Source organism: Spermophilus citellus (genome assembly GCF_964194105.1).
Source record: "Spermophilus citellus genome assembly, chromosome: 2".
NCBI classification, from domain to species: Eukaryota; Metazoa; Chordata; class Mammalia; order Rodentia; family Sciuridae; genus Spermophilus; species Spermophilus citellus.
The window spans coordinates 57,669,545-57,813,723 of NC_138183.1; positions in this window are offsets into that span (position 1 = coordinate 57,669,545).

Sequence of the window (144,179 nt, forward strand, 5' to 3'; positions counted from 1 at the left end):
TTGAGGATGTCAAAGAATGGCCATGTAAATCTGAGAAACTAACCTACTTCTTATTTATTTTTATCTGATAATATATTTCTTGATCTTTAAAGACAATTTTTGCAAATATATACCTCTTCAGTAGTATGCCTACTTTCTTACCTTACATCAGCCCACAAATTGATCAGAGCATGTGCTAACCAAATATTCTGTGTGAACAACAACTTGGGCTTTGACCCCGGCTCAGCAGGTACTCTGCCTTCCCACAGTGCTCCACTTGAGGTCAAAGCAAGATGATTTAATCCTACTGCATCTTTGGAAGTAAAATATCACTGTTATTTGTTGACTGCTTTTCATGCACCATGAACTTCTCTATTACATTTATGTGAATTAATCCCAATTAATGTGGCTAACATCTCCCACAGAATATGCATAATTGACTCTATATGAGGAAACTTAGACCTGGAGAGACTAAGAAATTTCACCTGGTCATACAATTTGAAAGTGATGAGGTAGAAAGCTCTAAGTCCCAAGACATTTATGTATTCAAATACCCATTTTTGAAAATAAGCATTTTTGTGGGAAAGGCACAATCTGGGTGTCAGTGATGTTACACTCATTAAGTCAAGCTTTCCTCAAAACAACTCTTTTCTAGTTAACATGGGCATTATCATTAGCACAGACTTCATTACACATAATATAAGCATGGTAATACACACATAACATGACAGCTACCCTCTTAATTTTTAAGTGCACAACACAATATTATTAACTACAGATCATGTTGTATAGCAGACCTGTAGAACTTTCTCATCTTGCATGATGGAAATTTTCCATCCATTTGAAGAGTACCCATTTCCGTCCCCCATCATTTCTGCTTCCATGAGTTTGACTACTTTGGTTATCTTACATAAGTAGATTCATGCACTGTGGGACAGACTTTTTTTACTTAACATAATGTCCTTCCATGTTTATGCATATCATTGTGTATTGTGGGTTTTCCTTGATTTTTAGGACTGAATAATGTCCCACTGTATGGATACACAACATTTTTTTTCTTATTTCTTCTTTTTAGATATACATGACAGAGGAATGAGTGTATTTTGTAATATTATATATACATGGAGTATAACTTCTAATTAGGATCTCATTTTTATGATTGTATATGATGTGGAGTTTCACTGGTGGTGTATTCATATACAAACATAGGAAAGTTAAATGTGATTCATTCTACTGTCTATTATCATTTCACTCCTTCCCTTTATCCCTCTTTATCTAATCCAATGAACTTCTGTTCTTCCTTCCTTACTCTTAACTGTATGTTAGCATCTGCACATCAGAAAGAACATTCAGTCTTTGGTTTTAGCATGATAGTTTCCAGTTCCATCCATTTACCTGCAAATGCCATATTTTTGTTCTTCTTAATGGCTGAGTTATATTCCACTGTGTATATGTACCACATTTTCTTTATCCATTCATCTCTTGTAGGGCACCTAGATTGTCTCCATAGCTTGGCCATTGTGAATTGAGCTTCTGTAAACATTGATGTGGCTGCATTGCTGTAGTGTACTGATTTTAAATCCTTTGGATATAAACCAAGGAGTGAGTCCTGGGCCAAATGGTGGTTCCATTCCAAGTTTTCTGAGGAATCGCCATACTGCTTTCCATAGTGCTTGCACCAATTTGTAGTCCCACCAGCAATGTATGAGTGAACCTTTTCCCCCACATCCTCACCAACATTTATTCTTTCTTGTATTCTTGATACTTGCCATTCTGATTGGAGATGGAATCTCAGTGTAGTTTTAATTTGCATTTCTCTAATTGCTAGAGATGTTGAACATATTTTCGTATATTTATTGACCATTTGTATTTCTCCTTCTATAAAGTGCCTGTTCAGTTCCTTGCTCATTTATTGATGGGGTTATTTGTTTTTGACACCACATTTTCTTTATCAAGTCATCTTTTGACCGACAGGTTGTTTTCACCTCTGAGCTATTGCGAACAATAATGCAATAAATACAGGAGTGCAAACACATCATTGAAATCCTCACATCAGTTATTTCAGATAAACATCCAAAAGTGGGACTACGGAATCATATGGTGATTCTATTTTCAATTTTTTGAGGAATCTCCATAATATTCTCTGTAATGACTTTTCCATGACACATACCCACCAACAGTACATAATTGTTCCAATTTCTTCTCACCCTTGTCAACACTGTTCTTTTTTTTTTTTCATATGTTTATGTTGTTGCCTTATAACAGCTCTCCTAATAGATGTGAGATCATGTCTCATTGTGACTTGATTTATATTTTCTGGATGATTGGTAGTTTTGTGCATTGTGTCATATTCTGTCAACCAGGTGTATATCTTATTTAGAGAGAGGTTTATTCAAGTCTTTGGCCCATTTTTTAATTGAGTTTTCAACTAGTGATTTGTAGGAGCTCCTTATAGATATAGGATATAACCCTCTTTGTAGATGCATAGTTGGTGTTGTGTTCTTTACTGTGCAGAAGCGTTTATAATTGTACATAGTCTCACTGATTTCTTTTTTACTCTTGCTGCCCGTGCTTTAGATACAAGAAATCATTGCTGAGATCAATTGTCAGGAAGCTTTTCCCAGATGTTTTCTTCTGAGAGTTTTAGTTTCAGTCTCCATGTTTAAGTCTTTAATTGATTTTGAGTTGATTTTCATGTATGGTGTAAGATAGGGATCAAATTTCCTGTTTTTCCATGTGTATATCCAGTTTCTTCAACATCGTTTATTGAAGAGACTTTTTAACACATTGTATATTTGTGGCACCCTTTTCAAAGATCAGATGACTATACAGGCATGAGTTTATTTATGGGATCTCTATTCTGTTTTGTTGGATTATATGTCTGCATTTATGCAGTTCCATAGTGTCTTGATTACTGTTTTTCTTTTGTTTTGAAACCAGGAAATGTGAGGCCATCAGCTTTGGTTTTTACCCTTAAGATTCTTTTGGCTATTCAGGTCTTTATTGTTCTACTAGCATATTAGAATAGACTTTTCTATTTCTTTGAACACCAGCATTGGAATTTTAGTAGGAATTATGTTGAATCTGTAGATTACTTTGAGTAGTATGAACATTTGAATAATAAATCTTCCAATTCATGGACACAGAATTTCTTTCTACTTATTTGCATTTTCTTTCCTTTCTTTCAGCAATGTTTCGTAGTTTTCAGTATAAAAGTTTTTGCCTCCTCAGTTAAGTTTATTCCTGAATATTATAGTATGGATATGAGTTGATCCCAAAGACCTCGTGTGAGATAATGCAAGACTGCTCAGAGGAGAAATGATTGGGTTATGAGATCCTTAACCCATTCAGTGAATTAATCTCTTGATGAGATTGACTGGGTGGTAACTGAAGGCAGGCAGGATGTGACTGGAGGAGGTGAGTCATTGGGGGCATGCCTTTGGGGTATATATTTTGAATCTGGTGGCTGGAGTCTCTCTTTGCTTCTACTCATCATGTGTACCACTTCCCTCCACCATACTCTTCTGTCATTTTATTCTGTCTCACCTAGAGGCCTAAGGAATGAAGTCGGGTGTCTATGGATTGAGACCTCTGAAACTGTGAACCACCAAATAAACTGTTCATCCTCTACAATTGTTCTGGTTCAGTCTTTTAGTCACAGCAGTAAAAAAAAGCTGACTAAAACACTAAATATTTTATTATTTTTATGCTACTGTAAATGGGATTGTTTTCTTAACTTCTTTTTGGATTGTTCGTTGTTAATGCAGAAATGGAACCAATTTTTGTATGTTGGTTTTATAGCCTGCAATTGTATTGAGTTCATTTATGAGTTCTAGCAGTATTTTTTGTGTGTAGAATCCTATCTATTGGAATTCCTACATATATTCTTATACACATTTTCTACATATTTGTGTGTGGGGTTTTCCTATATATTAGATCATGTCACCTATGAATAGATACAATTTTACTTCTTCCTTTTCAATTTGGATGAAAGGATGGTTCAATATTTAAAAATCATTCAGTGTCATCATTACATTAAGAGGCTACAAAAAATCACATCATCATATCAATTGATGAAGAAAACTTATTTGACAAATTTGAGATTAATTTATAATAAAATTACCTAAAAATAGGAACCAAGGGGTCCTTTTCAACTTGCTGTAGAACCTCTACAATTTCTGCAGTCAACTTTATATGCAGTAGTAAAATGCTGAATGCTTTTCCCACAAGATCAGGAACTATGTAAGGATGTCTGCTCTCACCACTCTCATTCAATGTCATGCTGGAAAGTTCTAGGCAGTGCAATAATGCAGTAAAAGAAAATAAGACCATAAAAAAAGGAAATAAAACTTCCACAATTTGTAGATTACATAATTTTCTACCTAGAAAATTCCAAGATATCTCCAAAAATTACTAGAAATAATAAGTAAATTCAGGAAGGTTGAAGGATATAAGACAAAAATAAGAAATCAATTGTATTTCTGTATCCTAACAATGAACACACAGAAACCAAAATTAAAGGGATAATTCGAGGGCTGGGGATGTGGCTCAAGCGGTAGCTCGCTTGCCTGGCATGCGTGCAGCCTGGGTTCGATCCTCAGCACCACATACAAATAAAGATGTTGTGTCTACCAAGAGCTAAAAAATAAATATTAAAAAATTCTCTCTCTCTCTCTCTCTGCCTCTCTCTCTTTAAAAAAAGAGATAATTCGATTTATAATCTCAAAAAATAAAATAAAATACTTACATATGAATTTAACTAAACATACCTTGGTTTTATATGTTAAAAGCTAAAAAAGATTCTTAGAAAAGAAATCAAATATTTAAACAAATGAAAAGATATATTGTGTTTATGGATTATGAGACTCAACTTAGTAAAGATATTAATTCTCTTCAAATGGATATACACATTTAATTCAACTCCTTTTGCAATCCTAGCAAGATTTTTTATACCTATTGAAAATATTGTTTTAAAATATATGAAAAGCATAGAAACTAGAAGAGCAAGAACAATTTTGAAAAGATAAATGAATTGGAGGGATCAGTCTAGTAAATTTCAAGAAATATTGTACAGCTACAATAATCAATATTGTCTGGTAGTAGTAGAGGGATAAACATGTAGATCACGAATAACGAACAAGTTCAAGGAAATAGACTCACACAGCTAAACACTCAACTTATTTTGATGGAGGTACAAAAGGAATATATGGAAGCAATGATAGATATTCAACAAATGGTACTGGAGAAATTGACCATCATAGGCAAAAATACATAAGTAAATATTACTCAAAATGGGCCATTGGCTTATATGTACAATTTAAACAATAAAACATTTAGAAAACTTCAAGATCTAGGGTCAGCTAGGCAAAGAGTTTTTAGATTTAATATAAAAAATCACAATCCATAAATTAAAAAAAATTAACTTAGACTTCATCAAAATTTTAACAATTTATGACAGACCCTGTTGAAAGCATGAGAAATCAAGTTACAGAGTGGGAAAAATATGTTAGTCACTTATCTGACAAAAATCTAGTATCTAGAATACAGAAAGAAATATCAAAACAATAGCCTAAAAGAAAGTCATTAAATTAAGAAAGAAGCAAAGACATGAATAGATTCTTCCCCCAAGAGGATATACAGAAAGCTGAAAGCACATGAAATGATGCTAGGAATCCCTAGCCAGTAGGGCATTGAAAGCTAAAAGCCAAAACCACAAGTAGGCATCACTATTGATTATTTCATTTCATGAGAAGAAGCTTTTTAGTTTGAATCCATCACATTTATTGATTCTTGATTTTATTTCTTGTGCTTTAGGAGTCTTGTTAAGGAAGTCAGATCCTAGGCTGAGGTGGTGAAGATTTAGGCCCACATTTTCTTCTATTAAGTGCAGGGTCTCTGGTCTAATTCCTAGGTCCCTGATCCACTTTGAGTTGAGTTTTGTGCAAGGTGAGAGATAGAGGTTTAATTTCATTTTGTTTACATATAGACTTCTAGTTTTCCCAGCACCAGTTGTTGAAGAGGCTCTTTTCTGCAAAGTATGCTTTCAGTGCCTTTGTCTAGTATGAGATAACTGTATTTGTGTGGGTTTGTCTCTGTGTCTTCTGTTCTGTACTGTTGGTCCACATGTCTATTTTGATGCCAATACCATGCTGTTATTGGTAGTATAGCTCTATATTATAGTTTAAGATCTGATATGATGCATCCTGCTTTATTTTTCTTGCTAAGGATTGCTTTGGCTATTCTGAGTCTCTTATTATTCCAAATGTATTTCATGATTGCTTTTACTATTTCTATGAGAAATATTGTTGGGATTTTAATTGTAATTTCATTAAATCTGTATAATGCTTTTGGCACTATGACCATTTTGACAATATTAACTCTTCCTATCCAAATCATGGAAGATATTTCCATCTTCTAAGGTCTTCTTCAAATTCTTTCTTTAGTGTTCTATAGTTTTCATTTTAGAGGTCTTTCACCTCTTTTGTTAGATTGATTTCTAAGTATTGGATTAATTTATTTATTTATTGAGGCTATTGTGAATGGGGTAGTTTTCCTAATTTATCTTTTAGAGGGTTCATCACAGATATATTGAAAGAATGGGAGAAAATCTTTTCCACACGCACATCAGATAAAGCACTAATCTCAAGGATATATAAAGAACTCAAAAAACTTAACACCAAGAAAATAAACAACCCAATCAACAAATGGGCTAAAGAACTGAACAGACACTTCTCAGAAGATATACAATTGATCAACAAATATATGAAAAAATGTTCAACATGTCTAGTAATTAGAGAAATGCAAATCAAAACTAAGATTTAATCTTACCCAATTCAGAATGGCAACTATCAAGAATACAAAAAACAATAAATGTTGGTGATGATGTGGGGGAAATGGTACACTCATACATTGCTTGTGGTACTGCAAATTGGTGAACCACTCTGGAAAGGAGTATGGAGATTCCTCAGAAAACCTGGAATGGAACCACCATTTGACACACGTATCCCACTTCTCAGTTTATACCCAAAGGACTTAAAATCAGAATAGTACAGTGACACAGCCACATCAATGTTTATAGCAGCTCAATTCACAATAGCTAAACTGTGGAACCAACCTAGATGCCCTTCAATACATGAATAGATAAAGAAACTGTGGAATATATGCACAATGAGATATATTACTCAGCATTAAAAGAGAATAAAATTATGGCATTTGCAAGTAAATAGATGGAGTTGGAGAATGTCATGCTAAGTGAAGTAAGCCAATCCCCCAAAACCAAAAGCAGAATGTTTTCTCTGATGAATAGATGCTGATCTACAATGGAGAGTGGGGAGCATGGGAAGAATGGATGAACTTTGGATAGGGCAAAGGGGAGTGTGGGGATGGGAAGGAATAGGAGGGTAGAAAAGATGGTGGAATGAGAAAGACATCATTACCCTAGGCACATGTATGACTGCATGAACAGACAACTCTACATCACGTACAACCAGAGAAATGAAAAATTGTGCTCCATCTGTGTACAAAGAATCAAAATTCATTCTACAGTCATGTATAACTAATTAAAACAAACTAAAAAGTAAAAGAAAAAGAAGGTATCACTATATACTTATCAGAAAAGATAAATTAGAAAAAGAATAATTATAGTGACAACACCAAAGGCTAGAAAATTAGGAGGCTGGATCTTCCATACACTGTGTTCAGGACATAAAATGATCGAAACCCCTTGAAAAACAGTTTGGTAGCTTCTTCAAGAACAAAGAATATATCTACTGCACAGTCAGATTAACTGCACTCTTGAGAAAATCCCATACAAATCATAACTCATGATTACACAAAAAATTATACATATTTTTATAGAAAATTGTATTCATAGTGGCACAAAATCAAAACAAAACAAAAAAGTATGCCCTCCAATAGGTAAATAGTTAAATAAATTGTGATATATCCAGACATACAAAACGCAACAACCTAGATGTAACAATTAATCTTTAACTTGATAAATCTCCAGAAAACTATGCTCAGTTCAATAAAGCCAATCTCAAAAGCATAAACACTGAATGATTCCATTGATACAATATTCTTTTTTAAAATTCTTTTTAGTCATATGTGGTCACAATGCCTTTATTTATTTTTATGTGGTGCTGAGGATTGAACCCAGTGCCTCAAAAATGCTAGGCAAGCACTCTCTACTACTGAGCTACAACTCCAGCCCCACTACAATATTCTTAAATCACCAAAATTATAGGAATGGGGAATAGATTCATGGTTTACAGAAGTTAAGGAAGGGCTTAAGGGTATGAAGGAAGATGAATATAAAAATGTAACATGAGTTTTCATTGTAGAGGTTTTTCTCCTCTTTTGTTAGATTGATTCCCAGGTATTTTATATATTTTTTGAGGCTATTGTGAATGGGGTAGTTTTCCTAATTTGTCTTTCAGTGGACTCATTGCTGATGTATAGGAATGCACTTGATTTATGGGTGTTGATTTTATACCTACTACTTTGCTGAATTCATTTATTAGTACCAGAAGTATTCTGGTGAAATTTTTTGGATCTTCTAGATATATAATCATCTCATTGGCAAATAGTTGATAGTTTGAGTTCTTCTTTACCTATTTGTATCCCTTTAATTTCTTTCTTCTGTCTAATGGCTAGAGTTTCAAGGATGATGTTGAATAGAAGTGATAAAAGAGGCTATTCTTGTCTTGTTCTAGTTTTTAGAGGGAATACTTTCAATTTTTCTGTATTTAGAATGGTGTTGGCCTTGGGCTTAGCATATATAGCTTTTATGATATTGAGGTATGATATTTATGATATTGAGGGTATATTATCCCTAGTTTTTCAAACATGAAGGGGTGCTGTATTTTGTCAAATGCTTTTTCTGCATCTATTGAGATTATCATATGATTTTTGTTTTTAAGTCTATTAATATGATGAATTATATTTATTGATTTCCATATGTTGAACCAACCCTGAACCCTGGGATGAACCCCACTAGGTCATAATGCACTATCTTTTTAATATGTTTTTGCATGAGATTTACCAGAATTTTATTGAGAATTTTTGCATCTATGCTCATCAGGGATATTAGTCTGGAGTTCTCTTTTCTTGATGTGTCTTCATCTTTTTTTGGTATCAGGGTAATATTAGCTTCATAGAATGAGTTTGGAAGGGTTTCCTTCTTTTCTATTTCATGCAATACTTTGAGGAGAACTGGTGTTAATTCTTCTTTGAAAGTCTTGTAGAACTTGGCTGAGAATCTGTCTGGTTCTGGGCTTTTCTTGGTTGGTAACAACAGAACATAAAGAAAGAAATTGAAGAAGACCTTAGAAGATGGAACGATCTCTCATGTTCTTGGATAGGAAGAACTAATGTTGTCAAAATGGCCATAGTATCAAAAGCATTATGCAGATGTTGTGCAATTACAATTAAAATCCCAACAATATTTCTCATAGAAATAGTAAAAGCCATCATGAAATACATTTGGAAAAATAAGAGACCAAGAATAGCCAAAGCAATCCTTAGCAAGATAAGTGAAGCAGGAATCATCACAATACCACAACTTAAACTATATTACAGACCTATATTAACAAAAATGGCATGGTATTAGCACCAAAATAGACATGTGGACCAACAGTATAGAATAGAAGACACAGAAACAAACTCACACAAATACAGTTATCTCATATTAGACAAAGGTGCCAAAAAAAATTCACTGGAGAAAAGACAGCCTTTTCAACAAATGGTGCTGGGAAAACTGGAAATCCATAAGTAGCAAAATTAAATTAAATCTCTATCTCTCACCTTGCACCAAAAATAAACTCAAAGTGGATCAAAGACTTAGGCACTAGAACAGAGATCCTGCACCTAGTATAAGAGATCTTCACTGTCTCGACCTAGCATCTGACTTCCTTAATAAGACTCCTAAAGCACAAGAAATAAAATCAAGAATAAAAAATATGATGGATTCAAACTAAAAATCTTCTTTCAGCAAAAGAAACAATCAATAATGTGAAGAGAGAGCCTAAAGATTTGGAGAAAAATCTTTGTCACATGCACCTTAGATAAAGCATTAATCTCTGTGATATATAAACGACTCAAAAATCTTAACACCCCCCAAAAAAAATAAACTCAAATAAACCAATCAATAAATGGGCTAAGGAACTGAACATACACTTCACAGAAGATATACACTTGATCAACAAATATATGAAAAACATGTTCAACATCTCTAGCAATTAGAGAAAGGCGAATCAAAACTACAGGAAGATTTCATCTCACTGTAGTCAGAAATGGCAATCATCAAGAATACAGGCAACAAGAAATGTTAGCAAGGATGTGGGGGAAAAGGCACACTCATACATTGCTTATGGGACTGAAAATTGTTGCAACCACTCTGGAAAGCAGTAAGAAGATTCCTCAGAAAACTTGGAATGGAACTACCATTTGACCTAGTTATCCCACTACTCAGTCTATGCCCAAAGAACTTTAAATTAGCATACTACAGTGATACAGCCATGTCAATGTTTATAGCAGCTCAATTCACAATAGCTAAACTGTGGAACCAACCAACTGTGTCCTTCAATAGATGAATGGATAAAGAAAATGTGGTATGTATATTCAATGAAATATTACTCAGCTTTAAAGAAGAATGAAATTATGACATTTGCAGGTAAATGGATGGAGTTGCAGAATATCATGATAAGTGAATTAAGCCAATCCCCAAAACTCAAAGGCTGAATGTTTCTCTAATATGCAAATGCTAATTCACAATGGGGGGTGGCACTAGAGAAGAAATGAGTTACCTTAGATTAGGTAGAGTGAAGGGAGGTTAGAGAAGGATATATGGAGATAGGAAGGATAGTAGGATGAAACATACATTATTACTTTATATATATATATATACATATATATATATATATATATATATATATATATATATATATATATGTATATATATACACACACAAAACTGCATGACCAATGTGATTCTACAGTATGTACAATCAGAAAAATGAGAAATCATATCTAATGTATGATAAATAAAAGTGCATAAATGCATTCTACTGTCATGTATATTTAATTAATAGAAATTTTAAATTTTTTTAAAAAGGTAACATTAGAGTTCTGAGAGGTAATGGAAATATTCTTTATTTTTATTTTATCAATGTTAATATTCTGATGCAATATTATAATATTGTACTAGATTTTGTAAGATATTGCTGATGGGGAAATTGGGCAAAAGATATGTGGAATCTATTTGAATTACTACAACTAATATGAATTATAATTATTTTCCTCTGAAAGTTTCAAATATAATATTGGTTGATGAGCTAAAGAGACTCATAGAATAAAATTAGGAAATAATTGAACATATTAAATTAATAATAGATAATATAGGGAAACAAATTAAAAGGCAAAGACATGACTTGAAATGCATTTATTTAACTCTGTTAACTCTTTAGGTCTTTTCTCAATGCCTATAATATCTAGTGGTTAAGTAACCTCAGGGAAGATTTTTAGAGATTGCCATGTCTGTGGACAGTGGTCTCTACAGACCACTAAAAGTGCCTATAGTGTTTTTTTTTTCAAGAATACAAGACAATTTATTTACAAAGAAGTTAAAAGTCTATTTCTAATTATCTTTAAAAAATATATTAGGTACTAAAATGAGAAGAAATGAGAAAATAACAAAGGAAATTAATTTATAATCGGTACACTTTGGATACCCCAAAATCTCATTGGTTAAGTTTGGTTCCCAGCTAATGGCCCTGTTGGGAAGTAGTGGAACTTTCAGGAAGTAAAGCCTTGTGGAAGGAAGTTAGGTCATTGGGTGCATACCCTCAAAGTAGATATTGGGACCTCAATTTTTCCTCCCTTCTCTCTCTCTCTTTCTTTGCTTCCAGGCCTCAGTGAGCTACGCAGTTTGCTCTACCACGTATACCCTGCCATGGTGTTCTGCTTTACCACAGACTCAAAAGCAGTGGGTCCATGGACTGAAACCTGTGAAACCATGGGTGAAAGTATACTGCTCCCCCTTAAATGTTGTTTATCTCAGGTATTTTGTCACAGCAATGGAAAGCTGACTAATAAGACTTTCAGAGTAATTGCTAAAAACCAGATTGTTATAGGTACTATTGTCAGGAAAATTAACATAAATGAAAAGCTCTTTCCTTAAAAGACCTAACATTTTCTTGGGAGAAAAATAACAATAACAAGAGAAGGTAACAAATTCACAAGATAATTTCAGACAGTAACAAATATTTCAAGGACAGTAAAGGAGTTTTTATAATAGCGATGCGATGCTAATTATAATCATATCTGAGAAAGGTGTAAGAAAAGTCTCCCTGAGGAAGTGGTACTCAATTATAGCCCTACCAAACAGGAATGTTTTGTCTTGGTGTGAGCAAAATACCAAACAAGAACAACTTAGAGGAGAGGAAGTTTGTTTGGGGCCCACAGTTTCAGAGATTTCAGTCCATAGATAGCCGACTAAATTGCTCTAGGAACAAGGCAAAGCAGCACTTTGTGGGGAAAGGGCCAGCCGAGCAAAACTTCTCAGTTTATGGGGAGGTTAGGAAACAGAGTGGTGGGGTGTGGGGAGCTGTAAGGAGCCACGGGGAAGACAAACCCTAGTGACACACCTCCTAGTGACCCACCTCCTCCAGCCGTGCCCTACCGCCTGCAGTTACTACCCACTCAGTCCACTGAAACTAGGACAGACTGATCAGATTCCAGTTCACATAATCTAATCATTCCACCTCTGAATATTCCTTCATTAACAGGAGCTTTTGAAGGGCAACTTATATCCAAACCATAAAAAAAGAGCCAAATATAAGAAGCTCTTAGGCAAAGAGACCAAGCAATAAAAAGACCTGAAATCAGAAGCAGTTTGGCGTTTGTGAGGAAAAGAAAGAAAATATCACTATGTCAGAAGCAAGTGAAAGAAGAGACTTGTGGTGGGACAAGTGTGGTGAGGCAGGCAGGGCCTTGAAGATGAGGAGGGGATCTGACTCTGATGGTGAGTACTATGGAAAGCCATTAGGGTATTTCAAATAAGGAAAGCGCACGATCTGCTTTTACTGTGTAGAGAATGAAACAACATCAAACGTGAAGTAGTAGAGAGTGAATAGATTATTTCAGGTGTTCAGGGAAGGGATGTAGGCCGCCTCACCAGAATGGGATGGGGAAGCCTAATCCATGTCTTTCAACAGTTTCCTTGTTATTCTTCTAAAATCACAACCCTTTGGATCTTAACTTGGAGAATGGTCACCGTGCTAAAAACTTTGTTTCCCAGATACTCTTGAAGTTACATGTAACCAATGCATGTTAATCAGATGTTAGTAGAAGTGACTTGTAGAATGCATTATTAGTCTCCTTAGCAATCAACAGTTGTCTTCTACTTCTGCTCTCACTTTTTGAGGGCCTGGAATGCATCTTGTGTTGAGATAGGTTCAATCATGAAAACAGGGAAAGCCCCTTAGGAAAGACTGAGTGACAGGGTAGAGGAATATGGATTCCTGGAAGACACAGTGGAGCTTCCCAGAAGCCCCAGGGGCCATTCTCTTACTCCTGTTCTGTTACAAGTGACAGAAATAAATGTCTGTTATTTTGAATCATTACGTCTTAACGGTGTCCTTCTTTTAGTCTTTTAATCTGGTCTCTAATAAGAATGGTAACAATTAAGATGTATTTTGGAGATACAGGCAACAAGTCTTCCATGACATTGACATATATGTATGTGTGTGTGTGTGTGTGTGTGTGTGTAAATGTGGAGGTATTAATAGAAAGGAGGTATAAACAATGGCCTATGACTTCACTATAGAGAAAAGATAGGGAATTAAAGCAGGAATATTTGGGGTTGGGGTTAGACCAAAAGTTCTGTTTTTAATTGAAAACAGAACTTTATGTACAAATTTTGTGTAAAAACTGTTAGACATCCAAATGGTGTGGATGTCAATCACAGGAGACGGTCATGCATAGAGATACAGATTTGCATATAGATGGTCATTAATGCCATCAGCCAAGATGTGATGATCTTGGGATACAAAGTATACACAAAAAGAGAGGGCTATGCATCTCTTCTAAAATCACCCAAATATTAGAAGTTGGAGAAGAAGAAACCAATCCAGGAGACTGATTTAGAAACAAACAGAGAAATAAGAAAACCATGGGATTGCCATACAGTGAAAATCTAGAAAAAATAGCCTTTCAGGAAATAAAGACTTTGTCAATAGTATTGAATACTAATGAAAAGTGAAGGTCAAAGAGCCAAAACTCACTACAATTGGAAACAAGAAAATCACTCATAATCTTGAAAAGAGCAGTGTGAATAGAAGAAAAGAACAGCAGTCTAAGTTGAGGAGATAATGTGAGATTGGTTGGGAAGACAGCCCCTTTATATCTTCTTTATGTAAATTTTGCTGTCAAGGGAGTAGAGAAATCTAATAATGGTTGGAGGTGAATGTGGGGTTGTGGGAAAATTTTGTAAACTAGGGGACACTGGATTAGCTTGTAAATTTATGTTAATGATCTAGTAGAGAGAAAGAGATAAGGAGATTGCCGGAAATGACACAAGGCAGATAAGACGGGCCTACATTCAGGTGTAATGTTATATTTAGTAGAAAAGCTGTACTTGTAAGTCCCCCCCCCCCCAACACACATACAGCCATGGACAACTCAACCTACTCAAGCAAAACTGATAACATACACCATATCTTTTAAAATGTGGACCAAACAACTGTGTACATTGAACAGATTGAAAATTTATAAACCTTAGTAATGCAAAAATGGCAAATAATGAAGGAAAAGAGAAATAATATAATTCTTTTAGCTTATAAACTCTACAGGAAGGATAAGGGATACCTAGAATAGAATACCATAATTTATAATAGTATAAAATTCCTATTTTACGAAAGACTTTTCTGGGATAAGCACTTAAGATTTACTAATAAAAATATTGATGCATAATTATAATGCAAATCTGTACATTACATACCATTGAGGTAGAATGACACCAACTGGGAAATGTAAAGTCTAATTTTACATAGTAGCGATGAAGATCTCACTCATCTAAACAAATTCTCTCTACAGGTAAGAATTGGAGTAAAACAAATTATCTTCTGCTCAAACTGGTCCCAGTTATCGGAACTGATTTTCCCCATTTTGTGTTCAATTGCTACTATTCTTTCCCAGTTTACATTTGTTTATCTGGATTTAATCATCCCCAATTGAAACATTTGTTCCCTGCTTTGAAATATTTAACATTTATTTTCAGCACCAGCTATTTGATAACTAATTATGCAACAATTGTGGACTCTCTCCTATTGTAATTTCAGCATTGTGCTTGTAATCTATGATTTGAACTTCCCAGTTTCACTTGTAAGTCCATGCTCTTGCCACAGACAACCTTGGCAGGGGAATCATGGTCACATGTAGGTATTACTCAGGAAGCTGAGTGACTCTGAAACTTTTTTAGTCTGCCCCATATTATGGGAGACCTTTCTGTTTACCGTGGGTTGATGCAGGTGGAGGGAAAGAAAAGCCCCATTCCGACATCAAAGAGGCATCTGGAGCTGCAAATCTCTGTTTAGAATGAAGCAGACACTCACCCAACATTAAATAAATGAATGGATGAGTGAATGAATGATTAATGAATGAATAAATGAACATTAAAAAATTCTGTAATTAGTAAGATTTATCTGAGAATGGGAGGCTGGTAGGTTGATCAGGCATAAACTCTAAAGTAGATGATATTTTTGTTGAGACCTTGCAAAACCAAAACTTTGTAAAAAGTTAAATTATTCTAATGTGCTATTGCATAGGAGGGTAATTATAGATAGTTATTGTGTACTATACACCTCAAATTCTAGAAGAAAGGATTTTGATTGTTTTAGTCATGAGGGAATAATAAGTGTTTAAAGAGACCGGTAGTTTTTTTTCTTTTTTTAATATTTTTTAGTTGTACATCGATGCAGTGTCTTTATTTTGTTGATTTACTTTTATGTGGTGCTGAGGATTGAACCCAGTGCCTCACACATGGGAAGCAAGCACTTTACCGCTGAGTCATACCCCCACCACCATAAAGAGACAGGTAGATTTAACCTGACTACACAACGTATACATGTATTGAAACATCATGTGGTATTTTATTTTTATGTACAATTTTTGTGTTTTTCTGTACCCATTAAAATAAATTTAATTTAAAAAACTTTAACTTAAAGGTGCAGTAAGACACTGTCCTATTTTATAATACTAAAGTATGGAAAGCCTTTTGGAGCTACTTTACAAATCACAGTGCATTAATACTCAAAGTGGTATGTTGGCAACAAATCTGATGTGCAGGCTTATTTTGTTTGGCTAGCAACATTTTGTCATTGTTAATGTGAATTTCATTGCCTTCAGTGGGGAACCGTACCCTCCAGTTCTCCACTGTCCCTGTTCCTCTCTATTGTCTGGTATCAGGCCCTGTGTCACTCACTTACATAGACTGCCTGTTCTCTAGTAGATACTAGATTTGTGACTCTTGATTTCCAACATTGTTACAACAACAAAACAACAACAAATCAATTCTGAGTACAGAATAATGACCTTAGAAACTTAATAAATTGGTTAGGGATTTTTAAAACATGCCGATAAAATACACAGAAAATTGGGTATTTGGTCTAGGGTTTGAGGTTTCATAATTTGAAGTAGTAGATATACTGTGCTTCCTCTTCCCAAGTAGATAGAAAAAAGTTTAATAAGGTTTCTTAGAAACACTGAGCAAATATTTAAAGAAAGAACAATGGGTTACAAAAAGGGCTTTATAAATTTTAAAAAATGTTCACTTTTTTCTTCTGTAAAATTTTGATCAATCATCCCTATTCCACCACATAGTGTGCCACACCAGTGACCAGAACACTGATATTCATTTGGATTCATGGTTTTCAAACTGGCCATCCCTTGGCAGATTTTCGTTCTTCATGTCCTTTCATTTGCCTGAGGGTAGGGAAATGAGAAGGTGAGCCTCCCATACCAACAGTTTTCCTCTTATGGTTATACCTATTCCTTTCAAAGTGTGACTGGTACACAAAGTATAAAATTATACAGTGTTCAAGTTGATTCCACTGGAAGATGACGTTGGTCCCTTAGTTCCATCCGGGAAATCATGTTATCTTCTGACAGAGACATGGAGGCAAATTGCCCCTATTAGTGGCATACATACCAACCTTCTCTGAAATGATATTTGCATTTGGTAGGTAGGTTTTCATCCCCAACCTTCATTTCAGGTCCTTTTTTTAGTAAAGCAGAGCAGAAAAATGGGAAAAGTGAGAGCTTTGCAGTTAGAAAGGTACTCATGACAAAAGATTTCCTGCCTTGTAACTATGAGGAAATTAAATATCATCATTGGTTCTTAATTTTCTGGGCTATAGAAAGGAGGATAATAATGCTATCTCCAGTGGACTATTATAAGAATAAACAGTTAATACTTTTAAAAGTGCTTAGCATGTCAAGATGTACAGTACAGTTTTTCTTCCTTCAGAGTGAGCCATTTTCTGATTTCATCCTCAAATTAGGGAGTGGAAGGGATACTGGTAAGAAACTTACTGTAGATTCCTCAGTACTGATTAAGTTACTAATGGTTAACATAAACCTCTCACAAAGGTAATTATTTCCTATTATATTTATGGTATAATTTAGCACTATATTGTATACTATAAATTATCGCTTGAGAATGGCTTTGCTTGTATCCCAAACTACAATGTCTATTTCTATGGAAAAAAATACTTTCCAGATTTAAATAATCAACTCAGGAAAGAAAGTTTGAATAAGAGCCTACTCATAAATCAAGACTACTAATAGTACCTAACTTTTACCTTCTTATATCTAAGATTTTAAATGTCATGAGGACAGGGTGCTTTCAGTGACAACATTAGATTTTACTTACAGTAGGTGCTCAGTAAATTGCTTTTTTGTTCACTTTGAACTTTAGAATCAAGAATTAAAGGAAATCAACTGTGGCAGGCAGATCAAGCATGGAAATGGCCCAAATTAGTCCCCTCCAAGTATCTACATTTTTATAATATTACTTTGTAGCACTTCCTTCAAAAATTGGAGTTGGTTTTCCCATTATCCATAGATCTGGGTGGATCTAATGATTTTCTTTGACCAGTAGAATTTGGTTGAAGTGACAATGTGCTAATTTTGACTTTGAAAAGCGCTTCTCACTTCCATACTCTTTTGGAACTTTACCTTCATCCCTTAGATAAGCTAGGACTAGCACCGGTGGAGAATGCGATAACTTAATGAAAGTCCAGTTGTTCTAACCCAAGCCATGCTAGACCAGTATATAGCATGTGACAAAGTCCCACCTAAAGTTGCTTACTCAACCTGTAGCTGACCACAGAGATGTGCAGAAGCCCAGCAAAGGCAGAGTAACTTCTCAACTGACCCTTAGACTCATGAGAAGTAATGTATACTTACTGTTTTAAGGCACTGAGTTTTGAGATTGGTTTGGGGTACAACAATAATAAACGGTTATGTCAACTAGATCAGGTTCTGAGGAAGTATGGTGGGATGTTATAAATGTTGGGCACAAAAAAATTAAGTTCCACATGTCTGAGAGGAAGAAAAGTTAAAAACAAACAAACAACAACAACAACAACAACAAACATATTGTTACATTATCCAATTTTAGAAAATAGAACTATAACAAAATTGTAGGCTATAGTTTGGGGTGGGGGAGAATATATGTGCACACACATGCATACACACACACACACACACACACCCCTAGGAAACACCTATCAGAAAGGCCAGAGACCTATAAAAATGTCTATTACTTATTAAAAGTTAGAAGGCCAGAGAATCTGTCTGTCATGCAGCTAAAGGGCAAATAGTCAAACCAAACACTGTCTGCTTTACTGGCAATATCCAAGGGGTTATTCTGGGAGAAAGCATTGCTTAAAAGAGTAAAGGCATTGCCTAAATGGAGTAATAGGGGAACCTAGGAAACACTGATGGTCAGATGTAAACAGACCCAAAAAGAATTTTAAGAGCTCTTTGCAAGCAACAGCAAAGCCTGTAATGTGCCGTTCTTTAAATAAATTAGAGGGAGGAAGGCAGCCAAAAAACAGGGAGATGGATACAGTGCAAAAGGTCCATCAAGAAAATGAGAAAGAAGATAGCAGAGAGACTCAATTAATTCTTGGCTGCAGCCATTCCTGAAGAAGACCTTAGGGAGTTTCCCACTTTAAAATTGTCTTTTGACAGAGGCAAGTCAGAGGTAAGAGAACAAATAATGTTAAAAGCACAAGGTGTGCTAAAATGAACTGGCAAACGGAAGGTAGGTGGCTTGAACGTTGCATCTGGCACCCATCCAGGTATCCTGAGACAACTAGAAGCTAAGGAGAGCTCTTCCCAATCAAAAGTGCAATTGTCTTGGAGGACTCTCTCAAGATTCTTATTTTATATATGGACAATGAGCAGAAACTCTATGAAAGAAGGGGATCCTGCAATCTTTATACAAATATTACATAATTATCGAATGAGATCTCTGCTCAACCTGCTATGGAAGGCTGGTAACTGGGTGCAATTTCTTTCTCCTAGGTTTTATAAAACAGAGCCAAGTTTTGTGTTCAGAGTTCAGAGTGCTTTGCCCTAAGGAGTTATTAACAGCTTTTGTAAATCAGAACTAAAAATAAAATTTGATCGCAAATTAGGCTTTGACCCAGACTGATGTTTGGGGAGTCTCTAGACTTAATTAGTATGGGTTAAACTGAGCAGTCCCTAAAGGAGAAATGAGAGCTCAATATAGAAGAGAGGGTGTGCAATATGCTCAGCCTAAAGTTGGTGGAAATTCCCCAAGACTAAGAGAAGGAAGAGAATTTGGGTAGTTTGTACAAGTGGTAGGCTTTGGGAAGAAGAGAGGGAAAGCAGCTGCAGGATACAGATGTGGGTTAGCTGTTGAGCCACGAAGTGTTAAGAACAGCAGGAAACACTTCAGTGACTAGACCTGGGATTGGCAAAAGGGATACAGACAAATCCAATTCCACATATACTCCCGCCTGCATGATAGTGGGGGTGGGTTGGCAGAAATATCAACTAATCAGAGAAGACATGGTACCAGTGGGAATCCTGGCATAAAAGCTTGGCTCTCATGCCTTTGATTCTGGTGGTCCAATTACCAACACGATGGAGCACCTCAACTGTCTTGAGTGGGATTCGGGTTTCAGCTCTGTGACATTTATGGTATATGAGTGTTCCCGGAAAATGCTTAACCTACTCCTACAAGATGTATCAAAGTGGAATCATGGAAAAAAAATACATTTTTAAAGATAGAAATCATCACTGATTAATCCATTTGAATTATTTGACTGGGAAAGTAAGCCTGAGAAAAATCAGCAAATTTAATTTATTTAGTTGTTTTAAAGACCTTTGCCAAAATCTGTGACAAGAGCTATTTAAAATTTTTCTATTTTGAATTATGAAGCATTTCACATATTCTGTAAAGGTCAGAACATGAGATAACAGACACCCAAACACTGACCACCCAGATTTAACAGATGTTAACATTTTATTTTGTTTGCTTCAGATCCTATTTTTAAAATAAAAACAAAATATTGCTCATGGAGTTGAAGTTCCAACTTTCTATTCTCTTATGACCTAGAGGTAATGAACTTCCTGCAGTTGTGTGTTATACTATTTTTACATTTAGCTATGTATAGGTGTGACCAAAAAACATGTAATATATTTTTATATTATAGCATTTTTGCCTGAGTGATATCATTGTTATATATTTTATATGATATTTACCCATAAATTTTAAGTTTTTATAGAATATGTAGATCTACATCCCTCTTTTATTACTGAGGTTGTATGTGTGATTTCTCTTTCTCTATTTTCTTATGGTCATTTAAAAACTGTTATGAGTATGGTGAGTATTTTGCAAATTTTACTAATTTTATAATTATCTTTTCTTTTTAACACTAGAAAGTTCTTGCTTTTTCCTTTACTTTTTGCCTTCCATTTTTATACTTTTTCTGTTTACTTGTATTCTCTGATCTTCGCTCTCTGATTATGCTTTATATTTTTCTAATTGAATAAGAATGTATACATATGTATATGTGTGGTTAGATTTCATATGTATGTTCATACTATATATATATATATATATATATATACTTATATATACATATATATATATATACACACATATACATATATTAGACTAAAAATATTTAGTGGGCATTATAAAAAGAGTTAATAAAAACTATTTTTATCAATTTCCAAATGATTCTCTCTTGACTATGGTCTATGCCCAGTGAAATAACTACCACATGTTTCCCAGCAGTAACAATACTGCCATTGGAAGCTGTATAATTCCGTGCTTTGAGGGGAGTCTTTTGAGTTCTAGAATGTTTTGCAGCATCCTTAGCTGATGGATGCCAATGTAGGCTTCTCCCTCAGATGTGACAACCAAAAATGTCTCCAAACATTACCAAGTGCTTCCTAGGGGACAAAAAGGCTGTACATGATGGTGGGATCATGTACTGTATTGTTTTCACATATGTACATAAGAAAATCATGTCAAATTCACTCTACTGTCTTTCCTTTTCCTATCCCCCTCCTTTCCCTTCATTCCCTATTTTCTAATCTAATGAACTTGTATTCTCCCCCACCCTTATTATGGTTTGGCTTTCACATATCAAAGAAAATATTTGACCTTTGGCTTTTGGGGACAAGTTTATTTCACTTGGCATGATAGTCTCCATTTCCGTCCATTTCGTGGCAAATGTCATAAAGTCATTCTTTTTATGGCTGAATAATATTCCATTGTGTATATTCAGCCATAAAGAATAATTTTTAGATTTTCATCATTTTCTTTTTGTTTCTCCAGAAATAATTACTGCTTTTAAGTTTTAATATAGGTCACAGTCATTTACATGTCACATTATATATCATTATTACTGCTCATTCTCCTTTTCCTTTTCATTTCTTGAAAACTAGAAAAAAATTTATCAGATACTCTGTGGCATTCATACTATTTCTTACTCCTGTGTTTGAGCAATATTAAACAATACTACAGTAGTCTTCTTTTAAGTGTATATGTAGCATATCAATTTATTTTATTTCCAAGTATTTGGGAATTTTCCAAATACCTGTTTTGATTTATAACTTAATTACATTGCATTTTGTGAAATATTTTGTATGACTTGAATCATTTTAAATGTATTGGCACTTGTTTCATGGCACAAAATATAGTTTATATTGTAAATATTTTGTATATTTTAAAAGATTCATGGTCTACTATCATTGTCAACGTTCAAGTTTGTTTGATAGAATCTTTACTGAAGTCCAGGTACTTGAGAGAATATTTGAAAATGTTTGACAATAATGTGTGCTTGCCTATTTCTCTATGAAATATTGTGGTTTTTTTTTTTTACTTCTTGTATTTTGAAACTGTTATTAAACAAATAAAATTTTAGAATTACTATGTTCTCTTGATGACTTGTACCTTTTATTGATATGAAATTACCTTCTTATCCCTGGCAATAACCTTTGTTCTGATTTTCTTTTTCTTATAATAATATAGCTATGTTAAGTTTGTTTTAATTAGTGTTAATATAGTATATCTGTTTTCCCTCTCTTTACTTTCAACCTATTTTGCCTCTATTTTATAGTATATTTGTTATAAGCTGGATATAATTGCATCCCAGCAACCACAGAAATTTTTCACAGCTGTTAGTTCTCTCACCTTGAGCATGAAGTAGGATTGTTCCCCACCTACTAGATCTGAGATCTGACTCTTTCACTTTAGTGCCTGCTCTAAGTGATACAGATCACTTCTGAATGGGAGCTTTCACATTTAGTTTTCTATGTTTCCCTTTCCTGACTTGGCAGTCATGGAAACAGAAGAAGAGGAAGTCCCATCAGCCTGGGTCCCTCAGAAACAAGAATCAGCAGAGCCTTCAAACTGACCTGCGATAGACGCAGGGTATAAGCAAGAATTGCACTTGATTCTCGTAAGCCACTAATATTTGTGGATTATTTATTGTCTCACATATCTATCTTATCTTAACTGATAAAACATATTTTCCCATGCCCTTATGTTGCTACTTAACAATTTCCAAAAATATTTTCATCTTCTGTGTCTTCAGACAATTCTTTTCCATGTGTGGGTCAAATATCCACATCCTGTAGTTTTTATTTCTGTTTTGCCTTATCCTTTAATGGAGTAATTATATATAGATCTCCTTTTGGCTGGAAGACATGGTATAGATTGCCCTGATACCCACCATTTTCCACCTCTGTAGGTATAGGATCACTTTCTTATTTGAGGTCAGGAGATGTGTCCACTTCTTATCCTCAGGTAACTACTTTGGGTATCTTTCTGAAATGAAAAGGAAATTCATTGCCACTGCCCATGTCTCGTGTAATAATAGTAAAATTTCATACTTTGAAACATATGAAATCAATCTGTAGTTATTGTATTGACCTTAACAAATGAATAAACAAACAAAAGCACTCAACATGAAATACCACTTCCAGGTATTTTGTTGCTCTCATGCCCACCAGTCTGACTTACAGCTTAGACCCATTGTGTATAAAATAAAATAACACTGACATTGCCAGTTGGAAAGGTTGAATAAAACAGCAGAGGTCTGTAATGTACACGACACCATGCTCATTTCACTGGTTCAATTCAGTATTATATTATTTGTCAAGGCCTGTTACATTCTGTTATAATCCTGTTTATTTTTCTTGTTTACTATTGGCAAAGCTATTTTACTGAACTTTTTTGGAGTCCTTTCCTTTCCATGGCAAGGGTATCCAGATGATTTTGAAAGCAAAATTATTAAAGTGTGAAATTCTATGGTTCAGTCATTTTCAATCAGTCCTCCTGTTTCCTTAATAACTGTCCTAATAAAATAGCTCTCTAGGTATTATTTTGGAAAGGTGTGTGCTATATGGACCCACCAAATTTTTACATCAAATTTTCTGGGTCCAGAACAAATAGAGCAGGTAGCTGCCTCTGTTGAGAACCGAGGCTTAACAAGGTTTATTCCTGTCTGGGTTCGTTACACATTACACAAGGACATCCAAGGAAATGTCAAATGAGATCTTTAGTTTTCATTGGGATAAAATTAGACTGGGTCTGATGAGCCAGAGGAGTGCGATTGAGAGCCCCCAGCGCAAGCCTCAAAGCGCGGCTGTGCCCACAGACTTATCCGCAAGGCGGTTCTCCTGGGATTCTCAGACCTGCTGCCAAATTCACCACTCAGTTCCTGTCTCTCCACGTGACTTTCTGCTTATCCTGGCTTTACTTCTCGTTCTTTTGCACTCAGCTGGTTTTCTTGGCGCCCCTGCCCCCAACTTCCCCAATAATCTGATTCCCTGGCTCCCACACATGGCACCTCTGTTAGAACGCAACCTTAATTTGACACTGTCTTGAACTTGTTCACTAAGAGAAAGGCCTTTTCCCAGGCAGCCACAGCCAGAATATCTTAACCCAGCTACATCCTCCCTGCTGGATATTATTAATTGCTAGAAACTCTCACTCTCTACCATAATTATACTTACTTCCATTTATATTCAAATTAACCCTTTCAATCTTATTAACCCCTTAAGAAAAGAGTGATCCATCTGACCTAGTATTATTATTTTTTAAAGTGCAAGCTAAGTTCAGATAGTTTGGATATTATCATCTCTAAAAGGCTCTTTTTTTTTTTTTTTTTTTTTTTTTTGGTTTGGTAAATGAAAAAATTCTCACTTAGCTCTTCTTTCGTCATTTCCTTCTGCTGATCATCCTCACCCACTTCACACACTTGCCCAAGCTAGCTTTGATGCTCATTACTAAGTGTTACCATTGGTGTTTGAACTCAGAGTTTCTCAATTTTGCCAATGAGGCTAAATAATTTTTTGTTATAGGAGGCTGATCTGTATATTGTGGAATATTTGGCAACATCCCTGTCCTCTATCAACTAGATGTCAGTAGCAAGCCTTGACCCTCAGTCTGGACAATTAAAAATGTCCCTAGACATTGCCAAACGTCTCTAGAAGGCAAAATTACTTCTAGTCGAATATCACTGTGCCTGATGAGCCATATTTGATATACGTAGGGAAAAAATGTTTTAGAAAGGTATGTATCTGTTTTTCTGCTATAACACAATACCTGAGACTTGGTAACTTATACTAAACAAAAAATTATTAGCTCATAGTTTTGGAAGCTTGGATTTGGAGTCTATCCAAGATCTAGGAATTGGCATCTGACAAGGACCTACTTTCTGGATCATTCCAAGTGGAAACTCAAAGAGAAGGTGAAAGAGTAACAGATCAAACTCATAACCTCAAGCCCTCTATAACTGGCATTAACCCATTCCCAAGGTGGAGCCCTTATGACCTAAACACCTCCCATTAGGTACTATTTCCAAATGTTGTCACATTGAGAGTTAAGTTTCCAACTTTGGGGGGAATGCATTATAACCACAGCAGGAAGAGCTGTCTTGTAGAGACTTCTCAAAATTTTTCAGTTTTCTTCATTTTCTAAGGATTATATGAAGTTTTAAATCAGTAAACACGACAGAAGATTTCCCTACATGTGCCAACAAATGGATAAGTTGAAATCCACATTCTCTTACATGTATCTGCAAGGACCAACTCCCCAAGCTTCAACTAGTTTTCAGGAGTTTAACCAGTTATCCCTTCCTACTCATTCTGACTCTTCTAAATGCAATTCTCTCCTACATTTTCTAATTAGAGACTTCTGCATGACTATGGAAAAATGGTGGCAGTCACGAAATAAATTCAGCCATATGTTTTCTTTATAATGAAAAAATATATACATGTCTATTTCTAAAGCAACTTTTCAAAATGATTGTCAGCACATGTCAAACTTTAATTTCAAATTTGCCTGCAAGGGGGGTTTAGATTTCTCTTTGGGTAGATTTTATAAGAAACTAAAGGTAAACAGAAAATACTGTTAGCAAGATAAAAGACAGAAAAAGTCATTTGGCCCGTTAAACAAATAATTAGCTGAATGAGTAAAATCTAGCTTGCCAGAAAAAAAAGAAAAATTTAAATTCATTGAAATCTATCAAAAGGACAGATATTTTGCAGCAGCCTTTGTTAATAATATCATCAACCCAAGTTCGACTTCTGACAGCATTTTCTAAGATTTGAAAGACTTTTTTTTTTATTCACACTAATCAAATTTTAGAAAATGGCCGTATGAAGGAGACAAGTAGAGGTGGAGTGAAATATTAACAGATAGGGTTGTGTCCCGTTACTGCGAGCATGCTTTTTTGACCCAGGATCCTAAATTCCTTGCTCTTGCTCAGGTCTAGTTCCTCCTTTCTTAGTACCTTCTTCTTAGACCTCCATCATGGGGTTCTCCACTCCCCTTTTGGGAAATCTTCATCTAAAAATGTTGATGTTGCTTTAGGAATTCCACTTTCCTTCATCGATGCCTGTCTCTGGAACTGAGGGGTTGATAAGTCTTCAGGTCTTGATCAGGAGAGTCCATTTGGGGCTTTGATGTACATGGTATAGTCAATGGTGGGAGATAGATAAAAGTTTCTGAGTATGGGCCTTTCTCAGATGCATACATAGAAACACAAACACACACACACACACACACACACACACACACACACACACACGATTCTTGAACAACTCTTAGAGAATATAGCACCTTTTCTAACTGCTTCATCATCAACAGCATAAGCCACCTTGCTTGGTAACGCCTTTCACTTGCATCTTCTTTGATTCAGATTGTGTTCTCTCAGACCTACTAGAAATAAGACTTAGATGTATCGCTGAATGATACACGGCTTTCATACTCCAAAACTGTGCTAAAACTTAGAAATTAATTCTTTCAGAGTTTAGCTGAATTCTTAGGCAAAGTAGTAACTGTGATATAATGCCTAAAATCAAGGCCCAAGATTTTGTGCTGCCATAACATCTAGAAGAAACTAAGAGGCCCTAATGGCCTAATTACAAGTTCTACTCTCCATTCAGCTCACACAGCTAAGGTCCTCTAGGCAAATGGTCCTCACTATCACAAGGACAGGTACAGTTCTTGCTTAGCCCTGAGTATCAATTTTCAGTCTCTGCCAGTCCCCAGAACTATTCAAAGCCAATCCCACTCTACCGAGAGCCAGGGACACCATAGCTCCTACTAGTTTGCTCATCCCAGAGTGCAACCCCTGTGCCATCCTGCTTGGTCTGGGGTATATTCCTACCCTGAGCTGTAAGTATGAATAGCTAATTGACTCCTATTGAGTGTCAGGCATCTTATGTCCCATTGCAGGAACTGCTTATTTATCACCATTTGAGTGAATAAGAGACAATTTAAACTACGATGATTCTTAACTTTAGGTTAATGACAGTGGGATAAGATGGGATAGGAAGGTCATTATTCTAATAACTTGTAAACATTGGCATACAGTATGCATATAGCAAATGATAATTAAATATATAAATCAAGTCTACTTTTTTATTTTTTTCAGTATAGGGGATTGAACCCTGGGCCTTGTATATGCAAGGCAAGCACTCTACCAATGAGGCAAGCCCTCCTATGTTCATAATTTTTATCAGGACTTTTATAGCAAGTGCTTATTTATATCTATCTCCAAATTTATCTCCTCACTCAGTATTGCATCTTTCATTCTACTTCTTCCTTTGATATCCCATTATCTTTTTTCCTGGAGCACATTCCTCAACAGTTCTTTCATTACAAGTTTATATGTGCAAAGCTTTCTTGTTCTGTTTCCTGAAGATAACTTCATTTTTCTTTCATTTAAAATAGCAGTGTAGCCAGTTATGGAATTTTAGTCTGACATTTATTTTCTGTCAGTATTCAAAGATTTTCCATTGTACTCCTGTCTTTACTGTTGCTGATAAATCTGCTGTTGATCTAAACGATGTTTCTTTATTAGTAACTGCTTTTCTTTTCTTTTCTTTTCTTTTTTTTTTTGGATGATGTTAAGCTTTTGTTTTTGTTTGTCTCCCCATCTCTCTTTCTTTGCTTTATGTCATACTACAAAATATGTAGGTGTTTTAATACTGTATATTTTTTATGTATTGATTTTTATTTTTAATTTAAAACTCACAGTGAGCAAATTTCACATTACTTCTAGACAGTTCAATGAAGACTTAAGTCTGTTTGTACTCCTTTGCAACAATTACCCTAACATAGATAGAGAACGTTCCCATCATCCCCAAGAGATTTACTCACGAAACTTCCTTGTCAATGCTCTCCAGATGTCACCAATAATCTGATTTCTATCCTCATTTCATCTGGTTTTGAACTTCATAAAGATGGATCTATACAGTATGTACACTCTCTAATAGCATATTTTTATTAACACTTAAAAATTTATTCTTAGCTTTTCCTGATTTTCAGTTTTATGATTCATATATATATACAATATCAAAATTACAAATGAGAATAAACAACATATAGCATGATATCGTTTGTTTCAAAATAGATAAACTACTGTACATTTTTAAAGGGACATAAAGTAACTATTTTAGTCTTTATAGGTCGCTTCTTGTCTATTGCGTATTATTCTCTCCATCTTTCTCTTTCCCTTTCATTTTCCACAACCATTTTAAATGTAAATGTTACTTTCATCATTAGGACTGAATAATATAGTCTGAGCCAAGTTTGCCAACCCTTGCTATATAGTGCTACTTATTTACTGATTTTCCCACAGAATTATTCTTATCTGCTTTTTCTATCTTTTTCTAATCCAAATAAAATTTGCTTTCTTCTCTTCCCAAATACGAGTTTATGAAAAGCAAATACAATTTATATTTTGGCTTCACAAATTTAGTCCAGAGATTTTATAACCTAACCCAGCTTCAAAAAGATCCCTAACGTACGACAATTTATAGTATTTTCTAATAAAAGTTGGGAAATAAAATGTGATCAAAAAGTACACAAGAACAGACCTGAAATTCCATAAAACATTAAAATTGGTTTAAAAGGAATTTGGGCATTTAATATATTTATTCTGATAACTCATTCTTCTTTCCTTATTTTATCAATTAGTCTCTTTGAAAGCACCCCACATTGCCTCAGGCTTTAAATAAATCTTTGCAATTTCTTCCAGTAGTCATACAACAAGTTTTTTTTTTTTCCAAAACTTGAGCAAGAAGCCTATTAAAACTATGGTTATGTCTGCCAAAAACGATTGGTCTGCACAGGTAGCAAAGCAGTGCTTTCCCAGCCCAGCTATAAATTCACTGGGGAATCATTTGTTCTATCAGTACATACCATCTATCTTGCTCTATGGGGTGTTTGATCTTATCTCTCTAAGATTAGGGCCAGCAAATGTGCTAATTGTGACCTTATGTAACAACTTTAGTAACTCAGGAAAAAAGAAAGTTCTCTCATTAAAGATGATTCAGTCTTCCTCAGCCAGGCCATGGAGTTTTATTATTTTGAACTAATCTCTAACTCTAGAAAACTCTAAATCATATTTAAGAGACACATTTATGTTTAGAGTAAGCATTGTTGGAATCCTGTACAATAAACCAGTAGAAGTGAGGTCTAGTATTGTCTAGTTTTCCAAGGTATTTAAGTTTTGTCTAACTTTTCTTTCTTCCTTCTCCTTTCTTCCTCCCTCCTCTCCTCTTCCTTCTCCTCCTCCTCCTCCTCCTCCTATTCTTCCTCCTCCTCCTCCTGTTCTTCTTCTGATTATTTACATAATTGAAAGATTCTTTGGGTTGGATCATGATTGAGATCCTATGCCAGCCACTCTTTGGGTGAAGCCAGATTTTCCAAAAACACACGTGTCTTGTTTTGCATGCACTGGTTCAGGATGCAGATAATCACGTGTTGAAGGGCGATGACTGTCAGTACAACTGCAAGAACAAGACCCAGCCTGCCAAAGGACTATTAAAATGAATATGAGAGAGAGAATGTTGGGAATTCTATGGAGGAATCTCATCAACAACTAACTTTTAATGAACTGAACTGGAGTTATGGTCTGAGAGTGTAATATCTGGATATCTGCTTAGAAACTTGAAGATCTAAATAGTAGCCAGAACCTCCCCTATCTCATCTTAACTGAGCTCTCCCCTTCCTCCACTGAAAGATTCTCTCCTGGCTGGGTCTTGTATTTCAGTTAAAAAGTTGCTTCATAAACATAAAGACATTTTATATTTCCCTACACTGTTTGATGTTAAGTATTTTTTATCTTAGTTATGTATTGGTCTTCATGGAGAGAGAGGAAGTTAGAGATGAAACAAGGATAACACATCTTTAAGCTATCCTTTGAATACCATCTTGCAACATGGCTGATTACATAAATTTGAAACAAATACTATCCTGGAGCATTTTGTAGAGCAGATCCTGTTTGTACATTTAGAAACAAATATGTAAAAATATGTGCCTATGTACGCTAGATGGTTGCTTTTCACACTGTGCAGAATTTGTCCTTTTCCCAATGTGTATGTTTTATTTACAGACAAAACATATAAAGAGGCTATTCAACAACCACAGTGAGAAAGCATATTTCTCTCTTTGGGGGTAGGTAAGGCTCCAGGTGGGAAGACAGTGAAACGTTGGCCATGGCTTTCAAAAGATCCACTGCAGGCTCTAACAGCATCCAATGTGATAATCCATATTCAAGGAGTCACAAACTCATAATTCATTCAACTCAAAGGCATGCAGCTTCTTTATAAAGTTCATTTAACTTTAAAAAATTAAATGTTTTTCCGTCTGCTTACTGTCCTTTCATGTGCCAAAGCACATCTGATAGAAGGAGATGGGGGAGAAAATGAACTATATAGAAAGTAAAATACTTAGGACCAAGACATGAGAGAGCAGAAGGGAAGGAGGAAATTAGAATTCTCTCTTCTGCTGAGCAGTGTGCAGAGGAGACATCTACATTTACCTTAAACACAAGGACTTCCAGAATTTCAGTCTATACCCTAAAAAGGATGTTCTCTCTAATACTAAATTTTCTTTTAATATACAGCAGGAAAAGTAAAACGACTGCCACAATTAAATCACTTAATTAAATCCTGCTCATAACAGATTCCTTAGTTCTATGATAAACCCCAAATGTGTGCTACAAAGAAAGTACAATGACAGATATGCCACAACTCTTAGTACAAATGTCATTCTTCTATTCAACTTTGCTCTAACAACTTTTAGTTTGGAAAAGGAAAGCCTGATACAGGTAGTGAGTTAAATTAGGCAGTAACATTTTAATGCAAATGTTTCTGTGACGTGACCTGCAGCACTTTAATACAAATCTGAAATACAAACACATGTACCTCATTAAAAAAAAAAAAAACTTCAAATTTCATTGTTTATCCTTATGACTAATAGACTTCATAATTGTAGCTACTCTGCTTCTGATTCTTGTGAGAGGTCCTTTATGTATATTTTCTCATTTAATCTTCATGTGACTCTATAGAGTAGGCATTATGACCTTCATTTTATAAATGTGAATATCAACTAAGAAAGGTCAATTAACTTGTCCAAAACCCCACAACTACTCATTAGCTGAGTTCCTACTATTGGTAAGGTTCTGTAAACAAGAAATCAAATCTCACAATGTTCCCATAGTGGTTTCTGCTCACATGAACATTAAAAATAGCATCCTGGCCCTTTGGATTTCTGCCCAGTGCTCCTTCTACTATTTCACATCTTGTATATCCACATTTCTACCATCGTCTAAAAATTAAATGGCCCCAACACCCGAACTGAATGCAAAAGCTGAAATCTCTAGAGCCTGAAATGTCGACTCATAAATCTTTTTGTAACCCAGAAACTAGAATTAGTTATAAACTTTACCCTAGACTCTTTTTATTAAATAAGAAGTATGCTTCACATTAGTCATCTTTTATCCAGTGGCTAATCTATAGGGGTCTGTATAGACTTTTTTTTCAATTTAATGAAGAACATTGATTTTTAAATGGGAAAAAGGTATTTTTTTTTCTCCCTCTGGTTGTACAACATCCTGTAGTTAAAAGTAAGGAATAAACTTTTGTTCTGGTAGGAGCTCTATGCAATGTGTGGCCTAATTAAATCCACACTGTCAAAAGGCTGGAGACTGGGCTTCCTCCACCCTGCTGTGACACACCTCTGGAACACAGAACTGTATCTGGAACACTTACCGTATCCGGAGTACATCAACCAGAAAAACGAACAGACATGCTACCTTCATCCAAACAGGAAATCTAAAACCTCTGGCCCTTTTGGGGAAGACTAAGGGGTCAAAAACTTTCTAATAAAATCAATTCAGATGCTTCATTTAAAGGCACAGGGGAGATTTTGTTTGTTTTTGGTTTTGTTCTTTAATTGCAGAGTCATATTCTGAAGAAGGTACAGACTAAAAAACACAATAATTTAGACTTAACAGACATATAGTGTATTTCATCCATCGATGACTGAATATGCTTTCTTCTCAACAACGCATGGTATATTTTCTAAAATAGACCACATCTTAGGCCACAAAGCAATTTAGCCTATACCCCCCCCCAAAAAAAATAGAGATAATACCCTGTATTCTATCATGTCGTTATGGAATGAAATTAGAAATTGATAATAGGATAGAAAAATAAACTGCTCTAGCACCTGAAGACTAAATGATTCACTATTGAATAATGAATAGGTAGAAGAAATCAGGAATGAAATAAAAAATACTCAGAAGTAAATGAGAATAGAGTTTCCACATATCAAAATCTCTGGGCCACTGTGAAGATAACTCTAAGAGGAAAGCTAATAGCATTGAGCTCATGCATTAAAATAGAAAGATACAAAATAAAAAATCTTACATTACATCTCAAGGTCCTAGAAAAAGAAGAACAAATACACGCAAATATCAGTAGAAGACAGGAAATACTTAAAACCTGAATTACTCAAATTTCAATTTTAGTCATACTTCAGTACTCTTTGCTAAGTATTAATGTCATGTTAAATGATGTCGGGTTTATATATACCCATTGCTGGTGAGATTGTGTGAGACATAGTTATGCATTTTAACATCTGCTCCTCTGACACAGATTCAAGGATTCCCACATGCCTCTGAGAACATCTTGATTTGGAAAAACACAATGCAGAAAACTCCAGATAACTGTCCTAGGAATTCAGGTTTTGATATTCAGCTTCTGTCAAAGGTCTCAAGTAATTCATTTCAAAATTAGCAATGCTAAGCACTCCCATGCAGCAGACTCCAAATTAAGAACAGACCTAGTCTTGGCCAAACAGTGGAGAAAGCACAGGACTAATAATTAGGGCAGATGGAGGAGCAGCATTTCATTAGAACAGCCAGGTTAACAATTACCTCTGACACCAGCTATTGAGTACCCTTCATTGTGAGGCACTGGGATTATTTTAAGCATTAATCAGAAGAGAGGTTCACTGAGCCATCCCATCTTCTTCTGCCTTCTTGAACAAGCTAGATATTTTTCTTTCACCTGAACTTTCTTATGAAGGATTTAGGGTTTCTCATAAAAACCTGTGACAGAGAACTTTGAGAGATTTGGTAACTAAAGAGCAAAGAAAAACTAATCACTGTACCTGCAAAGAAATCACCATGAAAATTGTACTTTCATAATGTGACTCCTTGAGTTGTCACTTGTTCATTCATTCTTATCTTGGTTTGCTTTAAAATAGATGAATCAAACTTTTGGGTGAATTAACCCATTTGTACCCAGTTTGTACAACTCTGGAAAGGAATTTGTATCTTTAAGTTCTGAAACCTGTTCAGATCTCTGTGCAACTGTGAATTCCCTAAATTATGTCACGATCCTATACTAGTTCTAATATATTTGCACTGTTGCAAAAGGCTTTCCATAAACATCATGGTTTAATAACTTTTAGTTTGTTATCTCCATTTTCCAGCTGAAAAAAAAAAAGAGCGGTCAGAGATCAGGGATTTGCCAAAAGTCATATAACTAAGTAAAATTTGAAAGCAGGTTTTCATTGCTGTTTTCATGTACATAACTTTAGGATACAGTGTAAAAATTGATTATATTAATTTCATCATGCTTATTACAAATTCAGACTTGTTCTTATTTATTCCATCTATGGTCAGGACATAGATGCTTACATAAAGAAACAATTAGTTTAGAGAATAAGTTTCTAAATAGAAACATAATCAATTCAATGTCCTTCTTATTACTGACATTGCCTGACTTCCTGACTTCTTGTTTTGTTTTATATATATATATAGTATATAAGAGAGAGAGAGAGAGAAATGAATAAATCAAACTAATTCAAATATTATGTCAAATACTTATTTTGTGGAAAGAAAGAGCTAAAAATTTAAGATCTACTTTCTTACTAATTTTCTTTCTTAAATTAGATATAATAAAAAATAATATATATACATATATATCTGTGATATACAGTGTGATGTTTTGATAAATATATGTTTTGAAGTGGTTAAAACAAGTTAATTAACATGACTATCACTTCAATTATCATTTGTTTTTGAAGACAACATTGAAGATCTACTCTCCTGGAACTTTTCAAGAACACAGTACACTACAATTAACTGTGATGAACAAGACTAGGCAGCAGATCTCCAGAACTTATTCATCCTGTGGCTCTGAAACTCTGTAGCCCCTAACCAGTATCTCTCCATTTCCCACTTCTTGCTCTCTGTTCAGCCACCATTATTCTATGCTCCCTGCTTCTATGGGTTCAACTCCTTGAGACGCCACATTTGAATGACATCCTACAGTACTTGTCTTTCAGTGACGACTGACTTCACTTAGCATAGTGGCTACCTATTGCATCCATGTCACAAATGACAGAACTTCTTTCTTTTTAAAGTATCAATGGCATTGCCACATTATTTTCTGTCTTCATTCATTTGTTGATGAACACTTAGATTGATTCTGGCTATTGTGAATCATGCTATGGTAAAACTGGGAGTACAGATATCTCTTTGACTCACTGATATTAATTCCTTTAGATATATACCCAGAAATGGAATTACTGGATTATATTGTTATTCTATTTTTAATTTTTGAGGGACCACCATCTTGTTTGCCAAAATGATTGTACAGATGTATGCATCACCATGGTGCATAAGGGATCCCTTTTCACCATGTCCTCACTAACACTTGTTATATTTTCTCTTTCTCATAGTAGCCATTTTAGCAGGGGTAAGGTAAATAACCCATTGTTTTTTATTTTAATTTCTCTGATAACTAATGATATTGAGAGTGGTTTTCATATACCTGTTGGCCATGTCTTCTTTATCTCTTCCAGTCTTTTGTTCATTTTTTAAATTGAGTTCTTTATTTTCTTGCTGTTGAGTTGTTTGAGTTTCTTATATATTTTGATATGATGCCCTTATCAGATGTATGGTTTACAAATATTTTCTTCCATTCCATAGTTGTTTATTCACTCACCAATTGTTTCCATTGCTGCACAAATACTTTTGGTCTAATGCAACCATGCTTTCCTATTTTAGCTTTTGTTTCCTGTTCTTGTTGTGTCATATTCAAAAATTCATTGCTGATATTCATGTCAAGAAGCTTGTTCCCTTTTGTTTTCTCTAAGTATTTGGTAATGTCAAATATTGTGTTAAAGTCTTTATTCCATTTTAAGTTGATTTTCCTATGTGGTGTGATATAAGGATCTGATTTTATTATTCTGCATGTAGATCTCCAGTTTTCCTGATACCACTTACTAAATCTTGTCCTTTCCCCATTGTGTATTCTTGATACATTTGGAGATCTAGTGACTATAAAAGCATTAATTTGTGAGCTCTCTATTTTGTTCCATTGTTCTATGTGCCTGTTTTCATACAAGTATTATGCTTTGATAATCACCAAACCTTTGTATTATATTTTGAAGTTAGATGGTATGATGTCTCTAGTTTGATCTTTTTGCTCAAGATTGCTTTGGCTACTTTAGGTCATACAAATTCTAGGATTTTTGTTAGTTTTGTGAAATATGTTAGAATTTTGATGAGATTGCACTGAATTTTTTAATTACTTTGCATGATGTGCACATATTATCATTATTAATTCTTCCAATGCATGAATATGGGATATTTTCCATTTATTTGTGTCTTCTTCGATGTTATTAATAGATGTCTTATAATTTTCAGTTTATAGATTGTTATGGTTGGAATATGAAGTGCATATGAAGTGCTAATATTTGGTGAAGTTTTTAGGGTTTTCTAAAACATCATGGCATCGGGAAACATGCCTTTAACTTCTTTCTTTCCAATTTTGAGAGTTTCTATTTCTTTCTCTTGCCCAATTACTCTGGCTAGGACTTCCAGTACTATATTGAAAAAGTGGCTAGAGTAGGTTTCTTTGTCTTGACCCTTATCTTAGAGGAAAAATCTCTCAACTTTTTTATTATTGAGTGTGATATTAGTTGTGGGCTGGTCACATGTAGCCTTTGTTATGTTGAGGTACATATTATCATGAAAAGGTTTGAAAATTTTTAGATGTTTCTGCTGCACCTACTGAGATGATCATATGATTTTTATATTTTCCTAATGCAATATATCACATTTAATGATCCATGATTATGTTGAACCCTATTTGTATCCCAAGGCTAAATGCTACTAGATATCTGTGTGTAATTCCCTTAGTGTGATGTTGGATTTGATTTGCTAGGAGTTTCTTCAGGACTTTTACATCTATGCTCATTAGAGATATTGGTCTCTTTTTCTGAGAGCCTTTTTTTTCTGATTTTGGTATCAGGGTCATTTTGGCTTCATTAAAGTGATTTCAAAGTATTTTCTCCTCTTCAAAAAAGGATTGGCATTTATTTTTTAAATCATTGGTAAAACCATCTGGTCCTGGGATTTTTCTTTGTTGGTAAGATTTGATTGTTGATTCAATCTCCTTACTCATTTTGGTATATTCAGATTTTTTTTATGTCTTTATCATTCAATCTTAGTAGGATTGGCATTTATTTTTTAAATCATTGGTAAAACCATCTGGTCCTGGGATTTTTCTTTGTTGGTAAGATTTGATCGTTGATTCAATCTCCTTACTCATTTTGGTATATTCAGATTTTTTTTATGTCTTTATCATTCAATCTTAGTAGGTTGTATGTTTCCAGAAATGTATCCATTTCTTCTGGGTTTCCAGATTGTTGACACATAATTTTTCTTAGCAACCTCTGATGAGCCTTTGTATTTCTGAAGTCTTGGTCAATACCATATCTTTGCATGGTTCCTCTCATTCTTCCATGGGATTTTCCTCTCAGGAAATATTTCCACTTCCACAGTCATTTCTGAACATCAGCACCACCTAAAATCATTCTAACTTTGGAGATGATTATTTCTATGTTCCACTGTCATTTCATCTTTTTTACAGCACAATTTTGCCTCATGGTGGTCTCCAACACATCAATTCAACAGTTGTATTCTATCAAGCTGCCTGTTTCCTCTTCTTACTTCCCACATTATTGGGTCTAATTCCCATGAAGAATTCATACTATCACTCATATTTTCCTCTCTGTTTTTCTTGCTTCTTTTGCACTCCTTGGGAAATACAGCCATGAATGAACCAAAGCTTTTAGATTTCTGTGTTCTCACCTTAAGACTAAGTGTTGCTGGAAAAGGTGCTGTAACTTGACTGATAACACTCACAAATTCATAGCCACCCATACCCGACATAACTAACTGATTTCCAACTGTCATCTGGTATGATCTTATTTCTCATTCTCATACTTTTTTCATTTTACTCTTACATCTTTATACTCTTTCATTTATTCAGACAGTAGTTCTCCTAAAGCAGTCCATTGATTCTTTCACTTAGTTCTTTGAAATCGTTCTAGTGTCTGTTCTTTTCTAGATCTTAGTCTTCATTTTTTCCTTTCGGTCAAAAATCTACCTTTGGGAAAACATCACTAATTTCTACTTAGTCAATGAGCTCTAATACAGAAACGCATAGCTGCAAGTATGTTAAAAGCGATGCATTGCATTGAATGGTTCTAGTATGCTGGGCTGGGGAATTAGTTCTTCCTACATAGTAGTAAAGCTCCTGGTTCAATTGTCACTTGGTTTTTGTTCCCTGACACTAGAGATTAGCGAATTTAGAAGAATTTTTTTTTCAGAAAGTTTGAGTTAACTTAGTTTTGTACCATTTCAGAAAATTTTTATTCTTTGCCTTTACTGAATGTATTCAAGAGCATCAATTATCTTGAATCAATGTACATTAAAAATTGCCTAAACAATATCATACTCTGGTAGTCTAAATAATGGCTTACAAAGTCATTTGGGTTCTAACATCTAGAATTTGTGATTGTTACCTTGTATAGCAAAAGGGACCTGAGGGTCATAACAAGTTTTAGATCTTGAGATGGGGAGATTATCCTGGACCTAGAAGGAGACAATGAGAAATTGGACCTCAGAAAGAGAAGGTAATGCCACTATAGAAGCAGGGGGAGAAAAGATGATATGATGCAAGAAATGGGTCATGTGCCAAGGAATGCAGGTAGGTTCCAGAAACTAGGAAAGGAAGGGAAATAGACTCTTCCCCCGAGGACTCCAGAAAGAACCTGCCTTATCAACACCTTGATTTCACCCCAGTAAGACTCATTTTAGATTTCTGATCTTCATATAGGTGAAAGAATAAATATGTGTTGTTTTAAGGCACTAAATCTGTAGAATTCCTTCCAACAACCATAGAAAATGCATAGACATATTGTCTTTCTTTTTTGTACTTGTTTTTCGTTCAAGGACATACTGTTGAGATTTTTTTCCCATGATATCATTATACACCTAGTGTATTTTTTTAATACGAATAAACTGAATAAACTGCCATTATGGTTTTTCCTACTGAGACACAATTTGATTTCAAGTTTTTATTATTATTTTTTTTTTTGAATAAAGAGCTTGTTTTAATAATCTGGATGGAAAAGATAATAACAGGTGACATTTACTTAACACTTACTTTGTACCAGACACCACTATCATATATTGCACCCTGTTCTAATTATATTAAAAGTATAACTTCTGAGGACGAGGAGATTACTGAGGAAGAACAGGAGTTTGGGGCTGATCATTAAAGTACTTGCCTGGACCTTTGCAAGTCTTTCCAAGAACCAAAGCCTCTCTATGAATCCTGAGGTTATTTTCACTGACAATTGGTTTCCTGGAGTTGCTCCTGCTCTCACAATTGATTCTTTGGTCAACTTTCTTCTTTCACAGTCCAGAGTCCTGTTTTAAAATTCTTTTATTAGATATGGTGGCTTGTTTTTTGTTTGTTTGTTTTTAACAACTTTATTGAGGTATAATTTACATACCATAATATCCTCCCACTTTAACTGTACGATTCAATATTATACTTATTTTTTTTTATTCTAATTTTTTTTTCTTTTTTTTTTATTGATTATTTATCGCATTACATAGTTCATGATATATCATCTTTCATACATTAGACTCAAATTGTGCTTTGAACTCCCATTTTCACCCCAAATACAGATTGCAGAATCACATCTGTTACATATTCGCATTTTTACATAATGCCATATTAGTGACTGTTGTATTCTGCTACCTTTCCTATCCCCTACTATCCCCCCTCCCCTCCCCTCCCCTCCCATCTTCCCTCTCTACCTCCCCTGCTGTTGTTCAATTCTCTCCCTTTTTTTTTTTCCCTCCCCCTTGCCCCTCATAACCTCTTATAATTTTATGTATCCTTGAAGGTCTCCTACCATTTCCATATGCTTTCCCTTCTCTCTCCGTTTCTCTCCCCCCATTCGTCTTTGTTAAGTTTTTATTATTATCATACTTCCAAGAATATTTTCATATATGTCTTCAGCTACTTACTTTAAGGTAGATATCTTAATTAATCTTTAAAAAATACTTCTTGAGTTAAATAATAGCATCATAATTGTATGCTAATTTTTGGTTAGCATTTACATCTTCTTACCTTTAATATAATTGTGTTTTTATATTTAAAAGTATGTCATTTTACCCAGCATGAAATTAGATTACTGCTTGTTTCCATCTTTTAATTATAATATTAAGGGCAATTACATTTATTGTAATTACTAACACAGTTGATTTTCATTCTACAATCTTATATTTTTCTTTTTTCTCAAGAATTCTTTGTTCATTTTCCCATATGCCCTGACTTCTTTTGAAAAATGACTGTTTCATTGTTTCCTTTTAACTTTTATATTAGCTTTTTGATTATTTTCTATGTACTATTCATTGAGGTGACCCCAAGAACTATAGCATACCTCTTTGACTTATTCAAATCTATCATAAATTAATATTTTTAAATATTTCTATATCAGTAGAAGAATCTTACAAAACCACTGGTACTGTTTTTGTCATGTATTTAACATGTCCATTTGTTATAAACAACTTTTCAAGGTTTCTGATGTGGTTTACTTAGTATTCTTTTTTTGTTGTTCTTTTTAGATATATATATATATATATATATATATAACAATAGAGTATATTTTGACATATTATACGTACATGGAAGATAACTTATTCTAAATAGGATCCCATTCTTGTGGGTGTACATGATGTGGAGTTACACTGATCATATATTTATATAGGAGCAAAGGAAAGTTATGTCCAATTCATTCTACTGTCTTTTCAATTCCCAGCCTCTTTCCCTTCCTTTCATTTCCCTTTGTCTAATCCACTGAATTTCTATTTTTTCCCTCCCTACCCTTCCTTGTTGTGGGTTAGCATCCACATATCAGAGTGAACATTCAGCCTTTCGTTTTTTGGTACTGGCTTATTTCACTTAGTGTGATAGTCTCCAGTTCCATCAATTTACCTGCAAATGCTATATTTCCATTCTTCTTTATGTGTGAGTAACATTACATTCTTTATCCATTCGTCTGTTGTAAGGCAACTAGGTTGTTTCCATAGCTTGGCTATTGTGAATTGAGCTGCTATAAACATTGATGTGTCTGCATCATTGTAGTATACTTATTTTAAGTCCTTTGGGTATAAACAAAGGAGTGGGATAACTGGGTCAAATGGTGGTTCCATTCCAAGTTTTCTGAGGAATCTCCATACTGCGTTCCAGAGTGGTTGCAGTCCCACCAGCAATGTATGAGTGAACCCTTTTGCCCACATCCTCACCAACATTTATTGTTGCTTGTATTCTTGATAATTGCCATTCTCACTGGAGTGAATTAGAATCTCAGTGTTATTTTAATTTGCATTTCTCTAATTGCTAGAGATGTTGAACATTTTTTTCATGTATATGTTAATCTATAGTATTTCTTTGAGTGCCTGCTCAGTTCCTTTGTTGATTGGGTTATGTGTTCTTTGGTGTTGTATCTTTTACACTTACTCCCTTATTTGCTACTTTAGTTATTCTTCATTGTTTCCAGCAGGTTTATTTTCCTGGACTATTTTCCTTCAACCAGAAAGACTTGATTATCCTTGCTATGTTTACTAGTGATACATTCTACTAGATTTTATTTGTAGGAAAAAATTTTAACTTTGATTTTTGAAGTGGGGCTTGGTACAGAATTATAGAATAGTAGTTCCTTTTTTTTTTTCTTTTTGGTACTGAGGATTGAACCTAGGGGCACTTAACCACTGAGCCACATTCCTAGCCATTTTTTAATTTTTTAATTTAGAGACAGTGTATTGCTAAGTTGCTTAGGGCCTTGCTAAATTGCTTAGACTGGCTTCGAATTCATAATCCTCCTGCTTCAGCCTCGCAATTCGCTAGGATTATAGGCATGCACCACCACACCCAGCTCAAGTAGTTCCATTTTTCTTTCAACACCTAGAAAAATATTTTCTATTGAGTCTTGGCTTCTATAGTTTTCGTTGTGAAGTTATCCTTTAGGATTATTTTTGTTCATTTACTGGGAATATTCCTCATATTTTGGTTGCTTTTATATTTTTCTTGCTTTATATGGTTTTCTAGAATTTTTGTTCATTTGATAGTATGTATCTTTATTCATTTGTTACTTCTATTTTTTGTTGTTGTTTTATTTGGTTTTCAGAAATTTGTCTTTTTTTTTTTAAATTTGTGTTCCCTACTATGGTTTTCTTTATATTTATCCTGATTAAGTTTCTCTGAATTTTTTTAATTTGTGGGCTGATTTCTGTCATCTGTTTTAGAAAACTTTCAGCCAATTTTTGTTTCAACTAGTGCTTCTTCTTTATTTTTTTTATCCTTTCCTCTAGGATCCCAATTCTACAAGTGTTAAGTCACTTGTTTATATTCTACATGTCTCTTAGACTCTGTTCTGTCTTTTAATCATATTGTCTGTCAATTGGATATGTTTTCTTTACTTACATTCAGATGAATGGAATATCTTGTGTGCCAAAGAGTAAGGAACTGCTGAAAAAAATGTTGGAATATGTCAAAAGGACATTAGTATATGCTGATAGCCAAATGTGGGGAAATTTGAGCAAACAAAATAAGTTATGATAGTGATGGATTATAGCCCATGGAATAAGACATATCCATGACTTCATACTGATAAAAATAAATTGCTGAATTAACAAATAAATAGTGAGATGGACAACTCTTCCATCCAGTAAAATTCCAGTTAATAAATGCAGAAAGAATAATGGAAATATAAAATTCCCATGTGGCAAACAGCACAGTGATAATTGTTGCAGATAAAAATCATCAATGGTTGCTGAAATTAGTAGGTGAAAGTATGATGAGAAACAGAATATGTGCATGATCTCAAAGTATTTCCCCACATGATACTTATTAATTACAAAGGGAAAAATAAAACCTCACACTGGAGAAACCTGGCAGACACTCCTTTAATCAAGTGATCAAAGTTAACATTGCTAGTAATAAGGCATATTGACATCATATACCTGCAGATATGATGCATTGAAAAAGCAACAACAGTACTTCTGTGATATTGTTGCCAAAAATACATAACCTCAATCCAATCATGAGGAAACATGAAATGCAAATTAAGAACATTTTACAAAATAACTGGCCAGTCCTCTTCAAAAGTGTCAAGGGTAAGACAAAGAAATACAGAGAAACTATCCTTGATTAGAGGAAATTAAGAAGATAAAAGTAAATGCAATGTGAGATTTTGGATTGGACCCTGCATCAGAAAAAAAGAAAATTAATAGGACAGTTGGTGAAATTCAAATCAGGTCTGAGGTTAGCTAATAATATCACTTCAATTTTAATTTTCTTTTCTTCTGCCAGATCTTCTAGAAGATTCTAAACTGTTCAGGCAGGCATCCTTTAACAATGGAGATATATTCTGAGAACTTCCTCACTAGAACATTTCATCCTTGTGCAGCATCATGGTGTATACTCACAGAAACTAAGATGGTGTAGGTCAGTCACTGGACATGGTAATTTGATGCAATCGAGAGATAAAGTAAATATGAAATATATGAAGCTGCTGCTAGAATAATGTGGTGTGCTATTTTTTTGTTTTAACTTCGTTTTATTAATGCATTATTTGTTACATGTTTGTATATATGCACAATATAGCAATATAATTTGGTCAATTTCATTCCCCAGCGCCTCCCTTTTCCCCTCTCCCCTCCCTCCCCCAGTTTCCTTCTCTCTTTACTGTTGTCTCTTCTAGTTGCATGATATTCCATACCCCCACCACACACACATTTCTTTTCCTTTATTTTTTTTCTTTCTAGCTTTCACCTATGACAGAAAACATATGACCCTTGACTTTCTAAATTTGGTTTATTTCGCATAGCATAATATTTCCAAGTTCCATCTATTTTCCTGCAAGTGATATAATTTCACTCTTCATTATGGCTAAATAAAACACCATTGTGTATATATGCCACATTTTTTATCTATTCATCTATTTATACATACCTAGGCCGGTTCCATAATTTGGCCATAGTGAATTGTGCTGCTATAAACATGAGTATGCATGTATCACCATAGTATGCTGATTTTATTCTTCAGGATAAATACTGAGGAGTGAGATAGCTGGGTCATATGGTGGTTCCATTCCTAGTCTTTTGGGAAATGTCAATACTAATTTCCATATTGGTGGTACTAATTTACAGTCCTACCAACAGTGTGAAAGTGTCACATTTCCACCACATCATCTCCAACATTTACTATTATTTGTATTCTTAATCACTGCCATTCTAACTGGAGTGAGATGAAATCTATTTGGTTGGATATGCATTTCCATAATTGCTGATGATATTGACCAATACATTGGTCATTTGTATTTCTTTTAATAAATGTCTGCCTTGTTCACTAGCACATTTATTGATTTGGTTATTTGGGGGCTTTTGGTGGTAAGTTTCTTGAGTTCTTTATATATGCTGGATAGTAATCCTTCCTCAGAAGAGTAGCTAACAAAGCTTTTCTCCCATTCTATATGTTCTTGTTTTTGCATTCTTAATTGCCTCCTTTGCTGTTCAGAAGCTTTTTAATTTGATGCTATCCTATTTATTAATTCTTGGTATTATTTTCTGAGCTTTGCAAATCCTATTGAGGAAGTTTCCTGGCATACTATTTTATAGTAAGATTTATTTTATTAGAAAGAGCACACTCTAAAATAATAATAAAAATAAGTAGAGTAAGTGCATAAGCCAACAATATATAATCATTCATTATTATTATCAAGTATTATGTATTATACACAATTGTTGGTGCCATTATGCTTTTCATATAAATGATAGCACAGAAGATTTCTTTCTGCCAGAATTCTCACAAACACATTCCACTTTGCATCATGGCATTTATACCAGCTAAGAAGTCATTAGGCAATAGGAGATTTTCAGCTTCATTATGACCTTCTGGGACCACAGTTCTGTGTGGTTCTTCATTGACAGAGACATCATTATGCTTTGCATCACTATATTAGATACTCAGAAGGATGCCCAGAGTGTTGTGATTTTTAAATCACATAAAATCTGAATATGCAGTGTAAAGTTTAGATATTTTAGAATAGTGGAGAAAATCGATTTTTCTCTTCAGAATACTAACAAGAGATCATGTCATCTGGCTGACTTTTAAAAATTATTCCATGTAACTTCTTCACAGTGGCTTTCAGTGATCTTTTTAGCAAGAATGAATACTGTCTCCCACTCCCTCTGTGCCCTGAGCTGCCTCCCTGTCCATCACTTTTATTCCTATCTGGAAAAGTTTAGAGCTCCCACCCCATCATTTTTTTTACTCCACAAGGAAGAAACACTGTTTTGTTACCTTAACAACACCTGATAGCATAGAATATTTAAGTCCAAAGACTCCTTAACCTTTTGTAATTCAACATTCTCATTTTATGGATGACAAAATTGAGGTCCAGAAATGGAGTCCCCTGAACCCAGGTTGGATGCTCATTAACTCTGCTATAATGGAGGTGACTCCACAGTCTGCATCCTTAGAACCATGAGGTATGCCACGGAAAGAAGACTTGCTGTCCCCTAGTTATCACACCTAACACCTTTTTAAAAAGTGAATGTGTGTATGGATGAATGTAAGAATTTTGTACTCAGATTTAAATGAGAACTGTGGTGTTTTTCTTTTTTGGAATTGTGGGCACTGGGGAATAGGTATGGGTCAAAATCAAACAAGTCCCAAATTGTCTCTAATTTATCTTTATTTCCCTCACACCAAGCATTTCTGCAGCAGACACCAGCTGGGTGTATTCTACTTTAATTCAATTCTGAAACTCTCTACCTGGAGAGAGTGTCAGATCCCACAGGTGAAAGGTTCAGTCTCACATGACTGCCTCCCACTTCAGACACCAATCTCAAGCCCCTGGTCATGACCCGTGCTTCTGACCCACCAGTTATAAATCAGAGTTCCTGTCACCCCTTCATCTGGTTCACTTAACCAGCTGGAGTGGCCCACAAAATTCAGGGAATCACTTCATTTACATTTACACTTCATTAATAATAGATATAATAATGTGTACAGATGAACAGCCAGATGGAAGAGACGTAGAGGGCAGGGTGTGGGAGAAGGGCGTGGATCATTCATGCCCTCTCCAGGCACCCTATCCTCCAGGCAGCTCAGCAATCTGTAACCTCCCCAAACCTGTCCATTTGGGTTTTTATAGAAGATTCATAATGTAGTCATGGTTGATGATGTTTTGGGCTACTGGTGATGTGCTGAACCTTCAGCCCCTCTTCCTTTCTTGGATGGTGGAAATGGGTAGCACTGAAAGTTCTCATCACATGGTTGCTTTCTCCTGGCAACTAGCCAGTAGATACCAAGTCAAGGAACCCTCAGCCATCAGTCATTCTCTTAGTTTATTTTCTGTTATGATAGTTGAATACCTTCATTTTAGTAATTTTTTTAAGACTTATTTTGTCTCATGGTTTTGAAGCACAGGGAGATCAAAATTGGGCAGCTTCATAGGCTTCTGGTGAGGGCCTTATGGCAGAAGAGCAGACCGGAAGTGGATGTGTGCCAAACAGCAGCATGTGTGTGATAGACCAGAGAGATTAAGAGTCGGGCTGATTTAATAACAATCTGTTCTTGCAGGAACTGCATTAATCCTTTGAAGGGTGGAGCCTCCATGACTTAATTACCTCTCAAAGTTCTACCACCTCTCAACGCCTTTATGATGGGAACCAAGCCTCAACTTGAGTTTTGGTGGGGACAGACCTTATTCAAACCATAGCAGTCATCTCCTTACCACACAAAAAGACACTCTTCATTTAAGGGATTCCAAAGGTTTTAAGAACTATGTGCCAGAAAGCAGGGGTGGACACACACACACACACACACACACACACACAAAATTATATATACATGTATACCATAATATAACAAGTATCCAACATATTGTTTTGAGATATGTATACTTGAGTAACACATCCATCACCTCAATAGTTATGTGTGTGTGTTAAGAATAGTTAAGATATATTCTCTTAAAAATTAAAAAAAAATATGATACATTGGTAATAACCATAGGTGCACATTTGATTTCCAGATTTTAGTAATTTATCATGTAACTGAAAATTCGCACCCTTTGATTAAATTTCCCCAACTTATTCACCTCCTACCCCTGTGTTATGGTTTGGATCTGGACTGTCCCCCAGAGGCTCATGTGTTGAGGGTTTGGTCTTTGGTGCTGTAGTGTTCAGGGGTGGGACTTTGAAGAAGTGAATTGGATCATGAGGGTTCTGACATCATAAGAGGATTGATCCACTGATAGCTGAATGAAAGACAGGAGAGGCTGTGGGATGTGGTACCTGGTTAAAGGGAGTGTGTCCGTGGGACATGAACTGTGGTACTATATATCTTGTCCCCAGCCCCATCATTCCTTCTCTGTTTCTGGTTGCTGTGGATTGAGCAGCTTTCCTCTGCTGCGCTCTTCCGCCATCGTGTTTCTGTCTTGGAGCCAGCGGACCATAGACTGAAACCTCTGAAACCATGTGCCCAAATAGACTTTCTTCCTTTAAGTCATTTGTGTCAGATATTTGTCACAGTGACACAAAATGATTAACACACCCTGGAATCCACCTTCCTATCCTCTGTTTCATGAGTTTGATTATTTTAGAATCTACATATAAGAGAGATCTTGTAGTCTTTGTCTTGCTGTTTTACGTCACATAAAGTCTTTCAGGTTCATCCATGTTGTCTCAAATGGCAGGATTTATTTTTTTTTAGACTAACAGTGTTTGTTATATGTATATATCATATTTTCTTTATCCATTCATCTGTTGTGGATATTCAGGTTTGTTCCCTATCTTGAACATTGTGAATAGTGCTGCCATGAACATGGAGTGCCAGAGGGCAGGCATCTCTTCACCACAGTGATTCCAGTTCCTTTAGGTATAGACCTAGTAGAAAGATTGCAGGATCATACAGTAATTCTATTTTTAGTTTTTTTGGACTTTCAGACCTGGCTATAGAGGATTCAAAATTAACTGGTATATGCTAAGTTTTCCCTCACTTCTAGTACATGGCCCTTCTGGAGTACCAGAAATGGTTTCCATGTTCCTAAAATTTGTCAGGACTTGAAATCTAAACTCTGTTTCCCCAACTTCTGAAATCTCTTTTTAGCTCTTTAGCTTCCTGATTACTGCTTTTCTTTCAGTTCCTCAGTCTTCCCCTGAGACAGCTCAAGATTCTGCCAACAATTTGAGGGCATTAATACAAACATGTTAGAGCTCCCTCAACAGCATTTTCCCTACCTTATTTCAAGCCACTCTGGCAGCCCCAAATCCATGGCCTTTCCAGTGAAGTAAGTCTCTTCCCTTATTCTCTGAGCACTAGGAAGGGCCCTCACAGGAAAGGCCAGATAATTGACCATCCCCCTGGCAAACTTTTTTCTCTCTAGAACCCCATTTCCTACGCTGTCTACATTGGATGTTCTCTACTGCCTTCAGGAAGTGGAGGTTTTTGTTTGGTTGTGTTGTGGTTGTTGTGGTTTCCTTTTGTTTTAGATTTGTGTTTTGCTTTTTGTCCAACATTTATATTTCTTATCTGTGAAAGGGTGAGTCTTAAAAAACCTATTCCACCATGACCAGCACAGAGATCCATGCTTAATTATTTCTACGGTATGATTTTGTATTTTTAATTCTCCATAATTTTTAAATTTCTTTGCTTCATTTTATTGGATTGAGTTGCATTAAACTCCTTTATGTCTTCCTTTCCTTTGCAAGTTGATAATTTGTTTTCTGTACCTTTTGTGACTGTTCAGTTTTTCATTTTTAACTTTAAAAAGCACAAACTTAAAACACCTTTTGTTTTAATCAAGGGCCAAAATAAATGTAATGAGACACTCAAATGAAGATAATGTGAAGGGTGTTTGTTCATGTAGAAGCTATTTGCAAAGATGAGGAGGGGTTAAGGGAATCACTTTGGAGATTGCAGGAAACTGAATCTCAAAGCAAAGAAGGGAAGGATCTAGAAGAAATCTATCTTTTTTTCCTCAGTTCTAGGAGTGACTCTCTCTCTCTCTATATATATATATTTTTGGGGGGAGTACTGGGAAATGGACTCGGGGGCACTTGACCACAGAGCCACATCCCCAGCCCAACTTTGTATTTTATTTAGAGACAGGGTCTCACTGAGTTGCTTAGCACCTCAATTTTGCTGAGGCTGACTTTGAACTCACCAGCCTCCTGAGCCACTTGGATTATAGGCGTATGTTACTGCACCTGGAGGACTGACTATATATATTGAGGGTTACAATAAATCCTAGATAAACTCTAGGAAGACAGAAGGAATAAGTATACTTGATGCTCTCTCCCCTCCTTTAATCTGCCAGGACTCCCAACCAGAAGCCAAAGTACTCAGGATCATGATGCTATTATCCATTCAGGTCAGCCTCCAGGGCAGAGGGCAGGTAGAGAGGAGTAGAGATTTTATCAGGTGAGGACAACAATTGGCCTCAACTCTCCTTCAGCGCTGCCACCACTGTGTATCAACACCAATTACGTCCTTCTGGAACCTAATTAATTATTGTCCATTATTTTAGTTTTATCTAGATTTTATTTCACCAAATTAGCCACTGGAGTTATCTTATAGAGGCATTACTTGTTTAGATTTATTAATGTTTGTCAATATTTGATTTTCTGTTAGTATTATTTCTTGGGTCACACATTTTTCTGGGTTTGAATTCCTTCTTTCTGAATTAAATGGTATTATAGTTCTTTTGGAAAGGGCTCAAGGGTATCCTTTTCAGTCTTCCTGTGAAAATATTTTTATTTCCTCTTCTCTCTTAAATGAGGGTTGATCTGGGCATGCCAGGCTGACAATTGTTTTCTCTTAATTCAATAAAAAATAATTCTATTGGAGTTGGGGTTGGGGTTCAGTTGTAAAGCATTTGCCTATCATGTGCAGGCCCTGGGTTTGATCCCCAGGACACATGCACACACAAAAAGATTCCATTGTTATCTGGCCTCCACTGTTGCTGTTAAGAAATCTGATTCTGTAATTTCTAGTCCTTTACATTTTTCTTCTTTTTACTCTCATTGCACTTAGAATTTTATCATTCATGTTCAGAAATTTTTTAAAAAATGGATTCATTTTATTTATTCTGCACAACATATTGTGTAACTTATTGTGCTTGTTAAATGTGAGAATTCTGGCTTTTCATTCATTCTGGAAAAGTCAATCACTACCATTATGTCATTCATGGGCCTTTCTCCTTCAAAGCCATTTCTTACAGTCCTTGGCTTTCCCCTCTATCTTAGAATAGCTGCTGCAAACCATTTTCCTCAATTCCTTAATTCATGTCTTTAATAATTTTAATGTAGTTTTGTCATAATCTTTCAGCATGACTTGTATTCACTGAAGTTTTTGGCATCTGAACCTGATTTCTTTGTATCTGTCAACACATGTGCAGGTTCATTGGGTTCTTGTGTGTCTTATAATTTAAAAGTGGGACTTTTTCCTGGACTGATTTGGTTGAGAATGCATTCACCAAAAGGTTTTGTATTCCATGTTTTAAGGTGTGGGTAGGAAGAAGCCATGCTGTAGGTACTTAAAAGTTATTATCCATTTTCATTTATTTTTGTGTGTGTTTAAACTTTTAAATAAAATAATTTTGCCAATTATCACAAGAAAATTAATTTTCAGCATAATGATTATAGTTAATGATGATATATTACATTCTTGGAAAATGCTAAGAGAGTAGGTATTAAGTGTTCTTACCACAAAAATGATAATTTTGTAAGGTGTCACATTTGTTAATTATGTAGATTGAACCATTCCACAATGTACATATATTTCAAACTATCATTTAGTGCATATTATATGTGACACATATACGCTTCTATATTGTCAGTTTAAAAATAAAAAAAGCTTGAAAAAACCATTTTGATTTTCTAGGTAGTTTTGTTTCTCTCTCTCTCTTTTCTTCTCTCTCTCTCTCTCTCTCTCTCTCTCTCTCTCTCTCTCTCTCTCTCTCACACACACACACACACACACACATACACACACACATACACATTTTTAGACTGCTATGTTTCATGGTGACAATGAGAACTTCTTATACCTTCCTTTCTTTCCTTCACCTATTTGTTCAATGAAAAGTATTCATTAATGCATCATGCTAGGTGTGAATACCACCAACATAACCCCTGACCTCAAAACTTATCACCTAGTCAGGTTGTTAGATCATTATAATTAAAGATTATGTACCAGGATCAGAGAACAAGGCTGGAAATGGGGCAGCAAGTCATGAAAGCACAGATATCTATTGAAAGGGGATATTAATTTTAAGTACTAGGTGAGATACTTTCATTAAGATGTTATTTAGAATTTCTAAACTGTTTCTATCATTGCAAAATGAAGTCAATTTAATCAATGAGGTAAAATCATTCAGCCAATTTTCATGAAGAAAAAACACCCATATTGGTATGTCGGTGTCATTCTTATTTTTTTTATTTTTAATTAGTTATGCATGACAGTAGAATGTGCTTGAATACATCACATATAATGGAGTATAATTTCTCATCCTTCTGGTTGTACATGATATAGAATCACACTGGTTGTATATTTATATATGTACATAAGGTAATAATATCTGGCTCATTATACTATGCTTCCTTTCCCCATATCCACTCCCCTCCCTTTACTTCCCCCTACCTAAAGTAATTATTAATCTCCCACAGAACAGTAGGAGGTACACTTCAAGTATTTTCTATCATCATGTCTAGTCCTCATAAGACACTGAAAAGTAAATGTTTATAAAATGAGAAAATGGTAACTGAGCAAAAGTAATCCACCTAAGTTTATGGAACTATTAAGTATATGAGCTAGGATGTGAATCCAGGTCTATGAGCTTCTAAATCAGGTTCTTTCCACTACCTCAGGCTGCCTCCCAAGTAGATGAGTGTCTTCTCCATGGAAATGTAGGATCCTTCACTGCCCAGATATTTTAATATTATGAATTAAAAGCCTACTTAATGTAGGTATTGGGAAGCATTTAATTTATTATAATCGTGTTTCTCTTCTGCAAATATTTTTCAAAAAATTTTTAATTATTTATCTTGATCCAATGTGAAGGAACTTTTGGAAGTGTCATACAGGAGTGTCAACATCATAGCTAAATGTGAGGCTCTAAATTTTATGATGTAAATATTTACAAAATGCATGCCAGATCACCAGAGTAACCATTCAGTTCTTATCCTGGTTTTGGAATCTTGGGCAGCTCTGAAGACGGAGGGAGAAGGTACAACAAGCTTCTTGTGTTTGGTGACAGCACAACATGGCTCAGAAGTCCCCACCCTTTTGTCTTTCCATGGACTTACTTTCCTGACCAAATTATAATTGAAAATAACATTGCAATGCCCAACCCTAACCTCTCAGAGTCCACATCTATAATTTTCTACTCTCTTCTTTTCAGGGGACTGGCGTTGACCTTGCCAATCTCTAATTCTGTACTGGCCACCTTTGGAGATTAAGAATTAGCACACATTTTTGTGTTTTGTCTTTATTGTTGTTTCCAACAGAAAATAAGAAAAATAAGCACATATTAGGAGAAAAACCAAAACTGAGGTATTTTTTTCCAAATTAGAGGGAATTTCTGGAAAAGAAATAATCCACAAAATATTTTCCCCAGAAACTCTCTCTTCATTGTCCCTGTAAAAGAGTTCAAACTGCTGAATTACCTCCTTCTGTGGTATGTCTGTTTAATTCTATCAGTAATGTTATATAGAAATGCTCAGGGTCCAAAATGGGACACCAGGATTACATACTTGTTGCATTTATTAAAAAGCAATGCAAATACTAGCCAGTAGCTGAAAATAGAGATCACTTTTTTAAAAAAAAAAATTCCTGTTTTTCTTATCTCAAGACTATAATTTAAGGCATTTTTAAACATCCTTCAAAGAAATCATTTCAACGAGAACATATTCTGGTACAGTTCCCTTTAATTTTTCTAATTGGACACATAGGACTTTACTGAATAAAATATCTCCTTAGCCTGTCAAACAGAGGGCATTGCTACTTTTGCAGAATTTTTATTTTTAATAAAGTTAAATTTTTTTAATTAAAAATAAAATTTTTAATAGCTTTGATAGATATTGTTATGAATCCTTCCTTCTAGTTTCTGTCTAATGTGGTGTTGAATTCCCTTTTTTATTGTTGCAGTTCTGAGGCCTGAATGCAGGGCCTCGTATGTGCTAGGCAGGTACTTCATCACTAAGCTACATCCCCAGCGTTTCTTTATTTGTTTTTTCTTTTTAATTTTTGAAATAGGGTCTTGCTAGGTTTTCCAGGCTGTCCTCCAACTTGCAATTCTCCTGCCTTGGCCTCCAAGTAGTTGGGATTTCAGGCATATGCCATCAAGTTCAGAAAATTCTCTCTTTTAAGAGTGGCTGTAAGTTTTAGCCCTGCCCCAAGCAGAAATTCAAGGGATTTGGTTGTGGCTGCTGCTTATGTGCCTTACATGGGAAACTTCTTTTTCCTCTTGGAAGGTCTAATGTGTAAGTGTCACACCTATGACCAGGTGTCCTTCATATAAGAATCTTATTTACATTGGCAGATGTCCTTGAGGCTCTTGTCTGGTCTGTATCCTAGCAAGACAGTCACTTGCTAAAAGAGAACTTTGGCCAGAAAGAAAGTTAGGCTCAAGGTACATGTGTGTCCAGGGAGCCATGAGGGAAGTAAAATTAAAATGTGTGAAATGGAAGAAATGCATTATTTACAGGTCTTGGAGAGGTAAAGAGGGCTGATGGGAGGCGGATAGGGAAATCTCAAGGCAGCAGGGAGAAGAGGAGGGTGGGAGAGAATCTGTGGGACTTTGCCTTATATAAGGTATATGTTGATATGTACATAAGATATGTACATATTTTAGGTAATGATTTTAAAGCAACCTCAACACCAGGATTACATACTTGTTTTTATACATGACCAGGAAATTTCATATGACCTTCCAGAATGGTATAGCCAGTGTCTGAAAAGCACTCATGAAAAAAAAAATATTGCAGGAAAATCATAATAAATTTGCATGAACATGCATGTTTCATGTTTCTGCTCCACATTGTTTCATTTCAAGGGAAATTCAATCTTGGTTTTGTTGTTTCATTGGGGCAAGTTTTAAAAGTGTCTATCAAGCAGATGAAGACAGTTGACTGCTGCAGGAGTTATCCTCATACAGTGAACTGCTAATAACATCACACTTGCCATGTGATTCAGTATGAGGATCCAGGGGCCCTCTTCAGAGGCCCAATAGGTGCTGGAGAAGCACAGAGGGGGAGAAGTAGCAACTCCACTGACTGTACTTCAGCTGGCAGGGCTCACTTATTGTTTCCTTCTCAAGTTCACTTTGCTTAACAGCAGAAGCCTGGTGACATGTCAGAGACAGGGATGACAATGAGGTATTGCACTTCCACCACCCCTTTTGGATCACATGGTATTAGAGTATTAATTAGCAAAGTCATAAGAAGAGTCAGGAAGATGGGGAAGAGGCATGGATTTGTAAACCACCTCAGACTAAGACTCAAGGCAGCAGTTTACAACAGGAAGGAAAGAATATGGTGTCTAATTAGGACTTCAGGGGTAATTTCCACAGGCCTGGCATAATTACCTAAGAAGGAAGTGCACCAGGTGGATGGTAACACCCCTCGTTAGGAGGAAATTTCTATTTTTACTCACATACTCATTCAACTACAATTTCTAAGTGCCCATGAAGGAAAATAAGATTTGTACCTTTCAAAATGTTGTGTTAAGTTTATTTTAAGGTACCCCGAGTCATGATTTTTAGTGAAACTTTATATCGTGAAACAACAAATGACCCTCTAGTCCAATATTAAATTTAGTCCAATTTGTGTTTTGGAAATCTCTAAAGATATCTTGTCTTGATAGCTAGTGAAAACTATCTAAGAAATAATCGTATTAATCATATGTAATCAGTGCACATATTCAAGATGGTCTTCAAATACAATCTGAACCAAACTTTAAAAAACTCATCAGATTGTAGAAAACTATAGTATAAAGTCAGAGCAAATTTAAAATTTATAAATATTCTAACTTCCGGTAGCTCATAATAAGAGTAAAATATGCTTGCAAAGAAAATAAATATGAGATAAGAGATTAGTTTCAATTTTAAGTATTGATTCAATCAAAGTAACATAAACACTCTACTTTTTTACTTAGTAGATGCCCATGTAGCATGTCACATGCATAGGCTTAAAGAATAGAGAAACTTGCTTTGAAATCTAATAGAGCAATGCTGATAGCAATGAAGTTTTATATTTCTTTATATGCAGCATCTAAAATACATTTAAATTATTCTAGGCAATTTGTTTCATGTGGTAAAACTAAGAACAATGACTAATTAACACATGAAGATGCTGTGTAATATAGCTGTTTATTGCATTATTTCCAAAGTGTGAATTGTAGAGCTCCTCACTTTTATTCTTGCCGTGGCCAAACATTATAGGAGTTTCACTATTTTGTCTTGCTAGTGATTTAAACCTGACACTAGGTCAAGACCAATGGGGCACATCATTGTCTTGCAAAAAGTATTTGCATAGTTGCCCTACAGAAAAGCAACAGGGAGATCTGAAGCCAAATGTTCATCCTGTGGAGCAGTAGTCATAGGTCCTTGGCTGGAAATCAGATAAGAATTAGACAGGAAGCCATATTGAATATGGTCAGAAAATGTATAGAAATGAGAATAGTCAGACATATGTTTTATGGTTATCCTGCTTTCTCTTCCTATGTCTTTCATTTTAAAATTCATAGATATTTCCAGGATAGAACTTTGTAGGACTCTTAATCTCAGCTGAGGACACTTTCTCTGCCTCAGACAAGCATCACCACTTGCAGAGGTGGACAGGAAAACAGTTTGCAAAGTTCACTTCTAAGCACCAAGACTAAACCACTTGTTGGTAAGAGAAAATCTCTGATTCAGTGACTTCCTGTGCGATGCCCAGTTCCTGTGCTTCTGCTCTGGTGCAGGTGTTACTGTCACTAAATTACCTTCCAGGAGGATCTCACACTTGGCTTAGTCTTCATAGGGAAGAATATGTGTGGTAGGCAGGAATAAAAAAGAACTCAAGATTGGTCAAAGCATTTGGACAATGTGACATCATCCCAAGTGAAACCAACAGTGGCCTCCATAGTTGGGCACTATTGAAATTGCCATTCCTTTGGCAAGAGCTTAGAAGGAATGGAGAATAAAGAAAGGGGACATTCCATTTTCCTGCATGCTGAGTCTCTTCTTTAAATGGAAACTTTGACTTACAATTTCAGACTGTAATTACCCTTTCTCTTAACTATTATTTAAAGCCTATATTGATCGACTGTTGACTATGTAATAGCATTTCACTAAAATCGGAGTATCTAGGAAAGATTAGAAGTATTTACTGGAAATCTAATTTGGCTAAAAGCAAAACGTCCGGCCAGTTTCTGACTCCCTTAACTTAAGATTTTTAGTCCCAAAAGGTAGAGAAAATACAATGATCCTAAATTAATGTTTAGATCCTCTTTTTAAAAGTAGATTGAAATAATGTTTCCATGTAGTCTTTAGTAACCTGAAACTCAGGGACAGAAATGCTAAGTATTTTTCCTTAAATGGAGCACACTAGATATTAGGATAATAGGAGGATAAAGGTCAAAAGAAACACAGTCAACATAAAAAGGGCTCATTTCATGGCCTTAAAGAATTCTCAGGAAAAAAAATCTTACAGATGACAGTGAAAAGACATCAAAAATTAGATATTCATTTTTTTTAAAGAGAGAGAGAGAATTTATATATATATAAATATATAATTTATATATATATTAGTATTATATTATATATTTATATTATATATATATATATATATATATATATATATATATATATATATATATATATATTAGTTTTCAGTGGACACAACATCCTTATTTTATTTTTATGTGGTGCTGAGGATCGAACCCAGCGCCCTGTGCATGCCAGGTGAGCGCGTTACTGCTTGAGCCACATCCCCAGCCCTAGATATTCATTTTTTTAATACCTGAGTGCAGTGTGGAAGAAAAGAAGAGGCCTATAAACTTTATCTGGTAAATTAAGAAAAAGAGTATGTGCGAAAGTGACCAGCAAGGTCTCTAACCAGGAAGACTTTAAAAGTGCATAAACCTTTAAGATTGTCAAGCAAAATCTGGGAATGTGCTTAAATCTTGGAAAATTAGAGAAAATAAATCACACACACAAAAATACAATGGAACTAATGCCCTCATAACAGTACATTCTAAACTTAAGTACGTTCCAGAAGCCCCATCTTGAAACACTGTCACTGTCACACTGGGTGTTAGAATTTCAATATATGGATTGGGGTGGCAAGAGTGGGACATGATCCAGTCCATGGTAATTTATTCTAATATATTTTGATCAGGTAACCTCAGGAACACTATTAATTTCTGGGTACTTATAGGATAAAGAGAGGTTGCAAACTTCTTTCAGAAGTGAAAACCCAGAAAATTTGAAGTCTCATTATCTCTGAAAGTTTTAAACCAGAAGTTGTGTTATAGCACCCCAGCCACTAATATAAATAACAAAGAGAATAGGATTAGAAGCAGTTCTCTACTAGGAGAGCGAACATTAGGGTAGTAAGTCTGATGATAAGCAGAAATGGGTAGTATATCTCAGGATGTGCCACAGAGTAGGGAGCCATGGGACCTCAGCACACCATGAAACATGCCTGTGTATCCCAAAGAAGGTGGCACCACCCACTTCCAGAAGTTATTGCTGATTGGAAGTTTACCCCGAGTTACTAGAACACCTTAGTTCTTCAAGCAAAAAAATTAACATTTAGATATTCATGTAAAATCTCCTGTTATGGTTTAGATGTGGTGACCCCCCAAAGTTCACATGTGACACAATGCAAGAAGATTTGGAGGAGAAATGACTGGGTTGTAGCCTTAGCCTAATCAGTGAATTAATTCCTGATGGGATTAACTGAGTGAGAACTGGAGACAGGTGGGAATGTGGTTGGAGGAAGTGGTTCATTAGGGGCGTGGATATGGGGTACATATTGGTATCTGGTGAACGGAGTCTTTCTCTCTGCTTCCTGATCATCATGTGAGCTGGTTCCCTCTGCTACACTCTACTTCCATGATGTTCTGCCTCACCTCCAGCCCCAGGAATGAAGCTGGCCTTCTGTGGACTAAATCCCTCTTAAACCGTAAGCCTTCAAAATAAACTTTCCCTCTTCTATGATTGGATCCTTTAGTCACAGCAGCGAAAAAGCTGGTGAAAACATCTTCCAATTTTTATGTCTTGGCTTAATTGAAAATATGAACAGATAATAACAAAAGAAATCACTACATCGAATGAAAATAATTGCCTCCAAACAAGGGCCAGTCTATTTGTTAACTCTGAGGTAAAGGATTTAGGAATATTTATTCTGAACAAGAAAAATGTGAGTGGTAACCTTTCTTTTCTTTTTTGTTTTTCTTTTTCTTCTTCTTTTTTTTTTTTTTTAATGAACTATTACAGGGAAGAGAGGGTCAGTTTTTCTGTGTTCAGTATTAGTCATATTAAACATATTCCCATGTCTCCCCCCAACCCCCTAGCATACCTGTCACCGACCCACTCTGGAGCAAGCTTCTTGTCCAGCTTCATGATATCAGATACAGCATAAGTAAATAATAGGACCCCTGAGCCCAGGGAGATATAAAAAGTGTTGAACAGAAAGCATTGTAGTATCCATATTTCTGCTCTGTGGGAGATCAATTTACAGATTAGATGTTAGGCAGGAAATGGTTCCTCTCATTAAATGGTGTTTAAGTGCTCTTCCTTTCAGCATTGCCTGTGACTAAACCCTGTGATCCCAGAGGAAAAAATACACAGTATAGGAAAAAGGCAACTTAGTGTTGGATTTAGAAAAAGGTACAACTGCATAATCACACAACTGTTTCCATTAGCAAGTTTGATGGCAAACATTTTTTTTATCCCCCAAAGGAAGTTAGAGGTGGTGAAAATCATTTTGTTCATTTATTTGTTAAATATTTATTGAGCTGCTACTTTGTGCAGGACAGACACCTTGGACATATTAGGGATGTGGTAGTGTATAAGCACACGTAGTTTTTTTCCCCTCTTGAAATTTTAATTCTTTTGGGGTTGGGGGGAGAAAAATATAAAAAATAAGTATATAATGTGTTTTACATAATAATTGCTAGGACAAAATCAAGCAGTGTAAAGAAAGAGTAAAGGAAGATGTATGCTCATATAGAAATGATATTAAAACAGATCTAAATGAAGTAAGAAAGTAAAAGATCAAATATAAAAGGAAAGAATTTTTGAACGAGAAAATAACATAGGCAAAGTGTTCTAGAAAATGAGTGAAGGAAAGAGTGCCAAGTTCTCAAAACAGACAGTTAATTAAAATAAAGACTGCATTTGAAGGAAAATACACATTAGTGATAAGATCCTCAAAGCAGAAACTTCAATTTAGAGTAGATGATAGGGAAAAAGTTTCATGAAGGCAAGATAAGGAATATAAGAATTTAAAGTAGTTATTCAAATTCATTACTTATAGGTTAGAACTGCTTCTTTATGTAGCAGAATTATAAACTGATATCATGTATAGATAGAGATATGTGATAAAATATATAGATTTTTTAGTAGAGAATTTATATAAAATTCTTGAAATACCTTTTTTTTAACTTTACAAAATTCAGGATAAAGATATTTTTTTGTGTACTTTTATTTACAGATTCCAAAACTACAAGTCATTACTCCATTGTCCACTTTTATATGCCCTGGGAATATAGATTGATATAAATATTCTGGCAAGCTATTAGGCTTTAGTGTATAAAGAGCTTTGAAAAAATCTATGCCATTAAATGCAATAATTCCACTTCTAGGAATCCATACCAAGAAAATAAACAAATGCAGACAAAGATTTATGTTCAGATATTTATGATAGCTCTATTTATAATAGTGAAAATTTACAAGGAAACTGAATGTCCAACAGCAGAAATGACCATCTAGCTGAATGATGGAATATTTTATAAACTGTTGTGAAATGTGATATCAAAGAGTTTTAATAGGAAGGAAACATTCTAATTAGATAAAATGAAGTGGAAAAGCAGTTGGAAAGTTACATATACAAAATATATATAATATATATGTGTACATATTTGTTTATATACATTATAATTAGCCTCATATATATATATATGTATGTATATAGACATATATATGGGGAAACAGGCTAAAAAATTATAAAACATTGAATTGCTGAGTAGTGAAAAGGCAAATAATTTCTATAATCTACAATCTTTTTTTCAAACTTTCCACAATAACATATTATTTATGTATAAATAATATGTATAATATATATAAATATATACATATGCATTATACATATATAAGTTATATATGTAAAAAATATATATATATATATATATATATATATATATATATATATATATATATATATATGGAATCTCAAGATATGGCTTCCTTGGATAGTTTATGGATAGGGGAAAATTGGTTATTTCTCATATGACTTTGAATCTTCTACAAGAAAACAATCATCCTGGTATATTTGTCCAACTGATTTCTGGGTCCAGGGATTGCTCTTATCTCTGTGATTGATGTGATCTCAGTTTCCCATCTCTATCTCTATTACTTCTAAAACATCTATGGCTTCCTCAACAGAGAGCTAGTTTCCAATGTGGTCATCTAAGAATCTGTGCACTGCTCAGCGCCTTACTCATTTCCATCTTTCTAGATATGCTGCTTTTCGTGTCCAATCCTTATTGGGATTAACACAAGGATCGATGACTTTATAATGTCCAGCTCAGAATTCAAAATTAAAAATGCTTTGATCCAAACCAGAGTCCCCCACATAGTGACCAGCTGCGTTTTTAGGAGGTAATCTTTGAAACAAATAATTCCATGGTCAAATAAATTTGGTAAATAATTACATAGTAGATCTCTTTCATAAAATCCACAATGCATATTAAAATGTTAAATTTTCTAAGATCTATTATAAGATGGAAAACTGAGCTTGTTTACTAAGATGCTATGATCTGATGGTATGGGTCCTGCATTTCAAAATTCGTGTTTAAACCTAATCTCCAATGCAATACTAACAGTAGTTGGAGCCTTTGGGACGTGATTGGTGACTAGGAATAGGATTACTACCCTTTAAAAGACACTTGAAGGGGCTGAAAATGTAGTTCAGTGGTGGAGCCGTTGCCTTGTATGTGCCCCCAAAATAAAAATACATAAAACAAAAAGAAAAAAGAAAAGACCCTTAAGGAAGCTTTTCATTTTTTTTTCACCATGCAAGGACAAAGTAATGATACCATCTGTAAGTAAAAGGACCTTACCAGACACTGAATCTGTTAGCACCTTGATCTTGAAATTCAGCCTCTAGAACTATGAGCCATAAATTTCTACTATTAATAAATCACTCAGTTCTGGGTACTTTCTTATAGCAACATAAATGGACTAAGACGGTCAATATATTTCAATCTTGACAAAAGAAACCCTTTTTGTTTGTTTTTCTTCACATACCTTCCTTTAACATTCTTCAGAACTAGAGTTCCGTGGAACTCTCTTTATGAAGCACAGAATTAGGGAAATTTGAGAATGATAAATTCATAAAGGACTGTTTTAGAAAACAGAATGCTTGGAGGAAATGTTTTCAGAATTAAGATTAAACCTATCAAGTTATAGTGAAAAGTACAACCATGACCTGACTTCATGTTTCTCTTGTTCTTCTATAAGAAACCTAATTCTCAGAAGATCAAATCATGGCTGTCGGTGCACTCTGTGGAATCAGAAGGATTCCATTTACTCCAGTGAATTTGATTGCACTGTGTTTTGGAGGAAAGATACTTTGCATGAAGTTAGAGCGTCTCTTTCTCTATGTGCCTAAATTAGTGATAGAGTTGTTGATAGGATGAGTGAATTTAAATATATATTCGCATCCATCATCTTAACTATAGAAAGAAAGACACAGACTTAATTTTATTTTTGTAATGGTTTTGTCACTGAAAAAGACCTTCAAGGGGTCTTTTGTTTCAACCCCTGTGTCCTCGGAAAGCTGAGCTCTGTTAACTCCATTTTCAAACAAAAAGCAAAGAGGTTAAGTGATGTGCTCAGGGTCACACAGCTATGGTAATATCTTCATCCAAGATACCTTGGATCACACCTTTTGAAAAAGAAGAAATGGAGGTGGCTATTGGAGGCAACGAGACTTGGGGAACATCCAGCCACCAGTCCCTGGAGAACATTTCATGTTCAGTCACCCTCCCATGGGAGCCCAAAGTCACATTCCAAAGATATGGAATTCAAACCCAGTTTTCCACAATTCCTTTTAGTTCTTTGTCCTTGGAATTCTTATTTAAACAATGTTTTGTTACTAAAATCAAGATATATTACTCTATCATAAGTGGAGACAAAAAACAGATAGGACCAAGATAAGTGTGAAGCATCTCCCCTTCCCATTTGAAGTGTATGCTGCAAAACAGAAAATAAACCCCCAAAATATGACATGTGATATGCTGAGTAATTTGAACTAAAGAGCAGCCTCAAGATTTCTATAACTCCTACCCCTCACCTACCAACCCAGGTCTCTCATTCTCCTGCAGTAAGGAACTTTCTCTGAAGTTCTCTTATCTGACTAAGGGAGAATTCTTCAGAAGGAATGGAATTGACTTGGATGCCCTCTTTGATATTTCATTCAACAGAGATTAACTCTTATAAAAGGTCTGAAACCTCACCCAAGGAGACTTCACTCCAAGTGACCACCTATCCTGTGGACTGTTACCTGAGAGACTTTATTTGCATTGTAAGATGGCCTTTGTTTGACATGCATTTCCTCCCCTCACCCTCCCTGGACCAACCTACCTTCCACTGAGAACACCCCCCTTCCCATTCCTTCCTGTCACCAACTCCCACAGTAGCCCCAAGCCTCTACTTCCTTGGGTAGCTCAGAATGCTATTTAAGTTTCCACCATCTGGCAGGTTTTTTTACATTTCATATTTTATTTGACTCCCATGTGCTTGCTTGTACATTAAATGTTTATGCTTCTTTTCCTCTGAATCAGTCTATTGTTAGTTTGCTTCATAGACTCAAATTATCAAAACTTCAGGGGGGTACTGAAAGAAAGTTCTTTTGCCCTTACCCTTAGAGCTATCCCTCTTTTCCAGGTCAGAGACATACATGAGTAGGATAATTATCAGAACTTCTTAGACCTTCCTTTGGCAGCTTGTAGCTTCCAAACAGGAATCTTCTTCCTGCCATCCTCATGGGGAAACCTGAATGATTTCTTGAAAGAATTCAGGCTTTCCACAAACAGGAATAACTTGGTCTTATGGCTCCTTCTGCTTTCAAACTGTCCAAAATTGCTTAGGGAACTAAAAAGCTTGAATACTGCTTAAGATCATAGAGAGGAAAAATATGCAAAATAAACTAATAATAATATTAGCAATAATAATCATAACTGGCATTACTGTATATTTCCTGTCAGTCACCCTGATAAATAATTTTTCAGTATTTCATGTAATTCTGCCTCATAAAATTGATCTTATCATCCCCATTTTATAGATGATACATATGAAGCTTTAAGAAAGGAATCTAGCCCTACCTAGGTCACATAGCTGATAGTGGCAGCACCAGATATTGAAGCCCGTGTCCTCTCTCCCTCCCAATCCACACAATTAATGAACCCATTATTGTCTTCCAGAAATTTGGGGTGGAATTCTTTCATCAGAAGGTAGGATGGTGAGGTGTTTCATATCAACAAAGCTGATTAATCCTGTCACCAGAGGAAGTCTGGGAAGTTCATGGACAGACCTCAACTCCGGACAAGTGAGTGGGATTCCTGAACGAATGTAACAGAAATTAATTTAAGGGCATGTCAGTTCGAGGTACAGAGACTTATTTAGGAAAGCAAGGTATACACATTCAAGGGAGAATACAGGCTCGCTCTCAAGAGTGAGAGATGCTTTGGGAATTCTCAGGCTCTCTAAGAATCTTTGTGACAGGTGGGCCTGGGAAGATATGCAGGGATAAAATCAGTGTGATGCTCCTAGATAGTTTATGGTGGTCTGGTTGTTCTCAGGATCCTTAAGTTGATGTGGTCTCCATTACTGATCAGTAGATAATGTTGGAAAGTACCCTAGATCATAGGTTTCTTAAAATATTTTATCTTTCTTTGCTTAATCTATTTATTACACAAGCTAATTAAGAGTGCACAGTGTAATTTTTGTAAGTGGGTGAATTTACAGTAACTCTAAAATTGACAGATTTCCCAGAAATTTTGGAGTGATAGGCCTGGGATAAAAGTGGTATGAAAAAATTTAGCATAAGTAATAAAGCCATTAGATTAAAACTGAATGCTCTTTCTCTTCCTTTGGTCTCCTTTCTACTTGTTTTATTTGTTTGTAAATACTTCTATCTAAATTATTTAAGGAATGGCATCCCCTAAGCCAGGTATGGGAGGTCTAGGTCTTATGTGATATGATATTTTGTCATTTATGGACACAGATTTGGTCTTTAATTTCAGCCATTTGGCTGCCATTTAAAATGAACTTTGAAGAGACTGGATAGCAGCATATTATAGATGACTTTGAAATCCAGCATAGAAACAAGAAAACAACTTCAAGTACAAGTACTGCTATTGATAGTCCATGTCATTCTCTTTGCATGAGAAGGACTGAAATATACAGTGTCTGGAGGGTCCAGTACAGAGCTCTGTTTCTTTAGGACAGTGCCATGGTGGAACAGCTTGCTTCTTATAGATGTTAAATCCAGCTTTAGAAAACTCTGGTAATCACATTTCATCAACTCTTCCTGCAAACACCAATATGCTGGCTCATTCACTGAGAGAAATGGAATGATTTCTTAAAATTTGCAACAAAGCATATGTAGGAAGCAAACTTTTCCCCTTGAGCTCCATAGATATGACATTAGTGTGGGGAATATGGAATACTAATTTCAGCATAAGATCAGAGAGTCTAAAAGGTCATTTTCAGGTGTTTATAACAAACTGAAGTTAGAATGAGGCAAACAAGGAATTAATTTATAAAATTAATATGGAGATAAAATTACACTGGCAATTGCCTAAAACTTATACTAGTTTCTGAAGTAAACAAATGTAGCCTCTGTGATATCACACAAGAATGTCATGACACTACCATAAAACATTTCTTCTCAAAACATCTTTAAATTTTATATTTGATTTTTAAAATATGCACAAATATAATGAAATCAAAATACTTTGATATTTTATAAGTTTTCTTTTGAAAATACTTCAGCTTATTATAATCATTTGAGAAGTACTTAATCCAGATAAGTGTTCATCTTGAAGGAAAACATAGATATGGGTCCAAAGGAGCCTCTTTCATTCTGGAAGGTGGGCCTGGGAAAATATGTACGGATAAAATCAGTCTGATGATCCCAGATGGTTTATGGTGGTCTGGTTGTTCTCAGGATCCTTCAGTTGATGTGGTCTTCACTTTCTGATCAGCAGATAATGTTGGAAAGTACCCTAGATCATAGTTTCCTTAAAATATTTTATCTTTCTTTGCTTAATCTGTTTATTACATGAGCTAATTAAGAGTGCACAGTGTAATTTTTTAAGTGGGTGAATTTATAGTAGCTCTAAAATGAACAGATTTCCCAGAAATTTTGTATTTGGTATTGAGCTACACCCAGCCATTGGTCCTGCCTCTACTGACGTCTTCACACCTGTTATCATCTAGACCCAATAAGCCAAGAGTCTCAATGCTTTACAAAATCTGCATCCCACCCAAACATTTCTTTTAATTAAAGAAAGCAAGAGGAATAGTTCAGCATGATTTCAGTGAAAAAAAGAATTGAATTTGTGGCTGTGTGCAATGTTGAAAATAAAAAGGAAAAGAATGAAACACAGAACATCCCAAGCACAAGGAATCAGATGACAAAGCTTTTGCTAAATGCATGAAAACCAAATGCTTTTCTTGACTAAATGTAAATACTCTTTGTCAGAGCTACGATTTCCTACAATGTGCTTCCCATCCCCATCTTAACTTATGTTTTCCTGTAAACACTTTCCTCCTATCTACCGCTTCAGTACCCAGAAGAGCCTGCCCCAGAAGACACCAGGCTCTTTAATGCTAGGTTCAGGCTGGCACTTCACCCCCAGCCAACTCCATTCAGTCTGTATTTTATATTTGCTTTCAAAAACTGGCTTGGAGATAAGGCTCTAACCTCTCTTAATTTTGAATTTCCTGGCTTTTGTCACTCTAAGCCAGATCCTTAATGTTATTTAAATATGGATGTGGTTTTTTTTCCCCCTTTGGAGTGAGGGGTAGGGAGAAGAATTTACTGTTATTTTTAACTGAACTATCTTGTTAACCTTGGGGGACATCCCTGGAGCAGAAACGCATTCAAGCAATAATAGCTCAGCATTTCACTCCTGCAGACAGCTCTGCACAGGGAGACGGTTTGGAAAAGCTCTTTTAAAAGCACATGGTCTCTTCCTGGCCCTTTTCTTTTGGTTTCAGTGGAATTTTTCTTAGTAACAATTTTTGGCTGAGGGGGTTACCGACAATTGTAAACTTGAAGCACTGCAAGGAGGAGGGGGAGGGCTGCTCGCTGCACTAATTAAAACAAAGCCTGCTTGTATAAACTGCATCCCCCGCTGGTGCAAAGGGGCACGCAGCGCAAGGGCCTCACGGGGCACACAGCTCTCAAGTCTGCGGGGACTTGTATTTTTAAATACAATTTAAAGTAATGCTCCTTTGTTGATTATACTCTCCTCCCCAAACTTGAGGTCCGTGAAGCTGCCAAACATTTGCTTTTAAATGTGCTGTGCCCAGCCATCTTCCAATGCTGTCATTCTCACCGGGAGCAGGGCTGTCTGTGATTACCAGCTTCTCAAGGTAGTAAGCTGCTCTGACAATATTACAAATGGAAGTGGTTCTGGGACTAAGCAAATCGGGCTAGAATTTGGTGTCACTTTGTCTTTGCCTCTAGATAGTGCACAAGCTTGAGAGTAAAATACTCCAGCAAAACAAACTCTCCAATGGCATGTGTGAAAGCTGCCTGGCCCGGTATTCAGTCCAGACCTATCTCCAAAAGAAAAAAGAAAAAAAAAAAAAACTTGTCCAGTGAAAGAGAAATGCACAAACATGCCTGTACTTTGTCCTCTGGATTTTAAAAGCCTCTAATGTTACATGGCTCATGTGGACTTCATTTAAAGCACGGCCATCCATGAACTATTCCCTTTATGGTTTTAGTGGTTGTCCTCTTTCCTTGCTGTTCACGACTATGATTATTTTATAAGTGCTTTTGTAGCCGGGTTTATTTGATTTAACCTTTTAAATGTAGCTTTCTTTCTGACAATACAGGAAGTACAACACCAAAGGAAAACTCTATGTGGGGGATTGATGAGGGAGGTAGACATACATCTTGAAATGAGAAGTCTTGGAAGACAGTAAACTTATTTGGGACTTGCTTGATTTTTTTCCAGTGTGATTATCTAAAAAACTCATCACCAACTTTTGATTCCTAAATTTTATAAGGTTGCATTGGTACCAAACTAATACTTGGCTATGGGACCAAACTAATACTTGGCTAAGTGTTGCCACCACCCCCCCGCCCCCGTGAAAAATGCAGGGCTGAAAAACAAGGTGCAGCATCCATTTTCAATTAAAAGAATAAAATTTTAAACCTCTCCCTCTGGGCCTGGTACAGAGCCAGGTGAAGGAATGGGATGGGTGTGGTCACTGAGAAAGCTATTAGATGAAAATACTCTTCTGCTTGGAGTAACTTTATATTTTAGAGAGTTCCCCCCTTTATTCCAATAAAGAAAGCTACGCTGTGCTGTTGCTTTATTTTGTTCTTTTTTAAATGCAGTTCCTTTGAAATTTGGTAATTCCTGAGGACACTGCATTGGACTTCTCTTTTTCCCTGTGCATCTCTGATTTCTGTTCAGTCCCACAGGGGTAAATATTTGACATCTAGCCATTCCCAGGGGTGGCAGACCAATACACTAAACACAGAGTTGTTTCACTCCACCAAGAGATGAAGTCAGGCTCCCCAGGATAAGTCCATAAATAACCTCTCAGAAATAGCCTAAGGAACATGTCCTGCAAAGAAATCCTGGCTCAGTGATTCTATTTTGTTTATTTTGCATAAAAGTTTTCTTTGTCTAGATTTGCACCAGCATAAAAGCACTTTCAGTAAAACTCACAGTTAAAACAAATCCAAGTAGAGAAAAAGTCCCACCTGAACGGAAATTAAGTGGTGCCTTTTGAAATGCCAGGAGAAAACCAAGCTACCTGGCATTCTAAGGACTTCAAAGTGTGGTGAGAAGAGGAAAATGACATTGAGGGAATTTTATGCCCACTTAGAATATTATTATGCTCCGACTGAAGCCTAGACCGTGTATGGCAGGGTTCTCAGCCTGTTCAACATCTGACTTCTAGTGGTGAAGTCTACAGTTGTCAGTAACAGGATGTGCTTCAGACTTAATATTTGGCCAAGATATTACTGACCCCTCAGTGCTGTGAGATAGCTTGAGTTTTTGACTTTTTGACAATCTGGAAGGAATTTATAGTTTTAACATGTACTTTTTGAGCTTTAAGAACTTCATTTTAGTGAGAAGCATTGGGTGAGATGAGTAAGGAAAAGGAGTGGAAGGGAACACTCAGGTGGATCTGTTTTTTCAGTGCTATTCATTGTGAGAGTATTGTCATTTATCTGTTTTTGAAGTGATCCAAAGTATGTATTTGGATGACATATTTATATGTACTTAGTAGTGAAATTCAGAGAATTTATAAAATTATTAAGGAATCCAAAGATCTCCTTTGGTGGACAATTAACAAATACAATTTTAATATTAACCATGATATCCTAGCTTTCTAACAGTAAAGCGCTTAAATTTCAAAGAATCTTAGTCAGTTTTTCTTCTAATTTCTTCGGTTTCTGTCTCCTTTATAAAATTTTTTCATCGTTGTCTTAGATCAAATTCTTATTTTTTCAGAACTTTGTCTTGACAGTGACAACCTCCTAAATGGTTCAACTGCTTTGACCTCTTTGCATCCCTATATCCCATTATCCACCTCTGGGTTAATCATTTTATTCATGCTTTTACAACATTATTTCATCCTTCTTAGAATTTGTGTTGGTACCCCATTTCCTGAAGGAAAAAAATCCAACTATTTCACGTCTCTCTTCTCTTGCTCCAAATTTATGTGTACTTCTCTAACCCAATTCTCTATGAACTATTCTTTATAATCTTCCATGTTCGAATAGGTTTGCTTTCTTTCTTTTTTTTTTCCTTTTCTTTTTTTCCTTTTTCTTCTTCTTCTTCTTTTTTTTTTTTTTTTAACATGATGCCTCTGCTTGGAATTCCCTTATTCCCTTCCTTCAATTTGATGGTTCAAGGTCAAGTTTGAGCCCATTTTTTTTTTCCACAATGATCTCTACTTTTTCAAAAGTTCTACAAAATAATATACAACTTAATTTGGATCCTTGGCTTATTTATTTTTTAATGGCACCTCTTAACTGTCAACTAGATTATAAATTCCTTGAGGACAAGAACTGAGTCTTGAAAATCTTTTTATTTCCAAAGCAGTAGTTGTCTTCAATTAGTATGAGGAAACAATTCCCCCTTTAGGAAAGTTTGGGCTACTTTATTAAGATAGAGTTATTAAGGGAAACACTCCTGTGGTAAGACAGTTTCAGTTTCCTATAGAGTGAGGTTGTTCTCAGCCTCAAAAAGGAATGGAAGGGATGGGAATTCCAAACACAACTGGACACGAAGGGCAAATCTATGGAACTGGGAGAAATGTCATCTTTTCTTGGTTTCCATCTTGAAGAGTCTTTATAGCTAAGTAGGAATTCTTCCTTAGGGGACTCTAAATGGATATCTGTCCCTCAAAGAACCCCAAAAGGCATAATTTTGTAATAGTGGATGCCTGCCTTCAATAAGTTACCCTACTTGGTAGCTCATTTTGCTGCTTTTGCTATCTTCAAGACTTCAGTCAAGTTTCATTGAATGTTACAGGTTTGTGCTAGGCAAGCTGTGGGAAGTCAGAGGAATAGTTGTCTGTCCAGTGTTAGAGATTTTTTTCCAAATGGAGGCCATTATGATAGTGACAACAGTACAGAAAGGCCAGAGAAAGATCAAAGAAACCTGGATTCTGGGTTACCAAATTCTGGACATTTTTGACATAGCTATAATAATATCAGATAATACAAAACTATTATGGCAAATGCCATTCATAGTGGTAAAGAGGGCCACTAGATAATGACAGACAATGGAAAGACAGTACAGTATGTTGGTGAAGAGCACAATTTTAGGAGCCATGTATCTAGGTACAAATGCCAACATGGCCATGTACTATGATCTTGTGCAAGTTACTTAAACTCTCCAAACTTGAATTCTCAACCATATTTTAGGGATAAAAAATATCTCCCTCCTAGAGTTATTGTAAGGACTAAAATAAATTAATATATGCAGCATAAACTATATTTATCACATGGTTAGTTTGTTGTGTCAGATATAACAAATTCATTAGGAAAATATAATAATTCTGAACTTGTATGCATCTGATAAGGTGGGCTCCAAATATGTAAAGCAAAATTATGTGGAGGGGGTTGATAAATCCTCAACCTCAAGTTCAAGAGCTTGAGGTATCTCCCGATGATTGACAAGGAAGAGTAGATTAAAAAAAAAGATTTGAATAAATGAATATGATTAATGTGCCTTTGATAAAATTTAAATTTGGTGGCCTTTAAATCTTAATCTGAGAGTCTTGACATCTATTACAAATATGAAAACATCTCAGTTTGAGTAATTTTGAATCCCAAGGGTAAAAGAATGTTATCTTTTAGGTTTACTATGTTAGTTATAGTTGAGGAATCACAATGAAACATGTTTGCTTAACTACTTGTTGCCTCCATTCCATTCACATGTTACGTATGTTTTTAAAACCTGTAACTTAATTTGACATAAATTGTTAATTTTGTGATTTGCATAATCACAGAAATATGAAGTCATAGACTTTTAGTCTGTATATCCTTTAGCTATACAGGGTAAACAAATGAGCACATAAGGCTTTCTTTAAAGGGTGGTGAAGGACCTGTCTGTTGGGAGATTCCTAGCACAGCAGAACCCTGTTATTACCCTTCAGACTTGGTTTATCTTCCAGTGAGGCGCAGCAGGTGGAAATAAACTCAAATTTGTTCAATCTTGCAAAGATTCCTGTTTATAATACCTTCTTCAAAGTTTGGACGTGTTCCCCTAAGTCAACTATCTTTTAAAATATGACCATTTTGCTTTTTTATTTTTCTTTAGTAAAATAATTTGCATCATTCATGAAGAATCAAATTGAACAGGAGATTTCTTATTAAAATATATATATATAAAAAAGCATTGGCTAAATATTTAAACTAGAGCTGGGAGATGGAAAAAGAAACAAGATTCAAACTTGCTAAACAATCTCAATCTTACAGAAACTCCAGGCAACTAAAATACCCTCTGGAGAGTAACATTTCATGCTTAGGAAGAAGTTATTTACTTCATGCAAGAAAGTACTTTGCTCCAAAGAGGGGCCCTGGCTCACCATAATATTGGGTTTGGCCTATCATGGGACTAGACTTAAACTATTTTATGTTCTCAATTTATTTCCACTCCATCTGGATTAGGGATAATTTTTCTAGACCTGAATTATGGAAATTTTCTCTTGTCAAAACTGTATGCCATATACTTGATGGTAAACATTTTGGTCTAATTGCAAAATTTACCCCTGGGAAAGCTAATTACTTAAGGTGTGGCTCCAAAGTAGAATTTCCCCACCTTTAGGTAAACCACAAACACACATCTCTGAGAACTTCAAGTGCAGAAGTGTACTATAAGGCAAAGAGGCATTTCCTCCTGGGCATATCCCTGGGGAGACTCTTGCCTTTGGCACGCTGAAATCTTTTTTCCTGGATGTGGGGGTCCTCTTAAACACAGGGGACTTGTGGTGGCCCTTGTGAGGTTGCACAGAGAATGACTTGAGTGCCTCCTTTCAGTTTCACTCTTTCCCCTCAGCAGTGCCATGACAAGAAGCCCATTCTCTTGCTGAGGGCTTCTTTGGAAATGCCCTAGAGTGAGCTATTGCTAAACTGCCTCCTGTCTATTTCTCCAAGTTCGCTGCAGCCAAGTGAGCAGAAGAGAGGGAATCCCTTTTAGCTTTGTGCCAGATGCTTTCACAGTTCTGCCTTGTTTTTGTTTTCCAACTGGGCAGAAATTAAGAGTTTTTATTGTCTCAAAGTACAGCTATTCAAGTTCAAACTTTAATGGCCAAAACAAAATCAAAACTCACACATATTACCAAAACAGAAATATTGGTGTTTTTATTAAAAACAAAAATGACAGTACCAATGCAGATAGACAGTTGCACTTCATTTGCAATTATACTTTATATATTTTTCAATATATTTTTGTTAGGAACATACTATGTACTAGATCCTGTGTTTAGGCACGAAGATTAACAATACACTTGGTGCTATTCTGAGGGTATTTACACTTTCTCCTGGAAAATGGGTACAGGGAGGAGACAGATTTGTAAATACAAAAGTATATACATACATATATATGTATATACTTTTATATACACACAAGTGAAACTCAGTGTAAACAACATAATGCTCTTAGAACAATTTTATAGGGGTGACAATACTTCTTCATATGGGTCTGGAAAGGTGAGTTGAATTATAAAAAAGAGAGAAGGACTATTTCTAGGAAGTGGAAATAGTATATTAAAAAAGACACAAAGACCCCAATATCGTGGAATATTTGGAGGATAGAGTAGTTTTGTATGACCCTGAGGCATGACTCAAGGGATAAAGCGATGCTAAGTGGGACAGGAAAGGAAGATAATGTCCTGGTAATAATGCACATTAGATCAAACAGTAAGGCTTTGATTGGAAGATTTATTGTGATGCTATTATAATAAAGACATTATGAGAGTTTCATCAAGATAGACAAAAACAATGGAAAAATCAGAAATGCTTTAATTTTGATCTGAAGTTTCCCCAAAGGTGCATTTTACATGCTTGGTTGCCAACCTGGGCACTGTTGGGAAAGGGTGCTACCTTTAGGAGGTGGAGCCTGATAGAAGAAAGTTAGGCCAATGGGAACAGGCCCTTAAAGGAGCTATTTAGGGCACCCCACTCTAGACTCTTCTCTCTCATTTTTTCTTGGCCTGGAAGTGAAGAGATCTCTTCCGCTACACACTTCTGTCATGATTTCTTGCCCAGCCACAGACCCAAAAGCAATGGTTAAGTCCATGGTCAAGCAAACATGGACTGAAACCTCTAAGACTATGAGCCAAAAACTTTCCTCCGCATAAGTTGGTTATCTCAGATATTTTTTTCACAGTAACGGAAATGTGACTGACATAAGAAATAGAGCCACTTATATGCTTATGCTCATACACAGGCATGCATGCACAAAAAGCTGATTTTTCACAAAGGTGCAAAAGTACTGCAGTGGAGAAAGTATAGACTTTACAATAAATGCCACCAGAATAATTGGATATCATTAAGCAAAAAATAAAAAGATATTTGATTGACACCTCATGACATATACAAAAACCAAAACTATAAAACTTCTAGGAGAAAAGAGAGGAAATCTTTGTCAACATAGGTTTTGGCAAAGATTCTTTAGATAATGACACCAAAAGTATAATCCATAAAACAAAAACGTGATAAACTGGATCCCATCAAAGTTAAAAAAAACTTCTACTTTTCAAAAAGTATGTTAAAAAAAATGAAAGGACAAATCTTTAAAGGCTGGGAGAAAAAAATTCTAAAACATGTATCTGATAAAGTATTTGTATACAGAAGATATAAGGAATTCTAAAAACTCAAGTTGAAAAATATCCCAGTAAAGAAATAAACAAAAATTTGAACTGATACCTTACCAAAGAGGGAGGGATCACAAAGGGGGACAAGTAAATTTGGGGGATGATGGATATGTTCATTATCTTAATTGTGGTGATGGTTTCATAGGTGCACACATCTGTTAAAGATTACCAAATTGCACACTTTATGTCCATTGTAGCTCAATAAATCTATTAAAAACAAAAATGTAGTGGGAATATGACTGAGTCTATTCTGTGACTAAACATCTAGCCTGGGAGGAAATTATGCATTGTGAAGTCATCACTAAAATGAAAAATATCTTTGGTCAATTTTAATTTTTTTAAATGTGTTCATTCAACATATCCATACCAGTGCCTGTTGCTGGCACTGCTGCTGGGAATGCCTGGACCTGGGCACCAGTGAAGGAAAAGATGGAGTCCCGGCTCCCACAGTTTGTTTGTGCAGGATGTCGATGTAATAGAGAGGCTTAGAATACAAGCTTCAGAGTTGAAAAATCTTTCCAAGAATTCTTCAAGTCTTCCCCTTCTCTATGATCAAGATTGAATCACAGAGTTGGTTTATAAGTAACAGCATCAGAATTCAAACCCAACCACAGAGCTTTTTTGCTTTTGATCTCCACATTGCCATTTGGTGTTCTGAGCTTCAATCACAATGAAAAAGATCGAAAAAGAATTGAAATGTACTAATTCTCTTACTATGGATTGAATATTATTTGTTTTCCCTAGATTTATTAAGGAATAAAATTGACCAAAATTATATGTATTTATGGCTTGCAATATGATATTTGGATGTATGTATACAGTGTGCACTACTTACTATGATTGAGCTAATTAACATATCCATAGATTTTTACAGGATGTAATACCATATAAAGGCATACCTATGTAGCCCCTAAATACCTTTTTTTTTTTTTTTTGGTGTCTCCATAGGTATTTATACCACTCTGGGAAACACTGGGCCAAATGTTCTCCACTGTCCCTTCTGACTCTACTATCTTGAAATCATGTTCTGGTCTTTCTGTTCCTGTGAAGGTGGAGGATGTCACACCCACTGTAATTTTCCTGGCTTTCTTTACACTACCAGGAAGAAGACTCATGTTGCTGAGGTATGCTTGAGTCCTTATAGGTGGCTGATGATAAAGCTTACCTTTCTCTTGTGTATGTCCTTGGGGACCAGTGGTGGGTAGATGTGGAGGTGAAGTCAGATAAGAAGCAACAAAAGACTATGGGCTGATTAAGTCTTCTTGGGTGAGCTCAAACAAGACAGGAACTAGTTTCTGAATAAAAATGACCTTGTGGGCAGTACCTGAAGCAAAGTGACTCCTTTTAGGCACTTGGGCAAGGTCTTGATACCTATTATTTGATGCTCGGTGAGCCCTACTTTCTAGCATTACTTACAGTGAATGAGATTCTCCATAACCCATTCCAAATCCCAAACTACCAATTCTGTGACCCAGCAACTTTCATAGGGCACTCCAGGGTAGAAGATTTGGGTCTCTGGGTGGAGATTCCATGTTATCTTCAAAGGTTGTATGCAGAGCATAGAGGAAGCCTGATTACTTCAAATCATAATTAAATTAGCTTCATATATACATACGCTGTGGCAGCCCTTAGTCACCATTTATTTCTTATCCCAAAGGTGATGCTTCCTGGGTACTTGTCAGTTACAAAGCACTGGGACAAAGCTGGCTTCAGAGAATGTCCTTTTTCTTGAAAGAGTCAGAACACCTCCTAGGTTACAATATTGAGATCACATACATTCCCCCCCCCCCCAGGGCTAACAGCCTGCTTCCTTTTCATCTACAAAACCAAGAAGGATCAATCACTTAATATCTGCTCCAAAGTGGTTCCTCGAATACAGAGTAAACAATTTTCCCTATTAATAAGGAAGGAAAGGAAAAATAAAATCAGCTCTTGAAAGGTACTTCATTTTATTACAATTGTATTGGGTATTATATTCCAGTTAGTGCTTTTTTTCAATTTATTCCATTATATGTGAATCACACAGAGGTTGCATTTCTACCCGTTGATTTATTTTTAAATATTGTTTCCTAGAAGGTTGGATACACTTTTCAATGCTGAACACTTGTAAGGGGTGTATTCTGCACCCAGTGGTAATTCTCTTCATAAGTTGCCTTGAGACCCTCCTATAGTTGAATAAGGAAGGCAAATAGAAGATGGCCTTTCTGTTTCTTGAAGCCAACTCTAGAACAAAGGTAGCAATTAGGATTCATTTTCTCTCCTCATCAAGACTGTGCTCAGCCCTCTGCTGAGCAAGCCTTTTCAAGAGATGGCATTTTTAATCAGTGATTGATAGCACCCTCAGCTTTCAGGCTGGAGAATGTTCCCAGTGACCTCTACAGAGTTGAGGTACTGAGTTATGTTTCAAAAGCTTGACAGTGCCAAGATGTCTTTAAGCTTGTGAAGTTTTAGGACCAACATTATCAGTGAATTGGTTGATGGTTTCAAAATGTAGATTAGCTTTGATGATGGATTGGAAGCTACAGGAAGAAATTATAGAGTGACCGTATTTCTGAGTTAAGAAAAGGCTTTCAGCTCTGTTTTTAGCAAATTGACCTGGCTTCATTCATTGTCTGCAATCTTCTTTAAAGTGACCCTACGGGATTTTCTTGGAGTTTCCCAAGTTCTGTCCTTGCCCCTGTATCTTTTCACACTATTTGTTGCTCCCATATACTTCTTTCTCTTCAAATACTTCCTCTTGTATGCATGACTCCAAAATTTTTCTTTTCCTGGGATTCAGACGGTGCCTTTAACTGCTCATTGCATGCTCCCTCACATGGTAAGTACAATAAACTCAACATGCCTAAAACTAACTCAGTATCTTGTCTCCTAAATGTCTTCTCTTAATGAATACCATCCTACACTAATCACCTAGGCCTGAAACCAAGGCCTCTTTTTCCGTTCCACCCACTATCAGGAACCCTGATTTTTTTTTTTTTTTATCAAACCAGGGACAATGTTATGTGAATTCTACTCCCTAAATATTTTTCCGAATTTTCCCATCTCTATTCCCAATGTCATGTTAGCAGCAGCTGTAGTTCTCAGCTGGATTTTGCAATGGTATCTAAATTGGAGCACCTGCCACAACTCTCTAAACTCTTTTTTCTTTCTTTGCATTGCTAGAGAAATTAGTTGGCCGAATGAGACATGTATATGATTGTTCTAGCCTTGCTTTGATATTTAATGGTTCCTAGAATCACCAAGCAAGCCATTGTCACCCATACATGGTTGATGCAACTCTTTGTGACTTGAGATAGGACTCTTGCCACCAGTCTTACATCTTCAATTCCTCTCACCCAGGGTGGTTTTCTCTTGCAGCTCTTTATAGTGACACTGGAGTTATAACTCTACATTTCATGTTTGTTTTCTTTTTTCCAATTATCATATAACCCCCAACTAAGTTCATTTTATTTATTTTTTATTTAATTTATTTTATTTTTTTAAATACAGGACAGTGGAACGCATTACAATTCTTATTACACATATAGAGCACAATTTTTCATATCTTTGTATATAAAGTGTGTTCACGCCAATTCATGTCTTTATACATGTACTTTGGTTTTTTTGCATTATGATTCTTATTACACATACACACCACAATTTTTCATATCTCTGTTTGTATATAAAGTAGGTTGACACCCAGTTCGTGTCTTCATACATGTACTTTGGATAATGATGTCCATCACATTCCACCATCCTTGCTAATTCCCTGCCTCCTTCCTTCCCCTCCCACCCCTCTTCCCTATCTAATTTTAAATGCACCAAATACCATGTATTCTTCTAAGTATTCTCCTAAGGACTTGAGGAATATTAACTTATTTAAGGTTAAAACAGCCTAAAGCAAAATTGTGTGCAATTAAGTTGAGGGATATATGAATGATATTACATGCAGACACACCTAGAAATATTTTTACTTTTCTTTCTTTCTTTCTTTCTTTCTTTCTTTCTTTCTTTCTTCTTTCTTTCTTTCTTTCATTGGGGATTGCATCCAGGAATCCTCAAACACTGAGCTAATCCTCAGTTATTTATTCATTTTTTTTTAAATTTTTGAGTCAGGGTCTCCCTTAGTTGCCAAGGCTAGCCTTGAACATGTAATCCTCCTGCTCCAACCTCACAAATCACTGCACCCAGCCACTGTAAGATATTATCTATCACCTAAGCAAGAGTTCTCAGAAACCCTAAAAGCTTGTAGTGATACCAGGGCTTAATCCTGGGGTTCTAAATTCCCTGAGCTAGTATATTCTCCTTCCCCCTTTATATCTGGAAAGCTGCTTCTTGCTGTTGATCCAGAATACTAAACTTAGTCAGTTATAAACATGAAACAGTCATATGTTTTCCAAACTCTAAAAACTCTAAAAATACTCTAAAAAAAATCTAAATACTCTAAAAATAACATATCATGATTTGGGTGAGTAATTTAATCTCTCTGTGCCTTGGTTTCTCTTCCATAATTCAGAGTAAGAACTATGACCTACCTCATAGAGTTGTTTTAAGGCTGGAATGAATTAATACACGCAAAAACTAAAATAGTGCCTGGCTCAAAATAAAGCATAATAGAAGTTATTATTTATTATGTTCTTGTTTACCCATCTAGACCAGGAAGCTCCTTGAATTCCAAGAACATAGATAGTATCTAACACATATTAGGTACAGCTACAGTATTGGCATAAAAATGAATTAAGAGGAATCACAATAAGGATTCTAGGAATTAAACAGAATCTGAAGATTATTTGAACACATGATGCCTTATTTCCTAAGGACTTCAAAATAACATTCAGATAATACTTGATTCTCCTTGGAGATGGTGACTATAGACAGTATCTCTGTGACAGAATAGCATAGCTAGATTCAATTACAGAGATTAAATTACCTTCCTGGGAACTGGTGAAAGAATTTGGAACAGATATTTCATTGGCAAATAGTAAGAATGCTAGACAATTTAAGATGGCAGAATGAGCCTATGCATATTTCATTTATCTGGTTTTATTCCAGCAATTTTTTAAAAGAGTAGCAATGGGAGAGCCTTCAAAGATAATAATTGTACAGAACTCAGAAGCATTTTTAACATGGCCTTTTTCAGGTGGTATGGAAAGCAAGTAGATCTGGTCACCAAATTCCCATAGGTATTTTCTATGTACTGGGATGACATCAAGATACATGATACTGGCAAACCAAAACCAAACAAAAATTAGTGTCTTTTTGCTTCATTATTACAAATTGAACTACTGGTGGTTATTGTTTAATTTGTCATCAGGTAAGTGTCTTCTACCACTCTCTAAGACATGAAACAAGAAGCAAAATTAAAAGGAAGAAGGACCTTTCCAAATACACACACACACACACACACAGAATAAACATCTGCACTATGATTAATTTTTCTCCACTTTTTATCCACATTTCTACCCAAAGATTAAACTCTATATGGAAAGCCTCAATGATTAGCCTTTCAAAGTTAAATCAACAGAGTTAGTCATGATAGAAAGTATAGGTACTTATTGAATTAAAGGTAGACATAAGGGGAGAAAAATCAGGAAACATTAGTCAAAGCCAATGGTTTTGTGGTTGGATTTTTCTGGATTTATATTAATAAAAAATATGCTTCTGTCCAAAGATCAATTCCAAAACAAATAAAAATATTATCACACTAGCCTTAAAAAGATGCCCTTACTTTCAATAAGGGCCTGGGAGGAGAAAGGTCCTTGGAGAATTATCTAGGAGTGGATGACATTCAATTTTGTTTGCTAAACATTCTTGACCTCGTGTCCTCTATAAAAATAGTTCCTTTCAGTGCAGCTGAGAAAGCTGTGATTTTGCTCTCCAGTCCATCAAGGCTAGCTTCCTTCATCTTGTTGAAGATGGATGTGGTTAAACTTTCAAGAAGAAAAGTAAAAGGTAGCAGGCTTAGCCATCTTCCATTCCAACAACTCAAAAACACAGCATCCACTTTAGAATCTTCAACCAAGAAAGCACATCATAGGATTCAATCTCAAAGTTTGTGAGACTAAGACTCAGGAGTATAAGAAATGCCTGTGTTCCTCATCTTGGTTCGGCCACTTTTCCTACCTCTGACTTATTATGTTCCACACTGCCTGAGAGCCCTGCAGTATCAGCCTGAGCATTTTGATGTAATCCCACCACTGTTGCTGTAGCTATCTAAGCGGGAGGATTTATTAGTTGTGAACGTTCATTTTTGTTTTTACTGGTCGAGTGCCAGTAAATAAGTCACCCAAGCCATGGCTGAGTGTCATTTGATAGGAAAAAGCTGGAATCACAAGGCAGCCTTCTGTCTTTCAACCTCCCCCCCCAAAAAAAAAAAATTGCTGAGGTAAGCAGTGTCAAACCCAGCTGCATCAACATGATGGTGCTAAGACAAATGAGAGCTTTCACTGCTGGATATGGGGGCCAGAGAGCAAAGGGCGTCCAAGACCTCCTCAAACCCAGGCAGAGCTGAAGGATGGAGGTTGCAAGGGACCGCTTTTTCAGGCTCCAAGCTTTGATAAGGAAAACTCTTTGTTCCTTTTGCTCTTTTCACCACATAAACATAGCTCATCTGAAAGGTGATTAGAAATGAAAATCTCCTTAAATCTACGCACCTACACATACGTGTACATAGGTGCACACACATATGCACATAAACACAAGAGTGTTGTTTAGGTAACATCAGAAGAAAAAGATGAGGATTTCTACATCTACCTCCCCCCCACTCCTTGCATTGGTGACCCACTGTCTGGCTGGAGGGTATAGGACAGAGAGGCCAGAAGTGGGATGGAAATTTCTTAGGGACCATTGGGAGACCCAGGGTGGGAGATGTGGAGGAGGAGGAGGACTAGGAGGAAGGTCTGAGCGCTGGAGACAGGGACTGCTTTCTCCCCCAGGCTGCGCCAGTTCCCGGTGACTGTTGCCTGGGTGATGGCTGGGGGATTATCAGGAATGCTTGGAGACGGGTATCCTTCTTTTGGACTCAAGGATGGAGCAGAAGGGGGTGGATGGCTTTTCTCTTTCTGTTTCTTCTTTTCATATTCAGCAGATTAGAGCGGCGGGTTGCTGTGGCGACGACATGGAGGAGGGCTTCCGCACACCTGCACCACAGGCAGGAGCCCTCCAGTGTGGACAGAGCCAGTCCTGGAGGCAGCTTTTGGCTGTGGGAAACACAACAACAACAACAACAAAAGAAGAAGAAGGGAGGGGAAAAGAGAAAGATGGAGGAGGTAAAGGAAAAAGGGAGAGAGGAAAGGAAGAAAAGGCACTACCAGTCCAAGCCATGGCAGTGCTGCTCTTTCATAAATCTGCAAGACACATAGATGGTACCACCAGAATCCTTGGGGAGGTAGCCTTGGGGGGCTGTTGAGATGTGACAGGAAACAGGGGGATGGATATCCACATCCTTCAGAGCAACCTATTGTGTACAACATCCAGGTACCAATTATAAAACAGGGAGCACTTTAAGCTACCACTCTAAGAAAGGCAGTAGATGACTAAAGGGAAAGTCACTCTCTGATAATCCAGAAGTAAAAGATTTGCTATTTTTGCCTGTCGACTTTCTAGTGGGAAGAGATCATTAAGGTGGGGGAAAATAATATTCTTGCTTTCTTTTTAAAAACTTACAAAAGAGAGAAGGGAGAGAAGGAGGGAGACAGATGAGACCCCCGAAGGTCGAGTGTTGTCCTTTGGAATGTTCTGGCACGGCTCCAGGTTCTACTAATGAAGAAGTCAGCTCCATGCAGTGTCCCGGCCTCACCTCTCCCAGACAACCCAGGCTCTGCTTTCAGTCTGCTCCTGCCTTCATCTGCCTCCTCCTCTTCCCATCTTATGACTGCCTTCTGCTTAATAGTCTCTGTTTCCATTAACAAAGCATCACAATGCATTAGCCTGTCCAAAGCACTTTACAATGACAATATTTACAGAAGGTTAAATAAAATATGTATAGAGAGATTAATAGTGACTATGCAATAGACCTTTTGAACTTCAAGCATGCTGGGTTTGTGTTTTTTGAGCTGGATTCTCCAGGCTGCTTCAGTTATTTTAGTATCTCTCAGACAATCCACTTAAAGGGAAAGGTGATTAGAGAAAAACATTTTTTTTCCCTCTCTCTCTCTTTTCCACGCAATGTGATTAGTAGGGAATAGAACTATATCTTTCAGTCTCAGTGTGGCTGAACCCAAGAACATTTCGTTGGGGTAACTGGGCTAGAACAGCCCAAGTGGGACAATCAAGTGTCCTTTCAGCACGTACACAGACACCACCACCCCTGAAGTCTTTGCAGATCCTCATATTGATTGTTGTAAAATGAGGTCAGTAATCTGATCCAATGTCCTAGTGTTCTTTTTGTAAATGTTCATATGTATCTCCTGCCTTGTAGAGTTTATAAAATAGTTGTACAAGAAATGGGACTGTACTTTATATTAGTCATCAGCAAACTTTCTCTGTAAAAGAAATAAATATTTTGAACTTTGTGGTCCATACGTTCTATCAACAACTAAACTTTGCTATTGTAGCATAAAAGAAGTAATTCATGTAAATGAAGTAGCATTGCTGTGTTTCAATAAAACTTTACTTACAAAAACAGGCAGACAGCAGGTCCATTGGATCCATGAGCAACAGTTTCCAGCTCTTCCTCTAGATTTATCTTCTGAAAAGTGTCACAGACTGACTAGATGGAGGCCCTCCATAACTTGTTCAGAAAGTGTCACTATTCCAACATCATTCCTTTCAGTTCCTAACCTCACTAAGTACAAAATACTCAACAAACTAGTTCAACTGAAGAATGCATCCAATCTACTCATGGGACCAGAATTTCTTGATTTTGTTTTCAAAAAGTAAATAAGAACACTGAAAAGAACAGTACATACCTGAACGATTGCAGTATATATTTGTCTACTCTTGTAATGCCTGATCCATTGGAAAATAACTGGACAAACAGCTTATGTTTTAAAAAAGCAAAATCTGCCCTTTGTAATGGTCATGGATTTCAAAGGCCTATTTGGTGCCCGGTTTTCTATAGAATTTAGTGCCAAAATGCCTTTTATCACAGGGAGGCAAGCAATACATTGAAACATATTTTGTGAACTGGGCACCATATGTAGAAGTTACAGCCAGAACTCCCTGCCAGATCTGCTCTAAAGGGGAGGAGAGTCCCCAATGGACCAAGCATCAAACAGGATGACCTATGCTGGAAAAGTCAACAGGTAAGGGATTGCTTGTAAAATTCTAAGTTACATTTGAAATTTTCCCCACTTAAATATGTATTTAGATAATTACTCTCTCAATTTTTGTCTTTATTTTTAGGAGTTGTAGGTGTTATTCTTGCTGTACAGCATTGTACTCAACATAGCAGAAGGATGTAGAGATATATGGTCATCTCTTTCCCGTGTATAAATTCCATTGTAAATTATAGTATCAGGACTTTTTGTGTGGGCTTATTCAAGATCAAAAAGCCCAGACTTTGGAATTACACTGATAACTGATTGTGGCGTTTAGAAAATTTGACCTGTTGGAAATTCCAGACCACCTTTGTGAATAAAGAGAAAATATAATCCTGATAAAAACAGATGTTTCCTTTGTTTATTACTGGGCAATAAATTAAAATTGGGAAGGCTGAATCCCCAGTGGAGTAATGCTGATCCAGGGAATGCATGAAGTCTTATAGGCAAGAACAAATGAGATTAGCTTATTTCGCTTAATGTGATATTCTCCAACTCCACTCATTTACCAGCAAATACCATAATTTCATTCTTCTACAAAGCTGAGTAATATTCCATTGAATATATATACCACATTTTCTTTATCCATTCATATATTGAAGGACACATAGATTGGTTTCATAGTTTAGCTCCTGTGAATTGATCTGCTATACACATTTACATGGAAAAAACCAAAGTCTGAATGTTTTCTCTAATATATGGATGCTAATTCATAATAAGGGAGGGTATTAGGGAAGAATAGAGTTACCTTAGATTAGGCGGAGGGGCGTGAAGGAAGGGGAGGGGAGGAGACATGGGGAAAGGAAGGACAGTAGAATGAAACAGGCATTATTACTTTATATATATATATATATATATATATATATATATATATATATATATATATATATATGACTACATGACCAATGTGATTCTACAACATGTACAATCATAAAAATGAGAAATTATACCTCATCTATGTATGATATATCAAAGTGCATAAATGCATTCAACCATCATATATAACTAATTAAAACAAATTTTAAAATTTAAGCAAAAAGAAGAACCAAAAAGAAGAATGAATATGAATTTGGGGGAAAGAAATTCAGAAATCCTTGGGGAAAGGAAATTCAGAAAAACCTAGGTTTATTTTGCTCCAGTCAGTTGAAGATTAAGTTTATTGTGATTTTTCCCAATCTAGTAAAGCCAGGGACATTGAGTTATATTACTTACCATGGCCCCTCATTCTCATTGCCCAACTAATAACTCATACCTGCTAAAATTGGCTATTATCAAAAGGACAAGGGCTGGGGCTGTATTACAGTGGTAGAGGACTTGCCTAAAATGTGGGAAGCACTGGGTTCAATCCTCAGCACAACATAAAAATAAATAAATAAAATAAAGGTATTGTTTCCATTTACAACTAAAGATATATTTTTTAAAAAAGACAAAAGATAAATATTGGCAAAAGTGTAGAGAAAGGAAATCCCTGTAAACTATTGAAAGGAACGTAAATTGGCACAACCATTGTGGAAAAAAGAATGGTGGCTTCTCAAAAAATTAAAAATGGGCTGGGGATGTGGCTCAAGCGGTAGCGCGCTCGCCTGGTGTGCGTGTGGCCCGGGTTCGATCCTCAGCACCACATCCAAACAAAGATGTTGTGTCCACCGAGAACTAAAAAATAAATATTAAAAATTCTCTCTCTCTCTCTCCTTTCTCACTCTCTCTTAAAAAAAAATTAAAAATATCTTATGATTCAGCCATCCCACTATTAAGCATATATGTAAACAAAACAAAGTCAGTATGTCTAGATGTATGTGTGTTCCCATGTTCATTGCACTCCTATATTCTCAGTAGCTGAGGTATGGAGAAAACATAAATGCCCACCAACAGATGAAGATAAAGAAAATGTAACATATATCTATATATATACAATGAAATATTATTCAGCCTTAGAAATAAAAAGGAAATCCTGTCATCTTGCCATTTGTGACAACATGGATATATCTAGAGGATGTGATGCTAAGCAAAATAAACTGAACAGAGAAAGACAAATACTACGTGCTCTCAAGTATTTATAGAATCTGAAATAGTCAAATTCATAGAAGCTGAGAGTGGAATTGTAGTTGTCAGAGGCCAGGGAGAGGGGGAAAGGGGGAACAGTTAGTTAAAAAAGGTACAGAGTCAGCTATGCAAGATGAACAGGTTCTGGAGACCGAATGTACTGCATGATGAGTTCAGTTAACAAAACTATATTGTACATTGGAAATGTGCTAAGAGGGTAGATCCTAAATGTTTTTACTAAAAAAATGTAATGAAATGGTAAATATATATTTATATAATTATACATAAAATATACATATACATATAAATATATGTATATCCAAGCATCATTGTATACCTTAAATATATACAAGTTTTATTTAGAACATCCATGTAGACAAATTAGTCACTTAATCAGTGAGACAAGTGAATTATATAGGTGATAAAATAAGGATTATATAGGTGATAAAATAAGATATAATTTTCTAAAAATAGTAAGCGTTCAAAAGATACAGAATGAGAGCTTCTCTCTCCCTACTAAAGGCATGTGTAGAAATGAGAAGAAACAAAGTATCAGTCACATTCTTCTATTGGATCAGTATTGAATACAAAGCTAAACTAAATTAACTGGAATATTGTGCATTAAAATTAAAAATAACATTATGCCCTTATCTTTTGTGATCCATACAAAATAAAATAATTAGGGGTTAAGGTTAGAAGATTTCCAAACTAGACCTAGATAATGCCTATAATTTCATGTTAATATGATGAGAAATATTCACAAAAGGAAGTGGATGCATTCCAAGACACCATTTTCAGATGAACTCATAATCAGAAAGTATTTTAGCAGAAACTTTTTGTGTCATTGATAGTCAGATATCAGTAAAATATCACTCAAGGAAATAGTGTGGGCTTTCAATAGACGGGAAGAGGCATTCCCTTTCATTGTTAAGACTGATTTGGGAAATGAACATCATGGTACAATTTTAGTGCTTTGTTGGGGAAACTTTAAATAGTGTGTAGTTTAGGAGAAAGGAATGGCATCTAAATGTTAAAATGTTTTGAAATGGATATAACAAAGAGAAAACATTGTGCAATGATGTTTCTTCCTCTGTGTTCTGCCAGGTTAACTTTGGGGCAGACACCTGGTAAATTTCTGTCTGTAGAAGGGATTGCTTTGGGCAAGTGCATGCTGGTTGCAACATCCCAATCATCTTCCATCCAGTTTAGCTACACAGTGGGACTTGATGACTACTGGGGGTCAGGATTATAACTGCCTCTAATTGCTGTTCCCATCTGTTGTGGAGAAGAAAGAAATGTCTTTATTCTTTTTGATGAAAGCAGAGGAAATAATAAATAATTTGCTAAAAGAAAAAGCACTTCTCTATCAATCTTAATGACCAAATAGTTAAACCAGTTGCCAAGGAATCAATTTAGAGGAAAAAAAAAAATGGTTTGGGGGAACTGAAGTTTGATTCTTCAACTTTAAAATCTAATTCAGAGTAAAGTCTATTGCGAGGGAGAATATACTGCTTAGAAAAGAAAAGTGACTAAGGTGAATCAGACCACACTGTTTACCAGTTGCATGTTGTACTCTAAATGACATCTACATATATGGGCCTACATAAACAACCCTATATTATAGGGTCATTTATAGCAATGGAAACTGAGCCTCAGAGAGATCTCATAATTTCCCCTAAACTATTGGCAAACAGGGATTTGAGGCAAATTTGTGAACTGGAGGTCTAAAAGAATGCCAACTGAATTTAGGTGATTGAAATTTCTGTTAAAAGAGAAAAATAAAAAGAGGAAGAAATGATTCAATAGGTCATGAAGGAGCCGTTGGGGGAAAAGTCCATTTTCTTTAGTAAGGTGTGAAAACTGGGCATTGAAAGGATATTATCAACAGTCTCTTAAAATGCAATAAAAAAGCAATACATTTTTTTTCTGAAATATGCAATGTCCAAAAATATGAAGTTAAAAATTCTGATTCCTCTATTGATTTCCTAGTAGGGGAAACAAATAGCTAAGAGGAACTTCAACTGCCTTGTCCTTGTGATTGTAACCACATACTAAGAAAGGTTCCACAGGGACCTGGGCAGTGTACAAAATATTGCCTGCAAAGTTATGAAATGTCAGGTACAGTCATTGTAACCCGCTCATCAGAGGCTGTAGATTCCCAGACTGGAATAATGTTTCTGAATATTTCTCTCTGTGTTGAGAAATTCAGGGAAATGAAGCAGATTGGTTATAATGCCAATTGTTGGAAATATTTGCTCTATCTTCTACCTACATTTATGTCATACGTGTTTGCATTTTTCTATTTCAGTTCAATTTGAGACCTCAGAGAGGTATGAAGATAGGATAAAAAGCACTGGTGAAATAATTCATAATCTCTGCTTCTTGGAGCTTCACATATTTAAGGAGGGACCAAGCAACAGGTCTGTTTCTAGAAATGTGCAGGCCTATGATAAGGCCACAAACAATGTGTCCAAATATTTCAAATATGTAAACCAAGCTAACAACATTTAAATTAAATATGTTCTATTTTTCGTCTTTGAATACAATAATGATCTGTAAGACTAAGTTCACATTACTAAGTCCTAGGTTTCTTAGAGTCCTGTAGCGGAATATGGTGGCATCAAAGTGAAACCTCGGCCTCAGGACATTCAAGGCTCTATCCTGCACTGTGAAGTGCCTTAGGCATCAGTGGCTATTCTAGCCAGTGCTCACCAGCTCTGTCTACTGTCCTCCTTCGGAAACACAATGCAGCCAGCTGCTCCTCAGCCTCCCTCAATCCCTGGGTCAAGTACTGTTGGTATACTCTACCCTCCTGAGACAAGAGAGGCCATCAAAGGCCTAGAAGCGAACTCCAGGGTCTTAGGGGAAAAAAATCTTAGGTCTAGGATACATACAGGATAGCCTAAAAGGGGGAGGCCTAACCTACAGGTCAAAATAATATTGGGACAGGGAACAGCAGCGCACACCTGTAATCCCAGCAGCTTGGGAGGCTGAGGCAGGAGGAGTTCAAGGCCAGCCTCAGCACAAGTGAACCACTAAGCAACTCAGTGAGACCCTGTCTCTAAAATACAAAATAGGGCTAGGATGTGGTTCAGTGGTCGAGTGCCCCCGAGTTAAATCCCCAGTTCCCCAAAACAACAATATTAGGTCCATGGAGGCCCCTCCCTGGTAGAGGGACCTGGCTTTAACAAGGGCACAATTGGGTACCCTGAACACTGTCAAGCAGGTCTGACAAGCTAGATGTTGAAATCAGACTAGCATAATGTGGTTACCTGTAAGTATTATCAAAGGATTTTATTTCAAGTAATTTTTATTATTAGCATTCTTCAACTATTATAAAAAAAATACTAGATATTTTTCTGTTTTTTGACAGAACAAAAGCTATGAAAAAGGTTCAATTTAAGTGGGCAAATTCTCATATATTAAGTTATAGAAATGTGTATGCACTGAATGGTCTATTAACTGAGTTTTGAGAAATAAATAGAACAATCTCAATTATAATGCTACCTTTTCTTTAAACTAGAAATTTCAAGATTCCAATTCATGTTTGGAAAGATATCTTCAACTATGAGACATTCTATCATTTTTTTCTTTATGCTGTTATAGCAATTCCTCTAGGTTTCTTCAAAGTTTGTCTTTTTTGGTTTATTTTATTGCACATTCCCCTTTCTGTTTATCATGACTGTTAATAACTTATTATTTAAGTCATTGCCTAACCAAACCTTTGATCACAGTGTTCCTGTTGTCTTTCAGGTACATTAGTTCTCAAATGATACAATCACTCTCTTGCCCTTGTTTTGAATTACCTCTTCTTTCTCTAGATTTTTCTGGAAATTTACACTCAGTTCCCAGAAATGATTTTCTTGTCCTCATTCCAAATTGCGTGGTATATCCTTCTCTGTAGCATCACATTATAAATCAACCAAAGATTAGCTTGACTTTATTCCTTTTTTTGGCAGACACAGTTTTTTGTATTAATAGTATTCAAGGTCCTCAACCTATCCTTCTATTCATTTGTATTTTGGACATGTTGCTCAAATTTCTAAAGAGATTCTTCCAAGTCATTTATGATTTTTGTATTCTGACTTTCTGTAACCATATTTTCCAAAAAAAGATCTGCAAATTTCATTAATTCTTTGTTTGGCTTATTCATGGTCCTCACTAAGTGCATTAAAATGGGAAGGAATCATTCTTCCTTTTATAAAACAGTTTTCAATGTGACATTGGTTAATTATAATCTACTCTCAGTATTATCTGGTCTCATCAAATTTGAGTCCACCCAATTCTTCCATCATTCTCTGCTGTAGTATATTATGAACTCAAGGAAAATAAATAATTACTGTTCAACAGTAATGGTTTTACTTCCTGTAGAATGGTAACTTAGGTCAGATAAAGGTGCAGAGAAGGGGCATCCTACAAAGTCTTTCCTATTGTTGCTGGTTAACACTTCCCTCCCTTCCTTCAGAAACACTGGAGAAAGATGACTTAGGTCTAGGTCCAACTGTCACTTCTAACCCTTAGAAGCTTTCAAGATTGGACAAATTCTTTTACCTATTTGAATCTTGATGTCAGTAGAAGATTAGGTTATTTCCAAGGTCCTTTTTGGCTTTTATAATTGTTGTTCGGTTGTTCTCCATGTCCTGAAATTATCCTCATTAGCTACCACTGAGGCACTAATACAGTGCTTCATGTAGACTGCAACATCACCTCTGTGCTTCCACAGTTAAGAATAATGGAACATGGCTACTCCTGAGAGGTTTGTGTTTTCAGTTTAGTGACTTGAGTCACCAGAAACAGAGAACAGATCTGAGAATTCAATGGCTTATGAGTGTTGAATCAGGAATAGTAGGCAACTAAGATCCAGCACTAAGTTTTTCAGGTCTTCTCTATAGTATCACCAGGCGGAATTAATATCTGGGTGTGTGACTCACCCACAGTGTGTTAATATCCTTTTCATTCACATGCTGATACATTCCTCTCCATGTTTTATTTCATTCTGCACCATATTGGTGGAAATTATCCTGATATCTGTCACTCTGGCCTTCTCTACCTCTTGTCTGTCTCCCACATGAATACCCTGAAGGGTAGCAATCTTTCTTTTCCATTCTCTTCCTATCAATGGTCTGTTCCCCTGCAGGCCTTTCCTTCTAATTCTAGTTGAGAAAGTAAAGCTGAACATAAATTGAGCCATTTTCCTTACGTTCTTATTATTATAATCTACGTTATGCCTCAGGCATTGTAAATAGTTTTGACTATTTAGAAGGTGGTTGAAAAGAGGGGAAAGAAGAAAAGTACAAAGATTCATATTTCTCCATCTTATTCTGCTATATATCAGTGACAAATTTGGGGCTCCAGTCTATTTCTTAATTAATTTTATATTTTCTTCTAAGCAACATCTTAACCAAGGAGTTGAATTAAAAGACTCAAAGAGTCTTTTTGTTGTTGTTGTTTTGTTTTGTTTTAAATATGCATAGCAACCTGCATACCATGCTGGTGATCTAGGCCATTAGACCTTGTGCTATTTCTGGTCTCTGCCATGTAAAAAGCCTTCCCTTAGGTACACAACTATAGATGAAAATCTTTTGTATAACTTTAAGCACAGGGCTCTAGAACCAGGAAAACTTGTTTTGAAGTGTGACTTTGTGCAAGTTATTTAACATCTCTGAAGATTATATATGTGTGTGTATATAATCATGTACTTCTTAATAACAAGGACATGTTCTAAAAATGACTCCTTAGACGATTTCATTGTTGTGCAAACATCACAGACTGTTCTTAAGCAAACCTAGACGGTCTACTCTTCTTCAAACCAGACCATATGGGACCATCATCACATATGAGGCCCTTTGTTTACTGAAACGTAGTTATGTGGCATGACTGGATATATCTGTGGGGAGGCATTTATAATTTTTTAAAAATGGTGTTGAAATGTTCATCCAGTACGGAATAGATGAAAATGTCAATTTGCTACAGAAATATATTACAGTATGTATTTAAAGCTAACATCCAAAAACAAGTGCTAGATTTTATTTTTAACTAAAATTTTGATTCGTTCTAAAATTTAGCACTACTAATCATGTTAGGATTCAACAATTTAATATGGTTTGTTCAGGTTTGGCTTCCTGATAGTCACTTCTTCATACCATATCTCTCTAGAGTGAACTCACCAGCACTGACATATTTGGTAATAAGTTGGGTTTTTTTAATTTTCTAGATTATTCCTAAGAGTTTCGCTTCTGTAATGTTTGTGTTTTTGAAGGGAAGGGATATATACAGGTTGATGTCTGTTTCTGAAGACCGTTATTTCTTTTTCTGAATCCAGTCTCATTTACCTTCTCAAAAGTTTCAAATTTCCCAAGAACTCTGTCTCACTCTCTTGGGGGTAGTAGGGTGGAAAGAGAACATCTTTTGACAATTGTATTAATTGTGTTCATGGTAATTCTGATCTGGAAATCCTTGCCTTATGTTCTTCCAATCTAAATTCTTCCCTTTCTTGAGGTCCCAAATTTTATAAAATCTTCCTAGATCCCACTTATTCCACTAATTTCTGCTTTTCATTTTGTCTTTAAGTCATTAACAATACTGTGCTTACAACAAGTATTAAATGCACAGTATAGTTAATGACTTAAAGCATATTTTAATATTGCTCTATTGTTCTAGGAGTGCATCTTGTCTTCCTCTTTGGGGCATCACAGTATTAGAAGCTCTACTGAATACTTTTCAGTTTCCTCCTTATTTCCAAGAAGTCCCTTACAAATAGCATAAGCTTATTCTTGGAGGAGTGTTGACTGAGACTATTTCTTTTATATAGTATGTGGTAAATTATTGTTTGTGAAAATAGTAAAAGAACATATCTCTATAGAAAGAAACAAAAGATGCTTTTTTTTTTTTTTTTAGTTACTAACGATGGCTCTTTTGTAAGTCTGCAACCAGTGGGAAGATCCTCCAAAACTCCGTCACTAGAAAAATCAATATACCTACCCTTGACAAAAAGAGTACCTGGGTTCTTCTCTGTTTTTAAGAAATAAAAGAAGTCACATGTTCATTCCTTTCCTGGAACTGGTGTTTTCGGGTGTAGTTCCCAGCATGCCATATCCACTGGAGGTCAATAGCATTTACTAGTCTCCTAGATGATCAATACTTAGGTCTTTGTTTTGTCCAGTTTAGACACTACTCCTTCTGTCCATAGTTGAGCCATCCCCAGGTATTCTTAGAAGTGTATTTCTTTCTTATCTACTTCTTTTTTTCTAGACCTCTGGCAACCTTGCCTAATGTCTAGAGCATCTCATGCAGTTCCTGATATTGTTCCATTTTCCTTTCTAGAAGGTTGGAAGAAAGAAAGCAAGGGTTCTCTCTGTTACTGAGGTTCACAATCAGAGATGGGGGTCATGACTCACCTACAATAAATCGAGTCTTTTTATTGAAATGCTTCTGCAGGCCTTATCCACTTACAAAGACAAAAACATAATTCTCCTCACCCTAATTGTTGATGGCAATTGACAAATATACTTGTTCAATCTATGCAGGAGCTCAGATGCTATCTGCTACAGGAAGCCTTCCGAGACCTACTCAATAGCACTGATTTCTCCCTCTCTGTGCCCCTCTCACCACATCTTCTCTTCTTTTTGAGTTTATCTGAGTATAGGACACTGGATTTATCAGTTGCAGCTTTAGCATTCTCAGTGATTCCTGAGATCAAAACCCTTCTTATATAATTTCAATATTTCCAGTATCAAGTACTCACAATGCTTAAAGAAACAGCTATGTGAAAGCTGCAGATATTCAATATAGATACTACTAGAACATTATTTATTACATTTCACAGTACCTTTAGAAGATATCTCCAGAAATTTCTCTCTGTAATTGTATCGAGAATGCATGTGTTTCTCTTAGAGGACATTTTGGCTTCATTTCATGAATCCTATACTTTACGTCTGATAAAATTTCCATTTATATTTGGACCAATCCCTACAAAAGGCTCATTGTTGTGCCTTTGTATTGGCCTTATTTTGAGTTCCACTGCAGAAACCCGCCCCCTTAATTCTCCTTTGCATTTTTGCCTAATTCTAGCCTATGTTTTTGGTGTATGTTTCTGTCATATAACCTTCCTTGAATACTTTCTTTGGAAAAAAGTGGGGTACGAATGAATAAACATCCATAAAATATTTGTAAATTTAATTTGTTCATTCATTCAGCACTGACCTAGGATCTATTGACAAATCAGAACTGTGTACAATAGGTTGCCTAAATTCCTTTGACCCAGAGAAAATAAAAATCAATGGAATTTGGGAAAGATAGAATATGAAAAACAACGGAAAGGGGTGTGTCAAAGCTGGTCCAACTGTTTGGATGATACCAGTCTCTGAATTAGGGAAAAGATGAGGGAGGCCAGATTGGGGAAGGCACTGCCAACATGATTCTAATGTAAATAATAATCATTATAACTGACATCGTCCAGCCCTGTGTGGTTTACAAAGCATGCTAACCCAAATAACAGTCATAAAATGAACATTTGTCTAGTGATCTAAACTTTATAAGGATTATTTGTTTCTGACAATGAGACCATGATTTGGCAAGGGCCAATAATGCAATTTCACTCTCATTTTGCAGATGAAGAGGCCAAGTTTCAGAGGGGCAAAGGACTTGGTTTTAGGTGTGGAGCTTTTCATTTGCTGTCCTATCCCTAAATGACACTGCTTCATCAAGAAGCAGGAAGGCATCTGAGCTACAGTGAGGAATATAGGGGTCATAGACTTTCTGGCTTTCTGAAATGAGAAAACACTATGAAAGTAGATGTTATTGGTACATGTCTTCCCATCATTGAAATTTTATTTCCAGTGAACTTCTGCCTCAGTACCCCCAGGTCTAGCTTCCCAGGTTTGTTCAGTGTAATTTGTTCCTTGGTCTCCTAGGTAAGGACTGTGTCTAGCAGAAGGATGACAGCCCTGAATGTTTAAGTAGGCTTAACTTTAAAAGCATCTAAAACAGGAATGTTGAGATGATCTTTCTGACACAATCTGCCTAAGTTTGAATAAAGTCTGAGCAGCACGTGATAGGTATTAGATAGGTATTAAATAGTGTTTGATTAACATGCAGGTCTAATAGAGTATAGTAATTAATAAGCGGTCCTTGGAAATATTGTCAGGCTTCTGGTTAGACATTTATGCACATTATGAACATATCATAGCTTACAGCATGTATATTTTTGAGTTCATAGGGGTCAATTTCCAGTTTCATCTTATGCACTTTATAGCAGAAAAACAGAAAAGAAGAACATAAGCTCAGGGGATAAAAAAGGTTGAGTCAAAAAAACATGACATAATTACACTTGCAATGTATGGCTGGCTCCTGGGATCTATAGTTCCTGATTTCTCTGTCTCATTCACCTGGACCAAATGCTCAGTGCCAATTTTGGGAAGCCTAACTAGAGATTTGTCAAAAACCCCACATACACGAATATTCTGATGTAAGATCACTGTTATTGTGAGGCAACCACTACAGTTTCCTCTGGGGGTACTGCTCCATCTAGGAAGATAAGCTTTGTACTCCTGCTTGGAGAAATAGATGAGTAAGAAACACTGCAAGGTCTGACTCCTGTTCCTGGAACAAAAAAAAAAAAAAAAAAAAAAAAAACCCACTAGAACATCAGATAAAATATGATACTGACTTTGTTCCCAAACAGATTTTCTGGAAATGTGTGACTTCCACAAATCTGAAAGACAATATTTTTTTGTGTTTTTTTTTTTAAAGAGTAGCATACATTTCTGAATCCTTGGTCCAGTCTTCTTTAGTCAGTGCTCTATTATTCTTACCACCCAGATACTACAGCATTTGGCACACGTGGGATCTTAGTATTTTAGGGCTGGAAGGGGAGTGCTCCCACCCTGGTTTTATCTGGAGGCTGGATAAAGGTTTGGGATTTAGCAATAGGCTTTGCTAGCTCAGCTTGTGAAAATCACATTCTTTATCAACTCCCCAGATGGTTTAGATCATTAAAAACACAACAAAACAAAACAAAAGCCCTTCAGAGTGTACACTGTGAAGATATTCTCTAATTTCCAAGAAAAATAAATATATGTCGAATTTCTCACAGATTTCTCACACTTTCTCAGTATACAGCTTGAATCACTGTGGTGAATGGGAACTTAAAGCCACCGTTTTTGAAACTGCAAAGCCTTGTGCTGAATACTTAACTTCCAACAGCCCCTTTGGCTTTCCAGCTCGTCCATCAGCCCCCAACTCTAAGTCAGTATTTATCTCTTGGGGCTTAGCTTAAACTGAAAAGTGGATGTCTTTATTCAATGAATTTGGGGCAACTGGCTCTCAATAAGCAACAAAAACAAAAAGGCTGTTTCAAGTCAAAAAGACCTCAAGAAACGATCCCACCATCTGCTGAGGAGAGAGAAATGAGCCTGTGGGCCAATAGCTCTTTATTGAATAGAAGAAATAGTATTGTCATCTGAATTTTCTGCAACACTCTTTGGATCAAAATATTATAATCAAAACAAATAGATGCAGCCACACTTAATGGAGACTCTAAGGGCCAGACCACTGCCCGGTTTGGATCATTTACTGTCATTTGGAAGTAAAACTGGGGGGCTGAGGGTCTTGGGGTTGGAGGGAGAAAGGGAGACCTCGCGTTAAGCTGGCATGCACCAGTGGGTAAATGGCTGGCATTTACAGAGCTGCGTTGCAGGGGAGCTTTTAGCAGTTTGCCACTGCCAGCTGATGTCTCTGTGAACATCAGTGCCAAGAAGCCAAAAATGAAAGCAGGTGCAGGGGCAGAGGAACTGAATGTGGGGGGCGGGGGGAGGGCTCGCAACAGAACTTCTGTTGTTAAAAATTGGTTGCCTTCATTAAAACCTAAACAATGCCTCACTTTAACTCTGCAGCACATTTTTAGTCTGCTAGAGTCCTGCACACACACACTTAAGACTAGCCTCTTACATTTATGCGCTAGACTAAGAGATTGTTTTTTGTTTGTCTCTCTCCAAAGCTGTGGATTGTCTGCGAGCCTGCTGAACTCCGATGAGAGAAGCTTTCCTTCCAAAGCCAGGAGCATCTGCTTCTCAAAGTGCCCCCTTTTCTCCCCTCCCTCCCAGAGTGCCCCCTCTTCAGAAAGTCCCACTTCTGCACAACCAGGGCCTGGGAACAGGGAATATTCCTGAACTCCGCATGTCTTCGCCAGGCACTGCTGCCGGATCAGCTCTCTGAAATGCTGCTTTCCGATGAGAAAACAGACGGGGTGCAGTGTCGCCTGCGATTTACATTTCCCTCAAAAGCTCTGTGTTCCTGCAACATTGTTCCCCAAGCCCACCACAAGTGACCGCGGGGGTGGGGTGGGGTGGGGAACAATGGGGTGAGCAGAAGGAGAAAGGAGTAAAGGTAAAGGTTCACACCAACAGGGAGGGAGCTGAGGCTTGCCACAGGGCACACTGAAAATCAAGAATAAAACGGGCAGACATCTGCCCCCTCTGCGGCCCACGCGGCTGAGCCATTCCCAGCATGGACTTCATCAGCGAACATGGTCCTGGCACGCTGCAGAATGCGAATGTCATCTCTCACGGAGATGGGACAAAAACACCCATTTCATGCAGCCTTCTCACCACTGCGGCGGAGAGAGAGCAAAACCTGAGAAGAGGAAATTACAGACAATCTGTGCTCCCTTGAAAACGCACTTTGATCTGCCCCCCCCCCCCCCATGGACATAATTGCAATGGGACCAACTGTATGTTTGGTTTTGTTTTCACAGACTTTTAGAAGATACAGAAATGACAAAGTTCATCTATGAGCCAGATGCTGTGCAGGAACTAGACAAAACTCAAGTCTATGTACAATTATGATGCCAAAATCAGCCGTAAAGAATTTTGATTATAATTCGATGTGGATATGTACGGCAACTCCCAAGAAGGTTAGAGGGAACTAGATTTGTCCCTTCGCCTTATGCTGGGGATAGTTGATATTCAGTCCCCTGAATTCAGTAGCACCCCTACAGAATGCCTTGTCCACAGTAGTTTTGCTTATTTTAAGTTTTTAAAACCCAGGACGAAGTTTAAAGACTCAGGACAAATATAAATGGGGTCAGATGCCAAATGAGTAAGTGGACAAAAAGGAATAAGATGAATAATGCAAGTAGAGTTTAGGTTTTAGTCTGAATAAAATATTGAGCTGGACACAGAATCCTCCAAAGCTGAGATGTCTGAGAGAAATGGAATGCTCTAATATGGGGGAAAGACAAACCCAACCAAAATAAACTGGCAAGGCTTGCAAAAGGCATTCCAACAGGAAATAAAATAGAAGAAGCAGAGATAGCTAATAATTTATATTATTAGAAAGTTCCATCTCAGGACTAAAAAAAAGTCAAAATTTTATAGAAAAAGAAGTTTCATCTATGAAATGTATACATTATAGAATATTCAAAGTGTATGAGAATTTGAAGGAAATAAACTCAAATCTGGAAGGGAAATTGAAAAAAAAAAGTGCCTCAAGTAGACATTTTAACTTATAAGACTTTATCCTGGTCAAATACAAAGAAATATACAAGGGGTTCACTGTGGTAATATTTAAATATTGAAATAGAAACATCCTTATTTTCAAAATATAAGAGATAAGAAAACTATGGATATACATAAATCACTCTTTAGAAAAATATTCTCTGACATAGGAAACTGCTTACAATGTTTGCTTAATGAAAAAAAAAAGTTCTAAAATAGTATACCAGATGATTTAAATTCTGTGTGAAGCATCTACTCTAAAATGTTTACAACATTTATTCCAAAAGCTAGGATTACAAGTGATGTTTTCCCCTTTAATCTTTCTTCTTAATTTCTGAAAATGAAAATTTATATATTTTGAACTTTTTATTAAAGAGTATTTCATATGTAGAAGAGTGCACAAATAAGAACACATCTTGAAGAATTTTAGAAAGCCAAAGACATCCACATAACGGGCAACCACATTAAGCAACAGAACATCACCAGCCCTGGAGTCTCATTTCTTCTCCTTCCAGGTCTTTATCTCCAACAAGGGAGGAATTGTAACACCATGGATTAATTTTGACTTTTGTATACTTTAAGTAAAGCAAATTTACAACATATAATCTTTTATGTATCTGGCAGTTTGCTATATCAGGACATTTGTTTCGTTGACTTCAGGCCCTATTCACATCCATCTGCAAGGTTCGTAGTCTAAATCCAGCACTGGTCCAAAACTCCTAAAGATCTCTTGACTGAAAATGTTCTCTGAACTCCTACACCGTGTGAATCTTCTGTTAGGAAATTAACCCTTGCCTAGTACTATATTATTTATTGTTGCATCAAACTTTAGCATCATGTCCATGTTGAATTTGTCATGTTTTATTTACTCTTAATTAATAATTATTGGATACCCAACACATTTTAGATATATTATGACAACAAGATAATAATTTTATTCTCATTTTACAGCTATGAGAAAGTAGACTCAGAAAAGGTGGCTTCCCCCAGATCATAAAGTTAGAAGGTGCTAGAACTCCAGCTTGTAGCCAGATCCCCCACTGGCACCAGGACACTGCATCAAATGGTCCTCCATTGTCCCCAATTTTTTCATTGTCCTTGGTTGCAATCCTCACTGGATTAGGAGGTTCTAGAGAATAAAAAGTCTGTGTCCACCTTTCTTTGTATTTCTCTGTATAGCCCAGTACTTAGCACTTAATAAGTATAGTAAGTATTTTACTACTAAGTGCAAGTGTGATGATTTTTTATTTGATTTTTCTAATACTACAGCAATCTTTAGAAATCTTTTTTTTAATGAAATAGTGCTACTCTGTTTTATATTGTTGGACCTTATCAGGGCCTAGAATTTTGATTATAATATCCTGTGGAGAAAATGGGTTTGAGAACTAGCCAGGGCCAACAAATATAAATAGAAAGGAGGATAAGATGAAGCACATGGAGTGGTGTAGCTAGTGCATTCCATAATAACACTGGATCATTTTTAAAACATCATCCTTCATTACAGGACACAATTGTTTTATGTAATTATAAAATAAATATAAACAATAGCTCATAACTGTAGAAAGAAAAATCTAATTAATATAATAAGTACTATAGTACTAAAGACTTGATTCTTTTTTAGAACATTAAATGGTACAAATATGTTTGATGATTTTGTCAAAATTAAACTTCACTTGTTCACGTTCAATGGACAGAATAAGCAAACTTTCCAATCTCTTTTCACTCACGTTTGATCAAATATCACATTTTGTTAAATTTTAATATTAGAAAGTTTCTTTCACATGAAATAATTTGAAAAGGCACATACATTTCCAGATTTTATAATATTATTCATGTTTTAAAAAATGGTTCTAGAAGCTTTTAAATTTTTTTAGTCAAATAATTTTAAATACACAAATTCTTCTCTATCTAAAAATTTTCTTACAGGCTGGTTTTCAAGTAACTCAAGTTCTGTAACTTGACATTTACAACCACTCTGCATTCATTCTCTATTAGGCGTCTTCTCTTTACCATACAGGAAAACAGTGCTATGGGAATTAAGAAATGAACTCTGCAAAAGTGAGTTTTAACAATTCCAAAACTGTTATGAACTTGAATACCTCCAGGACCCACTGAATACTTGGGACTCTTGAATTAATTTCCATGCAGAATGCAACCCTTACACAAAGATGATTAATAGTATTGTGCTAATTTATAGCTCATATGCATAGTATTAAAATATCAACAATAACTACATGCATTGCGCTGAATCATGACATTCCTCCTTCATATGTTGAAGTCCTTACCCCTATTACTTCAGAATGGGACTGTAATTAGATCTTTAGAAAATTAATTAAGTTAAAACTACATTCTTAGGATGGGCCCTAATCCCATATGATTTGTGTCCTTATGAGAAGAGAATATTAGGACACACATAAACAGAAAGAGAAGATACTGTGAAGACATAGGAAGAAAGTCATCCACAAACCAAAGAGAAAAACCTGAGAAGAAATTAACCCTGCTGATGCCTGGACATGGGACTTTCAGCCCACAGAACTGTGAGGCAATACATTTTTATTGTTTAAGCTACCCACCCTGTGGTATTTTGGTATAACACTCCTGGAAAACTATATTAGTTTCTACTTTTCTATGTGTGTAAAACTGCTACATAATAATCATCAAAGTAATAACAATAATAATAACACCTTACTTAGCACTTACTGTGGACCAGGCATAATGTTAAGGATTTTACAAGTATTAACTAATTTTTTCTTCACAAAAGTCCTATTTGGGCACTGTTATTAACCTAATATTACAAATAATAAATTGAAGGGTGAAGAATTTAGATGATGTCTCTAATAGGATCACATCAGTAAGTAAAGAGCAGGGTTGGAATTTGAGGCCAGTGATCTACGCAGTATGTAAAGGCAGCAGTGTAGTATTGATCTCTTAACCTCTTATCGATATTTGGATGTTCTTGACTTGTGCTGGGATCATGTTCTGAAGAAACTCGTAGTTAATTGAAAATACTGTAAGTTGAGAATGCATTGAATACACGCAGTCTACCAAACATTGCAGATCACCACATGGTCCACTGTAGACCTTGGGTTATTTGCCTTCATGATCACGTGACTGACAGGGAGTTGAGACTCACTGCACTGCCCAGCGTTGCAAATGTGTGTCCTACTGTATAATGCTAGCCAAGGAAAAGATCAACGCCAAAAGCTCCAAGGCCTGTTTCTATTGAATATATATCCTTTTAATACCATCATAAGTTGAAAAAATCCTAAAATGAACCATCATAAATCAGTGACTGTTTACATATGAAAGGGTTATTTTATGGGACAATGCATTTTTTATGTAATAGGTTACTAGTGAAGCACTGAGCACCTCAGCTTTGAAATGTAAATAGATGACTAATTCATGGAATTTTATGGATGGCATTACACTGCAGTTTATGGGAAGTTGGGCTACACTAGCCGAAATTTCCTTCCACCTCCAAGTCTCTGGAGTTTTAATATCAAGAGAGTTTGTTTGATGGGAAATACAAGGGGTTCTACTTTAGGCGTATTGAGTTTTGAAGTAAAAGTATTCTAGCAAAGAGAGATGATAGAATTCAGTTTGTGTTACAACTATGAATTTATTAGCATAATAGTTTAAATATAGGAATGGATGGGATAATCCAAGAAATATGGAGAAAGAAGAAAATGAAAGGTCCACATCTGGTGGGAAGAGGAAGAGGAGACTATTTTTGTCTGTCTGTCCATCTGTATCTCTACACACACACCACACATGCACATGTGTGCCCATGCTATGGACCCACCCACTCAGATGCATTCTCTTCTTTAAATTGTCTTTTTCTTTTTTGTATGTGTGGAAGCAATTCTCAAATATGTGTTAAGAGATGGAGAAGTTACCTCTTTTATATGTTAACTACATTCTGTCTCTATCCTGGCATATTTATTTATCTATCCATTGCATCTGCACTGAAATCTGAAGAATTGAAATACACAACACACACACACAAACACACACACAAACACACACAACATGTTCTTATCACTTCTCTGTATAATTCCACCTGCACCCTTAAGGAAGTAATTATTTCATAATAGAAAATAATCCACATTTCAGTCTGTATACTTGTCAATTAAAAGAGAGCATACCCACCACCAAAATAGTAAATTTCAGAAAAAAAATTAAAATGTAGTAACTGAAAAAGAGCAGATAAAGAAAGAAAGGAGGGGCGGGGGAGGGAGAGAAAAGGAAAACTAATGCTTATTGAGCCTACCATAGAACATTGCATTCTGCCAGGCTATACTTATTGAGCTCTCTTGGCAGTTTTACTATTAGTTATTATCCCATTTTCAAGATTGTGTAACTGAGTTTCACAGACATTAAGTAAGTTTCCCCCAAATCACACAGGATACAATCTTAGGTATGTGTTGGCTCCAAAGTCCACACTTTTTCATTTACATCATTATGTACAATTTTAAGACATTATAGTGTTTTGTCTAGCAGAAATTTCCTCTATTCTTACATCCCTTACCTAGTATCATCAACTGTATTTCCAATCAGGTTGAAACTACTTTTTAGTTATCAGTAAGTTTTAAATACCTGGTTCATATCTAGTAGAGAAATAGAGATCTGTATTCACAACTCTATCATTACTCTTCACATATGTTTTCTTTTTTTAATGCTTAATATAGTACTTGGAATTGCTGCAGTGTGCATTTTCAAAATGCAAATCTATTTTATTGGTAAGTATGATTCTAATTTGGCTTACACAAGTCATTTTCTATTTGTGCCAAATATAATTCCATTCTATTACACTTTTTGCTGATTATTGGTTTGTATGAATTATATGAAAAGTCATATTCTTAGTGGTGCCCTTCTTTACATGAAACTGCTTAAGACCTAATAGGGACTAAGGTCTTATTTCTTAAGATACCTCTGCAACTATCATCAATTAATAATCAATCTTGTAAGCCTTCAACACATTCTCACTTTTTTCGCCTTTTTTCTTTTTTTTTTTTTTTACTTGAAACTGATAGGTAAAGAGAAAAGAGAGAAATGGCACAAATGAAATAATATGAGTTTTAAAAAACAAAAGCCCTCTAATCAATTTTAGCTAACATTGGCTTATGTTGGGTTCCTATGAAGATTATGACACCTAATTCTCACATTTCCATGACATCAGTATTGTTATTCTCACCACTTATTATTGTCAGTAACAATGACAAAAAGCAAGACTTGAGGGGTTAAAATAGAATTTTTTTTTCAGTGCTGGGGATCAAAGCCAGGTCTTTTGCATTCTATGCGTGTGCTGTCCTCCTGAGCTGCAGCCCCAGACCCACGAATATTTTATTTGAATTCAGATTTCTTAGACTCAAGAGCTCATGAACAGATTGACAGTGATTGGTTGCTTCTTTCTAAGAAAATTAGTTAAATTGTATGTTGATGAAGCAGTACAATTGAGTGGATGTAAGTAAGAAAACACAGGCCAAGCCAACAAAGCAGGTAGAACACCATTATTATAAATAGTGGAAGCATAGTTCTTAGTGCTTCCTGTTGGCTGGCATCCCATTTGGCAGCAGGCTGAGAAGGGCATCCAACCAGGTTGAGACGGGTTGGGAGTACTCACCAATCCTCATCGTGGCATCCATGTGGCATCCATTAACCTTGTCAATAGCCAAATTTTCTGCACTGACATAATGGTTGTGTTGCTGCATCATGGCCTTGGCAGCCCCTTGTCGCTGCAGTGGGGCTACTCACACGGTATCACCACCCCCATGCAGTGATGATGTCTTCTGCCATATTGTTTCTTACCACTGCCAACTTTGGGCCTGCCCTTTTAAAGGTTGCTACCACTAAGTCGATGTTTCCTCAAAAAATATAATGTAGTGCTACACTTTTTACCATTAGAATGGACTCTGACCACAGTGCTGACTGGAGGTTTATTTTACCCCTCTTTCACTAAAGGAAATAAAACTGCTTCATACCAAAACTATGGTTTACTGTCCTGGGATGGATTTTCTTTCAGTACTGTCTTAGTCTTTTCATGTTGCTAAAACAAAAATACTATAAACAGGATGACTTATAAACAACAGAATTTCATTTCTTGCAGTTTTGAGGCCAGGAAGCCCAAGATCTAATCCAGGTGTCACAGATTCTGTTTGGTGAGGGTCCACGTTCTGTTTCATGCACCTTCTCACTGTATTCTCACATGGTGAAAGGAATGAATACGTTCCCTGGGGTTTCTTTTATTAGAGCATTAATCATTTTGATGAAAATTCTGCCCTTATGACTTAGTCACCTTGCAAGGGCCCACCTACTAACACCTTTGCCTTGGAGGTTAGTATGCCAACATGAATTTTAGGAGAATATTCAAATAGCCATAGGAAGTACTGAGTGCCAATTTGGACTTGGGAGGGTTCACCAGTTCTTTTTTTTTTTTTTCCAAGAATAAGGCATGTCTATTTCCCCAGCTTGCAGAAATTATGTGTCCTCCCATGCATCATCTTTCAGCAAAATTTCCCTTTCAGATCTGGGTTCTCCTAGAAAGATCATCTTCAGTCAGGAGATTTGCCATCCATTGTGGGAACACTCTGAATTTTCATGTTAGCCAGAATTATTAAAGTTAAATCGAATGCAATATTAGAAAAGGGGAGAGATTCTGTCCATATCTCTTTTTCCTTGCTCACTGTCAAGCCCACCCTTGCAGAAAGTCTGGACCATAGCAAAATACAGAATCAGTGGGAACAACACCAGCCAGCCATGGGGTCTGCAGAAATCGTGCAAAGAATGAACAACTAATTACAATGGGATAGCAAACAGAGAAAAGGGATCATCCACTTATGACTTGGCTCTTTCCTTTTGCCCATAGTGTCTGCATTCAGAATCAGAATAAAGTCACAAATTCCCCCACAAAGACTTTGTTTGGAAAGTTTTATGGTCCTTCCAATTTCATAGTACCTGGCATCAGTCATCAGCTCCCCCCTAAGTAGACCAAAGACTAGTTTCCAGGAAAGTCTGCCTAATGTTCCTAAAGGCAAATCGGACGTCAAGAGTCTTAAATTTAAAACTGTAAAGATCGACCTTATTCATCTGGAGTTATATGTATAAGTTAAAATTACTTTGAATTACCAACTTCTAAAATATTACGAAAGAAAAATACAATTTGGAGGAAGATTGGAAGAAATTTAAATACCTAGATACATACTTTAGTCTCTCAGGATGAATGAAATATTGCTATTCATTCTTACTTAATGTGTAGTTATACTTCCCAGACCTAAATAAAACCCAGGGTGACCACCTTCCCAGCATCATAAACTGTGTGGACTGTTCACATTGGCAGTACTTCAAGCCTGCGGACAGCAGAGCCCTTTCGGCCTGCTCCCAACACTTTGGTGCCCAGAAGCCTTTAATTAGCAACTTATTCTAATGACTCTAAATAGAAACTTATCTACTCTAGTGCCCTCCTACACCAAAGAACCCAAGTCCTGTACCACACCCTTAGAGAGACCTTCTCTTTAAGCCTGTGTATTGCCTCTGTGGTTAGAACAGAAAAATAAAGGAAAAATACAAGAAGCCACAAGTCTGGCTCATGCATAACCCCACCATCAGTGCCCTATTTATACTGAAATGATTTGTTCAACGATCTAAACCAGACCCTGCTCTTCACAATTTAAATTAGGTCAACTCACTTCCTTTCTCTTCCTTTCTTTTGGAATCGAAAACACTTTGAATAGCCGATTGGCACAATTTGCTGAGTAGTTTTTTAAAAACAATTAATTGCACAGAGGCTTCTTCAGACCAGAGCATACTGCATGACATGTGAGAAAATTAGGAAAAGTTCTAAGGAGACCTGAAGGGAATGGGGAGGAGTAGGAGGAAAAACAAACCCACAAACAAAAGAGCACAGCTGTCAGCTGCCTACTGGGCAGCCACATCCTTGTCCTGCTGGCTGCTGTTGATAAACACACCAAGCAAAGCTGAGGAGTGCCACACCTTGGGACAAGCCGGTGGGAATGAATACATTCCTTTATTCAAAACATTAAAGATATCTGAAATGATGTATATTCTATGGGATTTAAAGCATGATTTGAAACCCTTCAGCATCAGACGTTTAAAACATGAATAAGATTAATCCCTAGAAGAAATGTAAAATTTACAATTAATAATAAAAATATACTCTTGATGCATTTGCTCCAAAGAGCTGTAGAGGAAAAACAGCAATGGGTCAGCAAAAGTACATTTGAGCATCACTGATTCTGGCAATGCTTATTAAATGAAACTGTGGGTGGTAGGACTTACCTCATCACTCTTTTAATTTTTTTTTCATTATTAACATCATCCAAAAATATCGATGCACTGTTGAAATGCAATCAACGGTAGAGAGAAGAGAAACAGTCTCTCCATTGTGATCTTCCAACCAAAATCATTTACATGCTGGCATAAAAGTTTCAGTATTGAACTGCATTCCCTATTGAAAATGCCCCCTCTTTTGTGCTAGTTTTGCTTTTAAATTCATTTTCAGAAGTTTAATGTCTGGCAAGACCAAGTTTCTAACAGTATTTTTCCACTATACTGCCTGTCTTTACATAAACGATACCAAAAATGACGATGGAAATGGAAGAATGCAAGCATATATTCAATTTAAAATAAGACTCAGCTTTATAAAAAATGTTCTTTTATGGGTTTGGTGTTATGTTAAATTACAGGAAGAAATTTTGACTGCTGAGGAGAGGCAAAGAAAATAGATTAAAATTAATTATTTATGCATTCATATTTATCATACACTTTGTGCAGACTTTTTAGAAAAACTGAACAATAATGAAACCACAGCCTTCTACATATGGAAGGATGCCTATGTTTTCAAGTTCGTGTATTTTTAATTTCATATCACCATCACCTAATAATTTCAATTTTTATGACAGGCATTCTTATTAAATCATCTTTTCATCGTACTGAGGATTCTTTCTTAAAAGCTAATAAAAAAATCTCTTAAACTTCTACATGCTTTTAGAAAGCAGTAAGAAGTAGAAGCAGTAGTCCTCCAATATAACAAAGTGATTAGCCATTGTGGGAAGCATTCCTGTTTGTTGGGAGAGATCCCTCATTATGGTGTCATTCACATTTTCTCCAAATTGCAACCACTATTCACATCAACACAGGTAGCACACATTCATTTTGATCAGGTGTGATAGTATTGAGCATGGTATTTTTATTCTACATAAAAATTTATACTTTGAAAATTTGTAATTTGATTTCCAATAGATAAGCCCTTAATTTAATTGAGGCTATGTTTGTTTAAACTTTCTCCTTTGATTATTGATTTCTCGTTTACGAAGATGTCAATAACTCCTTATGCCTCAATTTTTTTTTTATTTATTAAATAGGTCTGAACAAAGTAAGTAGTTATTTTTTGTCAGTTGATTATTTATGTTTTCATAAAAAGTCTCCAAAGAATATCACCAAAAAATGAATTGTATTGGCTGTGCTCTGGTATTAATTGAAAGTTTAATGGATAAGTTGTGATGACATAAGAAATTCCATAAGGAAGACAAAGAGGGGTGGAGGTGTGCAGAGAGCTGTTGTTTAAGCATTGCAAATGTGCTCACCATGTGAGAGAATGCAAACAGGATGTATAAATTGCAAAGCCAATGCCAAGCTTGTCTGCTGGCCAAGACACATAGAATTAGAATTATCTTTTTATCTGGTAAGATTTCAAAATGAAATAAATAATAGTATTCAGAATTGTTTTTTAAATGAAAGAAGTAACTGAAATTAAAAAAAGTTACATAACTCTTTGCTAAACGTAAACAACTGCTTTAGGATAGCTTGCACAAATGTTGAATTTTTTTTACTTATTTATGTATTTATTTATTTATTTATTTTAGGTTTTGACTTTATGAGCTGAAATGCTCTTGAATAGTCTCCTGTGCATGTTCATCCATTTCCCAGTAACTTAATGAGGTAAGTGCAGTTGTGAAAGAGAATGAAAAGAATATTGTAGTTATAATAATATGCTACAACTACTTAAACATCAAGTGTCATATTTGATTATCCCTTTAGCTTCTACATATTTTCCTGAATTATCCATTTCTTGGCTCCTTTCATTGCCAGAATTAAGGATCATCAATTTGAGAAGATTTCAATTTGTTTAATTTTATGCCTGTTAGGAAGTAGAATAGTAAATTAAATGTAATAGAAATTATTTTTAAATGAAATACCAGCCCGAGTACTCTAGGTACCTGTTTGTCAGCTATGAAGGGTGAGCACATATAATCTAAGATATTTTTCAGGTAAGAAATTCTATAATACTTGCATATGATGATAATCAATATCAGAGAGCTTTGGGTAATACTAACTACTTTCAGAAATGGCTTTAAAATGGAGCCCCAGGTAAGTTGATTACAGATAGTGACCAGATCTTATGTCTGCTGCTAAAGCCCAGGGACTAGATGAGAAGCTTAATGGAAATAACATGATTCTGTTACAAAGGAATAATAATGACAGTTCAACAGAGCAAGAGGCTCACAGGTATTAACTGCCTACCATGAGCCAGACACCATGTGGCACTCTGGATATACAAAGATGAAATACAGCGTCAGCTTGAAAGGAACTGATGGAGTAAACAAAAACGGTGTGCAGCAATGATAAATGCTAGATGCACCATGATAGAGATAAGTACAGAATTTGGTGGAATTACCTGGGTGGGAAACTACTATACACTACAAAGGATCCACAAGTCAGAAAATATATCAACACAATTTTTAAGAAGGTGTCACAATACAGTGGATAATTTTCACTAAATGTATTACAGAAAATTCCTCACCCTCAATTGTCTTTGACATTATCTTGGACTTTCTGGTCTCTGGCCTTCATGTGAATTTTAACGTCAACTTATCAAGCTCTACAAAACTATTCTCAGAATAAGGTCATTGAAGTTGTCCTTAACAAGTGAGTCTTTTTATTTACGAAAACAGAATTATTTTCTTAGGTCCTTCCACATAATTAAAATTTCTCCATACAGAAGGGCTGGTACATGTTTTATTATACTTGTCTCACTTTAAGGTATTTTGACTATATTTGAAGTGATTTATTAAATTTATTAATGGCATATTAAGTGTTTTTTATCTTTATATTGATCTTTATCCAGGTACTGGGCAGAATTTTTAAAAAGTTGTTCTAATTGTTTGTCAGTAGATTATCAGTCAATGGAAATAATCATATCACCTTAATGAATGTTGTATTGTTTTTATCATCCATTTGTATCATTGTAGGAAGCTATTTGTTTCAACTTGTACTAATATGTCTAGTAGCTCTGAAGCAATGCTGAAGACAGTGAATGTGATGAGTATACTTGTGTGCTTCATTAAAAAAGAATACTGAAAATCTTTTTCTACTAATAGGATATTTGTTGATTTTTTTCTACATTATGAATGAATGTCAGATTTTGGTCATATTCCTTTTCTTTCTAACTTTTCATTCAAAATAAATATACCTTGGGGGCTGGGGATATAGCTCAGTTGGTAGAATGCTGGCCTTGTATGCACAAGGCCCTGGGTTCAATCTCTAGCACCAAAAAAATACCGTGTGTGTGTGTGTGTGTGTGTGTGTGTGTGTGTGTACCAATGCACAGGTAGATGGTAAATAAAATAATAAAGCAAACACCTATGTAAATACCATCCAGGTTAAAAAATAAAGAACAATGGTAACACTTTAAAAGCCCTGGCATCCTATAGAGAACTTTTGGTAATATCGCCATTTTGATGATGTTAGTTCTGCCTATCCATGAACAGAGTGTATCCTTTATCCAATCATATTATCTTTACTAACCAAAACCTAGGGGGAAAAATAACTAGGAAAACAACTGTTGCTGTTTTGGATTTGCAATTATTTCTTAGATATGACAACAAAAGCATGATCTCTAAAAGAAAAACTAAATAAATTTGATTAAGAATTTCTACTGCTTGACATGGTACAGTAATGCAGCCACTTCAATGTTTATAGCAGCACAATTCACAATGGCTAAACTGTGGAAGCAACCTAGATGCTCTTCAGTAGATGAATGGATAAAGAAACTGTGGTATATATACATAATACATATACATTAAAAGAGAATAAAATTAGGGCAATTGCAGGTAAATGGATGGAGTTGGAGAATATCATGCTAAGTGAAATAAGCCAATCTCACAAATCCAGGGGCTGAATGTTTTCTCTGATAACTGGATGCTAATCCATATGGTGCCGGGTTGCATGGGATATGTGGAGGAATTGTGGATTAGGCAAAGGGGTGGGGGGGAGGAGAGGGCAAAAGGGTAGGAAAGATAGTGGAATGAGACAGACATCATTACCGTAAGTACATGTATGATTGCATGAATGGTGTGACTCTAACTTCAAGCAAAACCAGAGAAGTGAAAAATTCCACTACATTTGTGTAATAGGAATTGAAGGTTTAATGCAATGCCAATCAAAATCCCAACGGCATTTCTTATAGAAATAGATAAAGCAATCATGAAATTCATATGGAAAAATAAAAGACCCAAAATAGCAAAAGCAACTCTAAGCAGGAAGTGTGAATCAGGTGGTATAGCGATACCAGATTTCAAACTATATTACAGAGCAATAGTAACAAAAACAGCATGGTACTGGTACCAAAACAGGCAGGTGAACCAATGGTACAGAATAGAGGACACAGAGACTAATCCACAAAGTTACAACTATCTTATATTTGATAAAGGGGCTAAAAGCATGCAATGGAGGAAGGATAGCATCTTCAACAAATGGTGCTGGGAAAACTGGAAATCCATATGCAACAAAATGAAACTGAATCCCCTCCTCTCGCCATGCACAAAAGTTAACTCAAAATGGATCAAGGAGCTTGATATCAAATCAGAGACTCTGCGTCTGATAGAAGAAAAAGTTGGCTCCTTGGCTCCGATCTATATATTGTGGGGTCGGGCTCCAAATTACTTAATAGGACACCCATAGCACAAGAGTTAATAACAAGAATAAACAAATGGGACTTACTTAAACTAAAAAGTTTTTTCTCAGCAAGAGAAACAATAAGAGAGGTAAATAGGGAGCCTACATCCTGGGAACAAATTTTTACTCCTCACACTTCAGATAGAGCCCTAATATCCAGAGTATACACAGAACTCAAAAAATTAAACAATAAGATAACAAATAACCCAATCAACAAATGGGCCAAGGACCTGAACAGACACTTCTCAGGGGAGGACATACAATCAATCTATAAGTACATGAAAAAATGCTCACCATCTCTAGCAGTCAGAGAAATGCAAATCAAAACCACCCTAAGATACCATCTCACTCCAGTAAGATTGGCAGCCATTCTGAAGTCAAACAACAACAAGTGCTGGCGAGGATGTGGAGAAGAGAGTACACTTGTACATTGCTGGTGGGACTGCAAATTGGTGCGGCCAATTTGGAAAGCAGTATGGAGATTCCTTGGAAAGCTGGGAATGGAACCACCATTTGACCCAGCTATTGCCCTTCTCAGACTATTCCCTGAAGACCTTAAAAGAGCATACTACAGGGATACTGCCACATCGATGTTCATAGCAGCGCAATTCACAATAGCTAGACTGTGGAACCAACCCAGATGCCCTTCAATAGATGAATGGATTAAAAAAATGAGGCATTTATACACAATGGAGTACTACGCAGCACTAAAAAACGACAAAATCATGGAATTTGCAGGGAAATGGATGGCACTAGAGCAGATTATGCTAAATGAAGCTAGCCAATCCCTAAAAAACAAATACCAAATGTCTTCTTTGATATAATGAGAGCAACTATGAACAGAGTAGGGAGGAAGAGCAGTAAGAAAAGATTAACTTTAAACAGAGACATGAGGTGGGAGGGAAAGGGAGAGAAAAAGGAAATTGCATGGAAATGGAAGGAGACCCTCATTGTTATACAAAATTACATATAAGAGGTTGTGAGGGGAATGGGTAAAAAAACAAGGAGAGAAATGAATTACAGTAGATGGGGTAGAGAGAGAAGATGGGAGGGGAGGGGAGGGGGGATAGTAGAGGATAGGAAAGGTAGCAGAATACAACAGTCACTAATAGGGCATTATGTAAAATTGTGGATGTGTAACCGATGTGATTCTGCAATCTGTATTTGGGGTAAAAATGGGAGTTCATAACCCACTTGAATCTAATGTATGAAATATGATATGTCAAGAGCTTTGTAATGTTGTGAACAACCAATAAATAATAATAATAATAATAATAATAATAATAATAATAATAATTTACCCCTCCCACCTCAGCCAGAATGCACAGGACCAGGAAGAAGGAGGGATGGGAGGGAGTGGGTTTATGGCTCAGTAGTAGAGTGCTTGCCTTGCATGTCTGAGGCTCTGGGTTTGATCCTCAGCACAACATATAAATAAACAAATAAAAAACTACAAAAAACATTTAAAAAAAGAAGGAGGAGGAGGGACGGGAGTGTTCCTATCCTAACTTGATCCTAACACCTAGTAAACCACTTGTAGAATTTTTGCTTCTCATTCCCATGATGAGCTGACCTTGGAAGTCCTAGTGTCTAAGGCAGAAATGTTTCTATCAGGGAATACAGTCACAACTCCAGTAAATTAGAAGTTGAGATTGCCCTGGGTAGTATTATTGAATCAATACACTAAGGACTTACTGATTAATCCACATTACCAGGGGAAAAAATGGGCTGTTAATTCAACAATGAGTACTATGCATGGAATCAGGGAACACTGAGCCACCCAACAAAGAGGGGCCCACCAAGAACTGAGATTCTGTAGGAATAAAGATTTGGGTTACCACCATCCAGCTCCATCCAGCTGAGGAGCTGAAGAAAGTACAGGAAAGATGGAGTTTCGGTGGGAGTGGATAGCTTGTGCTACAGAGTCAAAAACACCTACAAAAAAAAAAAAAAAAAAAAGGATAGTTTTGCTGCATATAAAATTCTAAGTTGGCATATTCATTTTTTATATGAGCACACTAAATTTTTTATTTTTTTTTTTATATTTTTCAATTGAAAATCAATTTGGTCTTATTCCTTTGAAGGTAACGTGTCTTCTTTCTTTGCCTGATTTTATGATATTTCTCTTTGGATTCCATTTTTAGCAGTTTGATGAAGTGCCAGAGTGTAATTTTCTCCGTATAAATTGTCTGGGTTTCCCTAGATTTTTAAATTTTGCCTGATAACTTTAATCTGTATTGAAAAATTTTTGTCATTATTTCTTGAAATAGTTTTGTACCAATTTCTCTTGTTATCTGATAACTCTCCTCCAAGTACATGTTAGACCTTGTAATCTGTTGATTGCTAAGTTTCTTATTCTTTGTTAATCTCTCTTCCATTAATTTTTGTTTTATGCTTCAGTTTGTTTTTATTGCGCAATCTTCTTTTTCACTGGCTTTGTTTTGCTGTTTTGTCCCATCATCTGTTAAAGTCATCCAATGAGTTCTAAATTTGAGACGGCATTTCCCAGTCCTCAGATTGTCCTTTTCGACTTTTAAATGGTCCAAATAACTGGTTCAACAAACTAGATATTTTTCCAGTTCTCTATGGTTTCCTTGAAAATATTAATCAAAATTATTTTTTAATCTGTCTGATAACTCTGAAGATCACCTTCAGTTCTGCTTTTACTATCTAGTTTTTCTCTTCATTTTCATTTAATCCTGTTTTTAGTTTACATTTAAATTTCTAATCAGATGCTGGATATTTCGAATGAAAAGGATCTAGCTGGAGACATCTTCTTTCAAGGAGAATTATTATTTTCTTCTGACAGAAAATTCAGATATTCATGAAATATATTAATTTTATTAATAATTTATTAGGGCTGGTCTAATTAAATTTTTATCTTTCGGCGTAATCTTTATTTCTAAGGTCTGGCCCTTGTTTTTGGAGCATGATACTTGCCCTGGTTTCTATTTGATAACCCAGACTATGCAGGTGCCTGTTAGACACTTTTACTGTTCATTCTATGCTTCTTACTCTCTGTAGTTGAGTTTTTACTCACAGTGAGATTTGAGTTTTAGGTGTGTTTCATTAGCACATGAAGATGGTGAAATCCTACTCAACTTTTCTGCCTCCCACATGTTGTTTCCTTGGATTCTTAACATGGGAAGTTGGCTGGTGCCTCAAAGTGAATTGAATACACATCTAGACAATGTGTCTTGCTCTTGAGGATTTGGTTCCTAAGATCTCAACCATTTTGTCAGCTTCTTTGTTCTGTCTTCTCAGAGCAGTACAACTGCCACTTTCTATGGGAAGTCTCTTTCTATGAGCTTGGTTTGGAAAATGCCCTTCAAAATTAAAACAAAAATATGAGAGGAATTGGATTTACTCATGAGCTTCCATTCCTATAAGGGTTACAGCCTCTTAAATTATACTTCTATTGTTTATTCATCAGTGTCTTCAGACCTTTTTTCTGTGTTTTAAGTCTTTATGGAATTTTTCTGTGTGAATGTGAGAACAGTACTACTTCATGGTGAGAGTTGGAAATGTGTAGAAATTTTGTCCCCCTTGAACCTAAAGATTCATGTCTTTCATCTGCTCCATTAAATACTTGACATTTAGCAGCTTAGATGTGGTTCTCCCTTCTTCCTATTCCTTTCTTAAATCCTTCTAAATAGAAATGCTTAAACTAATCATTCTATTGATAAGTTTTAACCTCTTAAGGTTTCCAATCTTTATCTCCTTATACTTTTGTGTTCTAATCTGGGTGACTCCTCAGTTCTTTCTTATAGAAAAGAATTTCTTTCATTAGGTAGGTCTGAACTGTGTTATTCCTTTGAGTTTTGATTTTTAACTTAACAATCGTTTAATTTTTACTTTTACAAAAGCTTTTTGGTTCTTTTTCCAAGTGTATGTCTTTTAATACAACATATGGTCTTCTTATGTGATGATTTATATAACTCCTTTTGTACCTTTTTATGGTCACCTTTAGTTTTTATTATCTCAGGTTCTTGGAATTTAAATTATACTGTGTTTTAGTTTGCTAACTCTTCCTGTAGTGAATCATTATCTCAGATAGCTTGGAATTTTTGTATGTTAACTCCTCTTCATTAATAATTTTTTATTGTTGTTTTATTTTATGGTAATTTCATTCCTCTCTCCTTAATAAGTGGTTTATTTCTCCAATCCAAGAACAAATTTAAGTCTTGGAATTTCCCTTATAGTATGGATAAATCAAATTCATAATCTCTACCTGCAAGTGCTGTAAACATGGGGGTTTCAGTTTCCTCTGGAAACCTTTGTGCTTTGTTTTGTTTTCTATTCTGAGCTTCAGACTATAAAAACCTTCCTTGTGATGTGTTTGGTGAATGTCTTCTTTTGGAATTTCATTGAAGGCATAGTCCACTGTGTCCTGGTTTTATGAAAAGCTCTCAGTTCCAGCTTTAGGGCATACTTGGGATCAAGGCCACATCTAATCTCTTTTGTGGATAACTATAGCTCATAACTATCAAGGTCTATATCCAGGTCCACTATCCTCTTAAACTAGGAAGTCTTTAAGGAGTTTACTTGACTTCAAATTAGTTCACTGACTTCAAATTATGCTTAGGTTCTGATACCAAGGGCTTTTGGTTCTTTCTTTTTATTAGTCCAACATGCATTTAAAAAAGGTTTTCAGCTATATTTTATGTATCATTTCTCTCACAATCAGCAGGGCTCTTGCTAGCTCAGTTCTCTACTGTGCAAGGTTCAGAAGTGAATAGAGCTTTCAAAGTCTGGTAAGAACACTTAGGAAAGTTGAAATATTATCTATGGCCAGAGTATAGATTTGGTGATAGAGGTAAAATGGCAGTTTATAACAAGTTTGGCAAGAATTAGATTATGAAGGATCTTTGAGCCTCATATTCTATTCTCAGTAGGAAGGCTTTTCTGGCAAAAGCAATAGAATACAAACAAAAGAACTCTAAATATGGAAATGAGATGACCGGAGCTGTATTGTAGATTTTATTGGTTTCTTTGGAGGAATCTAAGTTAATTATCAATGATTTTTGCATGAAACTGGAACCTCTTCTATTTCTCTTTTAGAAATTCTTATTAGTGGAGGAAGTTTCCTAGACCTTTACAAACAAATTTTCTTTGTTTTCTGATTTAATTGCCATAAGCACAGGTCACTCATGTCATCAAAAGGGAAAAATAAAGCTATTTCCAATTTGAAAAAGAAAAAAGAAATACAAGGTAAGACACAAGCACTGAGAAACCAGGTGGAACTATGTAACTGAAGCAGATGAACACTGGGAAAACAGGAGTGCCTTCTTAGGGTAGTGTGCACAAAAGCAAAGTCATCTTTCATGCTTTGCTGCACTTTGCAAGGGAACTCAGAGGCCACTGGTGAGCTCACAACAGTCCTTCCCTATGTGTGTGTGCCTCTTTAAAACTCTGCAGGACCCTTTGCTGGCACTGTGTATTTCAGTTAGACACAGGCATCTGGTAACAGCGGGCTGGAGGGAGGGTAGGGAGTGGGGCTAGGAGTCAGAGTTAACATGACTAGGAGTCAGAGTTGTACCTTCTCACTGAAACCTTCCCTTTTGACTCCCACCCATACAAGTCTGCCCTTTTTCTGAACTTATATTGTACCAAGTACTTTGGCATTTGTTTTCTAATTATTAAAAAAATATTGTTAATGAGTACAATTTATTAGACTTTTACTGGATTTCACAGATACATTATGCCCTATGCACTCAAACACAATATGAACGTGGTTTCACTTAAAATTTTTAACAACAACTCCATGAGGTTAAGCCATTTAAAAAATTTTTACAGATGAAGCAACAGAAGTTCATGAATAACTTGCCCAAGATCACCCAGTTTATTCGTTCATCAGCAAATATTTGTCTAGCACCTATATTTCAGGCTTTGCATTTCAGTGTCTCCTATATATATTTTATTTAATTCTCACCAAAGTTCTGGAAGTATGTATTATGATTCTGATAATTTTAGATTCCCCCTGAGATGAAGAGTCTGAGTAGCAGAGATATTCTCTAACTTGCCTAACAAAGTTCATGTGTGGAGTAAGTAGGCCATACGTGACCGCCTCCAATTCCATGCTCTAAACCACCCCTTCTTAATCTGATTTGCTTTTCTGTTCCCAAATAACTCAAGCTATAGACCTATGCTTTACATTGTAGGTTCCCAGACTGCCCAACACATATTGAATATGAGGAGAAAATACATTGATACAAGAAGCATACCAATAGTACCTTCATTAATTAAGACCAAAGAAATCCAAGAGGACATAATGTAATGATGTCTCATTATATAACATCACTTGAAAATAAAAGCTGGATATAAGTGCATCCTTCCAAATACTTCAAACACCAGTGTTTTTATATTAACTGTTTTTAAATGGAAACCTTCTAACAGTCATTATGACCTGCCGTCATATACAAGGTGATCAATATAATCTAATCCACTGTTGAGAAGTCAGAATCAGTATAATAAAATAATTTTTGTTTTCTGTAATATAGCAAAGTAATAAGGTGTATTTACAGCAACTTGTCTCCCAATCAAAGAGTTTGTGTCCTCTGTAACTCTTAACTGATGTCTTCAATTTAATTATCCTGGTAATATATGTGCCCTGGTAGTAACATTTTAAAGTTTTCTGCTTCTGATTTTTTTGGATTGGAAAAAACAGATGTAAGCACATAATAAGTAAGAGTATACTTAATTGGTCAACAGGATAAATGCAATAGCTCTGTTTTTGCTATTCAAGGGCCTTTTAATTTACTTGCAATGTTTTCTGCTTGTTCATTATTGTCAGTGGTGGTGGTTATTTTATGGAGGAGGATGGTACCACATTAGAATTGCCAGAAATCTGATTCTTGATAAGTAGGATTTTTTTTTTACTTATATTTCAGCCTGGAAGTCATGATAAAAACAGTAAATGTTTTCTATTAGGCATTGTTCTCTTCTTTCTTCATGTTTCTGTCTTTTTAATTCATTAAACTGCAGGAAAGTGGGGACACACTAGGAAGGTGGAAGGTAAAATGAAGTTGCTATTAAAAAAAGATGTCAGACTTAAATTTCACAGTTATCATTTGTATATCCTCTCATCTTTCAATTAAAGGCTCTAGAAATCTGAGGCCAAAGGACACTATTGGTTTACATGGCTAATTAGAAGCAGGACTCAGAACTAGGTTTCTGGAAATTCATTTTCCTCTTCTTTCAATATTACTATTATTTGCATAATGAAGTCGTTGGGGATATTTGCCCCCCTTTGGAATGACAGTGCAATAAGGATCTATCATCATTACTTTACATCTTTAGATCCCACTAATGGCCTAACTTCTTGAAAAAAGAAAAGAAAAAATCCAAAGTATTATAAAGCATAAAAAACAAATGTAAGTTATTCTGTTAGATTTTTATACTTATTTTTTATGAGCTTTTAAATCACAAATGATAGTTGATCCAATGATGTTGAATAGTCTTCATATTTTTTATTTTAAACCATTATGTTCTTTCTGTGCATTAAAATTATAGGTCTATGAACTGTGAAGTGTGGGATTAAGCTTGATATTGGTCTCTTTGATAAATCATTTGCTCACTCTAGGCAGAGTTATTGAGCAATACTAGGCTTCCTGGCACTGTTCTAGAGACTTGAGATATGTCCGCAAACAAAAGGCAAAAGTCCCCATTTTGGTAGAGTTTAAGTTCTTGCAGAGAAAACAACAATAGGTAATAAATATGTTTTAGTCCGATTTTTTTATAGCTATGACCAAAAGATTTGACAAGAACAATTTTATTGGAGGAAAAGTTTATTTGATCCAATGTTTCAGAGGTCTCAGTCCATAGAGGGCCAACTCCATAGCTCAGAGTCTGAGGTGAGGCAGAACATCAAGGCAGAGGGTGTGATAGAGGAAAGCAACTCAGGACACGGCAATCAGGAAGTAGAGGGAACTCTTCACCGGGTACAAAATATAAACCTTAAAGATACAGTCCCAGTGACCTATCTCCCCCAACCACACACTTCCTGCCTATAGTTACAACCACCCAGTTTATCCATATCAGTGGATTAATCCACTAATCAAGTTAAGGTTCTCATAATGCAATCATTTCATCTCTGAAAATTCTTGTATTATCTAACACATGAGCTTTTGGAAGACACCTCATATTCAAACCATAACAAAGTGTAACATCCATTAAATTTTATAACTCATTGAAAGTATCATGAAAAAAAGGAAAAGAAAAAGTAAAGATTGGTGAATGAAAAATGCTGCAGGGACAGGATGGGCAGGAGAGGCCCTGTGCAGGTTTTGTGGTACCCATAACTAGTTCTGCCTATATGAATACTGAATTGCCTCTAACTTTTTCATGTATGTGAGTAAAATCCTCTTAGCTATATGCAAGACTCCTATATCATAGACTGCTTATTAGTCCCCATAAAACTTAGTATAGTGCCAACCACATGGTAGGAGTTCTGTAAGTACTTGGTGTTTTACAGGATGCCTTTCCTATCTGATGGATATCCTCATTTAACACTATTTTTTTTTTAATTTGGCTTTTAGAAGTGACACATTAAATGAATTTCAACTTAAAAGTTTGGCTTGTTTGTATTAGCTTTTGAGTTTAAAGCTAAAGCATTTGGGGAGTAAGTTTTATCTTTTTATTGGGGAGAAAAAAAATGAAAAAGGTCAGATATTTCCATTAAGCCAAATTATCCCTTAGGTAGGTTCCTAATCCTTTACTCTGAGACCAATATAGTGCCAAAATTTTTTCATAACTGGAAGTACAGCACTAGAAGTCAAAGGAACAGGATGTGTAGTGGGTAGCTTAAGTGTCCAGAAGTACACATGAGGGTCCAAAAAATAATGGGGATCTTTGCTTCTTGGAAGCCTATGGCTAAGTCATAAATCTGTGAAAGATATCCTGGGAGTAGAGTCAGTTATATAAGGAATATATATTTCTTCTCCATTGTCAGGCTTGGGAGACAGTTTTATATTTACATGGGAAATTAGAGGCAGTGATAACTAGGTCTCTAGATACGTATTCTCATGTTCCTTCACTGTACCACTATTTGCATAATGAAGTCATTGCATATTTTATTTGCTTTGAAATTTTGCAAAACCTAGCAATGACTTTAGGCTGCAAATAGAGTTCTGTCTGGCAATGAGCAGGATAAACTGTGCCATTCTTGCTCAGTTTGGACAATAAGCACATGAGCTAAGATGGAAATCCAAAAAAGCTAAAGCTGTCTGGATTTCATAATTTCATAGTTTCATAATAATGGTTCTAATGATGAAACCTCAAATTTATTGAGTATTTACTATGTTTCAGGCTGTCTCCCAAGTTCTTTGCATGTATTAATTCACTTAATTCTCCAAACATTCCTCCAAAGTAAAACTCTTATTATCTTCAGTTGACAAAAGAGAAAATCTGAGACTAAGAAAAGATAAGCAACTTTTTCTATGATCATAAAGAAAATGATGAAGCTGCAAGGTGAATGTGTTCTGGACTTTTAGACTTAAAAATACCTTAGAACCTTGCCATCTCAAGTGTTGCCTATTGGTCAGCATCATTGGCTTTACCTGGGTACTTCATTGAAGACTTAGAATCCTAGATATTGTATCAGAGCATCTGAACTAGAATCTGCATTTTAACATTGTCATCAAATGATTCATACACCGTGTGAAGTTTGAGTGGCACTGTCCCAGAACATCCCAGATAACTTTTCATGTAACTGGAATACTTCTAAGATGGGCACCTCATTAAGCTATCGTCATCCTACCCTTTGTAGGGTGGCCTTTATTGATTTAAGAAATTTTCTCCATATTTCAATTATGCTATTACCCCCACCTTTTGGTCTTCATGTTTTATTCTCAAACCACATATAAGTGTAACCATTCTTCTAAGGATACCACTTTTAAATATTCAAGCATAGCTATCAGTCTAGATCTGATCTACCCCTCCAAGTTCCTGCCTGTGTTCTCACTCCTCACTCCTAATTCATCTCTCCCACTTGCAAGTCAGAACTCATCATTATTAGATGAGCATCCAGATTTTGAGGGGCTGTTTTTTATGAGCACCACTTTTTTTCTCTGAATGCACTGCAGCACACAATCAGTTGTCACAGTGAATTGAATTGCAAGCATAGTTAATTGCTGTCTTCATGCTGGGAACATTTCTTCCAACCCATATCTTCTTACTGAGGTCTTGTCTTTAATTTTATATTTGAGAAATAATACTGTGAGATCATTCTATGTTGACCATAATTCTAGAATTCTTCCAGCTATGTCTTCTACACTGCTTATGATAAAAAACTAAAACTCAAGTGTTCTTATCTTTTTCTTCTGGACCTCTCTATTAATGAATTGACTAAAAAAAAAATATCTCACTTAATCACTTGTTTTCAGATGGTCAAAAATCCCAGATCATTCTCAAAAGGCAGACATTTGCCATTGGAAGTATTTCTGTTTTCTCCTATATTTTTAAGAATTTCTTAGGCAATAGGACTTCATGTACCAGGTTGGTATTATCTTGACCACCAGAATAAAGAATTCAGATTCTAATATGGAAAAGCATCTCCTTTGTACATTTCCCTTTTAGTACTCTAAATAAAAATAAACATCTATATAATTTGAAATATTACTTTAGACCCTCATCATTATACAAAATACATGTATGAAGATGAGAATTTGGTGTCAACATACCATATATATAATCAGAGATATGATAAATTATGATATAATGGTGTATTAAGAATTGTAATGCAATAATAAATTTTAAAAAGGTAAAAAAAGATGACAGATTTAGTCCTATCTTGTCAATACTTATATTAAACCTAAATGAACCTCCATTTAAAGGCAAAAAAACCCACAAAACTGATGATTAATGATTGTTGAGCATTATAGTGCAGAGGCATCACCAAAGGAGTTGCTAAAAATTAAAATTTCCAGGCCCTTAGCTTCTCAACCAGAGTCTTAGGTATAGGTTACGATTTTTTTTTGTTTTTTTTGATACTGGAGATTTAACCCAGGGGTGCTTTACCACTGTGGTATCCCCAAACTTTTTTTGTTTTTGTTTTGGTTTATTTTAAAACAGGGTCTTGTTAAGCTGCTGAGGCTGGTCTTAAACTTACTATCCTCCTGTCCCAGCCTCCTGAGCCCCTGGGATTACAGGCATACAAGCACTGTGTCCAGCTGGAATATTTATTTTTAACAAGCACCCCAGAAAGCAAGTAGTTTGCAGAGTACAGTTTGAAAGATTTAGATCTTTCACAGACACGTTGAGTTTCTTCATCCTGTTTATCAGTGTCTACATTGTGCATTATATTTAATTTTATTTAGCAGGGAGTGAACATGGTTAACTAATGTTCACTAACTACTTTCTGTGCACAAGTCTCCACAATAGATACCTAATCAAAATCAGGTGTTAATGCTTTCAAAAACAAGAAATTTCAGATTTATTGCTATTGTCACTAAGTTTTACCAAGAAAAATGACATTGACGGTATGGAGAAGCCCCGGGGTTCTTAGCATTCCGAGAAACACTCAGGATATATGTCTCTTTGACCATTTTATGCACATGCACAGTGTCATTGTCAGTAGCTATGTCTTTTAGCACAAATAAGGAGATACAGATGTAAAATGGGAGACTAAAAATCTTATGTATTATCTCCATGCCCATAATTTTCCATTTCCTTTCTGAGACATTTCCCTTGATAAGAAGCTTTATGGAAGAGCTTTGCTGTATATATGAATAGTCAGAGTGTATAAACTAGACTCAAATTTATTACATATCTTTTCAGATTTAAATGGGTTGAGAAATGGGTCAGTCATAAATACTATTATGTATTTTACTATTACTAGTTTTAGAGGTTGTGCTTAAGTAACTACTGCTTTACTTAACTCAATAAGACTCTTGATTAAACTAAAATGAAAAAAAAAATCTCTCACTGGTAAATTAGTTCTCAGAATAGGTATACTCTGGGACTCTGAATTTATTCAGGTGTTATCCATTTATTTAATGTTGGTGAGCACAACAAAATGCACATGTGAAAGTTATGGTTTAATTGAAAAGCATACAGCATAATTTAACTAGACCCTCCTGCATCGTGCTAAAAGTAGCAGCATGTGGTGCTGAGTTAAAAAATCTAGTCATAAAAGAACTATGGCAAAGTTCAGCCAAGGCCTCTGAGCCAATGTTTGGTCTTTTCAATAGGTCATGACTATATATTGAATAATTTATAAAACCTGGCACTATACAGTATTAATACAGACAAGCTAAACACAACACACACACACATACACACAGGCACACACAGTTCAAGAGAACCTCCTTACAAATCAGCAGTCACTTGATTTACAAATTCTTCTAAATACATATAATCTAGTTCATGTGTCCTTTGGCTCTCATTTAGGACTTTTTACCCTCAACCTAGGATAGATAAATAAGATTTTTTTCACCTGGTAGAAATCACCCCCTATTCATCACTGGAAATCTAGTTGATCACTAGGTCAAAATGTAAACTCTAAAATTAAGAGAAGGCCATGATGTTAGCAAATTGGTAGACATATTGACACCTTATTAAGCTATCATGACATATAACAGTGGGTTTTCATGACTGAATAATTGCTCTGTCTGCTGGTTTCCTACAGATCTGTATGTTAGAGGCAACTTGGCTAAACCTGGGAGCTTAGAACAAGGAGAAAACTTTCCTCAACTTTTCTGACTGGCAACTTCTCAATTCTCAGGCTCTCAACAGATTGGACTAGCACACTAGAACTCAAACCGGGAAGCTTTATCTTGAGCTTTCTTTCTTATTGCCTGGCAGTTTACCGATCTTAACTTTTGTCCAGACATGAGCTTCAAGAAATCTGAAGCAAACCAACCCTTGTAGAGGCTAAGTGCTCCTCAAACTAGAATAGGGCCTTTTTTGCCTCTGGAGGCTGAGAGTACATAGTACCCTGTTTAACCATGGTGGTTCCTGGGCACTTACTAGCATGAATATGCCTTGCCTTCTTTAAAGAGCTTTCTCAACTGTATCAAATATGTTAAGGTTTGTGTGAATATTTGTAAATTCTAACTATGGAAGTCCAGTCTTGCAATGTTAACTCCAGACTTGAATTTTCAAAACTATTCACCAACATTTTTCTATTTGAATGAAGAGTCCCTATACTTAGCAAATAATGATCTGGTTAATATCCATTACATTTAGTTATCAATTTTTTTTTTGCTTCAGATTAGAACTAAACTCAGTCCTAAATTGCCTACAAAAACTTTAAATGTAGATATCATTATAGATATCACATGACATATCAGGCAATTTTGCTACCATTGATTGGGAAAATCAGTCTTAATTCTACCATGGATATGTTCAAATAGAATAGGAGTGGGAAGGGTGACTTTGGTTCAATCATTTCCAATAATTGTTCCTAGGGGAATACTAAGATTAAATGGTGAATTGCTAGACTCTATTTTTGTCCATGTGTCTCCCTTAAGTACTTTGGAAGAATCATGACCATTTGTAAACTAGCCTTTAAGTGAAGCTCGAGTTTGATATCATAATAACCAGTGAAATCATTTTTTAATTTCTAGGGACTATTGACTCAAGAAAAATCCCATGCTGATATACAGATACTTAAAATAATGCACTAAAATAATTCAAAAATTTCACTCAGACCTTGTTACCATAGCCTTCTTTCCACTGGCCATTCTTTGAAGTTTTTAAATGAAGCTTATTAAATAAACTATTATAATTAGAAAAGAAAAAGAAATTAGACGCATGCATATAAAAGGAGGGGATAGAATTATCACAGTTTTCAGTGGCATGATTGTGCACCTGAAAATCACAAGAGAACCAACTGAAAAACTACTATGAACAATAAGACTATCCAGTAAAGTACAGGAGTACAAAATAAAGAATTAAACACTGTCAGCTTTCACATATTAAAAACCACCAGCAGTTTAAATATGTGAATTATGAGTCAATTTTTTTAAGTAGTAAAAAGTTTAAAATACCCAGCAAGAAACTTTTATGCTGAATCTACGTGAAGAAAATAGAGCCACATTACTGAAATATGAAAGAGAGACTTAAGTAAGAAGAAAGATACATCAGATTTGGATTTAGTAAACCTCAACACCATAAAGGTTATGAATTCTTCTTATGTAAATTCATAAGGTCGAACAATCCTAATTAAAATATCAACATTTTTGTTGTTTTTTTGAGATGGGATCTCATTATGTTGCCTAGCCTGATCTTGATCCCACAGGCTCCAGGGTTGATCCCACCTCAATGTGCAGAGTAGCTTGAAATAGGAGAGTGCTGCCATATCCATCTTCAAAATTTGAAAACTAGGAAATCTGATTCTATTAAAGGCTTATCTTTAAAAATGTTTTTTTTTAAAGACAGGAAACTTTTAAAAGAACAATAAGGCCATATTATACTATCAATTTTAAAGCACAAAATCTTAGTAATTAAAACATGGGGGGGGGTCATACATAGACAAACCAATGCATTAAATAGAAAGTCTAAATACATTGAGAGAATTTAATTTGTGAACCAATCGCACCTTTACTCAATAGAGAAATGATAATATATTCAGTGAATGGTATCAGAATAACTGTCATTTCTAATAATATGCCCCATAATAAACTGTAAACAAATAAAGTATTTAATTATGAAAAATTATTCAAGTGATTAAATGACTAAATCTAAAGGCTTGATGTATGATTCAAAATCCAAAAGGAATACATGAGAGATTGATAATGTGGGCTAAGTATAAAAGACTTTTTATGGCATCAGGAGTCATAAATATCTGAGGAAAGGAATACAGTAATAGTCTTTCTTTAGCCAAATCTGTTCACTCAGATACCATATATAACCTTCTCTTTACCTTCAGGAAACTTCCTTACTACATTCTTTTCTTTTATGAAATTGTAAAAAGAAATACAGAGATTGATTTTATTTATCCCCATATTTTATATGAACAGAGATAAAGTATATAGAATATATTTTTCATATAAAATAAGGGGTTAAATAAAAACCAATCTCTGTATTTCTTTGCAGTTTGCTTTTTTCAATGCATAGTAAACCTTGCAAGTCATTCTGAATAGTACATTGTGAGTTTCCTCATTCTTTTTGTAATATGTTACATGAACATTCCATTATTAATTTATTTAACTATATCCTTAATAGAACTTTATGTCATTTTCAATAATTTTTCTCATAAAAATATTAGAAACAACTCCCAATTTACTTAGAATAATATTTGACACATTTCTGAGAAATATAACATTCTTATTCAGGAAACAGGCATCACAAGAGGTATCATAAAAATCTTAAAAGCATATCATAATTAAGTTAATAAAGGCATTGTTGATAAGTAGAATACTTTTCCTCCCACAAAAAATCTTAAAAGCAAATTTACTGTGATGTGACAGTCAGCATTAAAAGACTATCTCATATAAAGTGAATATGAAATTATAATCATTATAATGATCAAATTACAGTAATTAGTATATAGAACAGAGAATTCATCTATGCCAATTCCACATACTAAAATGGTTTAGGCAATAGTTATCATATCAGTCACAATCCTCCCACCCACCCCTAAAATAATGACAATCCTTTACCATTCTATTTTTTCAACATTATGACCCAGAATTTGTTAAATGTAACATTTATTTTCAAGTGATGATAGTGGACATAGGATTATGACAATACATTAATATTGATTCATGTACTCATTTGTGCATATCCACCTATTTTACCAATATGGTTAACCTGATTACCTGCCAGATATTAGAATTAATATTTCATATGTATACATTACAATTTTTTTTGTCCAAAGTTTCTCTAAGATATAAAAGAATTACATAGTGTGTTTAAGAAAACATGAAAGAATTTGACCATGCTTGGCACGGAAATTTGTTGGTCACAAGAAATTTTATATTTTTGAAAGGATCTTTGAAGGACTTTCCTGGTGGTTTTATAATTGTAATGTTTATCTTGTTTCTGAATTTTGATTTTGAGACTATACTAAGGTCAACTTTCCTGAAGATCACCCGAAAAATAAGAGATCTGCTGGTTGGAGACTTGCCTTGACTTTTTCATAGCCACCAAGAAAGTCATTGTCACACATTTTCATATAGCATCCCAAACAGGTGTACACAAAAATTTCAATAGTGATTTCTCATTCTTTGGCAGTTTAATGTTCTATCTGTGGAGACTGCTGTAACCATTTCCTATTTATCAAAGTATGAGATAGCACAACCCATTTTATATTTTCAGTTGATTCAGCATTAATACTGCTTTGAGAATTTCCCAAATCCTTGGATATTGATAAGCTAAATTATTAAAGATTCTACATATCTAGGAAATGTGTTCCCAACACATTTAGCATTACCCACATTTGAGCAGTGACTAACAATATGTTTATGGGTTCCAAGGAGAATGTTCCATTGGCTCACCAGAAAAAAGATTTTAGTATCTGGCCATCTCTTTCACAGATCGAGGTGGTCATAACTCAGTGTGAAGGAACTGAGCCACTAAGTATGCCTTTGCCCAAAAGAAAATTCATATTATTTTTTTGGAAACTGTATGTACATACAGAATGAAGATGCCTTCTTTTTTTTTTTTTTTTTAAAGAGAATTTTTAATATTTATTTTTAATTCTCGGCGGGCACAACATCTTTGTTTGTATGTGGTGCTGAGGATCGAACCCGGGCCGCACGCATGCCAGACGAGCGCGCTACCGCTTGAGCCACATCCCCAGCCCTGAAGATGCCTTCTTAAAAACTATTTGGTAATTTTTTAATACTAGAAAGTTTTCAAAATATCCATTTCCATATTTAATGGGGTTATACAAGTAAAAGTAATCACATCCTGTGTGATTTCTCTAGAACAGGAAGGAATGAAGCAAAAGATTAAATAGAAGAATAATCACAGGCAATCAAGGTAGAAAAACATAGTCCTCAGGTCAGGCTGACCTCAGCTAAAATCCTGGCTGTGCCATTTGCAATGTGATTTTGGACCAGTTACTTTATGTCTCCCAGCTTGTTCCCTCATGTGTAAAATGAGTATAATGTTAACTCCCTTAGGGAGGTTTGTGTAAGGATTAAAGGAGGTAATTGCCAAGCACAAGACTGGCATATAGTAGGTAATTAAAATTTTTTGTTTCTTCTTTTCTCTTTACTAATTTCCCATGGAAACGGAAAACCATCAGTAGCACTCACTCATTTCTGGACTATATTGCTTATATTTATATGCAATAGTAAGTCAACTTGATTAAATTTCATCCTCCAGCCTTATTCAGATCTAAATCATTCCAAACACTTTTATATGTATCTCTTGTTATAACACAAAAGATGACTGGGGAAGCACATTCCATAGCACTTATCAGCTGGACACAGTGTTTTACTACTTCCCCGACATCATCATTTTCAATATTGTGAAACAGAAGTTCTTTTGTCTTCATTGAATCACAATTTTTCACCTTCTGTCATCAGGATGATGCTGGTCAATTGATTCTCAAACCATATAATCTTTCTCTATTTTTTAATAACAACTTTCTAATGAGAATGATAGGGATTACCTCATTCCCAAGAGAGAATATGATAATATTTGTGGAATATTTGAAGTACTAACTTGATTAGCAACTGAAAATCATCTAGTTTAAAAAGTATATGGACTTAGCATTCAACCTTGTTTCAACTGGAAATAAAGTGACATTCTAGCTATTAGGAACTACACAAGGATCAACCTAAAATTGATTTTTAAATGTTGCAATTGTAGTTTTATTTAAAAAATCAGACTGATATATCATGCAAAAGCAAAATTCAAATACACTGATAGAAATAAGTGTGGTTAAGACGTCAGTTTTCCTTTGGTTCCCTTCCCTTATCATTTAGCAACCTCTACTTTTCTTTCACATGTTCTCTCCCCTCCCCTCTATCCTCTTCCTTTCTCTGTAAGATTGTTTATTAAAAATGTCATTTGAATTGCTGTTGCAGAGAATTTGAAAACTCTTCAAGAAACCAAATGCCACTGGCTGCTGTTTGATGGGTGCCTCTACCTGGTCTGATGCCAAATCCACCAAACTTAGAAACAATCAAAAACACTGCAGTCTTAATTGGGGAGATACTACTTTTGTGTGGGCGCTGGAATGCAGACAATACCTGATGTCTGGAAAGGGAAAATAAACAGAGGTAAATGACCACGTTTATTTTGGCAGGATGTGCAAAAACACAGACCCAATGTCCAGCCAATCTGATAGAGTCAGAAGAAGTCCTACACATTTATACAGTGACCAAAAAGGAAATAAGAACTTGACATTCAGGAAGAAAGGAAAGAAAGAGCAGGTAACAAAACATGTATTCTCAGCAGTTCAGGAACATTGCTTTATGTGCACTTGTGTAAGCCTCTACTTGATTAGTCCCTGCCCCAAAGCTTCAGTCAGAAAGCAAAAACAAACTCTTTGCTAAGGATACATTATAATTTGATTGCAGTCCTATCCTATTAGAATAAGCCAGAACTGTTCACGGGATTCTTAGGCAAAGTTTTTTCTTCAACAATTATTACATTAAAAGACAAAGTAAATGTGTGCATAAGATTTGGTGAGGATGCCTAAAAGTCAATCAGTTCAATTCATTTACCTTACAAATGAAAAAATCAAAGGTCAGAGACCACTGATTTTTCCAAGACTACTTTGCTAGCTGAAGTGGAACTAGTCAGAGAACCCAAGAACCTTGCTTCCCAATTTAGGGTACATTTCCCTATATTCCAATAATAATTCATATACTTTCACTCAATAATTCATACACTAATATTCTTCCTTCCCTCCTTCCTTTACTGAAATAGAAATTGAAGAGCATTGTCCAGGAACCTCCATTATTGCTTATTAGAAGTTCTTCACCATTCTGCCCAGTCTTTCATTCCCAACAGGTGAACCTCAACTCACATGGAATATATGCAGATTTTTGTCATGTTGCACTCATTTATCGTCTTGTATCTTATAACCTCTACTTAGGAAAAAAGTTATCCTAAAGTTACATGCATCATTATTCATGTTTTCATATGTGTAGGGGTTATCCTGGCTTCCCTGTTTACCTCTGCATTGTGATAAAAATACTGCCACGTTAACAGCAAGAAAAGATATTCTGGACTTTTCATCAAGTCACAACTTCGGGAATTCTAGTCCTGTTGAAAATGTCTCTCCGAATTGAACAACAGCAGATGGGGTAGAGAGGGAAGATGGGAGGGGAGTGGAGGGGGGATAGTAGGGGATAGGAAAGGTAGCAGAATACAACAGTCACTAATATGGCATTATGTAAAAATGTGGATGTGTAACCAATGTGATTCTGCAATTTGTATTTGGGGTAAAAATGGGAGTTCATAACCCACTTGAATCAAATGTATGAAAGATGATATGTCATGAGCTTTGTAGTGTTTTGAACAACCAATTAAAAAAAAAGAAAAAGAAAATGTCTCTCCCTCTCCCAGGTATTCTGGAATTCTCCAAGAGTGCCATAGGTGTTGATGAATGGAGTTGACATTTTCCACTTTCCTCCCTTGACTCCTGACGGAAAGGTCACATTCCAGTTCTTTAGCCTTCGGCCGGCCATCCATCTTTGTGAGATTTGGATTCTATCATATCTTGAGGATCTATGGAATATATCTGCCAGGAATCTGAAAGACTAAAGAAGCTGCTACTCAGCCATTTTGAGACCATCTCAAAGCTTCTGTCCTCTGCAGCTGAACTGCACTACATCTTCTTATGCTGCTGAATTAAATCTGCCAAGGCCACCCCAGCACCAAAGTTACCATCCTATCTACCTTCACTATTCTGTTTTCTAAATTCTAATGAGGAATATGCTAAGAAGTGCTCTTTGTCTTCCTCTTCTCCCACCAGAATTTTTTGTTAACTGAGGCAGCCTTTCTGTTTGCTCATCACAGAGTAGCAAACAGACCTGGAATAGACAACGGAAGCCCTTGGAGTCTCTCAGATGACTTCATAGTGCTGTATTGCTCTTGAGTCAAAGCTGTCTGCCTCTTACTTCTCTTCCCTTGGAATGATTTATTTACTAGCAGATTTTTCTTGTTCCCTTGCACAACTAAGATTCCTGGCACACATATATACATATATATGTAATGGAATCCAAAGCACACAACAATACACACGGTCAAAAACCAAAGGACGTCGGGCTCCAAATTCCTTAATAGGACGCCCATAGCCCAAGAGTTAATAACAAGAATAAACAAATGGGACTTACTTAAACTAAAAAGTTTTTTCTCAGCAAGGGAAACAATAAAAGAGGTAAATAGAGAGCCTACATCCTGGGAACAAGTTTTTACCCCTCACACCTCAGATAGAGCCCTAATATCCAGAATGTACAAAGAACTCAAAAAATTAAACAATAAGATAACAAATAACCCAATCAACAAATGGGCCAAGGACCTGAACAGACACTTCTCAGAGGAGGACATACAATCAATCAACAAGTACATGAAAAAATGCTCACCATCTCTAGCAATCAGAGAAATGCAAATCAAAACCACCCTAAGATACCATCTCACTCCAGTAAGATTGGCAGCCATTATGAAGTCAAACAACAACAAGTGTTGGCAGGGATGTGGGAAAAAGGGTACACTTGTTCATTGTTGGTGGGACTGCAAAATGGTGAGGCCAATTTGGAAAGCAGTATGGAGATTCCTGGGAAAGCTGGGAATGGATCCACCATTTGACCCAGCTATCGCCCTTCTCGGACTATTCCCTGAGGACCTTAAAAGAGTGCACTATAGGGATACGGCCACATCAATGATTATAGCGATACAATTCACAATAGCTAGACTGTGGAACCAACCTAGATGCCCTTCAATAGATGAATGGATAAAAAAAATGTGGCATCTATACACAATGGAGTATTATGCAGCACTAAGAAATGACAAAATCATAGAATTTGCAGGGAAATGGATGGCATTAGAGCAGATTATGCTAAGTGAAGCTAGCCAAGCCCTAAAAAACAAATGCCAAATGTCTTCTTTGATATAAAGAGAGCAACTAAGAACAGAACAGGAAGGAAGAGCATGAGGAAAAGACTAACAGTAAACAAAGACAAATGGGGGGAGAGAAAGGGAGAGAGAAGGGAAAGCATATGGAAATGGTAGGAGACCTTCAATGATACACAAAATTATAAGAGGTTATGAGGGGCAAGGGGGAGGGGGGAAAAAGGGGAGAGAATTGAACAACAGCAGAGGAGGTAGAGAGGGAAGATGGGAGGGGAGGGGAGGGGAGGGGGGATAGTAGGGGATAGGAAAGGTAGCAGAATACAACAGTCACTAATATGCCATTATGTAATAATGTGAGTATGTAACAGTTGTGATTCTGCAATCTGTATTTGGGGTAAAAATGGGAGTTCAAAACCCAATTGAGTGTAATGTATGAAAGATGATATAGCATGAGCTCTGTAATGTTTTGAACAATCAATAAAAAACAAACAAACAAACAAAAAAACCAAAGGACGGAAATGCAGCCTACATTCTGCCCACTCAACTATGCACTCATGACTATCTACCTAAGAGAGCATCATTTGCAGGTAGGCTCTGGCCTTGCCCAAATTCCTAATGGAGCTTCAAACAAGAACTCCTGCTATATGGAGAACAGAGACCCTAACTTATATTTCTTTTGTATATGACTCAGCATATGACCCAGTAGAGAACATAAAAGCTACTCACTCTACAGGTATCTGCTAGATGAAATGTGTAAGGGGACAGATGGTTCATACTTAGGTAAATCTCTCTCCCTGGCAGCCTCAGGAAATATTATGAAGGTGAAAAAGATAAGGATTTTCTAAAGTGCAAAATGCTGGCTTTCTCTCAAGCTCTAGGATCAAATTCAATTAAGCCCCATGACATTTCCTTCCTGTTCCTATACTGAAGACTGGATGTACTGAGCTCAGGACCATACCAGCCATTATTTTATCAGATAATCTTGGTACTCCTGTCATTGAATGTTCCTAACCAGCACTATGTAATTTTATCCTTTGCTTTCTTCAACATATAAAAATTTCACAAAATAAGTTATGTGTTACAGGATTCAATGTGTCATCTCACTGCAAAAACACTGAAATGCAAAGAGGAGGTCCAATGACTCTTACCAAAACTCAGAATTTAAGAACACTGAGTTGCTCACCTTCCACTTTCCCTTTTCCCCTTGGTCTGTGGAACTATGCTAGATAAGAGCTAGGACTGTCTGAATGTCCCATAGATTGTTTGATTCTAGACAGTGCCTTATTGAATGCAGTCAGCAAACCTTTGCTTTCTTCATCTTGCTTTTTACAAGTCCGTGCTTCCTTCCAAAAAGTTGTTCAGTTTATCTTAAAAGTTCACCGGCTCACCACTTACCCTTCACAAAAGTCTTGGAACCCACATACAAAGACTAAACTCTGTCTCACAAAAAGTCAGACAATCCGGCCAAGGAACCAAAGTGGTTCCCACCCTTCACACTCGCCACACCCGTCAGCCAACAATAAATCCCCTCCTGACATAAAAGTCCCTCTCCCCCACTCACCCCAGAGTAAATCCCCTGTTGGCAGGAAGCCAGACTGAACAGATGTGTCTGCCACCACTTCCTGGGGTGGGGTCAGGCTGCACCAGCTTTGATCAACCAAAAGAAGGAATTTCCAGTGTCAAGGGCCTGAGGCAAAGAATGCCCGTGGTCTACCCCAAGAGGTAAAGGGACCAGGGATTAAAAAGCAACTAGGAGCATCCCAACCGGGGAGAACAGCACAAAAGACTCCTGCACCCAGAGAAGTGATGTCTTACTCATTCTTCTCATTTCTTTGGAAGTTACGCAAATGCAAATTAGCTCACCTTCCATGGCCAGAAGCTCTTTCTGAGGAAAGAAAATGCCTTGACAATGTTGAGTTTAGTCCTTTCTGTTAATCATTCTTGTTAGTAAACTGGATACCGTTAAAGGATATTAATTCTTTTGCAACTTAAGTGTAAATACTAATTAATGTCACCACAAGTACTATTGGACCAGGTCTGGATCATGAATCCTCCATGGATCACTCTGGTGGCTCGTCTAGGGACAGTCAGTTTTCCCTGCCTCCTTCCCTAGAATTACATATAACAATTTCTTGATGAGCTTTTGAAATCCGACATATCTGAGTGCCTTATTTGAAGCTGTGGTTACAAAACTTGAGATGCTTAAAAATCATGGCAACATTACTCACTGACATTGAAGGAAGCTTCCATGATGAAGCGAAATAAAATATCTTTCTAAGTCAGGTGAGCTTTGCTATGCCGTGACACTCAGAAAACCCATCCATCACTGAACATTCTGACTTATTCCTAGTAGAAATCCACATGGCGTTTGTGTTGGAGATCTTGTTAATCAAAATAGGCTAAGTATTACAATAAACAATACCAAATCTCAGCCTTTCAGTTCCATTTCTTGCATACTTCCCAGTCCTATGCAGGTTGGTAGGGATGGGTATGAAAGAGAGGAGAAAACTCTACACCAACAAAAATCCTGTTCTTTCCCTCTAGTGGATCTGCCATGAGGCTTTGGAATCCTCTAAAAGATTTTCTGCATATGATCAGCATATGAGAGAAAATAAAGAACAGGAGCATTATTTGGAGGTAGTTGCTGCTGTACATCACTTTTAGCCATATTCCTTTGGTCTTATGAAACTGCAAAGGAGGCTGGAAAAATGTAATTAAGTTTGATGTCCAGAAGAAAAAAATGCTGGTTAATAATATCTGCAGAGTTAAAATATGTTTTAGGTCCAAGTTTTGGATAAGAATTTTTCCAATAAATGAGAGGACCTTTATATTCTCAAGGAAAGGGTCAGTCTATAATAGGTTAGAAAAAATGTACAGCCTTTTTCTGACAATATTGTTTTTCACAATGTTTTCAAAACTTTCAAGGGGTAGAAACTCCAGTGCTATAGTTTGGATCTCGAATGTCCTCCAGAGATGCATGTATGGAAGGCTTATCCACAGTGTGGTATTTATTGGCAAGCGAGGTATTTATTGGCAAGCGAGGTATTTATTGGCAAGTGGTATCTTGGATAGGATCTTGGGTCAGAGAAGAAAATGAGATACTATTGAGAGTCACTATAACTTAAATGAGCTCATGATTGGATGATAGTGTTGTATCCATGTAGATTTCCTGATTTGGAGTATTGAATTTTTTTTTTAGTTGTCAATGGATCTTTTATTTTATTTACTTAATAAAAAGGATTTATTTACTTAAGAAAAGGATCTTAGGTTACTAAGATAACTAAAAACAAATAAGTGAAAGAATAGAAAGAATCCTGATGTAATAAATTGGAATTTGAAGTAGCAGTATAGTACCTCAGTATGGTGTGTTACATGAATAATCTTATATGTGTACACACATACATATACATGTTTACATGTAGGTATTTATATATAGAAATGTGTGACAAATGCATACAGAAAGATGTAGACATAAAGATGTGACATTAATTAATGCCAATTAATAAATATTTTAATGTACATATATGTAGACTTTTATTTCCTAGCTCTGTCCAATGAGAATACCTAGAAGTAATGACACCCCAGTTATAATGAGCACACTAAGCACCTGGATTTTAGCTTCTAAATATCCTCCTCTACCAAAGCAAACCAAAGTTCCTTTAAGAATTTTAAGTAACCAGAGCTAGGACAGGAAAAATACAGGATAAGCCTAGAACATGTATATGTGCCAGAAATAAGAGAATAATCAGTGGACACATATAAAAAAGACATAGGAACCAAAATAAATACATAAGAATCAACTGGAAGAAGCTTAAATCCAGAAGAATTTTGTTATCAAAATAAATAATGATGTTAATCATTAGTCTATATTAATAGATACAGATGAATAAATTTTCTAATACATGAATAAGTAAATTAACAGGAAAGAAAGGTAAGCTCTTCCTTCCATGGAGCAGAATGTCAATTAATAAATGTAAAGAGAAGGACGGAAATAGAGACTCACCAAGTAGCAAATATCACAGTGGTAGATAATCGAGAAAGAAGCCTTTAGAGTATTCTACTTCTGGGTAGAGGTTGGATGAGGAACAGTGTTGGCATAATTTCACAAGATCTCTGCAAAATATACAAACCATAAATTAGAAAGAGCAAAAGTGTGCGTTTAAGGTGGAGAAACTTGACAGACACCAATATAACCAGGTGACCACAATGAATATTCCTAGGAATGAGGTGAGTTGATCTGCTGTGCCTCTTGTTTTGATGCACTGAGAACATAGCATCACTTCAATGATTTCCTGCAAAGAACACATGATCTGGTCTGGTTATGAGGAAACAGTGGCAGATGAACCAGGTCCAGAGTCTAGATGTAAATTGGGAGACCTGTACCCTTAGACTTACAACGACATGAAAAACAGCAAAAGACTGAGGAACTCTTCCAGATTGAAGTAGTCTTTTGGATAGGATCTTGGGTCAGAGAAGAAAATGAGATACTATTGAGAGTCACTATAATTTAAATGAGCTCATGATTGGATGATAGTGTTGTATCCATGTAGATTTCCTGATTTGGAGTATTGAATGTTTTGGGTTTTTTGTTGTTGTTGTTGTTGTTGTTTTAGATGTCAATGGATCTTTTATTTTATTTTATTTACTTATTTATATATTCCATTGAGAATGGAACCCAAGTTGCCTCATGCATACCAAGAAAGCACTCTACCAATAAGCCACAACATTCTGGAGTATTTCAAGATTATCAGCACCATTTTGTAGTTTGCTCTCTAAAGCCTTGAGAAAAACACTAATGATAAAAGGAAGTTTATAAGTGAATGACCTTGTAAACTTGACAGTATATTAACATTCGCAGAATCCAGGAAGGGGAGATACAGAAGTTTTCTGTACTATTATGGCAAATTTTTGTTAAGTGTGAGGTTATTTCAAAAGACATAACTAACAAAAAAAGAAACTTTTTCACTGAAAATAGTGCCTCTAGATATCAAATGGGATCCACTTGTTTGTTTGTAGTAACCCCAATAAAAATTTAAATTATTTTTAAGTATTTTGTGGTTGAACTGTTTTTTTTCTTCAAGTGTCATTCCATTTCAAGGCTGGTTTTATGGAATCCAAGATTTCATTTGTGTTATACAAATCTAACTTTTATTAAGTACATTGTAAGCTTTTGTTTACTGTTAGTATGCAACTTTTATTGAGCCTATGAAAATTGCTTACTTATATTGTTTCACTTGATCCTTATAATAACAGTACAGCTTAGGCTACCACTATTTTCCCCTTTGCTAATTAGTAAACTGAAATATATCTAATTAATAAACAAATATAGGATTAAGTTTGACTGTATATGACAGGAAAAACTAAAAGACAGTAACTTGTACAAATTTGAGGTTTATTTTACTCAACTCTAAAGGACATCTGAAGGTATGTAGTTCAGGATACACTGTTTGGTCCTGGGCTCTTGTTTTTCTACTCTGTAATCTTTAACACATGATTGACATTTCTAAAATCAGTTCACACTCAAGGATGACTGCTGGAGCTCCAGCCTCTCATCTACATTTCCAGGGAGCAGTAAAAAAAAGATGAAGTCAGAAGCAAGGACACTCTTACTGTTCTCTTTCCTTTTAATTAGCTTTTCTACAAAGTCCCAATCTTTGCTTCCTTTGTGGCCTAAATTGTTGCATGGCCACACTCAGCTGCCCATAAACTTGGTAAATGTCATGGCTTTGCTGGGCACATTGCTCTGAATTCTGTTAGTGTAGAATTCCCTTGATCAGGGAAGCAAGGAGCAATCTCTGCCAAAGAAAGTATTTATCCAAGGTCACTCTGCTAGTAAGCTGAGAAAACTCAGTTGTCTAATTCCAAAGCTTGGGTGTCTGATATGATAAATTGCTCAGACCTGCAGGAGCTAGCATTCCTGGTGCAGGCATCAGAAATCTGTGCATGGTCAACAGTTACTACCAGCTGACCTTGGCATTCCCCCCATACTCCACCACGTGGCTTCAAGGTCATCAAACGCCATAAACAAACAGGAGCCAGAATTAGAGAGGGAAAAAATGCATAAGCATGTTTTAACAGGGAGGGTTGTATACCTGAGCACACATGAAATGTCCTCAGTAATCATTGGTTAGGCAATTCCCAATAGTGAGTGGGGGGTCACAGTCATGTGACTGTTGTTATGGCCCCTGTTTTCTCCATCCTGGGGAATGGCCTGAGCAACACAGAAGATCTGTAGATGTAATAGGGACTTCCCCATATTTTTCCAGTCTGAGGACAGAAGGGAGGTATAGAAGCAGGTAGAAACTTGGGGGCAATTCTTCCTTTATACAGTTTTCCCTGCACACATCTGAAAACTCTTCCCATAACTACAAAACTCATACTTTCTGCACACTAAGTATGAAACATCTGTACCTACTCCTGATCTGTAGAAAGTGGATTGAAGGTCTTCACCTCCACTCTAAGGTCCTCTAGAAGTGCTTAGAGGTGTCTGCAGGGAGGCTGCCAGATGTCAATCGTCTACAACTAGACACCAAGCCTCAGCCTATCAAATTACCTGGAGGCTGTGAAGACCTGCTGAAGCTGCACTCCGCATGCCCCAAGCCTCTCAGGAAACTGAGAATTGCAAGCAATAGCAAAAGATCGTTTTTTTTTGTTTTTTGTGTTTTTTTTTTTTTTTACCACTCAAGCTTGGGGGTAAAAAAAATGACATGTTCTTTACTCAGTCTCTGTACAATTTTACTTTCATAGTGAAATCTTTTTAAGCCAGAGGAGGGAAAAATAAAGTCTCCCCAAATGGTCCAAAATAGAATTGCTTTTGGCTATTTCCAAATCTAAAAGAATGAGCCAAAAAAATTTCAATCAAATCTTTTTTTAAAAGCAACAACAACAACAACAAATTTCCCCTGAGAGTGAGGTTGCGAAGGTCAAGGTCTAACCTGATGTAAACAAAAATGTCTCAGTAGAGCAGAGTTAGAGGTTAAATAAATGTTTCTGACAACAGGGATTAAAAACAGAACCATTAAAGATAGATTTTGCTGCCTGTGTAAAAAAGAAAAAGTAATGACTGCCTTTAATCTTTTCTCTGAGTTCTGAGTGAGAAATACTGTTTTGTGAACACACTGCAGGAATAAAAAAAAAGAGATTTATGGTTTAACATATGAATAAAAATAATCTAGACAAAAGTAAGAAAAATACTCCACCTAAAGTATGTCTTGCTCACTTTAGTAAGATATATGGTCCTTAAATTTTTATTTTTAAACTGTATTTATCTCTTTCCAAGTGACACATGCTAATAATTTTAATTGCTTTAATTTCTAGTAGAGTTAAACAGTTTCCCCATGGCAAAAAAAAAAAAAAAAAGATAAACAAAACTAAAAATCACTTCTAACCTAAATGCCCTCTAACATTAATTTATCCTAGCATTTTATTTTCATGTTTCTTTTATATGCATATTTATACATATACCATAATTTCCTCTAGCATCATAGTGTATATTCTATTCAGTAATATCTCTTCTTACTCAGCAAGTCAAGTAAACCTTATCTTCTGTACCACTTAATACTGTTCTAAAGCATTCTTTTTAATTAATAAATTTATTTATTTATTTAGTGGTACTAGTGATTGAACCCAGGGTTTTCACAGGCTGGGTGAATGATCTACCCCTGAGCTACATTCTTTTATTTTGAGACAGGGTCTCACCAAGTTAGCCAAACTTCAAATTGCAATCCTCCTGTTTCAGTCTCCTGAGTATCTAGGATTACAGGCATTCAAAGCATTATTTTAAATTGCTGTAGATGAGTCCATCTTATGTGTGTACATGCATAACTTCTTTTACAACTCTTATTTTCATCTGAATATACATTAATTTTAAGTTTTTGCCATTATCAGGCGTGCAATTTGGATTTTTGAATCCCAGTGTAAATGATTATAATTTTTAACTTATTTTTTTTAGGATAGTTTTGTAGGAGGGAAATTACTGGACCAAATGTCATGAGTATATTTAGGGACTTGGAAATCTGTTTCCAAAATGGTATCTAGAAAAGAGTTCCAGTATCGTTCACATCAGCAGGGTGAGCACCCATATGCATATGTACCCTCATAAATATACATATAGGCTATGTATAACTATTTTAATATGTAAAATATTTTAATTGCTTTAATTTCTAGTGGAGTTAAACAGTTTCCCCATGAACTTAGTATTTAGTAAACTCTCTTTTTTTGGGTCATTGTCTCTTGATACCTTTGTTCACTAGTAGTACATTTATATTGTTTCATTAGTATGTTAGAACTTATATATTCCAAGTGACAAATATTTTCACCACTTTTTCATTTGTTTAATTTGTTGAAGGCTATTTTGTTGTTACTATTGTTGTACAAAATACTCAAGTTTTAAGTAGTCAAATCTATTACTCTTTTCATTCATTTGCCTTCATGTTTATATTGGCCTAGCCTATTCCCAATTGGATAAATATTCTGTATTACTCAGTTGTATCTTTTAAATTTAAGTTACATTATAGCTTAAGGAATTACAAAACATCCTGGCTTGGGGATCTCTATGTGATAATTCAGTCCACTCAGTGGGGCCATTGTCAAGGGAAATAACCAACATGTCCCAGGCTTCTGTAAACAGATGGGATTTCTGATAGGATAACACAGGAAATAGAAGGGAGTAAAAGATTTTTGAACAATGGGGGAAACTGTTCCTTTCAGGCAAAAGCCAAAGTGGTCTTGATGACTGTTCCCAGAACCAACTCATAATATCTGAGAAAGAGAAACCATTTTTAGGTGACAGGCAATTATAATAGGCATTGGAAGAAAGTGAGTCTTCACATGTGTGAAAAAGCAAATAGAAAACAAAGATATGTAAAGACTTGGTGAAACAACTGTATTCAACAGTTAAGCTTTGAGTAATTGTTTTTGAAAAGGCAGAGAATTTGCCTCACTTACTGTGAAAGACCTGATAAAAAAAGATGGTATTTGGGTTAATTTAGAGTCACAGAAAAAGACCAACAGATAGCAAAGGACACAAGGAGAAAAACATGAGGAGAAGTTGGGGTTTATTTTCCTTCAGTAGGACCAAGGAAGACCTCAAGATGTTTTTGTATCACATTTGGCTAGCAACTTGCACCAACTCTCAGTATGTTCTATCTGTGCTATCATTTCATCATGGTTGTTAAAATAGTGCTTAAACTTAAACTTCATGCCATAGTGTGGGTTCAGTCTCAATTTTTTTCTATTGTTTTACAAAAATGAATTCAAAGAACTCACTCAGATATATTTAAATGCAATATTGTAATTCACATGGTCTAGTGTGACATCCGTCATCAAGAATTAGATCCCAAGCACTAAGTAGAGATTCCCCTTCAGGAAAGTAGATAGGCAAACTGTTGACAGTCTGGGAATGTCATGGTGACAGTAGATCAGGGGCCGACCATGGACTGGATTGGAGTAAGGCAAAAACACTTGTGATGTAAGGATGATATATTCTGAGGAAATTATTTGGACAGAATATGTATAATGTAGTTATCAAGTGCTCAGGTGCTGATGTCAAAAATAGCTTCAGATAGAATCTTCGTACTTTCTTTTTGTAAACCATTGTGCAAACTATGCTAATTTCTCTGAGCATCAGATTCCCAATCTGTACAAGAGGGTTAATGTTCTCAACATCACAGAGTTGAAGTAGAGATTAAATGAGATAATATGTATTAGACACTTAGCAGAGATAATATGTATTAGATACTTAGCAATCATCTAGTCACATAGCCACAATTATTTATTTTCTCAATAATGGGGTACTATTTTTGCTATTAATAACGTGAAAATTCAAGCAAAATTCAAGTTAAATGATCAGTCTAATATCTGACTATGATAAGTAATTGGTTAATATTCCATCAATTATTATTGTTAATAAAATCTAAAATAAAAATACAAAAAGTACAATTAGAGTAAAAGTTCTCACCTAACATGACATTACAAAATTAGGGAGAGAATAAAAATACAGTCCTTGGCAGTTTCATTTAAATTTTCATCGTTCATTTGACTAACAATAATCTTTTTTCATTATATAGCCAAACCAGATGTGGATTCACTATTCAACATTTATAGAGCCCATTTCATGTCTTGGGAGTTAAATTAACTGTTCTCACTTAAATTCTCATTGAACCTTAGCATCACCATGGGATGAGCACTATTGTTAATCACAACTTATACAAAAGAAAATAAAATCACTACAGATTTAAGAAAACTGTGAAATCAAATAGTGACTAAATGTTTGAGCTGCAATTTTCACCTTCTTGTTTCCAAGTTGATATTCTGTCCTTATAAAGCAACAGAAAGGGCCCTATTTCCCCTAGCAAGGTTCTCTTCCATTACTTAAGCAAAGAAAACATGTTTCCACCATTGACCAAGTTTGGGATCTGCTAACTCCTCCTCCAAAGAGGAGTTTTCTTCGACCTCTGCATGTGCAGAATGCTCAACCTTGATTGATGTATGACTTTCCAGGGATGGCAGCAGTAAACATATTCACCATCATTTTGGGGCCCATTGCATAAGGAGCCAACGCATAGAAGCAAATCCTCTCGCCAAGTGCACACCAGGTACCAAGACAAAGAACTGACAAGGCATGTTCAGAAATGCTGCAATCCCTTGCAATTGCCATGTGCCTACCAGAGCCCGCCATTTTTGTCTTATATGAGTTTTACTTCTTGAGTCCTCAGAAAACAGTTGGGGACCCTATCTCCTTTACTATATGCCTTATGCATGAGCACAAGCGCCAGTAGAGCCTCATTTGGATGGTATTGCTTGCTTGCCTCTTAGCGATTTGTCTCAAACTGAGCAAAAGAACTGAAGGCTGAACGGGTAATGCTGAGAGCTGGCAAGACGGGTAATGTATACACCATAAAGTAAACAAGGAATTAATTTGTTGTAAACTGTCAACTCAAAAGCAGCCTTCCTTACAAATGTAACTGAAAAGATAGAGGAGGAACCAAAAAGATCTGGGTAGAAGTTTTCATAGTTTTTGTTTTGTATTCACTGGAGACTCGTGGAGTTGGGGTGGGAGGGGGGGAATCAAAATAAAGGAATGGATTGTTATAATAATACCGTAACTTGCAGATTGTGGGGTGAGTAAAGTGTATAGATATATACATTTCTCTTTAAGAATTCAGATAGAAAAATCTGAAAATTAAGGTCTGTCTGTAGAGGAAAAGTGAGTTAGACCTAATAGCGTCTGTTGGGAATTTAAAGAATAAAAAAAAAACACATTGAAAACTTTCATCAAAGGAAAGATCCCCAAGGGGCCTGGTCTTGGGAGGCCAATGGCCACTTCCACCTTTCTGTATGATCCTAGAGAGCCAAAGCCCACTGGGTACTTATTTCAGATTTGGGGAAAGGACCCATACATAGGACAAGTGACACAAAAGGGGGCTAGACTATGTGTTGGGGTGAGGTTCCCTTAGGAAAGTAAGGAAGTCAAGGAAGGTAAAGAAGACCTGAAGCACAGCAAGGCTTAGATGTACCCAGAAGAGGAGGCCAACACATTACAAAGACTCTGCCCTCTGCCGGGCTGGCTCTGGTTCAGAGGCTAGGAGCATAATCCTAGTTGTACAGTCCTCTCTACAGTTATGTAGGTTGTAATGTTGTTATCATGTGGATCTGAGGTGCCCATCCAAAACTCACGTGTGAGACAATGCAAGAAGGTTCAGAGGAGAAATGATTGAGTTGTGAGAGTCTTAACCCAATCAGTGATTTAATCCCCTGAGAGGGATTAACTGAGTGGTAACTGAAATGGTAAGGTATAGCTGGAGGAGGTGGGAATTGGGGCATGGCTTTGGGGATATATTTGTATCTGGTGAATGGAGTCTGTCTCCATTCCTGATCACCATGTAATCTGTGTCCCTCTGCCTCATTCTTCCACCATGATGTTTGGCCTCACCTTGAGCCCTGAGGAATGGAGTCAGCTGTCCATGGACTTAGACCTCTGAAACTGTGAGCCCCCAGATAAATCTTTCCTCCTTTAGAGTTGTCTGGTTGTGTCTTTTAGTGGCATCATCAAAAAAGCTGACTAATACAAATGTCTAAGATCATGTCGTGGCACAGTGAGAGGAGGCAGGACTGAAGCTGTGAGAGTAAACAGCCCACCCCGTGTTTAGACACTTTATCTGAGGTCCTCCTACAGTCAGCAGCAACTCTTCACATGGTGGCTGTGACCTCAGCGCCCCTCAGCTGAGACAGGAGCCTTGGGGAGAAGCCTAACAGCTCTTCCCAGAATATTTTTAAAAAATTTAGGAGAAAGGAGCAGTGCAAACTGATTTAAAATACCTGAAAAAAAAACTGTCTAGTACTAATCACAAATTATTCTACCTGCTACAGATTTGAGAAATGCCATTGACCAGGAAATAGTCTATTCCCCCTGAGTTTTTACAGCAATTACTATGAGTGGAAAATACAGTTCATTTTCAAAACTGCAAGCTAAAAGGAACACTTTAAAGCTGGATTCTGGTTTTCCTGAACTACACAGTGTTTTTCTCAACTATAAAAGTCAACAAAGTTGACCCTCTGGTAACTCCCACTGAACCTAAAAGGCCATCTAAGGGAAAACAGGATGTGGCCAAGAACAATGACACCTCATGCAAACCGCAAACAGAGCCAACAGATGGATAAACCTCTGGTGTTGTTCTGAAAGTAGGAAGAAAAGCATGAATTGAAAAGGAGAACAATATGGAAATACTGTTGTTAATTTTGCCCACAAACCAAACAGTTCTACCTACCTGAGAATAATGCCTGGAAATGATCATCTATGTATCAAATGCCCTGTTATCTCTTCTT